The sequence below is a fragment of the Equus quagga genome, chromosome 3 (genome assembly GCF_021613505.1).
Source record: "Equus quagga isolate Etosha38 chromosome 3, UCLA_HA_Equagga_1.0, whole genome shotgun sequence".
Classification (NCBI taxonomy): Eukaryota; Metazoa; Chordata; class Mammalia; order Perissodactyla; family Equidae; genus Equus; species Equus quagga.
This window is the reverse complement of record NC_060269.1, coordinates 84200428-84344606: the sequence shown is the minus strand read 5'-3', so window position 1 is coordinate 84344606 and position 144179 is coordinate 84200428. Positions and strand designations below refer to the sequence as shown.

Genomic DNA, 144179 nt, shown 5'->3' with positions numbered 1-144179 from the left:
TTCCCATCCCCCCTCCCTCCCTATCTCCGCCTTTCCCTCTGGTTCCTCTCGGGGAAGCCAACCTAGGGGAGCGGGAGTCTGAGGGATGGACCACCAAAGATAGAGCCAATCTCTTGGGGAGCTGCCGAAGGAGACAGACAGCTCAGGAAGGGTGCTCACAGAGGCATCGCCAAGAGCACGTTTCCCTCGGATCGCTGAAATTTGATTAGTGGTCGTAGGACACAATCTTAAGGTTGCTTTTATTTAAATATCTTAAAGATTTTCGTTTGCTCTGAACCTCGCGTGATCCCGAAAGGGTCCCGCGGGTGGAGAGGAGACTAGTAAGGAAGAGTTACAGGTCGAGGAGGCGGGAGGAGGATGGTCAAATCCTCTTCCCACTCCACTATCACCATTTTCTTTTCCACCAATCGGCGGCTGCCAGACACCGATTTTTCTATCGGCGGAACAAGGAATAGACATTCCTCGGCCGTCGAAACCAAGCAGTTGTATACAGCTTTTCGTTCTCGAAATGGAATTTACTTTCTAGATTCTAGTGCCTGGGTGGAGGAGACAAATCCCGCGTGGCTCATTCTCCCGAACCATCATAGCCAATTTCTTCTTCCACCCCTTCTGAAAGGGAGATTCTACACACCGCTCACCTTTCTGACTTCTGGTTCACGTTGCCCTCGGAGCTGACACCCAGCCCCATCCCACACAGACACACAGGCAAACGCGCGCGCAGGCTTCAAGACAATTTTTGCATTGCTTAACGTATTTTCACCTCTTTCGGAGCTGGAGGAAAAACAGCTGTTCCAGGATCACACCAGAATGGAGTACCAAGCTCCTCCCTCTGACAGAATGCCTGTGCTTTCTTTGCCTGGATTGGGAGGACGATTTTAGCCCTGGAAGGGAAAAAGAAGTCTTTGCTGTATGCTTTCATTTTGTTTTGTGTTTATTTTTTGTAGGAAAAAAAATGCTGTCTCTGATCCTTGTTCTCACTTGGGTTCTGAAATTTGAGTAAAATGCAATTTAAATCTGTGAAACAATTGTTTGAAACCCAAAGGGACAGGAAGCAACTATATTTATTGCTTAACAACTCCTTGCGCTACTGTCTGTCCTTTTGAAAAGCAGCCTTTCCAAACCTCTCAGACTGTACTTTGTTTTCTTGTGATCAGAGAAGAAGGTTAACCTGGGGGCTGGTTTGCCGTCTGGTTTTGAGAACTAGAACAAGTTACGCCCTCCTCTTCAGTTTTCTCTTGTAAAAGGAGAGGAACCAAGATGACCCCTCTCTTCAACTTCTTTATCATGGAAAATGCTCAAACGTGTGCAAAAGGAAAGGATAAAGGGGTCTCGTGTGAACGTCACCCAACGTCCACAACTTTTCAGAGATGATCATGTTTCGTCTATGTGCCCAGCCACTGCCCATTGTTCATCACTGCCACCTCTCTATTCTTTTTCACTAAATCCCAAGAACTACATATATCTTTTCATCTGTAAATATTTAAGCATGCATCCATAGAACATAAGAACTATTTTAAAATAATGACAATAACTTTTAGATGGTCTTTTTAAAAATTGAAGTATAATTTACGCACAGTGGAATACTCAGATCTTCTGTTGCTTTAAATCAGTTTTGAAAAATCCATGCAATAGTGTAGCCCACACCATTATGAAGACCTAGAACATTTTCATCACCTCAGAAAGATCCCTTGTGCTGTCACAGTTATTTGTATTCTAGAATTTCATAAAAATGGAATCATACGATATGAACTTTTTTTATCTATCTGGCTTCTTTCACTCAGTATAACATTTGGGAAGTTCATTCATGTTGCTGCATGTGTCAGTAGTTTATTTCTTTTTATTGCTTTTGATTGTTTCTTTTTACAACTATTAATAATAAATATCTTCTACTGTGACCCATCACAAATAAGCACCTTGAGAGATTATTTAATTATTTATCGTTTAACAAGGACCCTCTTGAGACCTAGTGCTTTAAATCAAAGGGGTGAATAAAATGACAGATATTTTAGGGCCGTTGCAAACCAAAGAGAGAATTATTTTGGAGCAGTTGTTCATTCTTGTGCTTCTTACAGCATAGCATGATTCCACACTTTTATATGGCACTTTATGCTTGGCAAAAGACTAATGTACTGTATCATTTAATCATAACAAGTGGGTAAGTTAGGTTTTATTGTGTACTTTTTATAGACAGGGAATCTGAGGCTCAAAGAATGTTCGAGACAGCTCTTGAAGTGGCAGAGCTGAGATAATCTAGCAGAAACTGTTCCCAAAGGCACAACTGTCTTCTGAATTGGCAGTTATTCTCTGGAAACTTACAGATCGGGTGTAGCATGGGATGGGAGGAGAAAGGTGGGACCATGTTCTGTTAAAAATAGCCTTCGAGTTTGGATGAGACAATGAATATCAAGGAGAATTTATGTGATTACAAAACAAAGCATTCATATTTGAAATTTTGCCTTTTCTATGTCAATAATTCTCAGTAGGGGAAGATGATTTCTCACCACCCACAAAAAAAAGAAAGAAAGAATTGTAAAACAACTTTTGCCATTTTGAATTATAATTCTGTGTTTTACTCTTCTTTTCACCCCTCAAAGTGACTTGCACACAGCGAGCATTCACTAAATTTTTAATTACTGATAATATTAATAGTGACATTCTTCATGTTCTACCTGCAGTCTCTTAGCTCTGTATTCTTAAGGAAGCAGAACTACTCAAGAACAAAGAAGGGAGCTGGAAGTTAATAAATATGTTTTTCCTTTTCATCATTGATTGATAGCACGACCTTGAATACAGTTTTAACTCTCTAAATACAACTTTGAAGTTTAATCTCATTGAATTGCCTGTACCTCCTGAGGAGTATGGAAGAATAACTTATTGGGAAGCGTTGCTGATGTGCACATTTTGTTAATGACTACTATATGCATGTTTGGTTTTCTCTTTGATATATGAAATTTACATATTTTGTTACCTTTCAATAGGATTATTTTATCTGGGTTTAAAACAGTAATTTAACTATAGATTAATATTCTATGAAATGCATGATCAACTTAGACTCTCTTTGTCCTGTTCTCCATAAAAAAGTTGATTCTTTAGGTGTGTCATGTGATAAGCTTGCGCTGTAGAATGGAATGGCATGAAAAATAAAGAAGCTGTCCATGACCAAGTGATTAAAGAGAGGGGAAGAATCGATTTAATGTGTTTAAGTGAGGAAAATACAATCTTTATTATCTTTGCATAATATTCCATATTTGTTGTGAACACAAGGGGCAATTTAATATCAATTCTTGGGCCACCTGTTTCTTATTCGCTATCTGAATCTTCCTCTCATCTTCTGCAAATGTATGAGAAACACAAGGTAGAGAGGTCTTGGAGGCTTCTCTTGTAATTTCATAGTGGGCACAGAAGAGAACACTTAAGGCACGGTTGGGATGGCATCGTGTATGATTTTGGAAAGCAGTTAAGCTTGAGACAGGGCAATAGGTTTACTCCAACGAGATATGAAGAGCAATGAAGAAGAGTATCGTGTTCAAAGCAGATTCTGTAATTTGACCCTATGGGCACTTCATGTTGTTTCTACAATATCACAGGCAGCAAAAAATAACAGACATTTATTCCAGTACAAAGTAGTTTATCATGTTTACTAAAACTGTAATATAGCCTCAACAATGTAGAATGACTATAAATTGTGACCACAAGAAAGTGCCATGTGAACTATGTAAAATTCAATTTAAATATCCCTGTGGCTTTTGTGGTCTTAAGAATATGAAGACATGCAAGATTCCAGGATTAAAGACTTTAAAGCCAGATACAAAAGATATTTAGATGTTTTAGGATCTAAAATGTTCAAATGACTTTTGTATTAGAAGAAAAAAACATGTTTAGGAGTTCAAGAAATGCACTAAAGCCTGGTGAGCATAACACACTTCTGAGAGTTGAGGTCCTGGGTGCAAGTTAAATGCAAGGACTTAAGGAGGCGCTACGGCTTCGTAGCAGTGACTGAGAGCAGGGATCCAACCCCTCTAATCTCTAATCTTCTCACCTAGAAAGTGGGGGTGATGTTCTACTTGTTTCGTGTGGTGGTTGTAAGGAATAAATAATATGGTTCTTAGCAAAGAACCAAGCACAGTGGACTCTCTCAATACAAGTAGCCTTTATTAATATCCAGCCCCCATGTTTTAAGGTGCCCTAGGAAGCACTTTTTTTCATTACAGGAGTTTTCAACATTGTTCCCAGCCCTCAACAACCTCCCACCCCATCCCTAACACACCTCAGGTATCTGATGCCTCCCCATCAATAACCTTAGCTTACTATGGTAAGTAAAAAATTTCCAACCAGGGATGGAAGATATGGGATGATAGAACGGGGGAGTCAAGGGGTGTTGATAGGTATCATTAATTTAAACATCTCTTTTCTCTCCTTAATGTGTGGATTACAATAACAACATCACTCATAGTAATTTGCTTCAGCAACCTGAAGAAATATAGTAATAGTGATAGAATTAACAGTCACTATCTTTTACTGACAGTTTTACATTCTCAGGACATGGTTTCTTTAAAGGGGCGGTGGCAGAGCTCTGTATGAATTATGTTGATTTGCCAAGGGAGAAAAATAAAATGATACAACAAGTGATGTTCCGCTTTTGCCAGACTCGTTATGACAGCAGCTCTGAAAAGCTTCAGAATGAATATCCAATTTAGAGGTAAACTCAGCCTTCGATGTTCCAAGTGAGTGAAGAATGGACAGACTGATAAGACAGTGACAGATCTACTTCCACTTTTCAGCACCATTTGTGTTCAAAAAGGCAGAAAATGGATGAAAAAACATTTCAGGGGAATTTATGTTTTCTGTAGTGTTTTGAACTGACGTTATAATGCCTTCATAAACAGAGAAATTATAACAAATTAATAAAATGAGCATGTTCCTTTCAATACCTAAATTATCCAGGCATCTAATATTATTTCCTCTCTAGATGATTTGACAGTATGAAGTGGCATTTAAGAAATTTTCTTCAATGCTATATAAAAAGCACATCATTAATGTTTTCAAAGCTTGTTATCCCACCTAAAATTATATTAAGAGATTAACAAAAGGAAATTATTCAGAGAAGAAATTATTTCTTAATAATCACTTGATAAATACTTAACATCAAAACATATCCATGTCAATAAATAGATTTGTAACATCATTTTGACTAAAAACATTACATTGTATCGTTTTTCATCAATGGTCTGTTTTCAATTTATATTTATTTTTAACTTTGTAAGCTTCATGAGTGCAATTTCTCTTCCATTATCTTCACAAGAATGGGAAAAAGCTTGTCTATATATTCAGTCTAATAATTCTTCAAATATATTTAAATATTATGAGTAAGTTCTTAAATCAACTTCTCTGTGGTAAACAACGATCATTCTTTAAGGCTCATGGATTCTTTTCTGAGTCCATTTCTATTTAAATTCCCCTTAACTTTCTTCATTAAAATATTGGACTAAAACTTGTTTTTTGTTTTTAGATCAGGACAAGAAGAAACTCCAGGTAATCTGATTACCACAAAGAAGGATTTTTTGATAGTAGTGGCTTTTAAACATTTGAGAATGGTTAAAAGATGAATTTATGTATTTTTATGTTACATTATCAAAATTTAAAGTGCAAAAATAGATCTGCTTAAATATGTAAATCTCTAATTCCTACAGGAAATCTAACTAGATGTTTCACAGATATGTCTTTAAACACATGTATAACAAAGAGAAACTAGCATTCATACGTCTTCACATAATGTAATCATCAAAAGGAAAAACTAGTTCATATGAAAAATCTCCCTGATGTTACTCAAATGAGTGCAGCAGATTGTCAAGTAAGGAAGTAGCACATACCCACAAGCTCATTAAGATGTAGACAAAAGAATGTAACACACACGTACACGTAGTGCAGATGGCATGCACAGTAAAGAAAGAACACTAGTGAAATGATTGACCAGTCTTTTCAAATGTAAAAGGAACTTGTGGTTAATGGCTTAGTTTATCTCTGCGTGAGCGTCTACAGCAACAATCAATTAAATGAGAATTCAGTCTCCTTAATCATCATGGATTATGGTCTTCACTTGTAGGGAACATTTAAATAGTTAACACTCTCAAGATATGTTAAAAATCAAGGAGGATTTTTATGACAGGACAGACTAAAATGATATTCTATAAAAATAATTCTCCCTTATCTTTTGTCGTTACAAAAATAGTATATGCTCATTAAAGAAAAGTAAGTAAATGCTCATAAGGAAAAGGGAAAAACAAAATATCAGCATGTTCAGAAACATGAGATAACCTGTTGTGTCTCCTATTAAAAATTGCTTTTTCTAAAAGAACATTTGAAAATATATATAAAAAATGTCCATACCTTTTGACTGAGCAATTTCACTTCTACTAATATATTCTAAGAAAATAATGCATTCAAAGAAATGTATTTTGTGCTATTTTATACAATTGTAAGAATTCTCTTGCGTTTTCCATACAAAGTTTTTACCTTAGTAGTTTTCCAAGTTAAATTTCTGATTAGGTTCTTATCTAAGGCCACTTACGCTCATCAATTGGTAATGATGAGGCATGCTGTCTCCGTATTCTTTCTTCTTAAGCAGTACACAAGGAAGGCAGCACCAAATACTTGCAGTTGACCTTTTTCTCCACTTGCTCTCTGCTCTTTAAGAGGTAAAGGTTAGCTATATTTACCTCAGAAATTTGTGAAAATGGATTGAGCTAATGTATGTAAATAACTGTTAGAATGGTACGTGAAAGAGCTATTTCTACTTAACTTATAAAGTGTATTTTAGGGAAAAAACCAAGAAGGATAATCATTTTACTGGTCTTTTTCTGAGACAGATGCAGCATATGATGAAACAGTTTCCACAAATAAAGGATGGATTTAGTTCTGAATGTGGAAGAGCTACTAATTGGATGAGAAAGAAAGTGAAGTTATAAAAACTTTCTCATTTAGGCAGAAAAACACCAAAACAAAGGTCAAGCATCAAAAAGATTCTACTTAGAAGCAAAGGAGAATTGGCCCAAGTGTATCTTCTATTATTACTAATTTCTCAAAATAATTTGTTTAAAACCATTCAGTTTTACTGTCTGTAAAACTAAAGCTCCTTAAGAAGTGATTGGCATCAGGATGGGAAACTGAAGGAGGTAGAGTCAACCATTTGCAACATACAGCATATGCTATCAGGTTTTAAACTAGAAATCTAAGCAAATCTGAAAATCTGAAACAGATTAGAAGAGCCAAAAGTTAAATCAGAGATTATAATATTTGAAAACATTAAAAATTCTTCTGTCTAAAACAGTGCTCCTCCCTTCCCAGCATTGAAGGCAGCTCTAGCAGAGTAGTTGCAAAAGATCTATCAGATTGTATCAGTACACCAGGCGTACCTTGGGAGTCATCAACTGAAACAGCTGAAGAGCTTTCAACTTTGGTTTTATATACACAACATTTAGTTAATAACCATGTATATGTATGCAATTAAAAGAGTTGTTTAGCATAGGTGTATTTAAAATACGCTGCTTTTCTTCAGGCAGTTTAGAATCTTGACTGAGAATATTGCACATGGTGAGATCCCCTAATCTTTCTTACAAAGCTGCAGAGTGCATCCTGCAGTAGTAGAGAGAGACTTATCTGAAGATGAGCAGAGGCCCACAGGCGTCTTGTATCATCAAGGCCTAAAAATGACCTACAAGAGTGGCAGAGAAGGAGAGAGGTAGTGAAGGAGCGCACGTGCTCCTCTCCATTGTGGAAAGAGTCGGCATCTCAGGGACTACTCTCCGAGAAGGGACAAACAGAGTCACTTGTCCCTGTTAGAGAAAGTGAGCATGCTCTTTAATTCCTACCCAAACAAGAGAACATGGCAGAACTTGCGTTCTATTGATTCCTGCTTATAGTAATTAGCTAGCAACATCCATGGAATTCTTTTTTACCTGACAGTTTTCTCCACTGAAGCACTGGTTATTTGGCGTAGATGATTTGTACCCTCATGATCACTATAGTCCTAATTCTCAAGATTTCTTCCACATCTTTCTTTCCCCCAAGAAAAAAAATGAATTTAACACCTTTCTCAGTAGAACTTAATTGCATAGAAAGAAAGTTATACCTTTTAGAGTGCTAATTAGAGCCAGTAATAACATGACAAGTCTCACCTAAAATCCTTTCGAATTGTTCTGTCAGTATTGGAATGGTGTTGAGCTTTTGCACACTTGCCAAATGTGCAAATTAATTTTTTTTCTATGGATTTAGTGAAGACATTATGAGGAAGTTTCCCATATGTGAATTGTGTATTCTGATTGACATATTGAAACTTTTAATGAAGGTGGAGAGCAATATAGAAACTTCTCTGAATACGCAGAGGATAGAATTTAGAAGTGTCATATAATTACAGGGGACCTCTAATTTAGTCAGGACTTTTCCTTCCCTCTTTCACCTTGTTTCTCTCAGTCTTTCCCTTGATTCCTCATGACTTTCTCTTTCTGTAATATTGGTCTTGATTTAAGTAGTAGAAACTCATTCACCAAGGCACAAATAGCCAGTAAGTTAACATTCACGTGGTATGGGCTCAATTGTGTCCCTCTCAAATCCATTTGTTGATGTCCTAACCTCCAGCCCCTCAGAATGTGACTGTGTTTGGAGATAGAGTGTTTAAATAGATAATTAAATTTATATTAGGTCATTGGGGTAGGCCTAATCCAATATGACTGGTGGCCTTAAAAGAAGAGGAGATTGCGACTCAGACACACAGAGAAGGCAACGTGAAGACACCAGAGGAAGACAGCATCTACAAGCCAAGGAGAGAGACCTCAGGAGGCACCAGCCCTGCTGACAGAGTGATCTCAGACTTCTAGCCTCGGAATAAGGAGAAGTAAATTTTTGTTGTTTCAGCTATCGGTTCTGTGATACTTTGTAATGGTAGCCTTGGGAAACTAATACATCACGGTAACAGTTATATTTTCAAAAAAACCAGTGTAGCCACATGACGAGCCTTGTCATCATACTTCGTCCAGGGAATCTGAAGTTTGTAGAAGCTGTGTGACTAGCCGAAGATTAATCAACCAGTATCACACCAGTAGACGATGTGGAAGCCATATTTTTACTATAAATGCTAATTCCTTCGTCCACTCTCTCATAATCAATTATGCCAGGGAATAAAATACATAGAATTAGCACCATCCAATTTTCTCCTTAAAAGTGCTTGTTTTGGGGGGCCAACCCCGTGGCCAAGTGATCAAGTTCACCCGCTCCGCTTCAGCGGCCCAGGGTTTTGCCGGTTCGGATCCTGGGCACGGACATGGCACTGCTCGTCAGGCCACACTGAGGTGGCATCTCACATGCCACAACTAGAAGGACCCACAACTAAAAATACACAACTATGTACTGGTGGGCTTTGGGGAGAGAAAGGAAAAGTAAAGTCTTTGAAAAAAGAGTGCTTGTTTTGTACTCTACAGGCTTCACAGGGTGGAGAACAAAATATGGGCATAAAGGACAAAAGCTGGCATTATATTTTAAAATAAATACGCACAACTAAAAATAAGGTTCTGAAGCTTGAATTTAAGGCTCTAAAACCAGCCTCACCAATATCAGCTGACTGTATCATCTCAGCTCTCCTTCTGTAAAGAGGTGGAGGTGGGAAGGTTAACCTAAAAAATCATTGCTGTAATAAGCAAAGTTGAGGCCTGAGAATTTAAAGAACGGAATTATAATCAGGTTATGAAGAACGTGCTGTCACATTTTACCATCCTTATCAGAACCAGCTGGAGGATCAAAAGCATCCGTTACTAATTCTTGAACTTCCTACCCTGGAGGCCTTTCCATTCTAAAATGCCCAGACAACTCAGTAGAAAGAATACCTGTTGATTGATACATAGGGTAGAACCAATAGAGAGCATCTCTTATATTCTAAGGGATTGACCTTTTAAGCGTATTTTGGGGGGCATTGAAATTCTGATTGTGGATCAATGTGTTACTAAATATTCAGTTCAAGTCCATGGCTGTTTATTGAACAACCAAGGGCCACACATTTCTTTACATCTTTAGTGGTTGGCCTGTGCCCAGAGAAACACCCAGGAGGCCCCCAAGCTCTTCTCCCCGCCACTAATCTCCAGTCTATCTACAGGACTCAGCCTCTCCTTTGGTTCTATCATTTCTTGTTGTAGGAAACTGTCTACTTGCTCAAGGACCCCTTTGAGGACTGGGGTCCTGCTTTGACCTTGACAGAACCTGTCTTTAGAACCTGGCAATTTGCTCTAAAAGCTTCCTAAATTCAGATTACTGCATATGTGAAAAGATTCAAAAGTTATTTTGATTTCGATTCAAAATGTTACTGAAATATTATTGTGTTATTCTAGTCTAGCCATTTGGGATTTTCATTAGAATAAGATTGATTCAGGCATTTTAATTCTTTCCATTTTCTTATCCACAGTTTGCACTTTTACTGATTTTATTATTCATACTCTCCTATTAATGAAACTAATTTATCCAGACTGTAGAATTATCTATTTTTGTAGGGTGAAGAAACTTATCAGAATAAGAAAGAACAACTTTGAAAAATGCATTCATCGCTCTCTATTCTTTTCACCTGGATGTTGAATTGTTTATTTCCCGGACAGCTCTGAAATTCTCAATCCTGGCAGAAACACTTTTCAGAGACAGAGCTGTTGGAGATTCTGCAAAGAAAATGAAAACTTGAGAGCCGTCATTCACTAGGGTGTAGATTCATGGATCCTTTGGGAAACATTAGACTACTCTGGTATCATCCTAGTTTTATACTATATTCCTCAAATTTCCTGTCCTTCCAACTGCAGTAGAATGCGCTGTGTATCCTGTTGTGTATGCTCAGTGACGAGACTGTGATTCAAGTGGAACTTTAAAATAAAGGCAGGTTCACAGGTGCTTAAAAGGAGCTCCAGGAATAGAGATATTTACAGAAGCAGGAAAAATTTTGGCCACATGAAGGGTTAGTCTCCTTTGTACACTAAAAACCAATATTGATGAGCCTAATCAGATCACAATCACATTTTTCACCATTGGACACGGTAAGTAGAGGAGCTTGACTTCAGTGTTGGGCAGATTCAGGATGCAGGATGCTGTTTCATGAATAAATACTACAACATGGTATTTGTGCAGTAAATAATAGTAATAACATTCTCGGTGGCCCGAGGTTTGCCGGTTCGGCTCCTGGGTGCGGACATGGCGCCGCTTGGCAAAAGCCACACTGTGGTGGGTGTCCCACATATAAAGTAGAGGAAGATGGGCATGGATGTTAGCTCAGGGCCAGTCTTCCTCAGCAAAAAGAGGAGGATTGGCAGTAGTTAGCTCATGGCTAATCTTCCTCAAAAATGATAATAATAATAATAACAATAACAGTAATAAGCTATTGTTCATTTTTATAGAGTCCTAAGTATAAGATATATCTTATTAATGCCTATTTAAAGTTTTGATAAAAAGTAATAATTTACTAGTATTAATGCCGATTTTACAACTAGATCCTCATTTGGGTAATCAACTGAACAGAAGATGATAATTCAACTGTTCTCTGATGGTATTTAAATCAAGACATTTAACATTGAATTGAAAATTATACTAAGATATTACATTACTTTTCATGAACACCAGATACTCAATTCTTTATGGATTATCACAAAATAAGCGCACATTAATATCTGAACAAGTGAATTTGCTGAGCAAACCTGATGATGAGAACCATTTTGCTGAACTTACAAAACATCATCGTGCCAGATACAAAGTTGCTGCTCCAAAATCCAAGTCTATTTTTCCTTTCTTTTCTCTCTGGTACTGGTGCTGGGGTCCACAAATCCTGTTCCTTTGCCAGCTGTCCTCCTGGCCTTTGTTGCTTGAGTTTTAAAGGTGATGCTTGCTTCTGGTATTTATTCCATTATGTCTTTTTTCAGTCCTTCAATACAATATAACCAATTCTTATATTAAATTGTCTCTGTTGAAAACCTTACTATTGTTTCTGTTTTCCTGGCTAAAACTTTATTGAGGTATCAGTCATTTGGATAAAAGAAAGTTAAGACTGTTCTGAGCTAAGAAAAGTAAAGTTATAGAATAGTTTATAAAAGTTTATCTTAAGAACATAAAAAGCAGATTGAATAAACAAAGCTTTTAGATTATTAGTCTTATTTAATAACTAGAATAGTTAACAATAAACATTGTAATTAGTCAAATTTACAATAATATTTCTAGTGCTTTTTCGATGTTATTTTTGAAGTTCTTTTAATAATAAGGGAAGGGAAGTCAATCAGTTACTTCAGTAACTGAGTTAAAAATTTCAATTGGGAAGATATGAATAAAAATAATTTAATTCTTTTAGAATTCCACAGTGGAAATTCTCTGAATCACAGGTTAAAAAAACTCAAAATAATGTGTTGTCTTTCCCTACTTGTAGGTAAAACAAACAAGAAAATACGCGAAGATTAAGAACCCATCACCTTCCATAGGTGAAAAAGAAAAGGGATAATATTTCTTGAACACTAACTTGCAGCAGGCCATGTGCTCATTGCTTCATATAACATTTAGTTGTCACATTAACTTTTGAGGTATGACTCATTAGTCACTTTCTCTCTTGCCCATGGAACATGAGGAAACTGAGTGCTTAGAGAGCTTTTAAGAGTTGGTCCCAAACTCACCAACTGGGAGAAAATACTTGCAAATCATATATCTGACAAGCAGTTAATTTCCAAAATATATAAAGAGCTCATAAAACTCAACAACAAAAAAAAACAAATAACCCGATCGAAAAATGGGCAGAGGATGTAAACTGACATTTTTCCAGAGAAGATATACAAATGGTGCACAGAGTTCATTGACCTCCCCGCCTTCCATAGACACTGGGCCTGGGCCCTATATGAAGGCATGTGTCTGGGCTCTGGGCCAAAGATGACCACTTCGGCCCTGACTCTAAGGCACAAGTTACAAAGAATATGTCCTGCATCATGTTCCTTGTCTGGGCTGGCCACCCCGGCAGGCACCTGACTGGACTTTAGAAACATCCCATCTGTGGGAACAAAAAAGATAGAAGCACCCCATCCGTGGGAACAAGAAGAAATAACTCAAAGTATCCAAATGTCTGAAACCCTGAGTTAGAACCTAGAGAACTTAGGATGAAAGGGAGTCACAGGCATAGAACAATTAAAGTCTCACTGAGGAGAGGACGCTTTGCCTCAGACCTGGACAATCGGCACTCTCGCCCACCATACAAACTATTGAGACTTCCCCAGCTGATTGTGGTGTGGATGTTGTAAGCACCGATTTGTTGTTCCCCTTTATCCCTGCTCCTCTTTCTGTTTCTCTTTATCAATAAACTTTGATTGCTTAAACAACCAAGTAGCCTTGGCAGTACCTGTCATTCCTTGCCCTTTGGGGCTGCGGACAACAGATGGCCAACAGGCACATGAAAAGATGTTCAACATCACTAATTATTAGGGAAATGTAAATCAAAACTACAATGAGATATCACCTTACACCTGTCGGAATGGCTATAAGTACTAAGACAAAAAACAACAAATGTTGGAGAAGATGTGGAGAAAAGGGAGCCCTCATACACTGCTGGTGGGAATGCAAACTGGTGCAGCCACTATGGAAAACAGAATGGCGATTTCTCAAAAAATTATAAATAGAAATACCATATGACCTGGTTATCCCACTACTGAACACCAAAGAACATGAAATCAATGATTCAAAGAGATTTATGCACCCCTATGTTCATTGCAGCATTATTCACAATAGCCAAGACATGGATGCAACCCAAGTGCCCTTCAACTGATGAATAGATAAAGAAGATGTGGTACATATGCAGCGGAATACTACTCAGCTGTAAAAAAGACAAAATAGTCCCATTTGCAACAACATGGGTAGACCTTGAGGGTATGATGTTAAGCGAAATAAGCCAGACAGAGAAAGAGAAACACTGTATGATTTTACTCATATGTAGAAGATAAACACATGGATAAAGAGAACAGATTAGTACTTACCAGAAGGGAAGGGAGATGTGGGGGGATGGGCAAAAGGGATAAAGGGGCACATATGTATGATGATGGATAAAAGTTAGACTATTGGTGATGAGCATGATGCAGTCTATACAGAAACTGATATATAATAATGTACACCTGAAACTACACACTGTTGTAAACCAGTATGAGCTCAATAAAATAATTGGGGAAAAAAAAGAAAAGAGTTGGTCTCAGATTTGCAACAGATCCCCTGCCTCCAATCCCTGGGCTTTTTCTATAAATTCATCCTAACCTACTTGGTACTCAATACAGTCATTACAGGGAAGAACCAGTCCAATCCTTACTTGCCAATATGTGTCAATACATGTCACTACTCTATTACATAACATCTTCAGAATACGCCAACTATCGCCCTGTTTATCCAAGGGCTACTTCCATCTCCCTCCTCTGCTTCCTCCGCTTCTCCATCTCCAGCTCCTTCGCAAATTCTAGCTTCTCCTCCTCATTCACTTCTCAAATGTTCGCATTTAAAATTGTGAAAGGTTCAAGAGTTGCTTTCTTACTAATGCATAGTTACATTTTAAAAAAATTCATGTAGTGTATGGCATCTATTATATTTGTATATATCTGCATGTGTACGTATATATGTAAATATAATTATGGCAAACTCAGTGATCGGTAGGAATTCATAGCGGCCATAATTTTCATCACCTCTATTAGTTTCTAAAACGGCTCATCCCACGGTAGATCTATTTGATATTTTAGTTGGCATACAGTCTAAATTAAAATACGTGATTTTAGTTAATAATACCAAATTAAATTCTTATATGTGTTTAAACATTTTGTTCAGTATCAATTGTCAAAAAAGGTTTTTGAGAAACAGTCAAGTATAATAGTAGGTCGCGTGTTTCTCTGAACTCGTTTTCGTAATTTAATAGAGCCATTACCTGAATGCTTCAGTCGTCTCAGACATTCTCTCTTGTTCTTTAAAACAACAAATTACTTTATTATTTATTGACAAAACACTTGAACTTTTAAAATTCTTAAAGTATGTCTTCAATTCTTTGAGATTTAAATTTTAAAAGTATTACCGTGTTTTTCACCTGATTTAACATTTTAAGTTTCAGAGCTAGCAGGTGTGAAAAATCTCCAAATGGCAAGGAAGATTTGCCATGCATTAACACTCAGTGTTTACTTAAGATCTGAGGAATTCCCACAGGACAAAGTGCCAGACAGTTTCTATCCAGAGAGTGTACCGAGTTCAGAGGAACTAGCAGTAAAAGTATTGAATTCGTAATGCTAGATTTAAAGCTAGATTTTAAGTGATCAAAATGACAAATGGCTTCTCCCAGTAACTTTCTCAGTAAATATGGAATGTTCACAAGAAAGAAGAATAACATTTCAAGTGGTTAAAGTAGGATTTTTTTCCCTCAAAGTAATAACTTAGTGTAAGACTGCTGGCTTAAGACCTTCATGGTGATGTCATCACCCAGGATCAGGGAATATCTCCTCCCGCATCTCCAAACACCTTCTTCTGCAAGCCCCATATCCACTTGACATCCACCCTCCAGTATATTATGCTCTTAGGATTAGGACCATTCCAGACCAGTTTATCAACCAAGCTTAAAATTTATACACTATTGGAAAGCTTTATGATGCTTTAGGTAACAAAAACACGCACATGTTTGGAATAGCTGAACTGTTGCTACTACAGTTAAATTCAGTATTGTCGCCAACCGTAGCTGTCAGAAGTTTTTTACAGGACCCAAAATGATAATATGTACAAATTTATGTTTTATTGCAGGAAAGTGATATGATATAACAACAACAGTAAAGTATATGCATCAAAACCAAAGACTGACTCCCAAGAAGACAGATTCAGAGAGGTCAGGCATGGCCTCCTATTGTCTTCCCTTCTGTAAGGGCCGTTTACTTCCTCTCTTGGATTAAGAACTACTGACGTGCACAGAATTCCTCTGGACCTGGGAGTGTTAAATGGAGTCTAGGTCACTTTCTTTTCACTCTGCTGGTCACATAGGCATATTCTTGCTATGTTACCATCCCCAATGGCATAACTCTCCCGGGGTCTCACTGAGGCTAGGTGGAAATCATTGATCTTACAGTTAGCAACCAGCAATGCTGACAAGCTGATACAAACCTCCCCGAAATTTACCTCAGACTCATGGTTATAGAGCAAAGCTAGTAATCTGTACGTTTCATGCTTTGACCAGGTGTCAGAGATATGCAGGTAGATCTCTTACTCTACCACAACTAAGGCCAATTCCAGGGTCACTGGGATTAAACATTATTGGATAGTGTTTGTAAAATTTTCTGTGAGGTTTGGTGACCCTCATGCCTCCTGTTTGTCTATGTTCCCTGGTCCACAGGGAGGACAATAGAAGCCCACGCCTGAACTCTCTGGACCCCTTCTGGGCAGACAGTCTTTGGCTCTGATGCATATACCTAATTTAATGCTGTTGCTATATTGTACCACTTTTCTGCAATGACACATAAAGTTGTAAATATTATCATTTTGGGTCCTATAAGTTTTCTTTGGCAATTAAACCCTGTCCAACCCCTACCTCTCTTGTGCACACTCTCAAATTATGCTGTGTAGACAGTTACTTATTTTGCCTATTAATAGAATAAGTCCTCATTATGTCCTAAATACAATCAAGCATAATTTCAAAATGAGAAACAGAGTTTTAGAGCATAACTTCATGCCTTGTCTTATCTCATCTCTTGCTATGTTCACCTTCCTGGTAATTTATGCTCCAACAATTGAAAAAAAAAAAAAAACCTGGCGTTCTCTAAACAACATGCAATGAATCTCCTTAAACCTGCACCTAAGTTTACACTCTCCATTAATCTGAAGTTTCTTGTCTCCTTGTCTGAAAGAGGCCTGGCCTTTTCCTTTCCATTTACTCCCCATAGCAGGGACTTCTCTCTGTTGGCAGCCTCCTCCCATGAATGGCTTTTTGCCTCTTTCTGGTCACACTCTGGCCTTATGTAACTGGATTAGGAGTGGATTCATGACATTTGTTCAGCTACTCAGCATTTCTCTTTAGGGAATTGTAGATATGGAACAACTGGCTACTCACTTGTCTTTGGGGAGCTGAACTGGATGGTCAGTCTAATTTTTCTATTGAGGTAACCATGGTTAGTCATGGCCAAGCAGACTGAGTAAACAAAGAAGCTAATTTATAGAGAGAGGAGTGAAGAGCCAAAGGGAAAAAAGCCATTTTGCCCCAGAGAGAGAATGAGAGTGACAGAGCATAGCTGCCCAATGGCTTTCCCAAATTCATAGACCCACTTATACTTCCCAGAACAAGGTTACTCAATATTGTCCCGCGTATGTAAATTCCTCCTTACCTGAGATAACCTGAATGGATTATTAAAAGAATATCCTTAGAAGAAACATCATAATCTCCTTAACGAATTCCTATTCATTCTTGAAATCCCAACTCAGACTTGACTTCTGTTGGGAAACTCATGATGATTTGCATAATTTCTTTCCTCTTATTTTCTCTCTTTTTAATTACTGCCTCCTCAGTATCGTTCTCAATAAATTGTATATACTTATAGTTTTCATAATAATTATATAGAACATAGTATTCTACAATTATTTGTTTAACAGTTTGTTGAGTGTGACTTTCCCTCATACCCAGAATTTTGTCAAAGACTCAAAACTGAGGAATAAACCGTGCAAGCAATCACATTCTAAAGAGATTCACCAATAACTGGGGCTAGACACTTTTCCCCAGACTCACTTAAAGGTGAAACTATTTCTTTTACATTCCGTACCTTTCAGATAAGGAGAGGTCTGGATAGCTCAGTTGGAGATTGTTACAGGAAAATCACTCATGGTGTTAGGATGTTCAGAAGTGGAGACTGTGTCTGTTGCTCTGGTTGGGTGTTTTCTAAACTACAGAATCTACAAGCTTACCTGACCTGGTCAACAAAATTGAGATCTGACATGGATCCATTTGAGTTAAAAGAGGGATACAGTCATAGAGACTAGAGCCAGTTTCTGATCCAGAGATTTCTGAAAGTGGAAGCCACATGTTATCTGAAGTCCTTGCAGGGACTGTGATAGTGTGTGCCTGAGAAGACCTGGATGAGTGTCTCTCCATGACAGTTCTCTGCAGCCCCAAAGCATGTGTGACAATACTCCAGAACCTCTTGTGCCTCCATTGTAGGAGAACAGAGCTTGCCAGATGGAACTGTAGGGTTCCTCAGAGGGTCACGAGTGAGGTACCTGGAGTAGAGCTGTCATGTGCAAACCCCTGGTGAGGGATGACACTACTCCTCCATAAGGAACAAGAGACCAGGAGAGAGTAACACTGCCCACAAACACTACACAGGGAGTCACGTATCAGCAAAGGCTACTGGCAACTGATGGAATCATAACAAAGCAAACTGAGGCCAGAGATATTCTCACACTACACACAGGCAACCAATGTATAAGTTTATCTCTGCTGACTCCAATGGGAGGGAGAGGGGGAGGGTACCTCCAGAGACACCATACTCCCACTTCTCGTCGGGTCTTTCGAGCTACAGGTCTGGCCTAATGTAGGGGAAGAGAAAGTTTTGAATTGGTTATTCGAGTGAAAATTTAACATCTCTTGGACTAAATTTAGTAACCAAAATTTGTCAGAAAGTTATAATTTCTACCCAGATTCTGTTAAGGGATAGGAAAGAGAAAATGAGCACAGTGTGGTTAAAGGCAACAAAGTGATTTAAAATCTTCACATTTACATTCAGTCCAGGTGAGTTTGCTCAGTAAAGTGGCCACCTGGGCTTACATCTTTGCCTTGTCCTTCTGAAGTCCTGAGTCCTTGAGGTGGAGCTTGGTCCTCTTGGTGTCAGCGTTCACAGTTCCTAGCCCAGAACCTGAAACTTAAAAGGACTAACTCCAATAAACGTGGGATGTAACCGAATAAACTTTTACGCATTATGCCATGGTTTTGTGAAAGGCATTATCAAACTCAGATGCCTTTAACTGAATATATTTCTTACTCTTCCAGTTCCTACAATCCTATGCTGTCCTGTAGCATTTTTTACTCTTGATAATCCTCTACAGTTTGAAATCCTCAAGCCTAAATTTCTACAACATGGTTCTTTCATGATTATTTTCTTGCCTCTCTATTTCTTCCTAGTCTTCTTTATAGACTCCTCCTCCTCTATCTATTCATTACTCCTCTAAAAAGTGCTTCTCATCCTGATGTTCCAATTTTGGTGAATCGCAGTACGAAACACTAAATTCTCTAAAACAAAAACTTGAATTTATCCTATGGCCATCTTTTTCTTCACCTTTCATATCCAATCAGTCAACAAGTCCTTCAAATCTATGTCCTTAATGTGTTGTCCATCATGGATCACCCATTTTCCATAGTGGAGTCTAAATTTGCACCCTGTTCCACTTTTCTGGATAGCTGAAATAATCTTTGTTGCCCAAGGGCAAATATCTCCCTCATTCAATTTGTCCACTGCATGGCTACCAGGCTCATCTTCCTGAATTTCTACACTGCTCAAGCCCTTCCCTCATCTGGCACTGATCAGAGTCTCACCCTTGTTTACAGGGACCGATCAATAATCCTCTCTGGGCTCTGGTCCCTATGGATCTGTCTAGCCTCATGTCTGCCTCCTCTTGTGTCCTCCTCCAATTCTAGTGAATAGTCACATCTTCCTGAATATGCATAGTTATTTCATACTTTCACACCCAGGCCTGGAATAGCTTCCCCCAAATTGTACTGTCAGAGAAACAACTGCTCATCTTCTTGGACTCAGCTCAAGAATCATTTCTTTCGTAAAACTGTTTCCTTTCCATGCCCCTGAGACTTGATCGCTTCCTCTTTTGTGCCCTCACAGTATCTTGAATCTAATTCTGGTATCTACTTGTAACACTTGTGCCCTTACTTGGTTGCATGTCTGTTTTATCAGTTTCTCTGGCTCCAAGCATTACCAGGACGTTGCTCAACTAGTATGTAGTAGATGGTCAATGAAAGTTTGTTGAATGAGTAAATGAACATGTTAAAAAGAATGTCAAAAACCATATGGCTATATTCAATAATCTAAGGATGGTACACATAGAATATCATTAATAACAAAAACTTTAATTCTAAATGCAACTATTCAAAATTCAATAATCATCATTAAGTACCTACTCAATGCCTGGTATAGAGTTGAATATTCAAGGTATGAATACGTGAAACATGATGTGATTCATTTTACTTAAAGGGCACACTCTCGTGTTATCCTGTAGATGTTTGGAGGTGATGAAAGCTACACTTAGGATGTTGTTATAATGATCTAGAAAAGAATTATGAAAGCTAAAGAGAAGGCACTGCAGTGGGAATGTAAAGGGAGAAAGTAGATTTGAGAAACATAGGAGATCATCAATGATATGGTTTAAGATAGCTTGGACAAGAGAACTGAAGGAGAGGGAGAAGTCAAAATGGCTTTCTGATTTCTATCGTGGAAGTATGTGAGGATGTTAAGAGACCCCCACAAGAAGATGGCCCAAGACATCTTTGGTAATACTTTTAAACCACCATTTTGGACCCTCCTTCTCAACTTAATGAATGTTTTGTTTAAAAGAAAGAATAAATGAGACAAATCTATTTTGCTATTGAAAATGTGATCTGAACTAATTTGAATAAAGCCTACTATTTACAATATTTGTAGAACATATTAAGGTTTATTGCCTTTTGAAAACATATTTAGCAGTTTTAAAACAGATTCAGCTTTTTATAATGCCCTCTGAAAAACCTTTTCCGTCTGGGAAGTTGGCCTCAGCATTCACGTGCCTCTGTGTATACTCTTCTCTTACTATCCCTGTGACTATTTGGGTCACAGTTTTCCAAGGCAGGGAGCATATCCTATTATTTTTTTCTAAGAAGTGCTTTGTCAAATGCCTAGAAAGCTTTAGGCACTCAATAAATTTTTGTGATTGAAGTAAGCACCATGTACACACTATTTTTGTAGAAAAAGCCATTTCAAAGTTTTCAGTTGGAATGTCGGTGTTCACTGCGTGCCTATTAAGTGCCACGTGTTGTTTTGAAACAAAGATCTGTTTACAATCTGGTGTCAGAGGCAGTCAAAAAAAATATTATATAATATAAGGTAGAGGTGATGAATTTAAAAATAAGTAAAGCAGCGGCATTGATGGGAGAGTCCTGGAGGGAGGGAAGTGGCTGTTTTTGATGGTGTGTCAAAGAAGAACTCCTGAGAAGGTAATATCTAAACAGAGACTCTAATGAAGAGTTGGGGTGAAGATGTGAAAATAAGAAGAAATAGTGTTCTACACAGAAGGAATGGTCTGCACACAGAGCCACCACTGTGAAGACAGAATCTTCCGTTCCTTACAGAGACTGCATCTTTGGAATAGTAGGATTCTCGGCTTCTCTGGGTTTTCTGGTAGCAATGGAGGCTCCCGCTGTTTGGATTGGGGAAGAGAAGACCTGTGTATTGGTGAGCACATGTGGATGGAAATTTAAAGCAGAGCAGGCTAAAGGCTCCAGGGAAAAGAGCTCTGTGGAGGTGGGGAGGAGATGAGGAGAGGTGAGGAGAGAAATACATAGGTAGAAAACAGGCTGGTCCTGGGTGTACATTTGGGTTCAGGGACGAGCATATCCCTAAAACATAGAGCACAATGCAGGAAACGCATTGTGAAAAAATTTACAACTTTATTTTTTAACAATAGAATCAGATCTGGTTTCTATAAGAAGAAACGCTTAAAGGTAAAGAAAGTACCTATTGATATCAGATTTCTTTTTTTTTGCTACATGATGCTAAGAAAAGTCTTTTGGTTGGTTTCCCTCTAAACACACTAAATCAGAGGTTCTCAGTGGGCCTGGGGTGGGGCCTGAGAATGTGCATTTCTAATTTGTTCCACAGGTGAAGCTGGTGCTGCTGGCCCAGAAACCACACTTGGAGAGCCACTGATCTAATCTGATGGAAATGTCCAGGTGGCTGGTATCAACCAAACACAAGCTCAAGTAAATTACGATTTTACCACTTTACTTTCAGTTTCTCTTAGCACCTTAGACTATTTGATGAAAATTACTTTTTCCTTATAGTAATCCTGTGAATATGCAGGTTGTAAATCTACTCTCATTCCATCACCCCAATGACATAAAGATTGCTAACATCACAGTGAGTGTTTATTGATACGCTGTTATGGCTCGGGCAGTGATCTAAGTGTTTTAAGTGAATGAACTTCATTCAGTCCTCTGGATTGGGTTGGGTATTGGTAATGATATTCACTTGGCAGATACGGAAACAGAATCACAAAGGCCATAGGTTGGGGCAAAGGACCCAGATTGGGCTGATCCAGAGTCTTGTTCTTTTCCACAAGCTCTTCTATTCTGCTTTAGGCAATGAAGCAGACAATACATTCACAAAGGGATCCTGGACATGCCTAGGGCTACTGCTCTTTTTCTAGCACTAACGTTCCTGGCCTGAAAACATCAGGTCCTTTAGGCAGTGTCATGGTGTAACAGCACATTGTTAATCCCATGAAAAGCACATTGAGCTGCTGTGCATATTTATACATTTAAATGGCACTGGGTATTTCAATTTTACCATCCACAATTCATTCCCTAGACAGTAAGGCAGCCTTGTGTACATCTCTGTTTATGGGCTCTGCGGCACAGATCCCAAAGCAGGAGTGGGGAGCTATAGCTCAGGAATATATGACAACGCCCCAAACTTCAGTTTGAAGGCCAGCCTCCTCTCACAAGTCAGGGGAGTTTTGTGGCTGAAATCAGTCATAAAACAGAGGTCACTAAAAGGAGAAAAGTAGGATGTAGCCTTTTTCAGGTGGTTTTTAGTTAGATACCTTTTCATACACACCACACACTCTGTTGACATAAGAGATGAACATGCACAACTGAGGTGTCTGTACCTTCAAACGGGTCAAGAGGGAGCTAAAAGTTATAGGTTAAGTAAGCAGTTTCTTAGGCATTATTCATAAGATAATCAGAAAAAAATAAGGATTGAAAAGTGAGGAGGATGAAAGAAACACTTTCCACTGCATGCATATTGCCCTGGGGTTCCCTTCGGTTAATAAGGACCAAGGTGTTGGCAGGCGAGAGCAGAAGTGTATGAACTTTCTAAATTCCATTCTGGTGGATTGAAGAAAACGGTAGCTATCTCTACTCTTAGGGAAAAACAGTTTTCTTACATTCCTTGGGTTTCCGTAAGGAGGGATTTTCCCTAAATTCCCTGAATTCTTTCCTTAACCCTTACTCTACTCCAAGGGAGGGGGGTAATTTAAATAATGGGTAAAACTGGGAAGCATACATTACTAGGCTTGGCCCAACTTCTTCCTGTTACCTCTTGGGGAAAAGCTGTTTTCCCTCTATTTCCTCATGACAAAAGTTTGTACCTCTGACCCTGCCATGCTTTGGAGTGACTTCCTCAAAATTCTCTAAATCCTCCTGCCTCCATGGCTGGAAAGCACCAAGTCAGCGGAGCTTTCCAGAAGGGACACCCCCAGCCTGGAACAGGACTTCCATGGGCCAGTCTCTTTTCCTACTCTCTGTTGCTCTATTCCCATTCCATATGGAGCCAACCAGATGCCCCAAAGAGCCCCAGGGCTCAAGTCTATAGGTTTGTTCTGGGATCCCATGGTCAGGACTGCTCCAAGAGGGTGGCCTGGCCAGTGGATCACTCTCCCTTGGCTGGAGAAGTATTTCTTTAGTAAGATGGCATGATTGGTCAGTCAGAATCTTGCTGACACACATATTTAGGTGACCCACTCATGTTGGACCCAGGACCAGTTCAATGTTCTGGGCTAGCTACCAGCAATTGATGATGCTAGGGGCTTGAGCTATATGTCGGGGCTCTTGTATGCACTCTCTCTTGTCTGTGCCCCCTTCTGGGTGCCACCTCTGGTTTATAGCACTACAAGAGACAGAAGTGCTGGAAGGCATCCTTTGCCTTATGAGCCCCACAGCCATTATGCCACTCACTCTGCAGGCTCCGTGTCACCCAGCAGGCAAATCTCCAGGGAGAGCCACACCTGTCTCCTCTGAGGGCTTTCAAGACAGTTGCTCCACATCGCTTATGGGTCTTTCTGATTGATGTCCTCTCTTGCTTCTCCTTAGTGCGATGAAGTCATGTTCTCATGAGTTGTTCTTAAACTGTGCTGGAGATGAGAACGGACATTTTTTTACACAAATGTGACTGCTATTCTTGCTCTGTCCTCCACCCCCCCTGCCCCCATCTTCCCTGCTGGTGGTGATGTGAGGTCAACATTGAAGTCTTGAAATTTAGTGATTACATCCTAAAGAGTTCAAGAGAAGACATAACCGAAAGATGTGTGGCTCCAAGTTTACAATACAAACTTCCAAACAGTAAATTTGACGTGAGGGAGAAAAACAACTGTTGCTGCATTTTCCTGAATTTTTGAAGACCTGTATATGTGGTCCTCATCAACAAAGCACAGTAACAACACTTGAGAGCTTTTAGAAGTTAGTATTCACAGGCAGCATGGTGGATGATGCGGCGTCACAAGTGATTCTGCAAGTAGCACTAAATAAATGGTATCAGGGAACTGCAGAGGCAAGATGATCCACATCATTTCAGTACAAATGGGTTCTGAAGAGTCACGGGTTTCTGAATAATAAGCATCACTACCTTGTTCTCAAGGTGGGAGATGTGAAACTGGCCGGGCATCATGCTTTTGACAACAAACATGGAGACATAGTTCCTGGATCTGAACAGGAAGAATGATGTCTGATGCAGTGAAAAATCTTTGCATATACTAATTGGAAAATAAAAAAATCATGTGCCTCTTCTCTATTCTAAACTTCATCAATAAATTACCATGCCCCATAAAGACCTATGGATTTTGTAATACTTTTGTAAATTAATTTTTCTTTAGACAGGAACACAGAGCACCCAAGTGCTCTGCCCTAAATCTTACCTGGCAGGCCTGTGAGGAGGCCTGTGTCAGTTTAGTGCTATTGAGGATTGAGGGGGTAAATTTGCTCAATTCTGAGTCTCAGTTAGTAGGCCAGTTAGCTAAATTAAGCTACATTTTCTAACCTAGCTTTCAGTACTAATACCGGTAATATTTTTAATCCTTGTCTATCTTCTCTTTTGCCTTATTCTCAGTTGGTTCAGAATCTAGATAAAGAAAAGCAGTGCTGGGGCCTGCCCAGTGGTGCAGTGGTTAAGTTCGCACGTTCCGCTTCGGCAGCCTGGGGTTCACTGGTTTGGATTCTAGGTGCAAACCTACGCCCTGCTTGGCAAGCCATGCTGTAGCAGGTGTCCCACATTTACAGTAGAGGAAGATGGGCATGGATGTTAGCTCAGGGCTGGTCTTCCTCAGCAAAAAGGGGAGAATTGGTGGTGGATGTTAGCTCAAGGCTAATCTTCCTCAAAAGAAAAGAAAAGAAAAAGAAAAGCAGTGCTATATATTGGGCTCATTTAGGCACTAAGACCCACTTGATGTGCATTCTTTTTGTATGGGAAGATAAAAACAAAAACAAACCTGAAAACCAAAAAAATATAAAAACGTTCCAATCAAGAGAATTTTTTATATATTTCTCTGCTCATCAAGTCATTCCTTTTTTTTCTCAGAAGAAAGAGTTAACTTGTTATTTAAACGTGTAGCTTAGAGAAATGCGTCTTACCAAGAGACTGATTTCCCTGAGAATGTTGAGATGACACAATGCGTAGTACTTTTCAAACACTGTCATATAAGTTATATCATCAGCCTACCTCAAAAACCTATGAGACAGGTAGCTGTATTAGCTCCCCAGGGCTTCCATAACAAAGTGCCACAAACTGGATGGCTTACAACAACAGAAATTTATGCTGCCACAGTTCTGGAGGCCAGAAGTCTGAGATCAAGGTGTCCACAAGGCCATCCTCCCTTTGCAGGCTCTGGGAAGAGTCTTTCCTTGCCTACTCCTTGTTTCTGGTGGCTGCTGGCAATCCTTGGCACCCCTTGACATGTAGGCATATTACCCCAGTTCCTCCTTCTGTCTTCCCTTGGTTGTCTCCCCTCTGTGTGTCTGTGTCTCTGCATCCAAATCTCCCCATCCTTTCTCTTATAAATGCACCTTTTATTGGATTGAGCTCCCATTCTCACACAGGATGACCTATCTTAATTTGAATACGTCAACAAAAACACTATTTCCAAATAAGGTCATATTCTGAGGTTCTGGGTAGACATGAATTTGGGGAAACACTATTCAATCCAGTACAGTCTTATTTTTACCATCATCATCCTTTTACAATTAGGAGAACTGAGGCTCAAAAAGATAAAAAGGTGAAGTGGCTTGATCAAATTTCCCTAGTTAATGTAAGTCATTCCATACTGAGATTGTGTGTATTGCGGCATGTTAAACTTTTTATTTGAAGTATAGTATACATATAGAAAAAGTGCATATATCCTTGATATATTTTTACAAACCTAACACACCCACGTAACCAGCATGCAGAACAAGAGATGATTATCATGACCCCAAAAGCCCCACCATGTGTTCTCTTAGTTATCACCCCCAGGGGTAACCACCTTCCTGACTTCCAAGGGCATAGGTTCTTCTCACTGTTTTTATTTTTTATATAAATGTAATCATACACACATTTCTACATATGCATACATACATATACATTTCTTTTGGGTATCGCAGTATTTCTACTGCTGATATGACAAATTACCACAAATTTAGTGTCTTAAAATAACACCAATTTACTAGGTTACAGTTCTGTGGGTTCGAAGCCCAATGCAGGTCTCCCTGGGCCAAAACGAAGGGGTTGACTGGCTGCATTCCTTTCTGGAGGTTCTAGGGGAGAACCTGTTTCCATGCCTCTTCCTTCTTCTAAAGGCCGCCCACAGTCCTTGGCTTATGGCCCCCTTCCTCCATCTTCAAAGCCAGCACTGCTGCCTCCCTCAGATCATTATTTCATGTAGTTCTATCTCCCTCTCACTACAGCCACGATCTGACTAGTCCTGCCCAGTTAATCCAGGGTAATCTCTTTATCCCAAGGTGTTTAACCTTAATCTCGTCTGCAAAATCCCTTTTGCCGAGTAAGGTAACATATTCACAGGTCTCAGGGATTAGGAAGTGAATATCTTTAGGGGGACCTTATTCTGGGGTGGAATTGCTAGAAATAAGATATGCATATCTTCAGATTTAGTAGACGTTGCTAGTTTTTCAAAATGGTTTTATCAATTTGCACTCCTATCAGTAGTGTATGAGAGTTGTTAACACTTGGTATTTTTGTCCTTTTTGACTTTGGCTATTCTGGAGAACATTACTAAGCTGAATACCTCAGTTCTCATGATTCCAATTTTCTGTGCTTTTCAAAGTACTGAGTCAAGAATTGTAAAGGGTGTGAGGTTTCACCCTACTTGCAGTTAACATGTTAGCCTGCCACAGATTCATGAATGCTGGCAAAAGACAAGGATTCCTGTGTCAGAGCTGAAAGACAGTTTCGTACTTATTAACAGCTGGAGCCAGAGTATCAGCGTTTGCTCCAGTTTCTCATGCCCTGATTCCCACAGGACAACACAAAGAGGACCAGATGTTGCCTTTGCATCACAGGAGAGGAACACTTATATTAAGGAAAACGAATCTTTTCTAGTGGAGACTGTGCATGTCTGTCTTTTGCCCTAGAATAAGAGGCTACAGCCAGGTTCCAATGCTGTAATAACACCTGCCCTCTGCTCTGGAGGGAGACTCTATCACCATCCTCTAAGGCTGTTCCTCATACAAATACCCCTGAAAATATATTCTAGAACAAAGGCAGTGAGTGCATCTGCTTCCAAGACATGCAGAAAGGTGAGAGACATATGGAGAATTGTCTCTCAACATGTTCCCTACCTTTAATCTATTAGTGGGATTGGTGAATAGATTATGATGCATTCAACAAAAGAGATTCACCATATGGCTGTATGGGGTATGCATGGGAAGTATTACAAAAAAAGTTAAAGGAAAGCCTTGCTTCCTCAGGAAGATTACAAACTAGTAGAGGATAAAAAGCATATACGAGGATGGTATTAATAATAAGTAGAATGCGCTAAGCATGTATCAGGAAGGCTTTCTCCGTATACAAACAATTCCAAAACTTACTGTTACTAAACTTTGTTTCTGCAGTCTTTGATTTATAAAAGTTTAAATTGTTATATCATCAAATCTCTCCGTTTTTTTAAATGTCTCTTGTGTCCTGGAACTTAATGGGCCTGTATGAATTGTGTAAACAAGTCTTCTTTGAAAGGAAATGAGGAGACATTTGTTGCTGTTTGGTTTAGGGAAAAATCCACAGTAGGGATCCTGCCAATAGACCTTTATGGACAACTGGAAAGGAAATAATGGAGAAAGGGTGGACATTTTAAGTGAAAGGAAAAGAGGTGTTTAGAGCAGATTCAGAGAACTCACAGTCTATTTTTACTAAAATAGACTAAATTTGGACAACAAGAAAGAGTACAATGTTAGATGGCCAATTCCCCTGAGTTTTTGCAAGTGCAGGAATTTGTCTTAATTCTTCACAAATAAAAATGTTTCATCCATGGCCTGGAGTAAAACATGGTCTTTGATTTATTGAGCTGAGTAGAACTGAATACTGGAATTTAGTATTGAGCCTTAAAATCCTTGAATGCATGTGTGTGTGTGTATGTGTTGGGGTTGGGGATGCATCAGGGAAGGCCCAGAGATATTGACATGCACTAGCAAAGCTGATGGCAATTCATGGAGTGAATTGTGTCAGTAACAACAAAAGGGAGAGACTATACAGGAGCAGATCTCCGGATCGAAAGCAAGCTCAACTAGAAGGGACGAGGAAAGGAGTGGTTGAAGACAAACCACAAAACCTTTATCTCAGCAACAAAAATCATGCATTCCTGAGTTAATTTTTTCTCTTGGGCCTCTGGGAAAATGGTGTAGTTTTAATTGTGAGAAACAAGGTGGGAAAAAACTTGGGTTATAAGGAAAGCTGAATTCATTTTTCTTTTTTTTTCAACAGTTTAATGAATTGCTGGGATAAATACTCCCTCCCACACTTGGCTTTCAAGCCATAGATTGCCCTTCATGAAGGAAGGATGTGCTTTCTCTAAGACAGCCTGGCACAGGTGCTGAGAGGTTGGCGGGCTTTATCATTTCCCGACACATGGTGAACCCTTGATATCTCGATGCTCCTGCTAGTTACTTAAAATGCTGGGTGGGACCCTGTGTCTGAAGTGGGAGGTGATGTGGACCAACCTGACGTAAAGTTGACAAGGCTGAATGTGAATGCCTTAAAACAACAGTCATACTCAAATTATTTTCACTCTGTCTTTCTGTGCGTAATATTATTAGCACGTTAGCCCTAACATCAATAAAACTGAATAAGTGTTTCTAATATATTTCACGACTGGACATTTTTTAAAGTTTCATTTTGAAATAATATGAGATTTACAAAAGAGTTGCAAAGTGTTGAATGTTCCTGTATATTTTTCACTCAGTTTCTCCTAATGTTAACATCTACTATAATGATAGTACATTTCTCAAAAGCGTGAATATTTTAAATTTTGTTTTTGAAATATGAAAGTTTCAACTGTGGTCCAAAGTTTAAAACTTGCCTTATCTTTCACAACTTTATACCCATTTACCCATATGCATATGTCATACATGCATGTGTCTTGAACAAAATGATGTTTTTCAAAATATATAGACTGTAACATTGTATGAACTATAGGAACATAACCTTAGTCTGTAGGTTACTTTAAATCCCTAGTGACGTCGCAATTGGCCATGTTCTCTTTCAGATGGCCTATATCCAGTGAAATGATTTGTTTATTCTGTTAGTGAATTGCAAATGAAAATTATAAGCAGTTCAACCAATGAACTAAAATTCAAATTTCTCCTGTTTAGACCTTTAAATGTTATTTCATTGTGAAAACAAGATGAAAATTTAAGTAAATCAAATAAATTACAGAGCTGCTAAAAATTTGTCAAATTAGTCAAAACTGTTTTTTGCCAACTGAGAAACAAATATTCCTTTCTACTCTGGCTATTAAGCAAACCTTGCAGCAATGTTTTAAGATACACAGTTAGAAATGTATCATTTATGCTGTGAAAATAATGCTTAAATTTCAACCATCCCAGTTACCATAACAACAGAGTATCATGTATTTTCCTTTATTTTAGTTTCAATCAAATTCATTTGGATTTGATTGCCACAATCAAAAATGAGAGCAAGACAATTAATACAGCATTTGTACTTCCACTCAAAAGTAAAGAACCATGTTTGTGTCCACTCTGACTTTTTGACATTGGTTACACAGGTCTCCATGTTGATAAATGCTCCGGGATAATGCCCAGGTAGAGTGGAGAAAGGTACATTTTCTATCATCTGTTGCAGTTCGGTGTGGTATGAGATTTAGTTTTGGTCAATGAAATATTAGCATAAGTGTCATATGACGGCTTCTGGAACCTTTCTTAGAAGACAGCTGGTGCACACCTTTTTGCCTCCTTTTCTTCATATATTTCTTCATTCTACTTCCTGAAACACAGACATTATGGGGAGAACTCTTAATGCTGTTTTTGACCCTGAGGACATGGGACATATACTAGAGATGGCAGAGCAGTGGATTAGATGTAACTTTGGTCTTTGAGAATTTTCTGGAACAGAGTTGCCATCCCAGCACTTGACTATCTCTGGATTTCTCCACAAGAGAGAAATTATTTCTATTTCATTCAAGCCACTGTTATTTTGGACTTTACTGTTGTTTTCAGTTGAAACTAATCCTAATGTGCCACATCCCTATGAAAAGTGGAAATAGGAGAGAGAGCACTAGAGATCTGCATTTTTCCAGGAAAACTGATCTTCCATCATTCACGTTCATGCTTGTCTGTCACCTGTGAGCACTTGAGTCTCCTACTGCAGCTCTTAGTCTCTCGGTGGCCTCTGGACGGTCACCAGGACGATAGCAGCTTTCGGTGTTGTCACTCGTACCCTCACCTGAGCCCCCAACAGAGCTCTCGGTCCTCCTCAGACAGCACAGATTTTTGTCTTGGTTTGCTGGTTAGTTTGTTTTTGAAAACATCATTGCATCCCAAGATAATAACACCCTGGACTTCTGCACCAGGAATGGGGAGCGATTTACTTAAGGCTTTTTGTTTTTCAGTTCGGGGGAAAATAGGTAAAGACAGTTAAATCTTACTCTTGATGTTACTAAATCTGCAGAGCAAATGTACACTGTTTATAGTATAGTCGAAATAGTTGAACCAGCCATTTACATAAATTCAGTAGAGAAGTGAAAATAGTGAATGTATAAACTGCAGTGGGGGTCTCTTTGAAGCTACACATGCAGAGATATTCTGAAATAGAAAAAATGTATTAAATGGGATTAAAACAGTTTCATTATATTCAAAATCTATTTTGTCAAGCATAATGAGAATTTGAAAAGAATGAGGTAGGAAACATGGAAAAGGATAAATTATTAATACTTTGCTAAGTGATGAGAACAAAGATATATGATAATTCACTCGAGTGGTACAGAATACTAAGAGGAAAAGAATGTTTTAAAAGAAAAAGGATATAAACAAGAGAAATGGAATAAAGGTAGATCAAGAGAATATTTTAGGCTAAATTTCCAAAATGTTGTTCTAAGAGAAGCACTTGGCACGACAGAATGGGACATCACTGGGACCACCCACAGTGAGATGTAACAGAACACATGACCTTGAAGTGGCAACTCCACATCTGGCCCTAGCTGGCAGCTCCAGGAGGCACCAGAGTAGGGAAGTCATCAGGCTAAAGTTGCTGACTCTGAATTCTCCTATCAAAGAACTCGCGTTCACTGCAAAATTTTACAACAAATGAATCTGCCCTTCTGCCGGATTGGAGGGTGTCTCTTCTGTAAGAGCAAATCCCTTTTTTCTTTTTCATTTTTCTTCTCCTCAGCTCTTTCTCCTTGTGTTCTACCCTAAAGTTCTTGAGGGAAAGAAAAGGATAATTTTGCAAACTTTATTTTATTTTATTTAACCTTTTGAAATCGACGTGACTGTCAGGCCCTGGGCTTCCCAGTGGCCCCTCAGTTCCAGTACCCTTCAGTTCAGGCTTGGCCCTCTCAGGCCACCCTGATCCCGACAGATGCTCAGAGGAGATTCTCCTGGCTCTAAAGTGGAGCGTTCCACTGCTATTAGCGCAAGTTAATTTGATTATGAGCTTGATTTCATTTGTTTTGATGTTAATGCCTCTAAAATTTGATCAATCGTCTTTTCAACTACTGTCAGATATTAGTTCTGAAAAACAGTATTTTCTTCATGATATTGCAAACATTTTTCTTCAAGACTGAAAGTCAATAAAACTGTAATTCCTAAATTAATTGTGTTTCTGAAGTTAAGACAGACATTATGATGTTTTTAAAAAAGAGTCAAAAAGTGAAAGAAATAGAAAAAAATTGTAGTGAATCTAGAATTTGATACTGCCATCTGTTGTTTAGAAACAAAATTGCACGTGCATTAAAGCTGCGATTTCTTTCTCTGCTAATTTTCAAGAAAAAAATAGCATAAGATTATTTTTGCCCATGTTATCAATGCATTAAAAAGAGAGAAAGCAATGGTCCTTTATTCGTGCTGTATTTCTGAATTTGGACTCAAGTGACTATGTCATTTCTTTTATATCATGTAAAGTGTTATAGCTTTGAAATTGTTATAAATATAAATATTATGTATCTACTTAAAAGTTAGCAACTATTAAAAAAGACAATTAGTTCAGATTATGTTTAAAAATGAAAAGTAAAATAGCAGACATAGGACATAATAAGGATACTTTCAGTTTCAAAAGATAATGGACCTTAATTTGTGTACAAACGTTAAAGGTGAGAACGGCTTTCCATTCTGAGCAATCAAGATAATCAACAGTGAATGGACATGTAACTATGGCAACACATAAATATTTATAGTAGCAAAATAAACATTAAATAAATGTTGCTATTCAAAAGAAAAAAAGAAAATTCAACTCATACATGATTGCTGCCTGTGGTTATTTATTACTAAAAATCCTGAGTTTATTTCAATATGTTAAAAAATAAAACAATTCTAGAATATGCTCTAGATCTTGGTTAAATAAAAGCAGAATCTTGAAGAAATGTGTTAAGCCCTCTATTTCATTTTCTTGTTCATAATCAGCTAATATTCTGTATATATAAATTATTTATTTCTTCATCTCTGTCACCTTCACTCTCCAGTTTGTCAGAAAGATTTGTTGGTATGATGAATTTATTAACATACTAACAGATGAAAGGAAATTCAGGAAAGTTCTGAACAATTTAGGTTTGTGATGTTACAAAAGGATAATTAGTCTGGGCTACATTTCAAATCACTTTATGCTGTTTTTCACAGAGGCAGTTTAACATTCCGCAGTAGGTCATTTCAACTCAGCTTGAGTCAGAGTCTTTTCTAATGTTATCAAATTTGCAAGTGGAATTATAAAACTACTTTTTATTTATTTATTTATTTTTTGTTGAGGAAGTTTAGCCCTGAGCTAACATATGCTGCCAATCCTCCTCTTTTTGCTGAGGAAGACTGGCCCTGAGCTAACATCTGTGCCCAGCTTCCCCTATTTTATATGTGGGACACCTGCCACAGCGTGGCTTAACAAGTGGTGCCTAGGTTCGCATCTGGGATCTGAACCAGCAAAACCCTGGGCCACCGAAGTGGAGCACATGAACTTAACCACTCGGCCATGGGGCCGGCCCCCTACTCCCACTTTTATCCCTCTGTCACTCACAGGCCTATGTGTCTAAAGTGGTCCACCTTGTCTAGTATTTTCTTCAAAATGTCCTCATCATTGATCGTTTTTGCTGCTGAAGCAGAATGTGCGAACTTAACTGCTGTGCCACCGGGCCGGCCCCGCCCCAAAACTACTTTTTAGAGTTAGATTTTTCTGTATAGTTATTCTAAGAGTGCTCTTAAATGTTAAAAAATGGAAGATTCCTAGGTTTTTCCAGAACGAAGAAACATTTTCAATCCTTGACACTATTGATAGCTTATATAAGGAAAGATTTCATGAAGATTATTTTCTTCTCTTATGTTTAACCCTATGAGATTCATTAGTAATAACCTACTCACAGTAATGAATTCATTTTAGAGTATTTTAAGTATAACCTGACAAATCAGTATGTAAATTATATTTACATACTGTATTTTAACAAGTATGTTAAATTGTATTTAAACAAGTCTTTAGTCTTACATCTCTCCAGCAGATATGAACCCCAAAGGAAGTGGAATTAGACTTCTTCTTCTGTGCAAAATGGAGTAATAGGGATTGGCTTTATGGTCTTGTTTGATACAACTAAAAACCCAGAAAAATATATAAAATAATGGCTTCCTGGACATTGGATATTAGCAACAGTGATCACCGATACATGAGAAACAAATGAAGTGAGCCCTATGGTTGCCCCAGGTTACTGCCTGGAGGGAGAGTCCAGGCCATGGCACCAGGAGGGGATCCTAAGCAGAGCTGAGGGTTCTCTTTGAGTTAAGTGAATAGAATTGGGAATCTGGGGAAGCAAAGGTGGCTAGCATTTGCAGAGCAGAGTACTGGAGAGAAGAGAGCTGCACAGAGAGAAAACTCCAGAGTTCTGCAGAGGGCCAGCCTCAAGTATGTAACTGAGTATTGCTGAGCATATAGATATGAGGGAAAACCTGAGGCCAGTGAAAGAAGCATGCAGAAGATTTAGAGGGAACACACTCTTAAGATCACATAGGGCCAGGAATAGTGCTTGTTCCTAATACCCACAGTGGAAAACCACATATTTCACAAGACATCAGAGTACTAGGACTTGTCTTGCTTCAGTAGTCAAGAAAAATTAGCCCTTAACTAAATGCTTCTCTGGTTGCACCTAACAAAGACTAAAAGCAAGAACTGAAATGAACACACTGTTTCCAAGTAACTTAATCGTATCCCAAAACAACACTTAAGAACACTTAAAGGAATACAGGAACATCCAGCACGCCACAAGGGAAGACTCCCAACATCTGGCATCCTACTGAAACTTGCCAGGCATGCAAAGATAAGGGGAAAAACAACCCATAACAAGGAGGAAAACAAATCAATTAAAACAACCCTGCAATGACACAGAAGAAAAGATAGTAGACAAGGATATTGAACACTTTTAACTGTATTCCACATGGTCAATAAGCTAGACGTAAGATTAAACATGCTAAGAATAGACATAGAAGATATAAAAAAGACCCAAGTCAAATAATATCTAAGATGGGAAATAGACCGGATGGGATTAATGGCAGATAACACATCGCATAAGAAAAGATTAGTTAACTTGAGGACATAGTAATAGACATTATCCATAACGAGGCACAGAGTGAAAGACAATTTTTAAAAAATTAGCAAAGCATTAAAGAACTATGAATGGGATAACTTCAACTTACAACTTATATGTGTAATTGGAATCCTTAAAGGTGGAGGAAAAAATGCATAATACACAATTATATATATATATATATATATATATATATGAAGAAATAATGGTCATTTTCCCCCCAAATTTTATGCAAACTTTAAACCCACAGATCCAAAAGCCTCAAGCACAGTAAAAATAAAAAATACCCCAGTATACCCCAATATCAAATTGCTGAATAAAGAAAAACTCTTCCAAACAGCCAGAGAATAAAGATACAGGCTGTATGGGAGAAGCAAGATGGATGTCAATAGATGTTTTTTCTTTTCTTTTCTTTTTGTCTGAAACAATGCAAGCAAAAGAACTTTGGAATAAAATCTTTACAGTATTGAAAGAAAAAATCTATTAACCTAGAATTCTTCACCCAGCCTAAAATATCTCTCAAAAATAGTAGTGAAATAAGGCTGTGTCAGACATACAAACACTGAAAGGATTCAGCAGCAGCAGATCTGCACTATAGGCGATGTAAAAGGAAGTTCTTCAAGGAGAAGGAAAATGATATCAGATGAAAACGTAGATCTGTACAAAGGAAGAAAGACCACCAGAAATGCTAACCTCATGAGGAAATATAAAGGCTCTTTTTCTTGTTATTTAAATCTCCTTGAAAGATAATTGTTAATTCAAAAATTCATAATAATGTTTATAACGTGTGTAGAAGTAAAATGTATGAAAACAATAGCACAAATTCTGGAAGATTAGGAAAGGAAGTATACTTTTGTAATGTTCATATACTTTACAAGAGTACTAAAATGTCACTTGTAGGAAAGCAGTGATGTTAAAGATGGATACTATACATCCTACAGATACTAAAATGAGAGTGTAAAGAGTTATAGCTAACAAGCCAACAAAGGAAAATCCTAAAGAGTACCATAAAATATACTTGATGAATTCAAAAGAAAGCTGAGAAAGGGGGAAAAACAGGGTGAGAGGGGATGAGGAACAGACAAATTGAACAGAAGACAAACAGCAAGATGCTAGATTTAAATCCAATCGTCTAACAATCCCATGTAACGATGAATCACAATAATGTAAAGGTCTAAATATCCCAGTTAAAAGGGAGGCAACGTCAGATTAGAGAAAACAGCAAAACCCAACTACATGCTGCCTACAATCAATCAAACATAAAAACACAAATAGGTTACAAGCAAAATGGTCGCAAAAAGTCTATGCTAACATTTATCCAAAGAAGGGTGGAAGGGTTATATCAACATCAGAAAAAGCAGATTTCAGATAAAAGAATATTACTGGTGATGAAGTTTACTTCATAGTACAAAAGGGTTCAATTAATTATGAGGACGTAGTGAGCTTAAATGTTTAAGCACTGCGTCATTTTCCATTGCTGCATAATAAATAACCACAAACTTAGCGGCTTAAAAACACCTATTTATTAGCTTGCAGTTCTGTAGGTCAGTCTGGCCACAGTTGTCCTTTACTCAGTTTCACAAGGCTAAAATCAAGACGTCAACTGGGCTGTGTTCTAATCTGGAGGTCAGGGTCCTAGGCCAAGGTTACGTGATTGTGGCAGAATTTCCATCCTGCATCTATAGGATTGAAGTCTCCTTCTTTGCTGGATGTCAGCCAGAGGCCATCCTTAGTTCCTAGAGTCCATCTGTATTCATTGCCATAGGGCCCCTTCCATCTTTAAAGCCAGAAACAAGAATCTATCTCACACAGAATTCCTCTCATACTTCAAATCTTTTTCACTGGGAACCATGTCACTTTTAAAGGCTCACCTGATTAGTCCAGGCCCACCAAGAATAATCTCCAAGGATTATACAGGGCATGGACATTGTTGGGCAAGATCCTGGGCACTATCTTAGAATTCTGCCTATCACATGTACCTAGTAAAAGAGCTTCAAAATATGTGAAGCCAACATTAATAAAATAGTAAGGTGTAATAGACAAATCCATGATTGTAGTTACAGATTTCAATACTCCTCTCAATAAGTTATAAAATAAGTAGAAAGAAGTTCTGCAAGGATATAAAGGACTTACGTAACGCTATCAATCAACTTGACCTAACTGATACTTTTAGAACATGTACTCAATATCAGCAGAATACACACTATTTAAAGTGCGTATTGAACATCTAAGATAGACCATATCCTGTGCCATGAAAGTGTCAATAAATTTTTTAAAGATTCAATTCATAGAAAGCATGATCTCTGAGAAAATGAAATTAAATTAAAAAATCAATGATAGAAAGGTCCTCCAGAAAATTCCTCAATGTTTGGGAACTAAATAATACACATGGGTCTCAATAACACATGGGTCAAAGAAGAAATAAAAAATGACATTCAAAGTATTTTCAACTGAAGGAAAATGAAGACACAACATATAAACATTTGGGATAGATAAATGAAGTAGGGACATTTCCAGCACTAAAATTCTATATTAGAAAGGAAAAAAAAAAAATCGGTGAAAATAAGTGTAAATAAAACCCAGAGTAAGTAAGCAAAGGAAATAATAAAGATCAGAGTGGAAATCAATGAAGTAGGAAATAGAACAAATACCAGGAATAAAATAGATGAAATTACTACAGAGTCTACAGATACAAAATGCATAATAAGAAAATCTTTTTTAAAATTTGCTGTCAATAATTTCAACAACTTAGATTAAATGGGCTAACTCCTTAAAGACATTAACTACCAAAGCTCACTCAGGAAGAAATCAATAGACACCCTGAATTGCCTCGTTTTAATTAAAGAAATTGAATTGAAGTTACTGTTTTAAAAACTTTCCCATTAAGAACTCCAGGCACAGATGAATTCTACAAATCATTTAAGAAAGAAATAAAACCATGTCAGGTGTGGTCAAGAGGTGTAATAAGTGGAACTCTCATGAACTTCTGATGAAAGTGTGAAATGATGCAAGAAGTTTGGAAAACAGTTTGAAAGTTTCTTAAAAAATTAAATACTGCAAGAGCTAGCCATTCCATTCCTAGATATCTTCCCAAGAAAAATGAATGCGTATGTTTATACAAAGACTTGTACACGAATGTGCATAGCAGCTTTATTTGTAATAGCCAAAAAAGACTGGAAACAATACCCATGTGTATCAACGGATGAGTAGACCAACGAATTGGAGGATCTCCATACAATGAAATTCTACTCAGCAGTAAAAATGAAGTACTGATGCATGCAACAACACGGATGGTTATAAAAATAGTTATGCTGAGCTAAAGAAGCCAGACATAAGAGAGTGCTTGTAGTATACACGCACTCATGAAATTCTCGAAAAAGAAAACTCCTCTATAGTGACAGAAATATCATCAGTGTTCGCAGGAGGATGGGGTATCCAGCTGGGAGGGAGTAATTACAAAAGGCCTGCAGCAGGTTTTAGGGGTGATGGATACGTTCATCATCTTGATTGAAGCGATGTTTTCACGGATACATACATATGTCGAACTCACCAAATCATATAGCTCAACCATGTGCAGTTATTTTATCGTGATTATGCCTCAATTTATTAAAAAGCGAAGGCATGCAAATTGAATTTGCCATTTTTTCTATTTGATTGGCATTAAATTGACTTGGACTCCATGTCCTGGAGTTGTCAAAAATATTTCTAAATTCATAGATACATAAGCATACTCTAATTCCTACCTTAAAAAAAAACTTAGGGGCTGGCCCAGTAGCTCAGCAGTTAAGTTCTTACGTTCCACTTCGGCGGCCTGGGGTTCACCGGTTTGGATCCCCAGTGCCGACATGGTACCGCTTGGCAAGCTGTGCTGTGGTAGGCATCCCACATATAAAGTAGAGGAAGATGGGCATGGATGTTAGCTCAGGGCCAGTTTTCCTCAGCAAAAAGAGGAGGATTGGCAGCAGATGTTAGCTCAGGGCTAATCTTCCTAAAAATAAAAAATCACTCCCAGGCCGGCTAGGTGGCATAGTGGTCAAGTTCACACTCTGATTTCACTCCCCAGGGTTCACAGGTTCCATCCCGGGCGCGGACCTAGCACTGCTGGTCAAGCCAGTGCTGTGGCTGCATCCCACGTAAAATAGAGGAAGATTGGCACAGATGTTAGCTCAGCAACAATCTTCACACAGACACACATGCAAATTCACTCCCAATGCAGGTAAACCAAACTAAGATATAAAGTGCAGATTCATACATGCAGGAAAACTGTTGTTCAAACGAGTCTGAAGCACTTGAATTGTATTCAATATCTATCTAAAGAGTTCAAAGAGAAAGGTACCTTTAAGGGAATCAATTAGTCAGAAAGCAGAGGTCCTGCTGGAGTTTGGCCGTCTATCTATGTTCATCCAGAGGGAGTTACACAATTTGGATGTGGAGAGAACCCCAGTGGTGTGCCGGAGCCAGCTCACACCAGCTTATGAAAGCAAATTTGCACTCAAGTGCAAATGACTACCAAGTGCAAATGCACCAACGGAAACTGGCAAACGACACAAATCAAAATTCTCCCCCGCTTCTCCTAGAGAACTGGTTGTTAAACGTGTGGCCACCACTGACTTTAAGGATCGTTAGCTAAGCCCTGTTAGTTTACACCTAGGGAAACTGAGGCCCAGTTACTTACCGAAAGCACATTGCGAACTAGTGCAAAAGCACTAGTTTTGGTTTTCTAAACCAAAACAAGAGAGTTCTTTAAATGACTGTAATTGTTGTCGTTTAATCAATTTTTTTTATCTTGTTGCTTTCTCTTCTCCTCTATATTCTTTTTCTATTGAGATTCTCTTACTTAGAAACTGTTTCTGACTCTGATATTTGTTGAAATGGTATCTAACTAGTTGATGTAAAATTATTTATGATGAAAATCTTGTCTCTGCATTTAGGTGCAAGCCAATCCAAGGCCACACTCAGAGGAAACAATCTCAGAAAACAGGAAGAATCGCAAAGAAATAAGGATATTTCATTCAGAGAATATTTCTGTGAAGTACAAGATTATACATTTATTAAAGACTCAATAACACTTAAAAGTAGGATAAAGATTCTGATTTCAGATTTTAGACATCTTTACAACTATCAATTTCTTAACTGTAGCATTTTGTTATAAAAATTTATATTTATAGACCTCATATTTATATTTAATATATTTAACATATATTATGTATAACATTATTATATATAATATATAATCACATTTATTCATATATTTTTATATATACAATTTTTATATGTATAGATAAAATTGATTAAGATATCAGCATTATCCATACTTGGGAACCCACTCTCACTTTTTTTTCTTCTTCTTCTTCTCTCCAAAGGCCCCCAGTACATAGTTGAGTATTCTAGTTGTGGGTCCTCTTAGTTGTGCTATGGGGGATGCCATCACAGCATGGCTGGATAAACCGTGCTAGGTCTGCGCCCAGGATCCGAATTGGCAAAACCCTGGGCCGCCGTGGAGCACGTGAACTTACCCACTTGGCCACGGGGTCAGCCCCCCACTCCCACTTTTACCCCTCTGTCAGCCATAGGCTATGAGTCTAAAGTGCTCCCCCTTCTCTAGTATATTCTTCAAAATGTCCTCATCGTTGATCATTTTCACATGAAAACATTCATCAAGTCTTGATTGTCACCATGTTTAGAACTTATCTAAGAAATTCATCATAAAGTACAAAAAAATAAAAAGCTTAATTTTTTGAATGGGTTATTTTAAAACATACCTCTTGACCTGAATGGAATCTTATGGTGTGAAAAGTTGTCTGTGATATTTTTGAACAAGGAGAATGTTTCTGTGAGTCCTGACCTATTTGAAATAAGCCGTATTTGCAACACTGCCCTTTTTCCTTCAATACGCTCTCCCATTCTCCAAACTCTTGCCTAGTAATCACAGGTAGGAATATAACAATTACTGTATTTCTACTCTTCTATCTTTCAAAATCCGCCCTATTAATTTATTCAGCAAGTACTAGAATTATTACAGTGACTAAAGCAGGAACAAAATTCTACCTTCATAGAGGTTACATTCTTGTGGGGAGGGGGGACAACATAAAAAACTATAAGTACATTGTGTAGTATATGAGGTAATAATAAGTGCTACAAGAAAAATAAAGTAGAAAACGGATGCAGAATATTGGGGCAGGGCATGTGGATGCTGCTGTTTTAAATAAAATAATTAAATGGAATGTATAACATGATGACAATAATTGATAACACTGTATTATAGAGTTGAAATTTGTTAAGAGAGTAGAACTTAAATGTTCACACACATCAAAAGGTAAATATGTAAAGTGATGGATTTATTAATTAACTCAGAGGGGAGAATCCTTTCACAGTGTATACATATATCAAGTCAACACGTTTACACTTTAAATATCATACAATTTTGTCGATTGTACCTCAATTTAAAAATAATAATAAATAAATAAATTAATTAAATTAAATACTCTGGGAAAGCCTCAATGAAGTGAGAATTAAGGAAAGACCTAAAGGAACAAGAGTGCTCCTGGCAGAAGAAACAGCCTGTGCAAAGGCCAGAGCACCCGAGGAAGCCCGTGTGAAGCTCACAGTGAGCAAAGGGCAGAGTCTGATGTGGTTGGGCAGAGCTGTATGGCTTTATATGCCATTCTAGACAGGCAATCGAGTGGTCCAGAGACAATGACACACATCAAAATCCCTATGGAGGGATTCTTCCCTCTAAATCACCTTCTGCAAGAGCTGTAACGTAAATAAACAAAATGGATGGCATTTGAAAAACTACCAGAATATTTCTTTTTTTATGCATTTCTAAGCAATCAACTTTTCATTGCTTTTGAACTCAGTCTTCCTTTAAAATAAATTAATTAATTAAATTGAAATAAAATTTTAACATAAAAGAAAAAATAAAATAATAAAATGAACTCCCATATGCCCTATAACCAAATGAAAGTATCAAGATTTTGACAAAATTGTGTTCTTTATTCTTTCTTTCCTTTGCTGAAATATTTTAAAGCAATTGCAGGTCTTGTCATTGCACTCCTATACCTTAGTCTGCATCTCTAAAAACAGAGCCATATTCTTATGTAACCATAAGACCGTGATCACATGCAACTACATCAGATTATTCATGTTTACCTAACACCCTCTTCGTAAACAAATTTCCTTGATTTTTCAAATTGCCTTTTTGCAATTGGTTTCTTTGCACCAATATCCAAACTCAATGACACTTCTTAAAGGGTAACAACAATTTTACTATCGACATAGTCTTACATCGTATTTTTAAAATATTTTAATCTTGGGTACTAAATTAGAGAAGGAATTGAGCAGTTAATAAGTACCCTAAATTCTACATTATATGTGACTTTAAATGAATATGCTCAAAAGTAATGCATTGGTATTACTTTTGTCACTCTTATTACTAATACAACCAACCAGCCCTGGTGGTTCAGTGGTTAAGATTCAACACTCTCATTGTCATGGGTCTGTTTCCCCATCATGAAACCACACCACTCGTCTGTCGGTTGTCATACTGGGGTAGCTGCGTGTTGCTGTGGTGCTGAAAACTACGCCACCGGAATTTCAAATACCAGCAGGGTCACCCATGGTGGAGAGATTTAAGTGGAGCTTCCAGACTGAGACAGAAAAGGAAGAAGGACCTGGCCACCCACTTCTGAAAAAATTGGCCATGAAAACCCTGTGAATAGCAGCAGAGCATTGTCTGATACAGCACTGGGAGGTGAGAGGATGGTGCAAAAAGACCAGGTAGGGCTCTGCTCTGCTGTACAAAGGGCCACTAGGAGTCAAAATCAACTCAAAGGCATTAACAACAAACTAATGCAATTAACTCATTAGACCATCACCAACATAGATCTGCTGTTCTGCTATTTTTTTAAATCACAAGAGGGATTAGCTTACATACACATAGCTTAGATACAGTAAACTTTACACGAAATAGTTAAAGAAAAGAAAATAGAAAAAGCAGCCAGGTGCTAATACCGTAGAAAATGACAATGGTCCCAGCAGGGAGAAGTGGAGGCCCAGCGTCTTTCAAATAAGCATTTATTCTACATAATGCAACTACAAATGATAGGTCTTAATTCCAACATTATTGTAATTCATTTACAAAGCAGCATTTGATTTAGGCTGTACAAAGACTTGGCAATAAAATCCACCAGAACTTTTACAAAGCCTTCAGTTTTTCCTTCATGTATTTCCCTAAAGTTTACACATGTGTTTTTACAAAAATTAAAAGTTTCTCTCCCTTTATAGCCTAAAATCAATGATAGCATCTCTCTTTCTCTTCATGTATGTTTTAGTTTTGGCCTTCCTTTATTAAATACTCTTGAATAGCAAACCATTTGGTGTAGAGAATGCGGAAAATGATTTGGTGCTGATGACCCCATTTATTAAACAACAGAAAAATGTCATCTTGTGTCCTTTCCCAGTGCATGTCACTGAACCTGAACTGAACAAAAGAGACTCAATCTTAATTAATCATCTTCTCCTCCTTTTCCAACAACCATTTGCTGACTGATGGTAAATTTATTCATGGGCTTCAAGTTTGAGGGAGAGGGGAAAATCGAAAATTCTAAGACATTCAAGTCACCGTGTAAAGATTTCATAATATACATTGATCTCTGACTGACATTGGGTATTATGACATCAACGTCCCACAGCTAAAGATGCCTTTCCACCTTCACAGATATGCTTTAAATGTAAAATATTGTGTTTTTCTACTTTCACAGATAAGCTTTGATTATAAGCATGTTTTGTCACTTAATAAACTTTTGGTAGTTTTATATTTTTTTCTTCCCGGTGGTCCAGTGTGGTCCCTGGATTCTTTTCTGTAAAAGTATTCTATGGATATTTAATAGATAAAATATTTGTTTTCAACTAAGTTGTATCTTAAATGCAAAAATGAGTCATTGTGTTCACTCAAGGATGTCTCTCTCAAGTGGATGGTTCAATTGTCCCTCCTAGGCAGGAGACATTACTTAGTCGTATACAAAGACAGAGATAAAATAAATGTTATCATTGACAATAACTTTAATATGTATTGAACATTTTCTAGATGGAAATCATTTTGCTAAGCCCTGGATTACTTCATTTATACTTCACAACACAACAATCTTACGAAGCAGGTACTGTTGTGATCCCCAGTTTCCAGAGGAGACAACCGAGGACTGGAAAGTTAGATTAACTTGGATGTCAGATACCTTGCTCACACTGCTCCTGAAGACATAGACTCTTCCATCTTTCAGGAAACTTAGTGTCTTAAATGGAAAATAGTCTTCTTGATGTTCAGCTCCAAGCTGAAATGTATTAGTATGGCTGTCTACGTGCTAACAGAATCATAGAATGTCATAGAGTGTCATATTGGGAGTTAAACGTACAGGGGTACAAGCAAAGTTTTTGCTCTCAGGGAGCTTCTATTTTAATGGGAAGACAGCCAGGCAATAAACAGTACATCCTATAATACCAGAGAACGCTAGTGCAATAAAAAAATAAAAGCAGTGTACAATGAACATTTCATTTAAGGATGACCAATATTTTTGAGCACTCATATGACATTTCGATAATGTAGTCTACATTATGAGTTTTGACCTTTCCCAAAATGGAAAATAGAAAACTTACTTTTCCAGCCACCTTTCATCTAGGATGCAGGCAATATCTTGGGTTCTGTCAAACAGATACACTAGCATAAGATTTCAATATGGAACTGAATATCATGAAAACATTTGTTTCATTCAGGACATTGAGTTTCTTGATAGATGTGGTGGTGGAAGAGTCCAGGTCCTCAGGAACAGTACTGGCCGATTCTGGATTCTGGTATTTAGTCCCCCAAACACTGGTGTGAATGGAGTCCTAGCATCATTGGTATAAGTTGTGGCATTGGTGTGATGTGTGTTACTTAATATCTTTTAATACATTTCTCACTTCATAAACTGTACGTTGTGAGTTTTATGGTTTCCAACTAAGAACTATGGTGATACATGGGGATGGATGTAATAGATTGGTCATAAAAGGACACTTGGAAAAGGTGATACATCAGAAAAGACAGAAATGTAAAGCAGCAAAGCAGACAGAGATGAAAACAGAGAAAATAGTAAATAAAAAGTCTTGAAATGGGTGTCAGCTTGATGTATTTTTGGAGCAGGAAGAACATTGGTATGGCTAAGAGGAGTAAGCCAGGTGGATAGTCATAGGCAATGGGATCAGGCAGAGAGTCATGAGAAGCTTTGAAGATTATGACAAAGAATTTGGATTTCATGGTGAGTGTAATAAGAAGTCACTGGGTTGTTTTGAGAAGCACTTTTATAATATGACTTACATTTCAAAAATTTACTCTGACTGATGTACAGTACTGATTACAGGGAAACCAGAGTAGCAGTGAGAACCACATAGTCTAGGAGAGAGACAATAATAGATTAAGCTAAATTGGAAATAGTGGAGATCATAGGAATAAGTTAGACTTCAGATATAATTTGAAAGTAGAGGTGCCACTTTTGTTTGTGTAGTGGATATGCATTGTGAAAGAAAACAATTGGACAAATTGTGGTCATTTACTATGAGTGAGGCCGCTTGAGGAGTTTTTATTTGTTTGCTTGTTTTAATATGTGGATAGGGGAATAAAAAACTCAGTTTTGAACTTACTCATGAGATACCTAAACAGATATTTCAAGTAGGCAATTTTCTATGCCTATGGGGTGTTCAAGAGAGAATATTGGGTTAGAGCCATAAATTTTGGAGTCATCTGCACATAGATGGTATTTAAAATCTCCAGATACAAGATGACCCTTTTGGTACTAAGAGGAGATAGGCAATGCAAAAGGGCTGTGTACTAAGCTGTGGGACATTCTAACTTTAGGGCTGGGGAGAGCAGGAGGAGTAAGAAAAAGACACTGAGAAAGAGTGGCCAATGAGATGAGATGAAAATGTGGGACAGTCTTGAAGAAAGTGTTTCTAGAAAGATGAGGTCAACAGCCATGTTAAATGCTGCTGATAACTGGGATAAGATGAGCCCTGAGAATTGACCATTAGTATTTGGGAAGAAAGAGGTCACTATTGGAGTCAGATCAAGGAGATTTTGAGAATAACTAATGCAAGTGGAATGAGAAGCAATGAAAATCTCACTTGCAGGTATGGAGAGACTAGAGAATGAGGAAGTGGGCGCGAAGAGTGTATAGTCCACGGGTTTTCTGTAAAGAACAGAGAAATGGAGTTAAGTCTGAAAGCACAGAGGTTAGCAAGGATTTTTCTCTCTTTTTTTTACCATATTCACATCGACGCAGAAATCCACTAAAAATTGCAATATGTGATTTTGCCAACTTTTAAAAGTTTTATTTTATTTATTTTAGCTGCCATTACCAATGGCTCACTGAAACACAAATCAAATGGCTCCTGCTATCTTGATAGCAATGCACCAAATTTCATCAAAACTACTCAGGTTATTAAAAAATGGTTTTAGAGTAGACAGACAATTTTAAAGCGCTGAACAGTTTACTTGAAAGAAAGACTTCACTTCATCTTATCAAAAATGTTTTGTTTTTACATGCTAACAGGCTATAGAATGAAAACACGTGATCATAAATATTTTAGGTTAAGGGTATCTAAATTTTGATGCTAAAACAATGCTTAAAGTATTTATAAAATAAAGTAGAGAGAAGACAAAAGCCAAGAGAAGATCAGGGAAGTCTGATATTCCCAAATTAATAATGAAGCAAGGTCCAAAGGCTTTTACTTTGGCCCTACTATATATATACTGGGCAATACGCTAAGTGCTATAGGGGACACTCATAATTATGAGACATGGTTCTATACACCAAACGACATACAGATAGAATTGGGAAAATTAGTACGCATTAAGAACATAATAAAGCAAAATAGTAAGTAAATGGGCAGTATAGACAATATGCGCCATAAAGTTCAGTGCAGGAAAAAGAACTGTGATCTAGAATCATTAGTTATCCTCCATGAGAGCCCGAAATGAGGAGCATGCACAGAATCTGGAAAGGCAAGTAAGAGGGGAAAGAAAATTCTCAGGAGAGAGAAGGAAATTTTAGAGTAATTTAGTAACAATTCAATTAAAAATACTTTTCTTGACTCCCGTTGTGTTATATGTTTAAGAGCAGGAATACAAACACAGTGAAGTTCCTCACCCGCTAGAGTGACTATAGTCGTAAAGACATACTGTAACAGGTGTCGATGAAGAGGGAGAAAATGGAAGCCTCATATGTTGCTGGTGGGTATGTAAAATCCTGCAATCACTTTGAAAAAGTCCGACAGTTTTTCAAAAAGCTAAATTTAGAGTTACTCTATGACCTAGCAATTCTACTCCTAGGTGAATTGAAACATACATCTACACAAAAACTTATACACAAATGCTCTTAGCAGCACTGTTCATTATAGCTAAAAAGAAGAAACAAACTAAATGTCCACCAAGTGATGCATGGATAAACAAAATATGGTACAGTCAGCTCTCCACATTGGTGGGTCCCACATCTGTGGATTCAACCAACCATGCATCGAAAGCCTTGCAGAAATTTTGGTCCTGTCCAAAATATCCAGGAAACATTCCATCCATGCCAAAAGGTCTTCAATATTTGGTCCTGTCCAAAACCATTTGGCATGGACAAAAGCTCATGGACGTTTTCAACAGGACTAAATGTCAAGGACTTTTTGGCGTGAATCAAATGTCTTATGGATGCAATGTCTTATGGATGTTTTGGACAAGACCAAGTGTTTGCTCATCAATCAAAAGGCCCTATGGTGGTTACGTCTGTCCCAAACATATACAGACTTTTTTTTCTTGTCATCATTCCCTAAACAATACAGTATAACAGCTATTTACATAGCATTTACATTGCATTAGGTATAATAAGTAATCTAGAGATGATTTAAAGTATGCAGGAGGATGTGCATAGGTTATGTGCAAATACTGTGCCATTTTATATAAGGGACTTGAGCATCTAAGGGTTTTGGTATTCGTGGGGTTCTTGGGACCAATCTCCTTTGAATACTTAGGGGTGGCTGTATATACATACAATAGAACATTATTCAGCCATAAAAAAAGAATAAAGTGCTGGTACATACTGCAATAGGAATGAACCTAGGAAACATTATGCTAACTGAAAGAAGCCAAACACCAAAGGCCACATACTGTATGATTCCATTTATAGGAAATTTACAGAATAGGGAAATTCATAGTGACAGAAGGTCGATTAGTGGTTTCTACGGGCTCAGGGGAGGAGAAAATGGGGACTGACTGCTAACGGGTAGTGGTTTCTTTATGGGATGATGAAAATATTTTGGAATTAGATAGTGGTGATGGTTATACAACCTTGTGGATATACTAAAACCCACTGAAACTGTAGACTTCAAAAGGATGAATTTTATAGCATGTGAACTATCTCATTTTTTTAAATTGGGAGATATTCCAAATTCATAAACAACAACAACAAAAAGATGAAGACCTTCTTCATGTCTTTGTGTTTTGGAGTCACAGAGGAGTAGAAGCAGATGCAAAAGATGGGGAGATAGTGGGTAGACTAGGCTGACTGGAGAGGAGTGTTTAGGCTCCTGAGGGCATAAATAAAGGTGAAAACATGGGAAGTGACAATTTTATTATTTTTAAAATAAGTAATATGATGTCAAGGATTAGGGAAGACTGAGAGATCCAAGTCAATTCATTACAGGCTGCAATACGTAAAGAAAGCATTATTATGTACATCCCCATTTAAGAGATAAGAAAACCAAGATCTACGTACCTGAAGAAGCTCGCCTGAGATCATATAGCAAATAAATGACAGAGTCACAATTTGAACTCAGATTTGCCTGACTCCAGAGTCAACACCCAGGACTATTCTTTCTCCCCTTGAATGACATATTTTATCACAAAGAAATTTCCAAAATAAATAAAATCGCTTTTATACAGTAGTACCAAATTTTATTTTTCTTCCATTGTCAGATGAAAAGTTAAATTTGAGTTATATTTTACTGGTACACTAGTTTCTTAGGAACCAATTGATATTCACCAAGTGCAAAGGGAAATGTCAGCTTCTTTTAAGATGATTTATTCCCTTTGAAGTTGAATCATTTTAAAAGTATTTACTCTAGAGAATTGTATAGAACACCCCATTTTTCTTAGACCTTACCAAACATATCTAAGAAGGTATAAAATTATATTTATAGTAGACGTTCAAGCAAAGAGGGAAACTGAGGCACTGAGAAGAGGATACTTTTTTAGAGTCCTGTTCAAGGTTATTTAGAACAAAACATAACATTTTATATTGCTTTTCTCTTCTGCCTTCTAATATAAGTTGTTGAAGGGCCATTCAAGAAGTAGTCCCATTGTTAAGGTATCTTTGTCATCTTCTGTTCTTCCATTATCTCTTAATCATACTCATAGTGAAAATTTGCCTAAAAATGATAACTTTACTATAATTATTTATTCATTTTATGATTCAACTTTCAAAATTATTTTCAAAGACAATCTACAATGCTTGAAGCTCTGCGTCAGTTGCTACGTTAGTTAGCATTTGGGTTGGATGCCAATCACTGGAAATCCCCATTCACTGTGGCTTACACTGGATAGAAGTTTACTGCTCTCTCTTATCCAGGAAGTCGGACACAGTCAGCCCCGCATTGCAATGACACATTGCAATGTCCAGGACCCAGGCTTTTCCATCCTAGTGCTTTGCCCTGTGTGGATTTTGATTCCAAGTTATTTTCATGATTCCAGGTGATTGTCAGAGTTCCAGTTATTCGATCCAGTAAAAAGGAGGAAGGGGCAAAGAAACATGCAGATATGTTTTTTTCCTTTAAGGACACTTTCTGGCAGTTAGACACACAATTTCTGCTTACAACCCACTGAACATAGTCACAGGGCCACAACTGACTGCAGGGAAAAGTAGGAAATGTGATCTTCATTGTGGATAATACAGCTAAAAAGAAGGGGTTCTATTACTGTGGAAAAGGGGGAAATAAATCTTTGCAGGTGTTGCAGTTCAGGGTCCCTGGGGAGCAGATTCTGAAATGGAGATTATGTTCAAGGAAGGTTATTAGGGAGTATTCTTGGGATCAACACTTATGGAAGGTCGAGGAAGGCAGTAGTTGTGAGTACAGGGAGAAGGTGAGCTGCTCTGCCGTCCCAACAAAGACCTAAGCTAACCCATCAGAATTGTTCCCAGTTGGAGTGAGGAAGCTGAGTCTTCATCTCATCTTTGATCGCTTGTTGCAGACTGCTGGTGGAAGGAGGCGTGGCACTGGGTAAGACGGTAAAAAGCGCATCTTACCCCGGACATGTGAGGACCTTATATTCCAGTCACAGTCCAAACAGCTCTAACACAAGGTAGAAAGGATTAAGTGTTTAAGAAAAAAAAAAATGCAAATAAAGAGCTATAGGCATTCAGAAGTTACTTTTTGTCCACTCCTTTACAATTCTTATGAAGTATCTGCTGAGTGTTAAGCACTGTGCTAGGCTGTATGATAAAAACAAATGAATATAATGGACATGCTCCTTTGCCATCAAGGAATTTAGTGACTCATTTGGGAGAATGACTAAAAACAAGTAAACAAGTAAACTAACAGCTAATTGTGATATGTTGCAGGAAGGAAATAAACAGTAAATGAATGAGTAACTGTGAAATACATATTTGAAGGAGATATTCACAGGGAGTATGTAATCACATAAGCTAAGAATTGATGATGAGAAGGAAGCAGCCTTGGGAAGAAAGAGCAGATAGATTTCTAGGCAGGGGGTCCAAAATGTTCAATAACAAAGTGACAAGTTAGAGAAGTGAAAGAATGTCAGCATGACTGGAACATAGGGAGCAAAGAAGAGAGTGGTTTGAGACAAGGTTCAAGCGTTAAGAAGATCATTCAGTGCCTGAGAATCTGGGTTGTGTTTTAGGCACAATGGGAAAAACGGGAGTTTAACACACACAAGAGCGTACATAATCTGATTAACATTTTACATAAATTACCTCTGGCTGCAGTAGAGATAGGGATATTTGGGGATTGAAAAGGCTCCAGAAAACTTGACATAAGTTTTGGGAATTGCTTTGAACAGTTATGTAATGAACACATAAATGTGAATGTGCCACATTCTAGAGATACAGTGATGAGATAAGAAAACAAAGCTTTTCCTTCATGAACCTTATTTTCCACAAAGACATTCTCTCTCTCCCTCTATTCACGTACACACCCCCCCCCCACGAATTAATGAAAATGAATGGATGAAAAGTCACCTCTGAATAACTCCTATAGCTCTTTATTTCTTTGCTTTTGGTTCTTTAAAGTGCTTATTTCCTTACCATGTATTAGGGTTATTTGGGATATATATATATATATGTATATACACACACATATGCATACATATATATGTATACATATGTATACTAAATTATGTATACATTCTATATTATATACATGTATATATGTGTATATATTATGCATACATCGTGTATATATACTACACATAGTATATATGTAATACTACATAGATATATTGTACATAATACGCTGTATACTAAATTATGCATTAATATTAAGAGTTTTCATGTTTTTGAAAATATTTGAGTAGAGATGCTAATTTTACTAGAATAATTGGTACAGTATAATCTTAACTTTGTCATGTCTAATACTGTGCATCACGTCCACACAATATTCTCTGTTGAATTCACATATTTCTGTTTATATGTTTCTATGAAGATTTCATATTTTTATTGTAGTGAACAATTATTGTTTTAAATATCTTTGCCTCTTTTTCTATTTTATGTGAAATTATATCTATCCAAGCATAAGTTCTCATTTTAAAATGTAATGTTCAAGTCAAACATTAGTGTCAAAGCACAAATATTTTTATTTATCTATGACATTATTTAATTCATTCTATTTGTGAAGGAATAATATATTTATAAAGCAATTCATAAGTTTTCTACCTTGACTTTAAATAGGATAGGCTAGTGGAGCATAGAGGAGAGCTGAATGCAATGCTCTTCATGACGTTTAAAAATTGTATTTTCATAGAATTTTGAGTTATTTCACATGAGAGATTTATGATAGTATGTTATGGTTCTACCCATTTCACAAAAGTAGGGTAGCTAAGGGAATGCTCACTTCATTAAAAAAAAAAAAAACACCCTTCTCTATTTGTTGATTTTTCCCAAATAGACCTTTTTTTTGTCTCTCAAAAGCAGAACACTGGAAACTCACTGAAATTTAGGTACAACGACACTTCCACCCATAAGCTTCTAAACTTTCAAAAGTGTTTCAGACAGAGATCTGAACGTGCTAAAATCTGGAGACTGCTTTTCAACAATGAACAATGTGCTTCCTCGAGGAGTCTCAGCTGATCAGAGAGAGAAAAATCTCTAAGGGAGCAAAATAGATGTGGGGAAGCCCTCAAACTTAGGTCAAAGCTGCCACTCCTTTGAGCTACGGAAGCAAACCACATATTTATTGCGCATCGTTCATGTGCAAGGTTGGGCCTGAGGTGTTAAGAAGACGACAAAGCACTGGGCCCTTCCGCCAACTCGCAGAGGAAGATCTCTTTACTCAACAGAGGGAAAGTGACAAATGCTAAAACAGAGGCAGAAGCTACCTGTAAAGGGATTCAGCTGCCTGAAGTTTCTCTCCCCTGCAGAAAAATTCTCTCTGAGGTGCAGACTCCCAAGGACTCATTTTCCCTCCAAGTACAGGAGCTGTATGAGGAACTATAAAAGGCTTTAGCAAAGAATTGGGGTAGATTTTTTTCAGTGAGGTGTGACTGACTACAAAATACTCTTAGGAATGCAACCCGGGGCTGCCGTAATGGTATGAAGCAAAAAGCCAGAGCAGATTACCCGGCCTTCCATCATTTTTTTTTTCTTGTTTCTAAATCAAATAGAATTAAGTCTAAATCTCAATATGCAAGATTTATATATTATGCTTGATTTCAGTACTGGCTTAAATATTACTAATTAGCAAAATATAGTGCCATCAAGATTTTTGAGAAAACTCTCTTGGCCTCACATTATTCAGAACATTTTAATCACAGTGGAGACTAAACCCTCAGGTTTGATAAGACGTTTTAGTTGGAGCTCCAGGATCATGTGCAGCCCTGAAAGGGGCGACAGGCATCTCAGTTTCTCGGTCTCTGGGCTTCTGTTGCTAGGCATTCACAGAGAGAATAATGGCAGGGCCAATTTAAGGGTCCTTTTCTCCCCCTGCCCCTCTTAAACTCCTGTTTCCCTGGTTCTGAAAAATCAGTGAATATTAGGAGGCAGCCTAAAGGGAGGCCAACAGAGCTTTCCGCAGGTTAGCGTCTACTTTATATCCCTGGGCAAAGAATATTAAGGTAAGAGCTACTCAAGATTTTTTTAAAATTAACATTCTGCTCGACAGAAGTTTTTTTAAAAGAGTAGAAGTTTGCTATTGTTGCTTCTAATGAGATTACAGGTCTATTTTGAGTATTAACAGTGTTAGCACTTTGTGGAACGTACAAATAATTTTTTTTAAAGCATTAATTTTCCTTTAAAATGTGTGACGCATTATAATCCAGTAGCACTGTGTGTAGAGAAAATCTTCTGGCAGAATTGAACAATATATGCGAAAATAGCCTGAAGAAAAGCATTCATGTTGAAAACTTCCCGTGTTACCATTGCTTGTGGCACACTCAATTACTTAGCTATTCCTTTAGTCGATAGATAAATCAACCACTAAATCAACAGATTCTGTACTGTGAAACTGTTAATCCTGTGGATGTAGGATATCGCTGCTTTAATTTTACAGAAATTCTGATTGCTCTGGGTATAGAAACCACGGGGAGCACAGTTGGTGCACTTGCAAATACAACTGCTTTCTTTTCATTTGAAACCATCCTCTGTGTTTGCTGTTTCTGTCCGTTTTCTAACATAACAGAAATTGTCTTCCATGTGTTAACAAAAACTAAGAATCTAAATTAATACGTGAGATCAGGTTAATCTGGGGGAGGTCTAGTTTAAGACCCGGAGATGATAGACCTGGGCTCAAATGGTGGTTCTGTCGCTTTTCAGCTGCCGTACCTTAGGTAGTTACTTGACTTCTTGGTGAAATGGGGATTATGACTCACAGTGTCACAGGTTGTTAGAGAAATTCAATAAACGAATACAGTTTATATGTTGCTTAATATAAGACTTAGCCCAGAATCAGTGTGGAATGAACAACTAACAATTATAATTATCAGGAGAAGGTAAATCAGTTTTAATCTGTCCTCCTATTGTCAATAAGAAGGAAAAACTCAGGAAATTTATATGTCCAATGAGAATTTATAGTACAGTGGAGCCACACAGAAGGCTTAGAGTGAGAATAACGCTGCCTTAAGGATCAAAGAAATTGAAGGATAGGTGGCTTTAGGGTTTGGCTATGGCAAAAGGAGAGAAAATATAATGGAAATGAAGCATAGAATCGATCAGGTGTAACTCTGGTTTCTTGATGTAATAATATCCCAACTTTTACCAATATATTCCTTTACGTTGTATAAAACCGTCTCATAGGCGATGACCCACGTAATCATCTCAGGAAGAATAGAGAGGGAATAACTGAAGGTTGGCGAGGTCAGGGGACGCATCTAAGGTCATTCAGCAGTTATGTGACAGAGCAGAGATGAGAAAAAAGATCTCAGCTTCCAATCTGATACTATTTGCCACGCTGCCTTCTTTCTATACTGTGCTGAATATGGTTTTAAAGGAAATAATGAAAGGATTCAGAGGGAAAGGGTCCATGAAAATATGAGAAAAAGTATGTGCTTTGTTAGGATAGGGTAGATGTGCTGTAGTCAAGAGAGAGAGTACTGTCTAGCGGAATTTGGGAGCAGGAGCACTGATAAAGGTAAGGGGAAGACATCTGTTGGCTGCTTCAATGCAGATCTGGAGAATTCCTTTGCCTATATTCATAGACATGTTTTCAGTGGATGATTTCCTTTACTTTTTTTTTTTTTAAAAGATTTTTTTATTTTTTCCTTTTTCTCCCCAAAGCCCCCCGATACATAGTTGTATATTCTTCGTTGTGGGTTCTTCTAGTTGTGGTATGTGGGACGCTGCCTCAGCGTGGTCTGAAGAGCAGTGTCATGTCCGCGCCCAGGATTCGAACTAACGAAACACTGGACCGCCTGCAGCGGAGCGCGCGAACTTAACCACTCGGCCACGGGGCCAGCCCACCTTTACTTTTTTTTTTAAAAGAGCACCAAACTTTAACCACTAGGCCATCAGGGCTGGCTCAAAATTATTTCTTCTAACTGTAAAAGTAAGTGTTCCTCTTTTGCATGAAAGCTAACGTGTTTATGAATGAGTTATATGCCTTTTCTTTTTTTAACTGAAGGACTGAGACAGGAATGTTAATTAAAGGTGTTTTGTGTTTGTCAAAGTGCCCATGGTGAAGGTAAGATGTCTTATGCTAATGAGCACTGTTACTACAACTCTATTCTAGTAATGGCTTACCTAGCGCTGATTCATATTTTTACCCAGCTAAATACTGTACACCTTCTTTAAGCCATTGATATATTGTGGCAAGTTGTATACTGAATCCATTTCTGAATTTCACTGTATGATTTAGCTTTTGAGAACTGAACAGTAATGATACAACTAATGAAGGAGTTGAGTATAATAAGTTATGCATCACAATTAGTGGGAATACTTCAGATGAATGTAAAGCATTTTGTGAGCTATTTTTGTTCTGATTATAATACTTGTCTACAACATCTGGTCATTTTCTAAATTTATTACTAATAACAGTTTGTCAGCAGCCAGGATATCTCTAAATTTAAGCTGTTTATTTAAATTAGGGTATTATATTAACCATTTTCCTGCTGCTTGAAAAAAAGCAACCCTCTCAGAAAGATTACTTTTGTATTTCGGTGACATTTATGTGTAACAATCATGTTTCAATAGAATGACCATGCTTGAATTTAACTCATATAAAATGGGGGGGAGATCTTATTGGCTCTTCATTTTTCCATCTTAAGTGGATTTTGTAATTGGGAAAAAAAACAATTGTTGGAATGCTATTCAATGATTTATTATTAGGTTTTCGTTGTTGTCTTTTTGTAAATCCATATTCCTGATATTGAACCGTTTTTATCAATATTATTTTGGCTTCACGGTAAATATACAAATATATATGTTATTAGAAACAGTACTTAACACTTTTCTCTTTTGATAAAATTAGAGTAAATTTTCTAAGGTCTAAATTTAACTAAGTTTACCTGGTTTTAAGAGAATGTGTATGGAGACAGAGTTAGGTATAGAAAAACTACTAACTCGGTTTTAGAAAACCTGGACTTCAGCCCTGATTCTAACAGTGAAGTCTTCTTAGTGTCTTACTGTATTTTTTCCCTCCATTTCATGTTCTAGGTGTATTAAATTTTTGGTAAATATCAACTCAATTTAAGTTGATGCCCTGCCCTGTCGATCATCTCTGCTCTACAGATGAGTATATGTATTAGATTTGTAGTATTTGGTAAAGGAAAGATTATGCTCTTGATTTAAGAAAGATGAATACACATCTAGAAAGGGGCAAAAATTCTTGATTTCAACTTTATTAAATTCTGTTTCTTTCACTTTAAAAAATTAATACGTAAATTGCATACAGTAAAATGCACAGCTCTTAAGGATGTTGTTCAATGATACTGACAATTGTGTATACCCAGTACACATAACCCAAAGCAAAATGTAAACTATTTTCATCATCCCAGAAAGAGCTTTTGTGTCCTTTTCCAAAAAACCTTCCCACCCCCAGAGGAAACTACTTTCTGATTTCCACCACCATAAATTAGATTTTCCTGTTCTTGAACTTCATATAAATAGGGTGTGACATAGGTATTCTTTTTTCTCTCAGATATCTCACTGAACCTATTGATTTTGAGATTCATCCATGTTACTGCGTATATCAGTATTTCATTCTTTTTTATTGCAGAATAGCAACCCATTGTATGAACATTCCACTTTTCATTTATGTCTTCTTCTCTTGATGGCCATTTGAGTTGTTTCCTGTTTGGGGCTACAATTATGAATAAGGGTGTCATGAATATTCTTGTACAAGTCTTTTTGTGGACGTGTTTTTATTTCTCTTGGGTAAACACTTCAGTGTAAAATTCCTTTATCAAGGGTTGGATGTATGTCCCACTTTCTAATTGCCACACAGTTCTCCAAAGTGGTGGTACCATTAAGCTTCCACTGGAAATACCAGCTTTCTGATTGCTTTACTCCCTTCCAACATTTGATGTTGTGAGTCTTTTCAATTTTAGTTCTTCGAATGGCTGTGCAATGGTATCTAATTATTGTTTTAATCACTTTGCTGTGATAACTAAAAATGCTGAGCACCTTTTCATGTGTATGTTGGTCGTTTGTATATCTTCTTTTGTTATGCGACTGTTCAAGGCTTTTGCTAATTTAGTAATTGGATTATCTTTTTATTATTGATTTATAGGAATTCATTTTATATTCTGCATGGATAATTTATTCAAATATCTAAATTCTTCTCATTTTCTCCAATGTGGGGCTTGCTATTCATTTTCTTACTTGTGTCCTTTGATGAGGTGAGGTTTTTAATTTTGAAGAGGTTCATTGTATCTGTTTTTTTATGGTGCCTGCTTTCTGTGTCTCATCAAAGAAATCTGTCTACACCAAGATCGTGAAGATATTCTCTTACATTTGCTTCTTGAAGGCTATGGTTTAGTTTTTATATTTAGTCTATGATCCATCTTAAATTAATTTTGGGTTTGGAGTACATTAGAGGTGAAGAGTCTTTTTAAAATTTACATATTTATTTGCTCTAGTATCTTTTGTTAATAAGATTTTTTTATCATTAAACTGGCTTGGCGCTTTTGTCTAAAATCAGTGTGGATTGATATCTGGACTCACTATCGTCTTCCAGTGTTTTTTTTAGAGAAAACTCGCTCTTAGCCTTACAGTATTAGGAATACCAATGTCACACTGTACTGATTACTATAGATAAAGTATTGAAATCAGGTAGAGTGGGCCATTCCTTTTAGTTCCTTTTGAAAATTGCTTGACTATTTTAGATGGATTCAATCACGAACTTGCCTAAATTCACTAATTAGTAGGGTTTTATTGTTTTAATTTTTGAGGATTACATAGAGATTCTGTGTATGTGAGTATGTCATCTCTATGTAACAATATTTTACTTTTTTCCTTTCCAGTCACTCTGCTTCTCATTTCTTTTGTATGCCCTGTTGCGGTGACTGGGACTTCTAATACAACACTGAACGGAAGTTGTAAGAGCAAACATTTTTGCTTATTCTATTAGGGGAAAAGCATTCAATGTTTTATTATTAATAAAGATGTCATCTGTGTGTATTTTTTAATGACTTTCTATTCCTAGTATGCAGAGAGATTTTAATATGAACTAATGTTTAATTGTCAAATGCTTTTACTGTATCTATTTAGACATAGACACATACATTTTTTTCTTTGGCTAACATGGTAAATTACCTTGCTTGATTTCTGAATGTAAACCAACCTTGAATTCCTGGAACAATTCTCATGCGGTCATGATATATTAGCCTTTTACATAGTGCTATTGTTTAGTTATAGTGTCTTTGTTTTCATGTCTGTGAAGGACCTTAGTCTGTGGTTTTGTTTTTCTTGATTTATTTAATTTTGTAATATGTGGTATTAGTGTTTGTATGCCCTCATAAATTGAGTTGGGATGTATTATCTTCTCTTCTATTTTTAAAAAGTTCATGAAGACTTGTGATATTTTTTCCCTTAAATGTTTGATAGAATTTACTAATGAAGCCATCTGGGCCTGGAGGTTTCTTTGTTGGAAAGTTTTTATTATGAATGAGGTTTTTTGGACTTTTTTATATCTCTTTCTATCAAGGTTATTAAGTTTTTTTTAATAAAGAATATGTCCATTTCACTTAAATATATTGGCATGTGGGTCTTCTGGAGACAAATTCTTTCAGGTTTTGCCTATTGAAGATGTCTTTATTTCCCCTTTACTTTGAAGGATATCTTTACTAGGGACAGAATTCTAAATTAACAGAATATTTTTTCCTTTTAGTACTTCAAAGATATCATTCCATTATCTTCTCTCATTCATTGTGTTTAATGAAAAGTCAGCCATAATTGTGCCCCTTATGTAATATGGCTTTAAAAAAATTTTTTTTTAATTGAGTGCTTTCAGTATTTTCTTTTTATTCTTGGTGTTTCCAGATTTTACCTACAATATGCCCAGACACAATTTCCTTCTTGGGATTTTTTGAACTTAAGTGTCTAGGTTGTTGCGTTTCATCACTTTTGGTAAATTATTTTCTATTATCTTTTAAAATTTGTCTTTTGTCCTAATCTCTTTCTTTTATCCTTTATTTTTCTGCTTTATTTACTCCAACTATATGTATGTTAAACCATATGAAAGTGTCTCACAAATCTCAGGCAGTGTTCCTTCTGTCTACACATTCATCTTTTTTGTGTTTCAGTTTGGATAATTTCTTTTTGACCTGTCTTCAAATTAACTTATAGTTTTCTTTGATACTTCCAGTGTTCTATTAAGCTTATCAAATAAATTATTTCTGTTATATTTTTTGTTTCTAGCATTTCCATTTAATTCTTTTTAATAATTTTCATCTCTGCCGAAATTCCCTTTGTGTTCAGACATGCTACCCACATTCTCTACCATATTCTATCACAGTCATTTTAAATTGTCTGTCTGCTACTTCTAATAATGGGGCCTTTTCTGGATCTTTTTCTATTGATGTTTTCTTTCATGACCATGGGTCGCATTGTTTTATTTCCTCATTTGTCTCATAATTATGTGTGAAAGAATTGTAGTAAATAATATTTACCTCAGAGAAGGGCATACCCTTCTCCTGTCAGGCCTCTAGTATGCAGGCTGAGTCACACCAATTTGTAGTTGAATTAAGTCTAATCTAAACTACAGTTGTTGCAGCTTTAACTAGTTTTAACTCACCACAGTGAGTTTAAATACTTTGAGATCATCATCAGGATTTTCGTTTCAACTAAACTTGAGATCTGACCACCGGCAAAGCTCCAGAGTTCATTATCCTTTACAATGCGGAAAAACAGGGCTCTGATCTTTGCGGGTATGAGGCCTAAAATTAAGATGCAACGTTATGTGCTGCCTTGACATGTGAAACCCAGAGAGCCTGAGATGGCCTAACCACAAGTTCTCTTCCTCACTCTGCTCCAGTGGATAAGGTCTCCTAGCCAAACAATCTTCCTTATCAAGGGGACCAGGCACAGTTCCTGCTTATCCATGAGTAGTGGGTTTCAGTTCCCTGCCAGCCTGTACAACCATTCAAACAAGCCAATCACATTCTCCTGTGGGAGCTGGGGTCAACCCACACTCTTGATATTACAAAGCCTGCCTCCTCCAGTCCCTGGTTGTTCGTTCTGATCCTGACTACAGCCCCTGTGTGTCCCTGTGTGCTGTGTGGTGTTCTCGTCTTCAGGGCTGTGAGTATATATATATATATAACTGCTGCCAATCTCATCCATCCAGTGTCAGGTGTCATGTTCAGCCATCCCTATAAGCCTAGGGTAGGAATTCCTCCCTTACCAGTGGGGTGAAGAGGAGGTGATTTAAACATTGTGGGACATCTCCTACTTTCCAGTAAGAAATCATTTTTTTTAAAATCTCTGGTGAGTTCTCTTTTTTTTCCCAGAGCCACCCTTGGATTTGTACACTGTGGAAGATATCTCGCCAACCTTTTGCCTTATCTCCAACCTTTAGAGGACCGTTGAAGTGTACTCAGTGAAGGCTTGGCATGCCTCGAAGCTATTTTTTTTCAGGTCTCTTGCCCTTTACCCAGCCTTTGAAGGGCTGTGGCAGTGATTCAGTGAGCTTTCTTGAAGATGTAATTTCTAGCTCCTCTCTTGGCCTTCTCTGACACTTCCCCAGGGAGTGATGGGGGCTGAGACACCTTGTTACAACCTGTGAGGGGGCAAGTCTAAGCTCTCTATTCAGTCTTTGGTGGCGGGGTCGGGGTGGGACCACAGTTTGTTCTGTGGTGTTTGGTGGGGGTAGAGCAGTTATTGTCTAAAAAGTTTTCTGTCTTTCTACACTCACCATTTTCTGGTCCTTTGGCTTTTCTTGGGGCTTTTATCACTTGTGCCATTGATGTTTCTAGTTTGCCAAATTCTCCAGTACCCCGTGAGGGAGATATGAGGTCAAAAAAATCCAGAGAACTCAATGCTGTGTTGTTCCTTGGGTTCCTTAGCCTGTCTGCCTTTCAGAGTCTTCATATGTTTGTTTCACATATAGTGTCTAGGACTTTTAGATGTAATTAACAAGATGAATAGGGAAAAATATGTCTATTTCCTACATCCAGAAGCAGAAATCACTAATGATAATCACTTGATGGCCAGAGGTATATTTCCATTAAGGATATTAAAACTTCTAAAATGTTCAAAAGAAGTTAGTCTTAAAGACTTTTTGAATGAACTCTTTCATTTCAAGTGTACTCTTCTATCTAAATGGGAAATGCAGAATAAGCAATAGAGTAGTTTCATAAGCTGTCGATACAGACATTTCCTTATGAAAGATATTTGATCATCTTTTATCAATGTGTTCAGTATGTTCTTAATTATAAAGTTGAAAATTTAATGTTAGGGCAAAATATGGGTTTTCTTTTTCCTGAAAAACTAATATGCTTCTCTCACTTAGTATTAGGAATTATGTAACTCATCATAGTCTATATTCTCTTTCATACTGGCCCACTCAGACCTGAATTTCATTTTTAATTTCAATTAATTTGCATATCTTAAATTTTTCTGGAGTTTCTACTCCTTAATTATTCCTTATTATATAGCTCTTAGTCTTTGCTTTGTGATTCTCATATGCCTTTGGTGGTTTCAAAATAAACTATCTCAAATTTGTCTTAAAAACAGAGGAGGAAGAACAATAGGCTCTCGATTTTATTTAGAAAGGACCCACAAGGGGCAATGTGATGGAAAGCGTGTTCTCGGAGCCTGTTGAAGCTGTATTCATAGAGTGAGCGCATTGTATTTACTTAGATTGCTTCTTTTTCTTTTGTGTGGCAATGAGTTGGGGAAATAGATTCCCCCTCCTTAACCTGCTGACAGGTGTTATTATTGTATATAGAAATACATTCATAGTCTCATTCATTCACTCATTTATTCAACAAATATTTATGGAATGCCTACCAAACACTGGTCTAGATCCTGAGGATGGAACAGTCTTCCGTTCTCCTGGAGTTCTCATTTTAGAAAGTGAGAGGAGTATGTTATCTGTGCTGTCAACAATAAGGCGAAGTCATCCCTTACAATATTGCACAGGAATTGAAAAAGGCACCCCAAAAAAGACAAAAACAGTAAAAAGCAAACTTATAAAAGCAAGAAATTCATTGAGAAAATGAATTTAAGACAATTTGAAAATTATTTTCTCTGAATTTCTGTAAACTTAGATGTTTACTGTTTCTTTGGGGGGGGGTATTATTATATGGTAGACAGATTCAGAATTGGACATAAATATCTGTTCTGTTAATTGCCAGTGTGTTACTCTAGGAAGTCATTTAACTTCTTTAGTCTTACTTTTCTATCTGTAAGATAAGAGTAGAATACTTACCTACCATGACTGAGAGAATTAAATAATATGCCAAATTTAACTTATCTACCACACTGTTTGGCTCATCCGAATGACATATAAATTGTTTCTCTCCTTCCCCAAGTCATTTTCTGTATGTTCATAACTCCCTTTATCCATATATAAATTTAACAGGTTTTTAATACTTTTCAAGCAACATAAAATTGCAAAAGGCTTAGAACTTTGTTTTCTGCAATTATTTTTTTGACAGTGCCAATTTATAGAGGGCTATAATGAAATCTTACTTTAAATATTTAAACTATTTTAAGAAAACAAGAATTTTTCATGTGAAAAAGAAAGAAAGAAGCTGCTAAAAAATCCTTTTAATCTAGTGGAAGTTAGTGCATACCTCTAACATTATACAAAGAATAATAACTCTTGCAGTCATAAAATGGCTTTAAAAAATACATTAGCACAATCTTCAAACAACGAATTCTTCAATCTAAGGTTCTCTTTTAACACACGTTTATATTTTGTTTCAACTTAATAAACATTTTTGTTTTTTTCCTATGATTAGAAAGTTAATTCATATGTATTATAAAGGAAAAAGGAAAAATAAAATAAACCCATTATTTCATCAGCTAAAGAGAACCCATTTTGCAAGAGATATTCATCCCAAGTTTATGATACAATAAAAAATGACATAAAGACCTCCTGATAGCCCATAATATAATGGATTTCATAGTTTCTTTATTATAAAATTACTCAAGGTGAATGAATGGCAATAGGATAAAATGTAACTCAATACAAACAATGAGCATTGGGGATACAGCAGAATGATGTGGTGTAGGTATACAAAACTCTGATGGTACAGTTTAATCCAGGGAAAGTATTTATAGTAGCTAGAAGAATGGATTGAGTATTCTTCAGGCAGTAATTCCAGGAATATTATTTTTCTTAATTGTTATTTGATGAGTATTAATGAGTCTCAGAAAGCAATATTTGAGCTTAGGCCTCTGACAGTTTCTGGAGTACAGATATTTTATGTCTCCAATTAAGGGATGATCCATACACCTAAAACCATCAAATGAGCTGGGATTCTCTGGGGAGCTACAGCCCAAGATGGCTTAGTGGATTGATAATGAGATATAGAACCTTTAACCTTTTGATCACAAGGTCACTTGTAAGCTAGGATGGGGGTAACCAAAAGTCATTATTGGTCAATACCTTATAGGAAGCAAAATGAATTGCTTAGCTCCGGTCAGTTTTCATTACCATTTGAGAGCTATTTTTTATCAGTTGTAGACCCAATGAGTGACCCTTTATCACTAAAGTTCAGGATCAATAAGTTTTTTTCGAACCATAGAAGCAAAAAAATCTATGTGTGCCATTATTTTGATTGTTCCTTAAACTTTCAGGACATTCCGTTCGTTTACTTTTGCTAAATATAAGGAAATGGATTTAAAATTGTACACTAAATAGAAAAATTTTACTTGAGTTTTTCTGAATTACTGTTCTACTCTAAGCCAAAGCTGGTTGCTTATATCTTTTCCAGATCAAGAAGCTGTAATGTCTTTTTCTTAGTACTGAAAACCATGTTTGTGTTGTGAAAATTATGCAGTTTCATTGCTCTTTTTAGTAACTAATTGCTGTCTGAATTGTGTGTGCTGACCTTTTTGCTCCTTTACTAATGCAAGGTTTATGGGATTGTTCTGTGGTATATCCGAGAGACAGCTGCTTTGTTCTCCATATCAAAGTCAGTCGGGGTTGCTGCTGATTAATATGTGTCCTAGTTTAAATAACTTATATTATATGTTCTCTAATACGTCATCAATACAGAAATGAGTAGCAAACATTAAGGGGAGAAAACCTATTAAGACCAAGTAGTTAGTAGTTCAGAGAAAAATTAGGCCTTTTCTCAAACCCTGGTGTCCTGCATCCAGGGTGGGGCACAAGAGTGCATATCTACAATAATGTGTAACCAAACAGGCATGAAGTTTCCAATTTTCTGATTCTGAGAGAAAACATTCCATGACTGAATATTTAACAAGAACCTAATGCCTGGCACAGAGGTTGACAGAAAGATTAATTATACATGGATCTAGCCTTCAAATAGCATATAAGAGACCATAAGCAAATTGAGATCCAAGAATATTCTTGCTTTCCTTTATAATCTCAGGACCTAAAAGAGTACCTTGCTGAAGCCAACTGAGGCTTTGGGTAGTTAGTGAGTGAATGAATGAATGAATGAACTGTTATAACTTTTATTAATATGTCCAAAGTGTCTGCTATGGAATATTTTACAGATGAGAGAGCTTAATTGAAGTCTGAGAATCAGAGGTTTGCCAGAGTAGTGAAGTCATAAATCCCTTGAAGCATCTCTACTGGGAAAACAACCATAGAAAAGGAGTCAATTTAGTTCTCTGTTATCTACAGCTAGTATACTTTTGTACTACAATAAAAGTACAAAAGCATTATATATAATCCCATTTCAATTTATTTTCATGTGATTCTACTTTTTCTTCATACATTCCTTAGTGGTAAAATACTGATTACACCCAACCACTAGAAGATCAGGATTAGAAAACAGAGGAAGTAAAATTCCGATATTCATTCCATTAATTAGTTCTGGTAAAAGTTCTAAGGGCAAAATTTAAAGTGAGTTCCTTGTGTACCTGTATAACTCAATTATTTATGCTTTTCTTTTTTTATTACTTATGATCACTGAGATTAACTTCAATTAATGCTGCAGCTGAAGTGTATTTATAAAAATAGAGTTGTATATATATATATATATATATATATATACACATTTATAGAGACACTATAAATGTTTTTGTCTATGTGTGTGCATGTGTACAAGCACTTTAACAGAATGTGGCTCCTTGGATGGGGCACAGCGGAAAAGAAGGTCACAAAACTTTTTCTCAACTTCCTTGTGTGGTAGAACAAAATGTTAAGCTCCTTAGTTCAGCCCATCCAAACAAAATGTCATACTCCCCATCACCAACGTAACATTTCTTTTCAATTAGCAACACATGAAACATGAGTGTACTAGAAAAGGAAAGTTACTTCATGTTTTTCTCATGGCTTTTCCTGATAATAATTGCCTGTGTTTTCCCATTTACCCTTAGCTCCGTCAGAGACCCTTCACCGCTTCCACAGATCCATCCTACCAGAGGTCACAGATCACACAAAATCTACAGAAACAGGAAATCAAGCTTCCTGAGTCCACTACAAAGCACAGAAAACTGTTTCCTCTATCCATCTCAAATTGGCAAAGCTCTCTCTTGGCAGAATCAGTGTGGAAGCAGCTGTTGAAAAGGCTGGAAGGACTTTATGCCCCAATTTCACAAGAGCTTTCTCACTTCAAACTACTGAGATGAAGGGAGCAAGGCTATTCGTCCTGCTCTCTAGTTTATGGAGCGGGGGTTTGGGGCTTACCAACACTACGCATACTTGGACTATACTTGAAGATGGAAACCCCCAGAAGAATATGACTACTGCTTCAGTTCCTCTAAATGAAATACAAAGTCTCCAAATGCTGCCAACTGCTCAGACCGGGTCAGCTGAGAGAGCCACAACTCCTGAGGCAAGAAGCTCTGAAGAGAGTCTTCTGAAATCAACACTGCTTCTGATGGAGACAAGTGCATCTCCTGAGGGTGTGAGAAACCAAACTCTCACACCCACAGAGGAGACGGAAGAAGGGGCGCTGAAGTCGCAAACTCCTGCCCTCCTGCCCAAATCCAGCATCCAGTTCAGTCCTAGAGCAGCGTCAGCGGTCCTTCCCAACTCCACGCTGAAATTTCTTCAGAGCTTTGCCAAAAACTTGAATCAACAAGCGAGTCCTCTAAATTCAGCTGGAGGCGTGGGAAATCGATCCCCGCGGGAAACATACCTCAGCAGAGGGGACAACAGTGGAGGCCAAAGAACCAACTCTCAAAAGTCAAGTTTTGAAACAACTAGAGGAAAGTAAGAAACATTCTTCTCTTTTGTTCTCTCTCTGATTATAGGGTCTATAAGATTGCAAGCTAATGGTTAAACTGTCTCACTCCCAGAAAATGACATCATGTTCAGGATGAGATTGGATCCTATTCTAGTTAGATAAGGTATTTAAGTGTTACCTTATCTACTGGGGAAAAGATGGGCACACAAAATGCAGCAATTTTGTTTTAACTGAAGTGGGTAAAGTCACTTACAGAGGTGTTTTTGCTCAGGATGGTCACCAGCAATGTAACAACACAGCTATTGGGACTTTAGTTAATTCAACTCAAGGGGATGTGGGTTGTGCTCAGAACTACACACACAACATGAAAGAAAAAGATGTCAATACAGTTGAAATGTGAGCAGATTTAAAAATTGAAACAGGCTGGTGCTGTGGAAAGTATACAGTGATCAAGATTAAACCAAGCAGAGCTGCCTGGGAATCCTGGCTCCAGTGCTGTCTGCATCCGTGCCTTTGAGCAAGTCCATTGACCTTCCTAGATACAGTACAGGGAGTACAGATAAAAACACCACCTTTGCAAGGTTTTCATGCAAGATTCAAATTAATAATGCAAGCTTCTCGCACAATAGGTGCTTGACAAATCGTTTTTACCAGTACTGTTACATTGCGTTATATTCATCATCGTGAATATGATCAACAGAAAAGCCCATTTTTCAAATTGATTTTGATTTAAAGTTAGAGCAAATTCAATCTGAATTGTTGAAGTAAAATAATAAAACAAAGCTTAAATGAACATCATTAAAGAGGACTTTCAAAAGGACCAAAAAAACCCAAAATGCAAACCAAACCAACCAACAAACAAAACACCTGTGAAAAATGCAGGTCACTGTTTTATGCATTCAATGTTCAGAGTTATCTGTATGTTTGAAATACTGCAAGTTTAGTGTTAAGAAACTAAACTTTCAAATACCTTTTAACTATAATAAAATAATTTCAAGACACCAAATAATGCCTTGGGAGCCTAATTGAGTTAAACATCTTACTAACTATATAACATAATTCAGGTTAATGGCGGTAGCTTACACCTGCCGTGTGAAAGGCCTTGAGTTAAAGCTATTGTTGATATAAAGATGAGGAGACGCTGGGAAGAATACAAGCCAATAGATTTGTATTTATGTATTCTTTATTATTCAAATCCATTTTTTCACTGTATTTCAAGGGTTATAGAATTTTTTAAATATATAAGTAAATCTGATTTTAATTAAAAATTTATTAACATGGTGGAAGTCGGAACAATTGCAATTTCCTATAAAACAAATGCTACAGATTACAAAATATTCAACTTGAGATGGGTCGATTTTGTCTATAACAGCTATTTTAACAGATATAAATTAATCTTTCTCATGTTTAGGGACAACAGAATGTGGTCTATGAAATAATAATAACAAATGCCATTTATTGAGAGCCTTTTATAAGTCACTTACATGATCGTTTCTATTCTATTTTGTTAGACTCTATTATTTAATTTTCAAATCAATTATGTAGAACTCTTAGGCACTCAGAAATGACTGCGAATGTTTTTAGAGATGCTGTCATCAAGAGATTTTTCAAGAGAATAGGAAATATAATCAAAAGAAGAAGGGGTTAATTCAAATTAAAATATGACAAATTTTATATGGCATATAGAAAGTGGTATATAATTGTTTCAAAACTAGAACTAGTAATTGTTAATTTTATGAATACTAGTTTTTAAATAAATGCTGCTTGTTTTATCCAAGGACATCACTTTCAAAGTTTGTGAACCCTTACTTATTTGAGGATTGTTTCTAGATTGCTTATTAAGCACCTAAGACAGTGCTAGTCTCTAGGGACACATAGAATTTTAAAAATAAGAATAATTCCTGCCTCCAAGGACAGGCACATAAAAAGTAAGCACCAACATATCTATCAGATTTTCTAAAATTCAATATATTGTTAGGAGGAAACAAGATACTAAAGGTGTAGCCTGCTGAACAGAACTTCATCTCATAAATTTTCCAATGAAAATACTCTTAAATTATTTCTAGAGAAAAGTACCACCTGTACTTAGAAATTCTACAGCCTGAGGTCCTGGAGAGCCTGAGGTTTTCTTTGGGTAATCTCTTCCATTAAGTCCAAGACTCCTTACTCATTAGGCCATGCACTTGATAACGGTATTAGAGAGAGCTTAGGTCTGTCTTTTATGGACATGGTGCTGATGCAAAGAAGACTTGATAAGGTCAAAAGAGGTCTTTCATATTTTCATTTGATTAGCAAATAATAATATTAATAGCCAACACTTTGGCATTTGTTCCTAGCATTGTACTGTTCTGAGTGAAGATAATATTACATATATTTTTTCAATCATTTAATTATTACCATAACCCCACGAAGAAGATTTTATTATTTCTTTACAGAGAGGTTAAATAACTTAACCAAGTTCACTTAGCTAGTAAAGTTCAGGGCAAAGATTCGAACCCAGGCTGGCTGGCTGCAGAGACCTAGCTCCCAGCCCCTACATTCCACTCCTTTAGCAGGCGCAGTCCGTTGTCCCAGGAGGGAAAATAAGAGTGACCAGTTTAGGTGCCTGCCCCGTGGCTGAGTGGTTGAATCCACGCACTCCGCTGTAGCTGCCCAGGGTTTTGCTGATTCGGATCCTGGGTGCCGACATGGCACCGCTTGTCTGGGCATGTTGAGGTGGCATCCCACATGTCACAACTAGAAGGACGTGCAACTAAGATATACAACTATGTACCGGGGGTGGGATTTGGGGAGATAAAGCAGAAAAAAAAAAAAAAGGTTGGCAACAGTTGTTAGCTCAGGTGCCGATCTTTAAAAACAGAGTGACCAGTTTACCTCCCTGCTTATGAAGCTTCAGAGGCTGTTCTTTGCCTCCAAAGTAAAGTCCAGATTCCTTACCCAGTTGGTCATATGAGGCCGTCTTTGATCTGGCTCCTGCCTACCTCCCCAGCCTCATCTTCTGTGAATTCTTGGCCATTAAAATTTGTAGTTCTCTGGTCCAGAATATGCTATTTGTTGAAGCTGTGTGTTTCCTGTTTGTCGCTCTTGATGGCATGGTCTTCTTTTCCCATCATCTGCTTCCTTTATACCCAAGAACGACACCTCCAGGAGGGAAACTGTTCATTCAGCTCTCTTTGAATTCTTCTATCACTGCACTTATAATAGTGAATTATAATTATAGTGAACTTGTGATCACCTAGTGTATAGGGACATATTTTCGGTTCTAGCAAAGCCTCTGGCTTGTAGTAGGTACACAAAATATTTAACAAACTGAACGTAAAATTTATGGATCAATATGTCAATATAAAGAATAACCATTCTCAAAGAAATATTCTTTTTCTCTATGATAAAACCTGGTTGAGGTTTTCTCTCTCTCTCTCTCTTTTTTTTTTTTTTTTTGGTGAGGAAGATTGGCAACAGATGTTAGCTCAGGGCCAATCTTCCTCACCAAACATCTGTTGCCAATCTTCCTCTTTTTGCTTGAGGAAGGTTCATCCTGAGCTAACACCTGTGTCAATCTTCCTCTATTTTGTATGTGGGACGTCACCACAGCATGGTTTGATGAGCTGTGTGTAGGTCCTTGCCTGGGATACAAATCTGTGAACCCCGGGCCACCAAAGTGGAGCACAAACTTAGCTGCCTTGCCACTGGGCTGGCCCCAAGGTTTTATTTTAATTTAGGGTTGTTTATTTCCTACTGCTCTTGGAATCTTGTAGTGATTCTAAGTAAAAGGAATACTTACATCTATAGAATTTTTCTGGCATATTTTTGTGTCATCTTGTACTTTCTCTCATCTTAGTACCACAGGAACTCCTGGCTACCCCATAGCTATGGTTTCCTGTCTGGCAGAGTGGGTGTTGGTCGGTGACCAAGCACCTTGACATTGGCAGGATAAAAAGAAGAAATTAGGATTAACCTATTTATGGGTTGAACAAGTATCTGCTGAGGATCTAATTTGTCCCCAGCTCTGTGCTGGTGCTGAGGGTAAAACAGTGAAAAAAACTCTCACCTGTCCTGCTCTCATGGAGTCTACAGTCCAGTGGGAAGGACATGAGGAAAAACAGTGAAACACAAATGCAGATGTTAAATAAAAATGGTTCTAAGCATTCTGACTGAAGCTTATGAGAGTGTATAACAGTGTGAGCGGCCTACCCTGGAGGTTAGTCAGCCTTCCCCAAGAGGATAATAGGTGAAATGAGGTGTTGATGGACATCAACTGCCTACTTAACTTCTCCCCCAATCCCAACCCCTGCACACATGTCCTTGAATCTTCGCCGTCCCAGTGAGTGGCTAGTTCCATAACCAGTAATCTTGGATATATCTTTGACATTTTTCTTTCCCTCCTAGCCTTTGCCTAATCTATCAGGAAGTCCCCTTGGTGCCCTTCCAGTATCTCCCAAATCCCTCAGCCTCTCTCTACCTTCACTACACCATCTTGGTCCTAGTCATCATTATCTACCACTAGTCTCCTCACTTGTCCATATGTTTCCACTCTTGCCTCCTGTAACCCATACTCCACACAAATGAGAGATCTTTTAACTTTTTTTGATTGAATAAATTTGACATAGAACATTGTGTAAATGTGAGGTGTTTAAACTTTTAATTCAGATTCATGTGTTTCATTGGATGTAAGACTTCATCTATTGTTAAGTGAGACATTATTTTACATAGTAATAAGTATGACATCACTATTTCTTGGAACTTTTAAATCTCTTTATCTCTTAGACTTAGATGGAAATTTTTTAAATTATATATCACTCTTTTGAATACTCTTGAATACTGAAAATACAAATGAAACTAGTTAAGGTATTTCCAAGGCAATGGCAACAACTACTGTCTGACCAATAGTGACTGAAAGATACCATTGATTTCAAAATATATTCTTGATTTCAGAGACGTGTTTCTTAAAATCTGTGGAATTTGATATTTTGTTCACATGCTCAAAATTACTCAGTAGCTTTCCATTATGTTTAGAATAAAATCCTAAATCCTCACCGTGGCCCACGAGGTCTTCCTTGGTATGACTCCTGCCTATCTTTATGATCTCATCTTCCATCGCACTCCCAGCTCATTTCCTCCCACTTCATTTCCTCCAGCCATGCTGGCCTTCTTTCTGGTTACTGAGCACGTCAAGTTAATATGCATCTGAAGGAACTTCTGTTTGCTCTTGCTAGAATGCTCTTCCTTCAGTGTTTAGAATGAGGGACTCCTTCTCCTCATGCGACTTCAGTTTTAATGTCCCTCCTCAGAGACCTCCTCTGACGACCCAGTGTGAAGTTGCCATCCTTATCTTATCACCCTTATTTTTTTTCTTCATAGCACTGATTTGAAATCGTTAGATCTATTTTTGTAGATAGCTGTGTATTTTATGTCTTTCCACACTAGAACCTACATCCCATGAAAAGAGGAACCTTTCTTTTCTTATTTACTGTTCTATCCACTGCCTGCAACAGTGCCAGGCACATAGAACTCAATAAAACTCTTGTGGAATAATGACTGGTTATTGGATGGGTTTGGAGTTCAGAGTAGAGATCAAGACTAGAGACACAAATTTGGGAAATAGGGAAACTATTAGAAAATGGACACCTGACTGAGGAGAGTTTTTTTAATGAAAGGGAGGAGAGAGGGCAGAAACCAGAGCTAGTCCAGAGAGTTTTCCACAATTTCATTTGTTGTTTTATTTTATTTTGAATACAGAATGGTCATAAATATGGTAAAATATTAATGAAAAGGGCCAGAAGGGAAATAAAAGTTGAATATGAAACAAGACAAATATTTTGATTTCTTTTCGAATTTCATGTGTTTATTCTTCTTCTATAAGCCACATAACTTGCTTTATATATTTTTATATACAACTCGGCTTGAGTTAAATGAATTAAGACTTCTAATATAATGTCTAAAATGATAAGTTCTACAAGTATTTTATTAAACCACTTAGAAAATTTAAATACCACATTTTAAAAATTATTGTGTTAAAATTACAAAAATGAATGATTGATTAGTTCTTCTGTGTATCATAATATGGATTTGCTGCTTATTTCTGTGAATTTTATGAGTAGGTTTTAGATGTGAAAAATCCCATCAGTTAAATTCACGTGCTGTCTTAGACCCTTCAGGCTGCTCTAACAAAATACCACAGACTGGGTGGCTTATAAACAAAAGAAATTTATTTCTCATGGTTCTGGAATCTAGAAGTTCGAGATTCAGTGCCAGCATGGTCAGGTGAGGGCCCTTTTCCAGCTTACAGACTTCTCCTTGTATCCTGGCAGAAGGGGTGAGGGATCTCTGCAAGGCCCCTTTTAAAGGGCAGTAACCCCATCACGAGAGACTGCCCTCATGACCTAATCACCTCCCAAAGGCCCCGCCACTCAATACCATTCATATTGGGCATTTGGATTTCAGCGTGTGAATTTGGGGGGCAACACAAGCATTCAATCTGTATCATATGTAATTTGCAAAGTTATTATTAGACCTAATAGCATCCAAAGGGGATTATTCTCACATCCTGTAAAATTCTAAAGAGAAACACACCATTATATTAAAGATTATTTTTATTTTCTTGGGAAATAAATGTATCTGCTACATTACTGCCAGTGAAAACTAATACTAAATAAAGTATGTTCTGTATCTCAATTTTTTCTCACTAATTATTTCCTTTTATTTCATTCACTAAATTACTGCTGAATACACAAATACATATTTTATCACACATGCTAGAATTTAACAAGTGCTTATATAGTCCAAGTGATTAAATGAGAAATTTTTGTATCTCAACACCCTCTGTTTTTTTAATATGAAAATATTATATTAAAAATTTATTATTTGGGGGGGAATGCTAAAAGAGTCAGTTCACAGGAAAAACTGGATTAAGTGTAGAATTCAGCATCATAGCATCTGCCGCCTGCCTTTCCCGGCTCTGTGGTCCGCGCCCTGGGAAAGCCTGACACCTACTGGAACAAAAACAATTTACAACATTCCTGCATATGCTGAAGTCACAACGTGGGGGAAAAGAAAGAAAAGAATAAAATTAGGTTAAATAAAGCAAACTTATGAAAAAGTTTATATTAAAGTAAGTTTAAGAATCGTTACTGATAAATATATATATATATATATATCTAATTCACTGCATCTCAAAATTGCACTATTATTGTCTTTAAACATTAGAAAATAGGTTGGATCCAAAAAGCGAACTCCGTGCATACCCTGGGATGGGGACACATTCAGCTCATTCTCCTAAAATTCTACACTGAGAATATTGTTTACACACAAGAATTTGTGACTCTGAGGCACTGTACTGTCATCTATCATGAAAACTCAATTACAGTCACCGTACTGTGCCCACTATGGAAGGCAAATTAATGACGCCTGACAAAAGACATTTTAATTGTAAAAGTTGATATGTAAAAAAGTTTCTTTTTAAAAACTAACTTAACCAGACAATTAAAGTATTAGAAATTCCCCATGATCTGATCTTTGCATGATTGCCTTTCAAAATTTGTTCTAAAATTTATTTACATGATTCTTTTATAAAACTAATACTTATACCCCAGTTTGAATATTACATAGAATTTTGAAAAAGGAGGGACTATATAAAAGTACTTAACACTGAAGTGAAATGAACTACAAACATAAATTTTCTTTTTAAATAGTCGTTTTCTTAAAGAGATTAGCATCAAGACGAACTTCTCGTTTGGACTATTAACCAAATTAATAGTTATATTAGCCAAATTAATTTAATATTAATCATATAACTAATAATTATATTAATTATATTAGTTAGTTATATTAATAAACTAACTAGTTATATTAGCCAAAACTAAATATAAAAAGTCTAATGCTTTATTTATGTGTGATTTACATATCAAGAATCTTTTTACTAAATTTAAATTCTTCTGATTTCTATTATTTATTCTTTCATAGTTTGTATCTTTCCTTTGGACCACTTTCTCATTTAAGACTGGTGAACTACATATAAATTCTAGTCTCTCAAACCAATAATTTGGAAAAGGTCTTCACTTTTTAGTTTGAAAAAATAAAGATTTCATAAAATTTAGGAAGTATTTATAACTTTTTAAGACTATAGAGTCATTTTGAATATGTTTCTTCTGAGGGCTAAGTTTCATCATATGAATTGAGCATAAATCATGATAGTCTAATGGTTTTCTGGAAATTATTATTGACTGGATATAAGCAAGCAATTATGGTTAAGATGAATTTATCAGGTTATTAAAGATGTGAAAAAGGAGCCATGTCTCTCCTTGCATGTGAGGCAAAAAAATTGGGAGATATATAAATATATAGATATAGTAGATATTTAGATACCTATTCGCTGCATAAAAAATCCCACTGACCTCTCTGAATCGTTTAATCATTTTCAGCACAGCAGGTGTTTTACACATATTATATTAACTCATTTAATCTCACAACAATCCTGTGAGGTAGGTAATATTTTTATGCTTACTTTATAGAGGAGGAAGCCACATTTAATAGACAAGTTAATAGCTAATAAGCTGTAGTCAAGATCCAACAGCAGGCAGTCTGGCTCCAGCATCCACAAGTGAACACCTGTGTTACATGCTTCTCTCTTCAGGGAAAATTGTCTTTATTATTTTACTTCACTTATGCAGGTATCCCTGCGCCTGCTCCTCCCCTCCCACTTAATTCAACAATAGAAAAAAAAATCTCCCGACAGAAATGCACTCTCTTCTTCATTTGTCCCCATGTGTGGAGAAAGAAAGGGAATGGAAATCTTGTTCAGCAGGCAGTCCTTCAGCACCAGAAATGACCTTCTAAATCTGACCTAAAGCAGTGGAAAGGGCATGTGTTTATGACAGCTATGAAGATGAGAGAAACCCCTCATTTCCCTTCTCTTCCCTTTCCTTCTTTTTCTCTTTTCTGCTCCCTTTTGTCCCTTCCATCTTTTCATTCTTTCCTGTATTTATTTCTTCCTCTTTTTCTTCAACTCCCTCTCATTTTGGCAAGAGGCATGCAAAATTATTTACAGCTTTCCACGGCAATGTTTTTAGTATGTTTGTATTTATTTGTATTGTGGTAGAATTTTCATACCATAAAATTTACCATTTTAACCATTTTTAAGTGTGCAGTTCTGTGGCATTAAGTACATTTACACTGTTCTGCAGCCATCACAACCATTCATCTTCAGAAGTTTTTCATCTACCCAAACTGAAACTCTGTACCCATTAAATAGTAACTCCCATACCTCCGTCCTTTCCCCAGCCCCTGGCAGCCACCATTCTACTGGCTGTCTCTATGAATTTGACAGCTCTAGGTACCTCATATGTCTTCTAAGTTCCCCCATTCACACTGTAGCATGCAACAGAACTTCCCTCCTTTTTAAAGCTGAATAATATTTCACTCTAGATAGATAGATGATTGATGCTAGGTTAGATGTAGATAGATGGATGGATAGATAGATAGACAGATAGATTAGATAAATAGATAGATAATCACATTTTGTTTATCCATTCATCTGTCGATGGACAGTTGGGTTGCTTCTGCCTTTTGGCCACTGTTATCCATGATAGTTTAGTGATGCTCTCACATTAGGCTAGTGTGCCAGAGAGAACGTTTACCCTGACTGGTGGTGCTATCTGAAATCCATTCTCTTTTTACAACCTTAGAGCACATATTTATCCTCAGGGACTTAGTAATTGAACTATTGAACCAAATGAGGCTTTATTTGAATGTTTTTCCCCCTAATTATTGACATCAACAAAACTAGTTTTGTTAGGATATGATCTTGCCTTTAAGAATCTATTGTCCTCTTAAAACAAATTACTTTTTACTAATTTACACACACACAAAAGAGAAGGAATTGACCACGTATGTCAGACTTATGGAGCTGAGAAAGAAATGAGCAGGTTGATTTACAAATGTAGTAAACACTTGTCATTAAAAACACATGACTACTTTTCATATATTTAGGAAATATTTGTCTCACTTATCATCACTGAATTTGGAGGGGATTTAATTACTATACCCTTGAGGGGTTTAGCGTACAATGATGTACAACGCTGTAATTTCATAATTTTGCTGGTAGTAGTGGTCAAACTTAGCTCAGGTGAGTTTCTGTTGGGATGTGTTTTCGTGCAATAGTGCTCTTATAATTAAGACAATAGTGTTCCTTATGAGATAAATTAGTGACAAAATGAATGAAGTCTTTGCTTATGAAGGATTAATTAATGTTTCTCTCTCTAAATTAAATCCCATGGGAGACTTAGTTCTTTTCCTGCGGCATTTGTGAATTCATTAGCACATGCATATATTGTTATCGTTTGTAATTTGTAGTCATCTTGGGGTACAAGGTAAAGAAATGGTCATTTGAGATCTTACACTTTCCCAAAGCAGGGAGGCGTGGGTGGGAGTTAGGTGAGGTGTGGGAGGCTGGGAGGAGAGTCACCAGATAATCCTCTTTCTTCAGGAGTGAGTTAATTTTCAGAAGTAGTCATGTCTGCCTCTTTGGTTTCAGGTTTCCTTTTGTTCCTTTTTGAACCCCGAAATTCATCTCAGTGAGGGGACTACAGGAAACAAATTCATAACAAATCTCCCTCAAACATAAAATCTTCTCCAACTTCCAAGAGCAAATTACATACCACTGGCTAGTTTATGGTGGGGATTTTACTGGTCTACCTTGATTTCTAGTGGGTGTCCTCAGGACCCAGTATTTTCATGCTATTGTGTCAGTCCAAGCCACAGGTTATCAATATGAAAGTTTAAACATTCACTCTTTTATGAAGTGATGACAGGCAATTTATTAATCTGAGTTCTAAGGACGAGTATAACTGAAGAATGTTATTTCTTAGATTGTTGTCTTTTATTTCTCAAGGAAAATATTCATCGTGGTCTTTATTTACATTCATCCTTTTTTGCTTTAGTCCACTTTCAGTTCAGGACAAGAATGGATATGATTGGACCATGGTTTGGTCAGAATACATTTCAAATGGCAAATGAATGGAATTTTTTTTTACTTTAGTCTTTTCACTAGCTCTCTGGAACACTGGGTTTCTAAAGCCTTTCAGTCAAATCGCAGTAGGTAGTTTATCTGTAATGCTTTTCTTAGTTCATTAGCCACAAGACTTCAAGTCGTGTAACTCAAATCTTCTATTTTTATGTGTTCCGCAAGCTAGGCTCTTGTTCATAAGTAACCAAAGGTGTCTGCTTTTCCCTATAACAACCCTTTTACTATTAATGTGGAAAATCCAAAGAATCAATGCAAGCTTTTTTCAGTACATGTTGCTGCACAAAAGCAACAGAGTTATTACCCTTAAAGAGAATCCCAAATGCGGTCTGCTGTTTGGAGGGTTACTACCCATGGAAAGCTAAACGCTTCAAAGTAACTGCTCTCCATACACCATAATGAATCTGGAAAGATACAAAGGATTTCTAGATTTCAGCAAAATGCTTGTCTGGGATCATTACATTTGCCTTTATACTGCCTGTCACCATTTTACCATGCTTCATTTTCTATGTTTAAACATATATTTTCAGATAATTTGGTTTTAAGATTATATTTACATTTTTTAAATCCCTTAATGAGCTTATTTCATCAGTAGCATAAACTTAATTACGAGTCTCACCAGGGGTTCTTTGGCTGTGGATAGTTCTTCCAATTTGCACGAGATCAAAGATTGCTGGGCCAGGAGCAATCTGCTCCTCTGCTTTTTATCTACTCACCTCTTTTAGTCAGGAGACTGTTTTACTATTTAGGATTTTGAAAATCCTCTGCAGGTGACACTGTCATTTAGTCTCACAAACAATATCTGTCTAGTGATCAATAGATCAATAGATCGATCTGTTTTTTCAAAACGCAGAGTATGTAGGGATGGTGGCACTTTTCTTTTTCCTGCTTCATATTCCACCCTCCATAGTCACTTAGCCAAGGTTTCTGTGACACAATTTAACTGTGCTTCTGTTGAAGTTAGGCATTCTCTGTAATTAGGATAACCAGTGAATTTGCATGAGGAATCTAATTAATTTTTTTAAATATCACTTTAGTGTGGTCCTCTTAATTTTAAATCTTTATTTCCTGCTTTTGCTGGTTTTTTATTTCACTTTATTTTTGCCTCAAGTATCACCATTCTTTAACAAAATGTGCCAGAGTGTCTTTTTATGTCTTTACGTAACCGAATTTTTAAACATCTCATTCAAAAGAACTTTGTACAATAAGCTGCATGGGGTTCAATTTATCTGTCTTAGATGGATGAATGACTGAGTCAGCTTTATTTGTAAAAGGACATTTGGTCCTGAGAAGCCTAATATTCCAAAGCAGACGTTTACTGACTTCAGTGGCTCTACTCTGGGAAAAAATGTGTTCCCTCTTTGGTCCTTTAACATTTAAGTTGATTTTTGCGTTATTACTTTTTTTATTTTTAAGCCTAATAGATTTCTTACATTCTACTGATTTAGAGGCATACATCTCATACTGATTTGAACTTGTAGTGATTTGATTTTACAGTCATACAACATTTCCTTCAATACTATATTTTCCAAATCATTCCCACCCTCCACTACCCCCCAAAAAACCTCAATCACAAATAAGAGGGAAGATTATAAATTAAACTTAACGAGACACATATTCACAATCAGAAAAACATGATAGAAATAGAAAAGCAAGGAAAACAACAACAAAAAAATCATAATATAATCTAATCAGTCAATTAACCTATAGTTATTAAGGGCTTTCTATAGTTTGGTATAGGATCTTTTATGATAGAATAACTGGTATTGCAACCAGAAATGAGGCTGATCCTTCTTTTCCTTGACAGTGTTTATGTATTCTACTGTCTGCATTTAAAAATCAGAGAAGTAAGTCATGTCACATATTACAAACCCAATAAAAACATTTGTTAGACTTCTACCTATAGCAACTAGGTTTCACTCATCTGTGTTAGATAATTTACCTTCTCATGCGATTTGTGTTTAATTATTTATTTTTTATGCAATTTCAAATAGTTACCCTTTCCTGTGTTCACACTTATCTAATAGTTAATATTTAAATCTCTATTCCCAACAATTCCATTCGTAGCATTAATGTGTATTTTCGACTTAAAATTCCTTGAGGTAAAGAATATCTTTCAGTATCTTGATCATTTTGAATGGCTTCTACCAGAACGTCATCTAAAAATAGACACTTAAATAAAGGCTGTTTTTGTCTGATCACGATATTTCCGTGGCAAATGATTTTGATGCTGTTAAAGTTTCTCAGCTTCATGAAAGCATGGTAATTCATATTCCTATACTATCTTATGTCGAAGAAAATAAGCATACATGGATAGATCTAGTTTTTTAAAAACTGGGTTGAGAAAAGTTATGGATACAATATGGTCTAACTGATAAGACATGGCGATCAGAACAGCAAGTCAGCTGAATTCATAAGACAGGATTTATTTACTTTTTCTTAATCATAATATATTAAATTATACTATATTTAAAATATACTGTATTAAATTATACAAAAAAGATGCATTGTTAAGTATATTTTTACCATGTATACATGTGTCCCTAAACAATATATCATTGACTTTTAGTTTTTAGCTTTATATAGGAAAAATGCATCATATTAAATATCTTCTGTAACTTGCTTTCATCATATAAGTTTGTTACGAGTTAAATTTGGGTTATTGGATGATATTACAGTTCATTCTTTTTTATTGATGAATAATGTCCACTATGTAAATATTTCAGAATGTATTTCTCCATTCTATAATAAATGGACGTTTGAGTTACTTTCAGATTTTGGTAATTATGAATAACGCTTGCTGCTATAAATATTCAAGTACATGATTCCTGGTACACATGTACAATAATTTCTCTAAAGTATGTATCTACAAGTGTAACCACTGGGTCAGAGAGCATATGAATGTTCAATTGCACATGCTACTAACAAATTGTTTTACAAAGTGTTTGTACCAATTTAGAGTTTCCCTAACAGTATATAAGAGATTCCAATTCTCCCTATCCTCTAAACATTTGAGATTGTCAAATTCTCGATGCTTACTTATTTGGGGTATAAAATATTATTCCATTGTAATCTTTGTTTGGATTTTCTTGATACTAACAAAATTGACCTTCTTTTTATATGTTCAATGACCATTAGTAGTTCCTCTTGTACAAAATACTTGTTCAAGTTGTTTGTCCATTTTTCTGTTGTTTTCTTGTCTTTATCTCACTTATTGGTAAGAATTTGTTATAAATCCTGGATACTAAACCTTTTCATATGTGCCAAATATTTTCTCTTAATTTGTAGCTTCTCTTTTCAAGTTCCTTGTGGTGTCTTTACATGAACCAAAAATCCTTAAACTGTATATATTCAAGTATTTTAGTTAGTACGTAAAAGTACAATTTATCTTGCTAAGTTCACTTACTACCTCCTATAGGGGGGGTTTCTTTTTCGTAGATTCATTATTATCTTTCACATAAAACTCATGCTTTCTGACAATAAATATAATTTTACTTATTAATGTCCAGTCTCTGTGACTATTTTTCTTTCTTGCGTTATTACACTGGCATGATAATCCAAGGTCACGCAGATATATGCCTCTAGTTTCTTCTACGAACTTCATAGTTTTAGCTCTTATTTTTAAGTCTTTGATCCATTTTTCAGTTAATTTTGTATCTAGTATGAGATAGGAGTCCAACTTCATTCGTTTGCATGTCACTATCCAGTTCCATCATTTGTAGAGAAAAGTATTTTTTTCCCCATTGAATTGCTTGGTACCCTTGTCAAAAAGCAATTGATCATAAATATAAAGGCTTATTTCTGGACTGTAAATTCTATTTCAATGATCTATATCTCTATCATTATGCCAGTTAAGTAGCGTTTTAGTAAGCTTTAAAATTGGCAGTTTAAGTGCCGAGTCCTCCATTTTTTCCCCCCAATGTTTCTTTGGCTATTCTGAGTTCCATGCATTTCCATATGAATTTCAAGAATAGCTTTAAATTTCTGCAAAAAAGGCAACTGAGATTTTGATTGGGATATCAATTGAAGCTGTAGATGAATTTGGGGAGTATTGCCATTTTAATAATATTAAATCCTCCAATCTATGAACATTTTCCACTTATTTACACAGCTTTTAATTTCTTTCAATGACGTTTTGTAATTTTTGCCCTTTTTTTGTTAAATTTGTTTCTGAGCATATGATTATTTTTGATGCTATTGTACAACGAATTGTTTTCTTAATTTCATTTTTCAATAGTTCATTGCTAGTGTGTAGAAATAAAATTGCTTCTTGTATATTGCAACATTGCTGTACTTGCTTATTTGCTTTTGTGGTGTTTTGTGGATTTCTAAGAATTTTCTACATACAAGAAATCTGTATCTGTGAATACGTATATATGAATATAGTTTTACGTCTTCCTTTCCATTATGAATGCCTTTTATTTCTTTCTCTTCCTCAATGGCCCTGACTAGAATCTCCAGTAAAATGTTAAATAGCAGTTACAAGAGTAGGCATTCTTGTTTTGCTCTTGATCTCAAGGGAAAGTTTTCATTCTTTCACTATTTAGTACAATGTTAGCTGTGGGTTTTCATAGATGTCCTTTATCAAGTTGATGTAGTTCCCTTCACTTCCTAATTTGCTTAATGTCTGTCTGCTTTTCTTTTTTTCTGTTTTCTGGAATATGTCTATGATGTGCTTAAGTGAGGTTTTACTTTGTGTTTACCCTCTTGGAATTCGTTGAGCTTCTTTCATCAAATTTTTAAAAATTTCAGCCCTTATTTCTTTGAATATTTATTCTATCTTGAGCTCTCTCCTCTCCTCTAGAACTCTAACTAGATATATTTTAGACCGCTTGAGTTTCTATTCATTTATGTTTTAATAATTTTCCCTCTGTATTTCAGTTTGGATGGTTTCTTTTGCCCTACCTTTGAGTTCATTGATCTTCATTTCTACAGTGTCCAAACTTCTGTTAAGCCTATCCAATTTTTAAATCATATATCATATGTTTTTGTTCTTTTTAATGATTTTTTTTTAGATTTCCCATCAGTTTATTCACTATGCTCATTTTTTCCTTTATAATCTTGGACAGATTTACAATAACTATTTTAAAGTCACTGGTCGCTAATTCAAGATCTATGTCATTTCTGTTTTGTTTTGTTTTTCTATCTACTTGATTTACCTATGTATTTGTACTATTTTCCTACTACTTCACATGTCTAGTTTTTTTGTTTGTCTTTTATGCTGGGCATTGCGGATGCTTTATTAGAGAGCCTGGATTATGTTGTCTTTCATTAAAAGACATTGACTTCTGTTCTGGTGTGGAGTTAATTATGTGAAGGATCTTTTTTTAAGGTTTTGTTAGAATGTGTCTATGTTAGCCTTCCCCTATTGGATGAAACCTCATTCTCGGGTTTCAGATAAATGCCAAGTGTTTAATAAGAACTCTCCTCTCTTGCTGGTCAGAATCCTCCACTGTTGGGTGATTTCTGGGATCTCTATTCAGCTCATGCATCTTCCCAATACTTGTCCTCTGCCAGCCATGCAAAGACTCATTCTTTGTAAGCACAACATATTATTCAGCCCAAGATTCAAAGGGACTCCTATGTTGACTTTTAAAATGATATCTCTGTCCAGCCCCCTCACTTCATTAACCTTTCCCACATATTCTAACCACCTCAGCAGCCCCAAACTCCGGTCTCTGTTTCCTTCACCCAGTGTTCTCTCTCTTTGGGGTCCACTCCTCTGTGATGTAGTTTGAAAATTATTTCCAGGAAGAAAACTATATTGAATGTGTAGTTCACATGACGTGTTTCTTTTCTTTCAAGAATCACATTGGCTCTTCCTATAAATTAATGTGATTTATTGGATTTTCTCTCAAGCCTTTCAATAAAGCTCTAAAATTTTATATATTAAATCTTACTCTTCTTTTGTTGGATTTAACAAGACTATCATATTATTTTTGCTACTGTAAATAGTATTTTTTAAAAATTTGTTTTTGGTACATCAAACTGTAACTGATCTTATCCATGTTGCTAAACTTTTTTTATTAATTAAAAAAAATTATATTGATCTTAATGATATTGCTGAACTCTCTAATTAATTATAATCATTTACATGTTTTCTTTATTCACAATCATAACATCTGCTGCTAAAAACAGTTATTTCTCTCCTCTTTTCTGATCCTTACACCATTTCTTTCTTTCTTTATTTGCTTTGTCATACTGCACCTTGTTCCATAGAAGGAGTGGGCCTGCATCTGAGTCCTCCTGTCTCAGTGCTAATATTGATATTTGCCCTAAGGGCAATCTTGGATTTTGACTTAGCTTACAGCAAAACAATATAGGTTCTGTGTTTTAGCTCTGATCTGTTCTTAATTTACTTTGATCTTGTAGTGTTTCTTTATTTTCCATGAGTACAGAAATGCAGTAACAAGTGTACTTTTCCTCATCTCTAGACATTTTAAAGCTGAATATCAATTTTGCAAGATGTCTGATCTACAATACTGGCCAGAGTAGATACAGGTCTACGAAAATAACTTTCATGAAAAGAATTCTTCTTGATAATTTTTTTCTAACAAAAATTATCCTTTCCTTAGGAATTGGTGTGCTTATGTGCATACCAGATTATCTCCCACAGTGATACTGGACAACCAAGTCACTTATGTTCCAAGTGGGAGAGGGCCCTGTGGCTGGAACAGTGGATCTTGTCCTCAGAGGTATGTAATGTTTCTTAAAAATAGGCACTGCTTGCATCATAATCATGTCATGTATGGCCTGGAAGATATAGAGAAAGTTAATCATCCCAGGTACATGTGTATAACAGGGTCAGAAAGAGTCATCACATAAAACAAGATGTGTGCTCTTGAGTAAGTTAAAATGCAGAGACCAATAATGCTTGGCTCATCTGGTTGTTTTTAGAATATGTGAGATAATGTGGTAACATACTTAGCCTAGTGCCTGGTACTTTGTGAGTCTTCAGTAAATGTTAACTGTCATGGTTGTTTCTACTTTAACTATTATTATTACTTTTATTCTATGACCTGATCAATAATCCTGTCCTTTAATTCCTTGTGAAATTCATACACAGTTTTAAAGGTTTATTGATAATTTCCCTTTCATACTAGGTCAGAGAGAAGTCCATAATTTGGGAAGCCATTAATTTCAATTATGCATAGTAAAGCAGCTTCCCATGTCTATTTTAATGATTCATGTAGTTGGTTTTGTTTTTTTAAAAATCTATATAATTGTCCTAAAATGTGGGGCTGTGTAATTGACAAATTCTTTGAATTCATACAGTCACAGTAACTCAACTGGGAGTGTTTCCGAAGAGCCTGTAATAAAAACGAAAATTGTTATTTAGGCCATGATGGCTAATGTTATGCAAATTGTCATAGAAATAACTCAGTCAGTGAATCTGACACATTGGCAATCTGGAACAATGCACAGTAAGGGCACATAAAATCAAGGTGTTTCTTAGTCCCTTGAGGAATAGCTAAGGTTCATGGTCCAGAGAGCTAAGCACATCTTAGGGATTTGGGAGAGCTGAACTCCAGTTCTGCTTTCAGCATTTACTCCCTTTGTGACAATTTCCTTGTCGACATGTGATACAAAGAATGCATTGTTAATTCTTTAGTAATGAAAATATTACCACAGTAACCCCTATCATACTGCCCTTTTGAGTTCAAGGTGAGCATTTTTTTTCTCTTTACACAAACCAGAAGTGTGTACCTTTAGTCTCATCTCTTATCTTTCTCTACGTTTGAATGGGTCTCTCCATTCATTCAGTATTTCAGTTATGTATGCAATGTTTGTCACTTTTTCTTTTGTTATCTCTGAGCCACATACACCAGAGATCCAGTTTGCCAAAGCAAGAACTTTGACCCCAACAAAATACAACTAACTGCTTGAGTTTACCCTAATAAACTTTAAAGAGTCCTTTTCCAAACTGCCTCACTCCCTATTTAGCTTTAGCTACTGGACTGAAGATGATATTTCCTTGGTCAGAGTTACTTGCTGAATATAATTGACTGAAATAAAGACAGATAAATGATTAGCCTACTTTTAGAAATGGAAGTAATCTTATAGCTCATTTTAAAATTGAGGATTAACCTCACACATGTTGAATTATCTGTCAGTTATAGCAGAATCTAAAACCCTAGTCTCCTAAAGCCCAGTCTGTTATAATGCATTTCCTCCACATAATGAGGGTTCACCCATGAAAGTGACTACTCTTGTCACCATATAGTTGCGTATGACAAACTCTAGGTACTAACAGGGGAGGTTAACCCACACAGCATGGGTTAAAATCCCAGCTCCATGATTTTGAAATACGGGACTTCACGCAAGTTATTCCATCTCTCTGTTCCTCGGGCTCCTTATCAGCAAATCAGGATAAGAATGCTTTCTTTATAGAAATAACTTGAGGATTAAACAAGATAAAATAGACCCATTTCATAGGCCCATTTGATAAACATTAGCTAAATACTGAAGTCATAGGGATAGGAATAATACAATCATATTTTATTTATGATTATTTATTTATTTATGACATACATAGAGCATGCAATTTAGTATCATCCACTATTCATATTGATTGTTATGTTGAAATGTTGTAGCTTTTTCATTTCCCTTCCATGGTTTCTTCTCAGAAATAATATTTTCTCATGTTAGATCCCTTTCTCTCCTCTCTCTCTCTTTCTCTCTCTCAGAGAGAAATACTATATGAGAGAAATAATAGATAGTGTGATTTAAAAACTTGGGAGATGAGAAAGTCCAGGTTGAAAATGATAGTGGATACAATAATTTCACTTAGATCACTAATATCCAATTTGTTTTAAGTTGTTTGATATTGATCTGAAGGAAAGCAGGTCCTTTTGACTATAGCAATATATGAAATAATAAGAATTGAAATAAATTATCCCCATAAACTATTTTAAAAATGGAATTAAAATGTTTCAACACTGATTTAGTGAAGAGCAGTACCAAAGGAAAAGCTATAGTATCTTTAGAAAATGGAATGATGCATGCAAATTTAAAATACCAAGTAGCATAACCCCTAGTGCTTTTTTAATGTATTTAAAGAAATCTAAGTTTGACAATAATTTGATGATGAAGATTAAAATAATAATAATAATGACAGAATGCTCATTATATTTCAGGTTTTGTCCCAAACACTTTACATTTATTATTCCAGCTGATAATTTAATGTGAAATAAATAATCTATTTTCCCCCAATTTCTCTCCTCTCTAGATCACAGAAGATATCAAATCCAGTCTACAAGATGCAACATAAAATTGTTACATCATTGGAATGGAAGTGCTGTCCCGGATTCAGTGGAGAAAAATGTCAGCCAAAAGGTATATTCTAATGTTAATTTCATAATAACAATTAGAATCATAAAACTTCTGAAGAATAAGCAACTGATTCCAGTGAAGAGAAAAACTACAGTTTCCATTTTGAACCAAGATTAATTAACATGTATCCAAACTATTAGTACTGTTACCTTTTTAGAGCTTCCTAACTTGGTAGCTATTATAGCAGCCTAAAATCTCATAAACTGTTCTTTAATTTCTCCCCAAGCTTTTATGTTAGTTTTATATGATGAGTAAGCAGAGAGCTGCCTAAATATCTTACTGGTTCTTAACTATATGCTATAGAGACATGCCTTATTAAAATAACAGAAATCCTAATTTCATATTTTAAATAAATTATCCTGAGAAGTGACCCTATGTAAAAATAAGACTACTCTCTAGTTTTGTTCCAGTTCAATTATCTGAAATAATATTGTGCTTATGAATTAAATTCAGTTTTAAAGACTATAAAAATATGGCATGAATAATTCTGCTTTTTTAATGCTAATGGAGCCATTTTTTTCAAGTAAGATTTTAAGGATTTTCTGGTGGCAAGGCTGATCAAACACATGGTAACCTGCTGTGGCCTAACATTCATGTGACTATTATTTTGCTTTTGGCTTTAAACAGGTTTCCTTTGAAAAATAAGACATGGCATCAGCATACATATTTTAAATGAATGAATATTACAAGAAAGGCCATTAGCAGTGATGGGGAATTCAATCAGCAGTGTTAAGAGATTGTGATTAAAAATTAATGTAAGTGTGGAGAAACTATTATGTTCACATTAAAAAAAAAGAAAATTGTAATACAAAAGCTCTAGGAACCTTGCAGCTGGTTAGGGATATTATATATGGTCCTTCTAGACCAGTCAGTGAGAATCTGTAGGCAAATTTCACTGTAATGCTATTTGTTCTGGATCCGGCCTGAATTTCAGAGATGTTATAAAAATTCACTTCATTTTCAGAATATAGCAGGAAATATGTACTATGTTTATAATCAGATGAAATAAACTTTTAAATAAAACATCATCTATACCAAAAATATTTGGAAACAAGTTAACTTACTACATTTTTTAGAAATTCAAATATGATCCTGCTTTCAAAGGACTTCTGAGTTCCATAAGGGGCACAGATATACTCACAGTGGTAAAACATATTTGTTTCTAGTCTGTATATGGCAGATGGTTAAAACTTCTGGACAGTATTTAGAATTATATTCTAAAGTCTAAGATTAGGTTTTATACATCCCCTCTCATATGAAGAAGGATACCCTAGAAATATTACTTCTATGATTATTTCGTAAAGATTCAAGTGTTTGTTCACAGCATAACTTGCTAGAAATTTAGAATGTCATTACACCCCTATTGCAAATAAGGGGCTGAATGTAGACATGTGGTAGGAAGCAAAGTCTATATAGCAAAGAATGTCATGGGCTCCAGCTGAAGATGACTGCTGTTGCTTCATCTTTCCTCCTTTTACGCCTACTACTCAATTATTAATCACTATGGTGGCCTATATACACCTAGGAGGGAAGAAACAGAATTCCATCATTATAAATATACACACAAGAAACAAAAACTAGTTGACAGTTTTGAATATCTGCTATGTACTGTTATTACCTTTTTTCAAAGTATATGAAATATTTAAACTGAATTCAAATAGTTTAACTTTGACTGTTTAATGAAACCTTGTGTTCTAATTGGAAGAAATTTGTGGATATCTTTAATACCAGATTTACAAATCATTATTTTGGATCCCCATTAGCAAAAATGTCCCAGAACGGTTCTCACTATGACCTTCTGTCACAATACTATAATTAGAATTACTCATAATGCAAATATCTGCTGATTAAACTGCCGTCAAAAGGTCTTCTTTCTATTGAAATCTATGGTAGGAATAATTTTCTGATGGCAGCTATACCCATTGTGTCATGTTGTCATACAATAAATTCTCCTATAAGTGTGATTCCAAAAGAACCTTCTGTTGCTCCCTATGATATTCTGACTATCCTACTTATCACTTTTATTCCAGTACACAAAAGCTGTTGAATTTTTTATTAATGCAATTGATGCACTGTAGTATCAAGAACTACTATGTCTCTTGTCCCTTGAACCATTCTTCACTATCTTATCTATCCCCAGGGGGGAGAGGGTTGCATATTTTTCTCTTCTGATTCCTACCTAATTACATGCCAAGTTCCCCCTCCTTTTTATCACACTTTATATATGTGCCAACAGTCTTTTACTCTTAAATAGGAGAGAACATTGTCAGGTTTCCTTTGACATCACTCTCCACGCTGCCTCATATGACAAGCAGCCCCAAATATGGCAAGAAAATCAGTGTGGCTGATGCATTCTTTAAACCTCTTCAGAGCCCTCAAAGGTGTGGAATAACCTGGGTATGTAGCTACCATGATAATTACTTCAGTGCTAGTCCTTCACAATATCATGAGGTTATTTTATTCTTAGAAAATTCATAAAATACTACATAAATTTCACAAATCTCTGCTTCCCAATAAGCTTCCTCTGCACAAACAAAATAAATTCCATAATATAAAAGTAATGATTTTATTTTAATTTAGACTGTGGCAGGAAGAGCTTTTTAAATATACAAGAAAGATCAATAGATCAGGAATAAAATGGAGCTGCAGGCAACTATCCTCTCTTTTACTCAACTTTTATACCCTTCTCTTTTTCCTTCTCCTCCTCTCTCCATATAAATCCATCCCCAAACTGTTAGAAAGGGATGTTGTGGTTCAAAATCAATGGAGCAATTCTTCCTGTTCTCTTATTCTATGGTCTGGTGTTTATAATATTTCTGAACCTCCACACAGGCTCTTTTGCAGCAACTCACATAATTAAAATTCTGATGTGTTCTAGATTAGCTTATTAAAAATATTGGTCATCATGAGTGACATCACCATCATGGTGGAGTGAGCTCTTCCCCTAGACTCTCCCTCCTAAGACACAATGAAAGGGACATTAATAAACCAACAGAAGGCATTCACACAATACAAAAGATGTCTGAGAGACCCATGCAGCCATACATCTGAAGGTGGAGGTGCTGGACACTCCAGAAGGAAGTGGAAGGAGGTAAGTTGATCTCCTCTCCCTCCCCAGCAGTGATCTAGGGTGCAGGACCATGCACAGCTCTGAGAAAAGAGGGGGGAGGGGTGGCTCTCTGTGGGAATGCCTTCTCTCTCCAAGTTCCCTCATACCCATGGGAAAGCTCCACACAGAGGAGGCTAAGCTATTGCTGGGGTGTCTTCACCAAGCCAGTGACCTAGGAGGGCAGATAGCAAGAGCAGAGTTAGAATGCCCCAGGGATTGCACAGGCAAAAGAAAGCACCCTACCTCTGCCTGGCACCCCATCTCAGCTGATCAGCCAGAGTGCCCATGCATACATTAGAAAAGCAGTAGCTGTGAGTGGGAAATAACAGATGGGCCCTGTCAGCATAAATGCCAAAGGACGGGTACAGACACCAGGGTTCATGGCAGGCTCAGAATACACAGCTCCGAACCCCTCCTCCACCCCCCCCTCCACCAGTGGAAGCAAGTGGAATCTGTGACCAAATACTACCAATGTGAAAGCACAAATCTATCCCATCAAATAGTATGAAGAAATATATTAATACTCCAGACAAGAAGGAAAATGACAAGCACCCAGAATTCAGTCCTGAAGGCACAGAAATTTACAATCTAGATGACAAAGTATTCAAGACAGCTATCATAAAAAACTCAAAGAGTTTCAAGAAAATTCAGATAGACAGTTCAATGAAATCAGCAGCAAAATTAATGAACAGAGGAAATTCTTCACAAAAGCACTTAAAACTATAAAGTAACACGAATCATAAACGTTAGAGATAAAAAAACACAATGAATGAGATAAAGAAAAATCTATAGTCCTTGAATAACAGAGTTGATATGGAGGACAGAATTAGCCGTCTAGAAGACAGAAATATAGAAACACTTCAGATGGAGGAGGAGAGAGAACAAATTCTGAAAAGAAATGAGGAAATTCTCTGAGAACTATCTGACTCAATTAGGAAATGCAACATAAGGATTATAGGTATTCCAGAGGGAGAAGAAAGGGAGAATGGAGCAGAAAACTTGTTCAAAGAAATAATAGCTGAGAACTTCCCAAACCTGGGGAAGGAGCTGGAAATGCATGTAAAAGAAGCTAATAGGACTCCTAACTATATCAGTGAAAAAAAAAAAAAAAACCTTCTCTAAGACATATAGTAGTAAAACTGGCAAAAGTCAATGACAAAGAGAAAATATTAAGGGCAGAAAGACAGAAGAAAATAATTTACAAAGGAACCCCTATCAAGCTTTCAGCCTGATTTCTCAGCAGAAACCTTAGAGGCTAGGAGAGAGTGGAATGATATATTCAAAATTCTGAAAGACAAAATCTTTCAGCCAAGAATACTCTATCCAGTGAAAATATCCTTCAGATATGATGGAGAAATAAAAACTTTCCCAGATAAACAAAAGCTGAGAGAGTTCATTGCCACAAGACCTCCCTAAAAGAAATCCTCAAGAAGGCCCTCATACCTGAAAACAAAAGAGCCAGTTTACAAAGCCCTGAACAAAGACATACATAGGCAGATAAAATCAGAAAATTGCAGCTCTCTATCAGAACAGGTTAGCAAACACTTAATTATAACATTAAAGATAAAGAGAAGGAAAACATCAAAAATAACTATAATCTCATCATTTTAATACAAATTCACAAGACAAGATGGAATAACTTGTGACAACAATAACTTAGAAGGGGAAGTGAAAGGGGATGGAATTGGCTTAGACTGAGGAAATAAGAAGCTATCAGAAAATGGATTATTTCATATACAAGATTTTTTACATGATTTTTTACACGAACCTCATGGTAACCACTAAACAAATAATCAGAATAGAGGCACAAAAGATAAATCATGAGAAAACCACCACAGAGAACCATCACACTGAATTGGTAGTCTGAAACACACAGGATGAGAAACAAGGGAAAAACAGAACAACCGGAAAATGAGTGATAAAATGGTAGCATTAAGCCCTTATATATCAATAATCATTCTACATGTAAATGAATCCATTTATTCTCTAATCAAATCATAATTCTCTAATCAAAAACCACAGAGTGGTGGGATGGATTAAAAAACAAGGCCCAACAATACGCCTCCAGGAAACACATCTCCGCTCTAAAGACAAACACAGGCTCAGAGTGAAGCGGTGGAAGATGATACTCTAAGCTAATGGCAAACAAATGAAAGCAGGTATTAGAGCAGAAATAAATGAAATTGAAACCAAAAAAAAAGTAGAAAGGATGAATGAAAGTAAGAGCTGGTTCTTTGAGAAGATACACAAAATTGAAAAACCCTTAGCCAGACTCACTAAGAAAAAAAGAGAGGAGGTTCAAATAAATAAAATTAGAAATGAAGGAGGAGAAATTACCCTGGATACCACAGAAATACAAAGGACTATAAGAGAATACTACGAAAAACTGTATGCCAACAAATTGGACAATCTAGAAGAAATGGATAAATTCTTAGACTCATACAACCTCCCAAGACTGAATCAAGAAGAAATAGAGAATCTGAATGGACCCATTACAAGTAAAGAGATTGAAACTGTAATAAAAAATCTCCCAAAAAATAAAAATCCAGGACAGATGACTTCTCTGGAGAATCACCAAATATTCAAAGAAGATTTTTTTTTTAGCTGAGGAAGATTGGCCCTGATCTAACATCTGTGCCCATCTTCCTCTACTTTATATGTAGGATACCTACCACGGCATGGCTTAACAAGTGGTGCATAGCTCCACACCCAGGATATGAACAAGTGAACCCTGGGCCACCAAAGCAGAATGTGCAAACTTAACCACTGCGCCACCAGGCAGGTCCTCAAAGAAGATTTAATATCTATCTTTTTCAAACTATTGCAAAAAGTTGAAGAAGACGGAATACTTCCTAACACGTTTTTCAAGGCCAACAATACCCTGATCTCAAAGCCAGACAAGAACAACACAAAGAAGGAAAATTACACAGGCCAATATCACTGATGAATATAGATGCAAAAATCCTTCCACAAAATATTGGCAAGTTTAATACAGCAATATATTAAAAGGATCATACACCATGATCAAGCGGGATTTATACCAGGGATGCAGGGATGGTTCAACATCTGCAAATCAATCAATGTGATACACACATTAACAAAATGAGGAATAAAAACTTCATGATCTTCTTCGTAGATGCAGAGAAAGCAATTGACAAGATCCAACATCCATTTATGATAAAAATTCTCAATAAAAATGGGTACAGAAGGATAGTACCGTAACATAATACAGGCCATACATGACAAACCCACAGCCAATGTGATACTCAACAGGGGAAAACTGAAAGCCATCCTCTGAGAACAGGAACAAGAGAAGGTTGCCCACTCTCACTATTCTTATTCAACATAGTACTGGAGGTTTTGGCCAAAGAAATTAGGAAAGAAAAAGAAATAAAAGGAATCCAAATAGTCACTGAAGAAGTGAAATTCCCTCTGTTTTGCAGATGATATGATTTTACATATAGAAAACCGTAAGGAATCCATCAGAAAACTATTAGAAATAATCAACAACTATAGCAAAGTTGCATGGTACAAAATCAACTTAAAAATTTAGTTGCATTTCTATCCTCTAATAATGAACTAACAGAAAGAGAATTCAAGAATACAATCCCACTTACCATTGCAACAAAAAGAATTAAAGTATCTAGGAATAAATTTAACCAAGGAAGTGAAAGACCTATACAATGAAAACTATAAGACATTATTGAAAGAAATCAATAACAACAAAAAGAAATGGAAAGATATTCCATGCACATGGATTGGAAGAATTAACACAGTTAAAATGTCCATCCTACTTAAAACAATCTACAGATTCAATGCAATCCCAATCAGAATCTCAATGACATTCTTCACAGAAACAGAACAAAGAATCCTAAAATTCATATGGGGCAACAAAAGACCACAAATAGCTAAAGCAAAAGAACAAAGGTGGAGGCATCAGAATCCCTGACTTCAAAATGTACTACAAAGCCATAGTGATCAAAACAGCTTGGTACTGGTACAAAAACAGGCGCACAGATCAATGGAATCAAATTGAAAGCCCAGAAATAAAACCACACATCTACAGACAGCTAATCTTCGACAAAGGAACTAAGAACATACAATGGAGAAAGGAAAGTCTCTTCAATAAACGGTGCTGGGAAAAATGGACAGCCACATGCAAAAGAATGAAATTATCTTACACATGCACAAAAATTAACTCAAAATGGATCAAAGACTTGAAGGTGAGACGTGAAACCATAAAACTCCTAGAAGAAAATATAGGCAGTACACTCTTTTTGATATCAGTCTTAGAAGGATCTTTTTGAATAGCATGTCTTCCTGGGCAAGGAAAACAAAATCAAAAATAAACAAGAGGGATTTCATCAGACTAAAGAGCTTCTGCAAGGCAAAGGAAAACATGAACAAAAGGAAAAGACAACCTACCAACCGGGAGAAAATATTTGCAAATCATGTAACCGACAAGAGGTTAATCTCCAAAATATATAAAGAACTCACACAACTCAACAAACAAAAAAACAAACAATAAGGTCAAAAAATGGGCAGAAGACATGAACAGACATTCCCGAAGAAGATATACAGATGACCAACAGATGAAAAGATCTTCGACATCACTAATCATCAGGGAAATGCAAATCAAAAGTAAACTAAGATACCACCTTAAACCCCCTAGAATGGCTATAATCACCAAGACAAAAAATAGCAAATGTTGGAGAGGTTGTGGAGAAAAAGTAACCCTCATACACTGCTGGTGGGGATGCAAACTTGTGCAGTCACTATGGAAAACAGTATGGAAATTTCTCAAAAAAATAAAAATAGAAATATCATACGACCCAGCTATCCCACTCCTGGGTATTTATCCAAAGAGCTTGAAATCAACAATTCAAAGAGACTTATACACCCCTATGTTCACTGCAGCATTATTCACAACAGCCAAGACATGTACGCAACCTGAGTGCTCATCAACTGGTGAATGGATAAAGAAGATGCAGTGTATATATACACAATGGAATACTACTCAGCCATAAAAAAGACAAAATTGTCCCATTTGCAACAACATGGCTGGACCTTGAGGGTGTTATGTTGAGAAAAATAAGCCAGAGAGAAAGACAAACATCATATGATTTTATTCATGTGTGGAAGACAAACTAACACAAAGACAAAGAGAACAGATTAGCGGTTACATAGCGGGAGGGGGTTAGGGGGTGGGCATAAGGAGTAAAGGGGCACATTTGTATGGTTACTGGCAAATAATAATGTACAACTGAAATTTCACAATGTTATAAACTATTATGACCTCAATAAAGTTTAGAAAAACAAAGTGCAAATTCCAAAGATCTTTCAAAAAAATAAGCTGACTGCTTTAGATCAACCAACTGGAACAGAACTTTATGCCTTATATCCAGTCTGTCATTCCTTGCATCTCTGACATAGCGATGCTAAGAATTAAATGATATATGGCAAAGAAAAAAAATATTCATCATACTATCAAGAGGGAACCAAATTTTTAAAACTCTGAGTAGAACTTTGAATAGAAGCTTTTAAAAGAAAGGACCATTAAGTCCAACAGCAAAGTAATAGCTTTGATATTTTTTATATTTGTTATAGCTTCTTGAGGGCCGCAGTCTTTGTCTTCAGAAAGGAATCTAATTTTGTGATCTGGTATCTAAGACATATTTTTGAAATGTCAGTAACAACATACTTTTTAAACCAATTTTATAAAATTTGCAATAATATGCTTTTCCAGTAGATGTCTCTGAAATGTTCTGAAGGAGAACAAGGAAATTGCAGCTTGCTCTCATGACACAAAGGACAGAAATTTAAGTTCAAATAATGTTAGATAAGAGAGGAGGAAAGAAAACTTCTTTGCAAATCTGTTAAAAATAAATCCAGTCAGCTTTAGTCAGACCCTCTATACAGGAAAAAAGTCTTTTATAAAATTATGCTTTATAAAATCTATCACAGATATTATGAAGGCTGAAAAACTGCAATTATGCAGTTATTGGAATGAACTGACCCCTACCGTATGTTATGAATGTATGAAAATATTTTACTTCATAAACGCTGTGAAATAGTTCAATAAATTATTTAAGAGCTATTGTAACTAACATTTTAAATATGGGGCTTCTTCAGGAAGATTATTTTAAAATATTACTTCAATTAATATGAAATAAAAGTTACAATAGTTAAAACAGAAAAAACTATGTTTCTTATGTTTTTGCATATCTAATTCTTCCCAGTGGTGATTAATGCTTTCCTCTTTGAGAAAGAACATTACCTCCTGTAAGCATCCTGCTCAATGAAATTATGATACATTTAGTCAAAAGATACCATGTACCTTAAGTCTTTGTTGTACCCAATTGCCTTCTTCGATTTACCTACTAAATCGCAGTAAATCTTTATGCATGTACCTAATGTCACCATGCAAGTATTCGCACTCACATTCCAGGATCAGCTGGAAACCAGTCTTGTCAAATGACACAGGAAAGTTTCTGGTTCTAAGGGGGAAAGAGCAAGCTTCCTCATTACTGAGCTGCCATCAATGACTTCCTCCATATGCCTCCAAGACCTGGAAGAAAAAAAATACTCACAAATAACGCTTGTCTAATTAAAAAAAAAGAGAAGGAAAGAAAAAAGCCCTAAAAGGAAGCTGTTGCTCTTGACCCTTGCCGACCTTGCTTCTCTAATTCCCTGATCCACCAAGGTCAGAGTTTCTAGTGCAGGAAAAAAAAGTGTAATTGTATTGGGAGAAAAGAAAAAAGGAATCCAGTTTTTAAAATATATTACATTTTTTAAAAATCTCAAGTGCATAAAGATCTTTAAAAGATGATTGACTTAAATAAATGCCCTTCTGTCCTGGCACCTCTTAGAAAGAACCAAGAAAAAGAGACTCAGAAATCTGCACCCCATGGAATAAAGCAAAGATCTGTGCTTAAGTGCAAGATCAGATAGATTGCCTGGAAAACCTAGAATGCCTGGCAGCCCTCGCAGTAGGGAGTATATTTGGGAAGACAGAAAGGTCACTAAATGAAAAAATAAGAGCGTCGATTAACCAGGAACTTTCTCACAGGAGAGTAACTGACTCCACTGTTATCACAGATCCTATCAGCGCTTCTCTGTGGGCTAGATCCCGTGCAGTAAACTGGGATGAATGCAAGTTTTCAACTCTGGTCAACAAACAGAGCTGGAAAAGATAACGTGAACTATTGAATTCGTTAAACAGGCATGGCAAGTTTTTAACAGCCTTGGCAGGGACCCCATCCAATGAATTCCTGAGAAAAGAGGTTCGTATGACAATTGGATCTCTTGTGTGATGCTTAACAGTTGTTCCTTTTACTTAGGAGTCTAATTTCCCCACCTATTTTCTCCTGAAAACAATTAATTTTAAAATAACCATAGCTGAGAGAAAACAGGAAGTTTTATGCACACACACACACGTGCAATCACATTAGTTTTTGTCATTTAGTATTGAAAGTATTTTTCCAACTACATTTTCTTTCAAATTAGTCTTTTTAAAATTTAGCAAAAATATGGAGAAAATTTAATTTTTCTTATTTCATTTATATTATGTTTCCACATAATGAGTGATTCACCAAAGATTAGTATGCAAGAAAACTAAAGACTTTCACTCGGTACTTCTATGTATCATTCTTTATCCCTTTCAATTTCTTTCTTTTTTTCTTTTTGATGACTTTATGTACTTTCTCTTTCCCCTTTTGTCACTGATTTCAAAGTTTTCTTCTTTTTAGTTTTTATTTCTAACCTGCTGATTTTCTCTAGTATGTCACTTTCTATTTCCTTGTTTACAGTGCAGTAAGTAGCATTTTTCCAAATCACATGAATGATATTTATCTGAAATTCTTTTGACCCTAAGATCAATAGAAAGTTCGACTTGAATGCTCTTCATTTGCTGGTTGTTTTCACCTCTTGCACTTTCGGGATCTTTCCTAGACTGGTGAGACAGACAGAAGTACGACTTGATGAAGCACTCCATTCAGATATGATCCCAGAAGACCTAAAATAACCTCCACCTCCTCTGTCTTGATTAAAAAATTATAAAAAACAATTCCTAGATTGCAATTTTAATATGAAAATATCTGATATTTTCTGCCTTATAACAATTAATTTATTTATTAGAATTAGAAAATTTTACAATTTGTTCCAAATTAGTGCCTCTTGACCAGGGTCATACAATGAAATCACCTGTCGAGTTTTAAAAATATATATACACATGCTCAATTCCCCAGGACAGATTGGCTAAATCAGAGTCTTCAGATGGGGAATGGAAAGAACATGGACACTTGTAGTGTTTCAAAATTTATAGGTGTTTCTGATTTCCATCCATGATGAAAAACCACTATTCTAAAGAAATATTTGAAACCCATATGTGTAAAATGTTAATAATAGACGAGAAAATGTGAATAATAACCTTGTTTGTATGCCACAAAACAATGTAGTCTTTGTTTTTACTATAATTATGCATTGCTTCCTAACAAAGCGTCCTCTGCCTACTAAGGATAGTATGCCTTTAGATGCAGCAGCTCTTTTCGTTTTCCTATGATCTAGCTCAAAAAGGTAAGCAGTAAGAAAATGAAAAGACTATTTGTTATCCTGTTAAACCCACCTATTCCTTTTGCTGCAAATACTGACAGGTCTGTATTCCAAACACTCTTTCACTGCTAAGGAAAACAGGGAAGGTGGTGTGGTGGGAAGTTGCTAAGGAAGATTTATCTCGACACTTCACTCCAGGGGTTCTCAAACTTTAGTGTGCATTGGAATCACCTGGAGAGCTTGTTAAAACACAGATTCCTGCCCTGCTCCAGTATTTCTTAAATTAGCACATCTAGGGTGGAATTTAGAAGTTGCATTTTTAAAAAGTTCCCAGGCGATGCTGATTCTGCTGATCCAGGGACCCTGGTTTGGGAACCATGGCTTCAGTCTCTAGTTACCCTCTTGGGCAGACTCAGATTTTAGCGAGCTGCCAGAAAAATGCTTTATTATATCACCTAAGGAGGAACCTTGATCAAAAAAATTGATGCAATTATTTAATAGATATATTTATGTGAATTAATTTATTGCTATTACTTAGCAGAAAATTAACACTTTTCACCACCTACTGCAGCCTCCAAATAAGTACAATTTTCCCCAAGCTGCAGATTGTTTTCTTCCACCAAATAAATCAACAGTTACACAGGACTTTATATAACACAGTGGAGAAAAATAAGAAACAAAATCAAAACAAAAACCTTGGACATGAATGGAAATTCATTAATTTAGCTCAATGCCCAGAAGAGAAGCAGCGCAAAATCTAGTCTAACAATAGAGACTAACTCAAATTAGTGCCAAATATATTATACTTTCTGTGGAGGAGAGCTGTGTTAATATTATTGTCACAGCCACATATGCCTTTGGGAGCATAATTAACATGTGCCAGAGGTGCGGTTTCATCAGTACATAATTTCACATGGGAGGAAGCCCAGTCAGACACCAAACACTTGTTTTCTCATGTCTCATATGCAGATTTCCATGAATAAATGTGTTCATTAGAAGTGCGCAAATTACAGACATACATTACTTGATTCATTCAGTATTTTTAATAAATCTTTTGTTTAAATTGTTTTCCCCAATGAAAAATTATACTGCCATTTAAAATATTAACTTGATTCATGGGAAATGTGAAGTGGTTCTTTAAGAGTAGATTTACTGTATAAGAATTTCTATTTTTTCTGAAATTTCACTGATTTTACAGGTTGATTCCTTTGAGATGTGCCCCGTGATCCTTTTCTTCTTGTAATCCTTATGCTTTGAGCCTTAAAAATCTGGGAACAACCCATTTAAGTGGCACTATTACATACACAGATATTCTTTCAGTAAGGAACCTGTAGCTCTCCCTGATTTCCAAGCAGACGCCAGTGGGATATTGCATTGTTAAACAAACTGCCTTTGTGGCCATCTACTTACAAAGCTGCTGTAGCTTTAACACAGCTGATTTTAAAGTGCCCTCAATTATGCAGGCAGGTTGTGTCCGCCAGTTTACACAGCTTCCCCAAACTACCATCCATTTTCGCCTAAAAGGAGACCTGAATAATTTTATTTTTTCAGACAGAATTAGAGTCCTGCACTTCCAACACCAACGCGGTTGCACGTTGCCCCATGGATGGAGGCGGAGCAGCTTACTTTGCAATCATCGCAGACCATCACGCTTCAGCACACAGGAAAATGAATGTCATCCACATTATTACTCAGGACTGGAAAAAATGAGGCAGTCCCAGTGCTTAACCTCTCTCTCTTCTCTTTTCGCTTCCGCCCAGCCCAGGAACAGCAGGACTTGATACACAGCAACCAGGCTGAGAGTCACACAGCTGTTGGCAGAAGGACAGCCGAGCAGCAGCAGCAACAGCAGCAGCAAGACTGTGGTGACCCAGGTCACAGATTGTAATTGCTATCATCCCTAACCCAATTATTGTCAACACTATTGATGACAACTTCCAAAGAACAAATCACTTGGCTGTCAAAGCTTTGGTGGTGACACATGAACATACCTCTCAATCCTTTTCTATTGACGCTGCATGTTGGCGGAAACTGTGACCGAGCTGCAGGTTCCCAGCCTGCGTGATTATTGAAGCTCTGTGTGCAAACACAGAAGGAAAATGAAAATGCTGTCATATTAGGTTGTAAGGAAATCACAAATTTCTGAAATAAATTCAAACTCTTGTCCACCAAAGAGTGCAATCATGGAAGAATCTTGACATGGAAGGAACAACTTGAACATTTTAAGGAGCTAAGCAGGCTCCCTTTCCAGTGGTTGATAAGCGATCACTAGGGGTGTTGATCACTGACTAAGGAAAAAAATTATCACTAAGAACCAACGAGAACCTCGTGTTGATCCAAAGTTGTCGTGTCACATATTTTCTCATCTTTCTAATCATTAATACTTTACCATTTTCTTTAGGCTTAACTTTTTCTCTCAGAAACATAAAATTGGTTACTGCTAAAAACACCTCTCCACTCTGTTTGGCATAGATCTAGTCATATAAAATACGGCACTCAAATTGAGAAATGTGACTTAGGGGGATCTCTTTAAGAACACTGATGAATATATCTTAGAAATTGTACTCTAATTTTTTAAGGGATTGGAATTCAGTATCTTCATAAAATACCATAAAATCCTCCTTGCCTGACATCACATAATACACATGATTGAAGTGCATGTGTAAAGGCATGGAAAGGATCATTGCTGTATAAAGCGATTCAAACTAAATTCTGAATCTCTTTATCTCTCATTAAAGAATACCTCAATAAAGAATAAAATTCTCAGAATATAGATCAACTACTTACATGTAGATGGCTACACATATTCAATGCTGGAGCACTGGATTTGAAAGCAGAAGGTGAGGCGTTAGCTCTGGTATCTCAGGCAAGTTATTTTGGTTTTCTGCCCCTTAGTTTCTTCAACTGCTGAGAGTGTATCAAGAACTCTTTAAGGTTAAAAAAAAAAAAGACAAAATTCTGGGAGGAGTTAAAACAGTTTAGAAATCTAAGCTATTACAATACTTTTTACTAATTTCTACCCCCAAGTAGTCTAAAATTCAGGTTGCCATTTACTAAGTGCATATAGTCTATATTTTCAAATATATAGTGAAATATGGTTTATTTGAATTACCTTTAAACCTATCTTGAACTTTCAGTGGTTTTAAATATGTATATATATATACATATTTAAATGTTTCCAATTTTCTCTTCTTCTACATGCAGCAGTGACACAAAAAATGGCAGACCAGCTGAACCACCAGGCAATGAAATTGACCGTTCTGCAGACGATGATTGACAATGTTTCTTTGGCTGTGAGTGATGTAAGGAACGCGTGCTCTTCCCTAGAAGGGAAAATCAATGAAGATAAAGGCAGGGAATTTCAATCTTTCCTAAAAGGTAAAAGTAAAGTAAAATAAACTATTCCTTCAGTTAGGACAAAAGGCAAATGACTCATTTATCTTTTCTCACATCACTTTGGGATCTTTGCTTTAGGCTGGGTGATATGGAAGGCTAAGACAGGTTTTTTTAGTAAGATATTTGTAAATCACTCTATTTCTGAAATAATTTGAAACATCTAAATATTTTTTATTCTATAGTCAAATATTTGACTATTCATCTGATTTATTGAAATTACATACCTAGCTACAGCCTAACTTAGATTTCTGTATAGTTAAAATGAGCCATACTGAATTTACTTCCATTGTGGTTTTCGGTTCAAAGTAAAGATGAGGTTAAGGGATGATTGCTAAGGCAGCTATATGCTCGTCTCAATAATATTGATGGAGACAGTGAGGATAAATCTAAGTGCATTATTATCCCAGAAATTTTGTAGATCATGAAGTATAATCAATAAAATATGTCCTAAAACATCTCAGGTCAGAGAAATAGTTTCTTTATAAATGTGAATCAATTTCCCTGAATTTCATGCTCTCCGAACGGTGGGCTGTGTTCTTTCTGGAGGCTCTACAGGATGACCCATTTCCCACTAATTCAAGTTGCTCTCAGAGCTCATTTTCTTGCAGTTGTAGGACTGAGGTTCTATTTTCTCGATGGTTATAAACTGAAGCTTGTTCCCAGCTTCTAGAAGCCACTGAATTTCTTGGTTCTGGCCTTCATCCGCATCTTCAAAAGCCAGCAATCGCTGTGGAGTCCCCATGGCATCTCTCAGACTTGTCTGCCTTCCTCTTCCTCTTTCAAGGACTCTTGTGATTACATTGGCCGCACCTGGATAATCCAGGATAATCTCCTCATCTCAAGGTCCTTAACCTTAATGACATCTGTCAAGGCCCTTTTGCCACATAAGGTGACATATTCACATTCACAGGTTCAGGGAATTAGCGTGTGGACAGCCTGGGAGGGACAGCAATATTCTGCCTACCACAGAGATTTATGCATAGTGAGTAATTGCTATGTAGTGTTATGCACAGGGTGCAATGGGACTGTTTGATAGTTTCAACAAATCTAGTCTAAAGCCGAGGAAGGCTTCCTCACATCTCAACTGTTAAGTGACGGACCAGGAGGAGTTAACCAGGCAAAGGGATTTCAGGTAGGGACTGGAGATTCCAGGCAAATAGTTTGGTTAATAGGAGTGTCTCAATTCATTGGGTATACTGTATGTTTCTGAGTTTCAGGATTACTGGGCCCTCTCACTTTGTTTTATACATTAAAAAAAAAAAAAACTCACTCTACAACTCCATTTCTGTCATCACAAGTTATTTTTCCTCTATAGTGGTTCACAGGTAAAAGAGATAACAAGGTGGAAGTTTCCAAATCATCTACCAGTACCGTAGAAACCATGATTTTTTAAAACCATGGAAATAACTGGTGCTATTAAGCCAGTGAAAGAAAGACCTTGTCCGACCTATCTGGCATGCCCCCTATGGCCAAAACTTAGTGACGGCGATCATGAGAGAGAAATGTATTTTCCCTGGAGCAGTAGCATGAGAAAGGAGCCAAATAGAAACAGTGTGTAACTGACCATAACCACTATAATGAAATTTGTTTGGCAAAATTTGGTTATCATGACTTGAGAGAATTAGGCCTGTCAGCTGTTTTTCGTGAACCTCCTAGCAAAAATTCTGGCACTGACACAGGAAAAAACATACACTCATAACAACAACAACAAATTCCCTCCTCAAATGGAGGCATTAATTGGGTACTGAGCACAAGCAGTTATGGGAACCAGAGGGCTTGCAGTTAATGAATGTTCATGCATGCAGCAAAAACTAAACTCACCCATGAGGTGCTGCACTTACCTAGCAACACCACATCCTCTGCTCTGGCTTCCTCTGCATCCATGGGCGGAAACACTGCTTCATCTGCAAACAGCCATAGACACTGTTCAAAGTCAAATGCCCCAACTCCTTAAGAGTTACTTGAACGTTATAAATTGGCCCTACATTCACGGTCACAAGGGACATGCCTGTGTATCTGATATCATATACATGTGTTAAGTCACCAAATATGTCCAATATCCTCTTCTTTAGGAAGTGGAAGCACGTGAGTCACATGAAACAGAATCAAATAGAGTTAAAACGATGTGCCCACTCAGATATTGGCATAAAGCTCTCTTATGTATTTTTGCAAAATCAAATTCTTGTACAGATGTTTTAGTAACAAATAATACAAATGCTATTTGAAAAGCTCCTTATCCTGAAACGAGTATTTAACCTAATAATCTGACTTCTTTTCAGACACTGCTGTGATTTTACCCTTTCCCCAGTATGTTTTTCCATCCAAGTTCTAAAGCATAACAACTAACATATCTCCTGGTTTTCATTTTCCTTGTTTACTTTTTTCCTGACTCCTTTGGTCAAGATTCTATACTGCTCTTTACCTGTTTACATTGTTGTTACCTACTATCATTCTTGTTCTGACTTTCAGATCACGTAGTTTTTCACTGCCTGAAGTTAAACACCTATTGTTATTGTCCACAACTAATTAATTAATTCAATCACGCTTAGGTTTTATTCTACCTTTTCAATCTTGAAAATGTTTTAAATCCAAAATGATAAGGGTGTAAATTCCAAGGTCTGATTCTTAACCTTAAATATTTTATTGTATTTCATCCAGTTGTTGTTGTCATGAGAGTTAAAGACAATTTTAACCAACAGGAGCTGGCTAAGTGATCCTGTAGAAAGTACAATAAAAATAACGTTGCTATTGAGCAGCACCTTTACTCAGTAAAGCTAACATATTCTATTTTTAAGTTCAGAAATCTTAAGATTTCCAAATTTCATTTTCAGGGCAGCATATAAAATGTGCTCAATGAAGATTTGCTGTATAAATGGGTGACTAGTTAAATGCTAAGTAAAATTTAGAAAATAAAAATACTTTTAAAATTTTCTGGTGTGCTCAGTGTTTTGGCGCTGTGTCATTGATTACTAGCCCAGACTTCACATTTTTTTTTTCTATTACGAACAAATTGATTTTCACTTACTTATATTTTTTTGACTTTTAAATGTATTTGTTTCTGCCAGATTTAGAAATATAAAATAATTTTTTTTTCCTCTTTCTTCATTTAACAACATTGATCTTTAGGATCTAGGATTTCCAAAGAGATATTTATCTATGTAAACAACATTTACAGCTTTGTCTTTGTACCAGCTTAGTTAATATCAAGATGCTCAAGCAATGCCTCATTCTATCTGGTGTAATTGTTATTTCAAAATGCTTTTTGTGTAAGTCTCTCACGCATCTTAAATACTTCTAAAAGCTTGCTTATAAAATAAAGACCTGTAGAGAGTATATATTTCTATTGTAGATATTTCTATCCTACAGTCATCTTTCTTGAATAGGCTTCATGGTAGCCAAAACTCATTTCACAATAGCCCATTGTGCAAACCTTGCTGTTTGAATGCTTTGTATTATGTTGTCCGTATTTTACATGATAGTCACGGGCTACGCTTTGGATTTGAATAGACAGACCTTTCATTTGCATGTGCTTCATAGCTATGTACTCTAAATATGCCTCAAGCATATGTTTTATTTTTTTCCCATTTTCTGTTTTTATATGTAACAGGTTTTTTTGTTTGTTTTGCTTTTTTTTAATTCTAAAATATTTAGTTCCTTTTCTAAAGAGCTCTGAATAGTTCAGAACCTTTTTACTTTTCCTTTTCTTTTCTTTTTTTTTTAATGCTATTTTTAGAACTGACAATCATTCTAGCTTATGATCAGTCCGTGCTCCCAATCCTGGAGGTACTAGCATGTTCTTCAACAGTGGCACGTTTCTCTGTCTCTTTTTGTCAAGAACTAATGTCACATTATGATAATTAATGTATATCTTGAATTCCTGTTTTCATTTGACTTAGGTTTATGATCCCCAAATCTCTCATTATTATTATTATTGTTATTATAAAGTATTGTTGAATCTTGTTCAACAAGACTATTACTTCATATTGCTCTTCATTTGGGAATATCATTAAATTTCTTCTTTGTAGTAAATTTATTAGTTTTTGTAACCTCAAAACACAAGGTCTAAAACCTCATTACTAATAATAAATAGAAACCTAATAACACAACCAGAAGCTAACACCAAGTAGTATTTCCTGTGGCGGCAACCCCATAGCCGTGTATCATCATACCAGACAGAGACTTGACCCAGACTCAGTGCATTCAAGGGCCTGTTAACTGAAGTCAGTAGTATTTCCTTCATGTCTTTTGTCCAGAGAGACTTCGCTTTATGGTTCTAGTGTGTTCTATGCCACAATTGATTTCTCCCCTCAGACGTACCAATTAAGAAGGTAATCACCTGATATAAACTATAGTAATTTTAAAATTTTTATGAGTAAATGTAGTCAAAATGTTTTTTATTATTGCATGTTTTTAGTGTTTAGCCTCAAACTTTTTTTATCTTTTTAGAGATATCTAAATTTGACATAATTAAAATAATGTGTCATTTGTTGTTGTTTATTATTTCTTTCTTTAGGTCTAAAATCCAAAAGCATTAATGATCTGATAAAGGATATAGTAAGAGAACAATTTAAAGCTTTTAAAAAGGACATGCATGAGACCGTAGCGCAGGTCTTCAAGACTGTATCAAGTCTGTCAGAGGACCTTGAAAACACCAGACAAATAATTCGCCAAGTTAATGAATCTGTGGTTTCAATAGCGGTCCAGCAAAAGTCTGTTTTAATGCAAGAAAATAGGCCTACTTCGACTGATATACTCGATCTAAAAAATCGCATTACGAATATCAGGCAAGAAATGATTTTTACATGTGAGAAGCCTATTAAAGAACTAGAAGCAAAGCAGACTCATTTAGAAGGTGCTCTAGAACAGGAACACTCAAGGAGCATTCTGCATTATGAATCGTTCAACAAGACACTGTCTAAAATGAAGGAAGTCCAGGAGCAGCTTTTATCAACGGAGCAAATATCAGACCAGAAGAGTGTTTCAGCTGCTGACTCAGTTAGCGATAATGTCACCGAGTACATGTCTACCCTACATGAGAATATAAAGAAGCAGGGTGTGATGATGCTGCAAATGTTTGATGATTTGCACATCCAAGAAAGCAAGATTACCAATCTCACCATTGCTTTGGAGATGGAGAAAAGATCTGTCAGAGGTGAATGCGAAGACATGTTATCCAAGTGCAGAAAAGATTTTAAATTTCAAATTAAGGACACAGAAGAGAGTTTACAAGTTTTAAACCAAACATTGGCTGAAGTTCTCTTTCCAATGGACAATAAGATAAATAAAATGAATGAGCAACTAAGTGATTTGACTTACGATATGGAGATCCTTCAACCTTTGCTTGAGCGGGGAGGGTCATTTAGAGAGACAATGACCTATGAACAACAAAAGGAAGCAGCAGCTACAAGCAAAAAGGTAGAAAATATGATTAGTGTTGTCAATGGGCTAAATATTCTTATCAAAGAACTTTCAAAAAGACACAACTTACTTAGAAATGAAGTACAGAGTCGTGGTGATGCCTTAGACAGACGTATCAATGAATATGCCTTAGAAATGGAAGATGGCCTAAATAAGACCATGACAATCATAAATAATGCCATTGATTTCATTCAGGATAACTACATGTTAAAAGAGACTTTAAGTACAATAAAGTATAATCCTGAGGTCCATCATAAATGTACCCAAAATATGGAAACTATTTTGACGTTTATTCCTCAATTCCAACGTTTGAATGATTCTATTCAGATTTTGGTCAATGACGATCAGAGATATAACTTTGTTTTGCAAGTTGCCAAGGTCCTTGCAGATATTTCCAAAGATGAAAAATTGAATCAGTCCAACTTTCAAAAGATTTATCAAATGTTCAATGAAAGCACATCTCAAGTGATAAAATACCAGCAAAATATGAGTCATTTGGAGGAAAAAATACTCTCAGCCACAAAGATTTCCAAAAATTTTGAAATTCGGTTGCAAGACATTGAGACTAAAGTGACCAAGATGCTCACACCGTATTATATTTCACTTAAAAAAGGCAGTGTAGCTACAAATGAGAGAGACCAGGCTCTTCAACTGCAGGTATTAAATTCTAGATTTAAGGCACTGGAAGCAAAATCTATCCATCTTTCCATTAATTTCTCTTTACTTAACAAAACTCTCTACGAAGCTCTAACGATGTCTCATAATGCTTCTGCAAGTATATCAGAACTGAAGGCCACCATACCTAAGTGGATCAAAGGTTCCGTACCAGACATTGAGCTTCTTCAGAAAGACCTGACAGAATTCGTGGAATCAGTAATTGAAATAAAAACTCAAATTGCCCTCTCTAATTTAACTAGATATATAAACCGATCATTGTCTGGTAGTCTTGCAAATGTTGTTAAGTCTCAGAAGCAAGTAAAACCATTGCTGAAGAAAGCCAATACACTTAAGAAACCAACAGTGAATCTTACCACTGTCCTGACAGGCCGGGCCCAGAGAAACACAGACAACGTTGTTGTATTTCCTGGTAAGCTACTGCAAAAAAATAACTTTGAGTCTCTCCGTTAATTTAAATGATATTTAGTAGGTCTGTATGGTTTAGCAAGACCATAGATATAAAAGGTACATACTTGAACTTGGGTAGATAGTCAAGTAATTTGAAGATTACTGACGTATTATTTGAATCTGATTCTATCCTACGTAAATTAAGCATCAATATGAAGCAAGTATTTAAAGTATAAATATTTGTCTACAGGTTTTTAACCTTTTTTCTGACAAGACCCCTATAGAACCATCTAATTTGCCCCTGTAAAACATTCTTCCTTACATACATAATTAAAGGAAACTATAAGATAAAGAGCTCCTTGATGAATAAGACAAGACTGTATCTTACTGGTTTTGGCATTACCTGGCAAAATGTTCAGTCTATGCAATAAGAAACTCAATAAGCATCTGCTGAATGACTATCTGACTGAATGAATGCATAAGTGAGCAGGATTTAGATTTGGGTAGATCACAGAAGGCCATGAATGCCAACCTAAGTGTTTTAGTCTGTTCAGGCTGCTGTAACAAAATACCACAGACTGAGTGGCTTATCAACAACAAAATTTGCTTCTCACACTGCTGGAGACTAGAAGTCCAAGAGGAAGGCACCAGCATGGTCGGGTTCTGGTGAGAGCCCTCTTCCTGACTCAGAGCCAGAGCCTCCTTGCTGTGTTCTCGTAGGGTGGAAGGGGAGCGGGCTCCCACTAGGGTCTCTTTTATAAGGACACTAATCCCGTTCAGGAGGGCTGTACCCTCATGATCTAAGCACTTCCAAAGCCCCACCTCCCAATATCATCAACTTTGGGGGTTAGGATTTCAACATGTGAATTTTGGCAGGACACGTTCAGACCATAGCACTAAGGCAGTTAGACACAGTTTTGTTATGAGTGGCTTTTAAAAATTTGGAGCAGAGGGTTGGATGTAGTACGAACTGTGTCTCAGGAGCGTGAAGCTAGCAGTAGTGTGTCGCATGTGCTGAGAATGAATTTAGGAATACCAGTTAGGACATTATTGAATGAATATTGGGAAGAGCAGTAAGAGCAAATCTGAGGAAGAACAGATCTGAAACAGAGGAGACAGATGTGAGAAATGTTGCAAAGGTCAAGTCAACAGGAGAGTGGAACAAGTAATGATCTGAGGAACAACGAATCTTGACTGCGGTCCTAGTCGTTTCAGTAAGTGTGTAGCCTGAGGTAAGTTCACCTCCCTGGACGTCAGTGTCTTCCTTCTAAGTGATGGCATTGCAATAGGTGCTGTGCTGAGCTCGTTAGTAGAAATATGTTGCAGACTGCATTGTTGTAAAAAACATGAGCTGTTCACAACCTGAATGCATGGCCCTTGAGGAATGGAGAGACCTAGAATATTCTAGGTCTTGAGGTTTTGAATCTGGGAAATGAGAGGGTCGCAGTACCGTTAACAGACGTGGTAAACACCAGAGGAGGAAAGAGAAATTCAATGTGGTGCATATAAACTACTTAATAGTCTTTCTGTATGAAAGAACTGTTCTATGAATGTGTTTGGCATATGAGTGATATTAACTAATCTTTTCACAATGAAAAGAACAGCTACTGATTCTTACTAAAAGAAACGGCAGTGTTCCTCTCATGAGTCTGCTGTGAAATTATATGGCCATTTGGATAAATTTTGTATTTTATTACCTTTTAATTACAAAAGGGTGATCATTATTCTAACATAATATGACTCCTTATATTTAATTTATGAAGATTTTGATACTATTAAAAATAACAGAATAATACAAAATTGAATTGTCTCTTGACTATTTAAATTATTGTATTTATTTATGACTCCCTCCAAATTGATCTGACTCAGGAGGAGTAATCTTGCCCTGTGAGATCATAGAACAAACTATTTAGACTTAATGTTTCCAAGAGAAAGGTAATATTTCAGTACAAGATGTTCTTATAATAATAATTTTAGGAAAAATAGTGAGTTCTTTATCCATATGATTTCAATCCTTGGTCTTCCTGTGGACACTGAAAATGAGTTTCATTTAAGCTCTACAGGATGTGTGATCATACACCAGGCAAAACATGTCATTTTTTTTCTTCAACCAAAAAATAACTAGGTCATCTATACAGTAAGTATAAAATTTCAAAAGCTTAAAAATTAATTGAAATTGTACTTCAGAATTATTCAGCAGAATAATAAGTGAAGTTTGTAGAAAGGTTTAATAGAATATAGAACTCATAAACTTTTAAACTATAAAGAAAGCATGTTAGGAACTTATAAAAATTGTATTTAGACATTTATATAGCAGTTGACTCAAAATTGGGCCTAATGGGCTAATAATTAATTCAGTTCTGATTTTCTTTTTTTCTTTTTTCTTTTTCTTAACAAACCTCCTATTTTTTTTAATTTAATTTTTTTTTAAAGATTGGCACCTGAGCTAACAACTATTGCCAATCTTCCTTTTTCCTTTTTTTTTCTTTCTGCTTTTTCTCCCCAAAGCCCCCCAGTACATAGTTGTATATTTTAGTTGTGGGTCCTTCCAGTTGTGGTATGTGGGACGTCGCCTCAACATGGCCTGATGAGTGGTGCCATGTCCGCACCCAGGATCTGAACCAGTGAAACCCTGGGCTGCTGCAGTGGAGTGCGCGAACTTAACCACTGGGCAACTGGGCCGGCCCCCTGATTTTCTTTTTTCAATGATGCCTTGATAAAATTGCTTCCTATTCCTTTATTTACTATAAGTAGAATTTTTTATAGGTTACCCACCAAAATTAATAATTAAAATTTCTTTATCTCAGTAAAGATAAACAATAATGATGATGTCAGGGCAATAAAGATATGTTGGCCTAATTTCACGGGCGGGGTAGACAGTCACTTTATGCAGGACCAGCAACATAATGCACGGGGTCCTTTTAAGTGGGTGCATAGATACACATGCTCTTTAAACCAGCCCTGCTTCTATGGCCCCTAAAACTCATGGCATTCACTGGACAGCTGAGCAAGTAAAGTCTATGTGAGGTGATGAAACCAGAGAACTCAGGCTAAGTTCTCCATAAGAACCAACCAATTGCAAAATGAACTCCTTCCTTTGATACCCTGTTTTATACCGGGGGTAGGACGCACTGACACACTGGCTAAATTTGGCTGTTTCCTTTCACCTTTGCTACTATATGATAAATATCATCTAGCTACATTTCTCCCCTATATAACTAACACCAGAAGAGAACTTCTTGTCATCTTATGAATCTCACAATAATATTATTCAGATTATAGCTACTATCATTTGCATAATAATTATTTGCAGAATAATAAGTGCATCTTGTAGAAAGAAAAAATATATCAACATAGTTTTTAAAATTTAATCAATTTTAATAAGTGATCACTTCCTTTAAAGCTTAATACTAGTAATGCTATAATAATATAATATTGGATACTATTAACAGTTACTTTATCCCAGGCACTGCGCAAATTATACTGTATGAGTTACTTCACTTGACAATACCTATGAGGTGGCTATCATTGTTCTCAGTTTGAAGATGATAAACTAACTCTCAGAGAGATGAACTAAAGTATCCTGTCTCAGGTCATGCAGTGAGTAAGGATAGAGCCTGACTCCGGGTCTGTTGGACTCAGGGCTCAGTCCTCAACCACTGAACACAGAGAGATTGTGGAGTATGTTCACCCGCCTTTCTCTTCCTTCTGTTTCTGTCTGAAGCATCATGTCTTTTCCAGAATCTGGCCATATCTGTATATTCCGTACAGCCAGAGTTCCTAGTCCCAGGGAGTCTCTTTCCTCGAGAATCCAAATACTGCCGCTTGTTTCTGCATAGGCCAGAAGGAAGCAAGGGTGCTTCTCCTCAGTTTGGCTTTTCTGGGAGATGGTCACTGGGCAGTTGTCATTGAAAGTCATTGAAAGTCACCATCAATTATTCACTAGATCTTTTGACTGATGCAGTAGAAGGGCAAAATTCAGAATACTCACTCTGTTACTTCCTTTGGAGCCATTCAGTTATCCTGATTATGATTCCGCCTAGGCCGATGCTGATAAGCTGTTCCAGTTGAATCACTAAATATTTGACTTGTGTCTAAACAATATTCTGATAGACAGCGAGAGGGTTTTATTTCATCTTTGAGGGTTTGTTTGTACAGCAATTGGCAGACTTGTACCGGCAGAGAGAGCTTAGCTGCTTGCCTTCCAAGAGGCATGGAATCCTGCCCATAACGCAACGTCGGCAGCAGCATTGCTGAGGAGGTCCGCTTCCTGCCTGTGAGAGGGACTTCTTATTTTCACTATTATTTCCCCAATATTTACCAAATGTATTTGGCTCTCCCTAATAAACCTCTTTTATTCATAATTACCCCTTTAACTACTCCTCTTAAGAAAGATTACATTCTATAAAAGATTTGGTAGTGTACAAAATACACCTTTTTAAATTTATCATTGCTGTGAATATAAGCAATTTGAAAGAGAAAAATAATAGCCTAGTGAATATTTTACTGCTTTATATCACTTTAAAACCATTTCTAAGTTTTGTGACTCTGCATGGAGGCAGTTTTTGAATTGAGCATAAAATTTGAAATCAGGAAACCAAGGTTCAAGTCTTACCTACATCGTATTTATTTCTAATAAGTCATTTAACTTCTTTTTCTAAACCTTACTTTCCTCATTTATAAAATAAGAATAATGTACCCATCTTACAAGTTTATTGTGAGGATCAAGGAAATAACCTGTATTCAGTATGTTATTAAGTTCATTACGAATATATGATGCAATTTTCTTAGCTGTATTCAATATTTGTATTTTACTTTCTCTAATATTTTTACTTAATATTTGATATGTAATTATTTCCATGCGTCAACATAAAGACTCATGACATTCCACTCTTCCATCTTTACTTTTATAAGTCAAACTGTTTTAAACTCAATATTTGTTTATATCTGAGCTTATGCTTATCACATAATGATGATCAGAAAGAATAGGATACAAAATACAAAGGCTTGACTGTATAAAAATGCATGTGTATTGACAAGCACTAAAAAATATCTGCAAAAAGTTTTAATAATTTTTTTTCCAAAGTGTTTTCTACTCTTCGTATGTTTTTCCATAGTGTAAAAAATTACCATTTTCAAATATATCTCAAGTTAACTAATAAGTTGACTTCTGGCCAAAATGGTTAAATATAAGCTAATTAAATTTTGAAGGCTATCTACTTGAATTTAGAGTTTATGATGTGTTTTATAAGGTCTCCAAAACATTACACAAGTTTGGTGACATGGTAGAAGCCCCCCCTGAGACTCAGCATATAGTTGTACACACAGCTCAGGTTGTTATAGTAAATGATACCAGATGGCATCAGCAAGAGGAAAAGACACAGGCGGAGTCTGGAGAAACCACATACAGGTTCTTTATGCTCTCTCTCCCATGAAGGAGGACACTTGTGTGTGCTCTTTTTTCCAACCACAAAAAAAAAAAAAAAAATGCAGTAATGTGTGCAATATTTCTGCCCAGAGAATTCCATCAGATATTCAGCACCCAAGGGTTTAATTGGGGCTTGTCTCAGTCAGTTCTGGCTGCTATAACAAAGTACCATAGATTGGGTAGCTTATAAGCAGCAGAGATTTATTTCTCATAGTTCTGGAGGCTGGAAGTCTGAGATCAGGCCAGCATAGTTGGGTTCTGGTGAGAACCCTCTTCTGGGTTGCAGACTGTCAACTTGTCTTCTCCCCTGGCAGAAAGGGAAGAATAAGAGAGCTCTCTGGGGTCCCTTTAATAAGGGCACTGATCCCATTCATGAAGCCTCTACCCTCACGACCTAGTCACCTCCCAAAGGCGCCACATCCTAATACCATCACTCTGGGGGTTAGGATTTCAACATAAGAATTTGAGGGAGAGAAAAACATTTAGTCCATAACAGGGCTGGTCATGTAGGCACCCTCTGCCTAGCCCAGAAGGGAAGCAGATGTTCAACATAAACCATCTTGTTTGTACAGAGACTGGGCACAGTGAATGACACTTATCAGTTAGGGATTGGCCAGAAGCCAAGTTCCCAGAGGTGGGCCAAAGGCAACTCCCTGCAAACAGACCTCTCTAAAGACAGCTGTCTCAGGCTGGTTCTGTTATCTCTTTTCTGCTCATGATCTTAAAGATATTCTTTGTATCAGAATTGCTTAGGAAGCCTGTCTGCCGGGGATAGCCTCCCCAGTTTGTGTCAATAAAACATAGTGTTGAAGAGAATATTAAATGAAGTGCTTTTTGTTCATGGTTCTCTGGGAGAAGAAAGGACTATAGGATTCCCCTTCATATGGAGGGATGACAGTTGAAGAGAGAACGCTGGCAAAAATGACAACCCTTCTCTGCACCTTTTCTTGCAATAAAGTGGCCATGAAATCTAAGGTGAACGGTCAGAACGCATGCGTTCAATGCTCACATCAGAACCAAAGTTTAGAGCACATGATCTGACAATAGAAAGGAAATGGGACAGAATACATAGTCACTGCATGCGCTTGGGTTCTTTCCCTAACCAGAACCACAGGAGATAGCCTAGACAATAGACTGTTTCTTTGACAAAATATGATTACTAATCACCTGCAATTAAACACAATGAATAGATGTCTTTCTACAGGTCATTGACAACCCTATAAATTCAAAATTGCACATGATGGTATTATTTCCTGTCATATTGATTATCAAACATGAAAAGGAAAGTGCAGGGATTATTACAGCACAGGTTGTGAAGTTGTTGCACAGTGGTCTGAACGGACATGATCGTGCATCTTGGCAAAAAATTGCAGCATAAAAATAACAGCTGTGCCATATATTGACTGCACATGAAATTTTAAAAACGTATTTTAAAAGTTTCCAATAGTCAATTTTACCATACACAGCTTAAAAGTGGCTCTGAAAAGAAATAATATTTTATTATAAATTTAATTTGATCTATTCAAATCTGTTTATGTTGAATATCATTATTAGAGGAAAATATCACATGGCATTTTATTGATATCATTATTGATTGATGTAAATTCAAATCTCTTCACCTCTAAAAAGAGATTACCAGTAAAATTATTGCACAGTCTTTGGAGAACTAAAGAAATCAGTAAAAGCAGTTATTGCATTTCATTGTGTCAGAGTGATATAGGAGCCAAAATACACACCTACCTTTTACCAAAAAGGAAACCATTTTTCATGGTTAATCATCATTCCTTTAAGAACTCTTTTCTAGGCTTTATTATCTTAAGAAAGTGTCAAATTTTAAAATTTGCCTGGATATTTAGATTTGAGAGGCATCAGTGTAAAGAGGGTATCTTGAAACTCTGGGTCTGAGTGAGACAAGCCAGGGGAATACATGCATGCGATGGAGAGGCCAGAAGAAGAGCAGAGTCGGGGAACAGCATCCTCTCTAGGGCGGTGGGAGAGAGAGGTCGGGGAGGATCTTGAGAAGAAATGCAGCAGCGGGCTGAGCACCCCTCTGTGGACTTCACAGCTGACTGGGATTTTCCAGGATTGCCAGATTAAATTAGATGCTATGAAAATACTCAAATTAGCTGAGTAATAATGAGGAGACATCAACACTGCCTTTCAAATATAACCTAAATGCAGTGACTATTGTAGACTAAGAAACTGGCTTGAAAATGTCAAACTGGAGTTCCACCTCAAGAAGGTCTTTGAAAAATACCTCCCCAGATTAAAGGTACAATAAAAGTACAAGATCATTTTTATTATTCAGTGTTATATTAGCTCAAAGTGTTGTGTTCAAACTCATTTAAGCAGCTTTTCTCTAGGGAACAAATAACTATCTCTAGAGTTATTACTATCATGTGAAAACAGTAATAATTCATGACTGTTCAATTCAGTTCAATAAATATTAATTAAGTGCCAAGTGGAATCAGGTACTGTTCTAGCTGCTTTGGAAACATCACAATGTTTAAAAGAGAATCCCTGTCTTCCTGGAGTTTATACTCTAGCAGGGATAGAGAGAGGAAAAAAGAAACATAATAAATAAAAATATAAATTACATAATATATTAAAAGATGATAAATGCTGTACATAAAAGAAAAAGCAGAGAAAGGTAAGGGAATCAGAACACTGCGGGACGGGCTGGGGGATGTTGGAGCAGACTGCACCATTATTAAATGAGATGATAGGATAGGCTTCAGTTGTCAGGAAAACAGCGAACTCCGTGAGAAACAGGGAATGTAGAGGAATAGAAAGCAAGGCCCTGGCTCAGAAACTTTGCTATATTGTTTTAACAAAAGTTGATGGCGGAAGATGGACCCATAGAGCAATGTGATATTTGGTTGTTAGATTTTATGTTTTTTTAAATTTTTTCCATGAAGACTACATTGTTATAAAACTATTTTGAATGTGAGAGAAAAGAAACATTCTATGGCGTATACTAAGCACTAGATGAGTGTGAAAGGAGTTCATTGTTGTAAGAGTTTAGTGTCTTATTAGGAGCTGGGGGTTTGGGCAAGTCTCATGGGAGAGGTAGGTTAGGGCTGGGCATTCATTCAGTCAATCATGTACACCCTATGTTGAGTGTAATATGCTTGAATTCATTCTGTTGGTAACAAAGATTTTTGAGCAGGAATGTGACATAATCATGCATGTGTGTTATTAAAATTTATCCCTAGTTTTTCAGACAGATCTGTTAGAAAATTGTTACAATACCCCTGGCATGAATAGATGAAGACCTCAATTAGGTGATAGAGACTGGAATAAAATGGAAGCTGGAAATTGTAGTTAAATGAGAACATATATTTGGTAGAAAAGAGCTGACTGAAAATATAAACTCTTAGCGGGAAGAAAACACCAAAGTTTAAATAAAGTATTGGTGACAGTAAGTTGATCATTCCACTAATGGAAATAGGAACATTAAGGAGGAAGTACAGATGTACACAGGAAGCGAAGTTTAGTCTGTGATACGTTAGTTTAGAGCCCTGTTATCTCTACGGAAATGTGCAAAAGTCAATTCGTGTTGTAGGTCTGGAACCAGAAGAGGGTTTTTAGATAAAAGCTGGAAATTATTTGCACAAAGGTGATATTTGAGGACACAGAAGTTAATTAGATAGAGAAAAAGAAGAGAATGGAAGATAGAAACGTGAAGATTTCCTATATTTGAAGAGAGCAGGAGAGAGAGAAAGAGAGAGAGAGATCATTGATGGAAAAAAGAGGAGTGATCAGACCCAGAAAAGTGCTTGCGTCATGGAACTCAAAGTCTTTAAGAATGAAGAAAAAAAGAAAAAAAATAGGGATGTAGACAGAGGACTTGTGCAAAGAAAATATCAGAAGTAGAAATGTTGAGGAGATGCCTGAGAAATAATAACTAAATCGGAATGAAACATAAGGTCCATCTCAGGGACTGCGGACAAATATGATTAGAAAATCGGGATGACTATTTGAATGCCCATCTACAACGTGGACTTAGACTTTAGCTGTGAGAAGGCTATTGAAGCTCGTTTCTAATTTTTAAACTTTTTTCTTCTGACTCTATGAGCAATGTATATTCATTATGGAAAATATGGGATGTCTATAAATTATAAAGATGAAAATAGGCTGGCATATGGTAGGTCCTCAAATAATGTTAGTTCCATATGTTATTATACATAGACAATAATAATAATAATTACAGTTTATCATAAGCATTTACTATGTAATTAGTATTCTTATCCAGAGTGTGTTTTTTCATATATTCATTTTTTCATACTATAGCCCAGGCATAATATTATGTGTAGTGCTTTACGTATGTTTATATATGTTAATATATTTGGGTTTCAAAACGATCTCTGTAGGCAGTGCTATTATGATTTGCATTTTACAGATAAGGATGCTGTCCAGACAGGGTAAGTGACGTGTACAAAGTTGCAGAGCTAATCAGCTTCAGAGCTGAGACTCAAACCCAAGCCATCCATCTCCTCTCGTGCTCTAAATGACCCTGTGTCTCTCTCTACCTTGAAGAAGGTACTGACATTTCTTCAACCTGCATTCTACTTCTGACTTTTAGAGCATTTCAAATTTTTCTCTATTTTGAGTAATGCTGCACCAATATGAAAATTTTTGTGCAGATCTCTAATTTTACGTCCTTAAGATCCGAGAAGTAAAATTGCTGGTTCAAAGCTCAAGTATATTTTTAAAGAGTTTGATAAATATTGCCAAATTCCTCTTCAGAGACTATCAATTTTCACTCCCTAGGACAGTTTATGAAAGTGTCTGAGTGTTAAATGTGTGTATACACATACACACATGCACACTTTAGCTTTTCCTGAAAAATCTAAAAGTTTAGTAAGATTTTAACAGTCAATGATGTTTATGTGGTGGAATGTCAGGGAAAAGTTTTTCACAGCTATACTGACAGAGGTTGTTTGAGGCTGCCAGAGTGATTTTCAAACTACTATAATCATCTAGACACCACATCATAAGAATATCGACTAGGAAAGTTAATGAGGATACAATGGAAACCAAGGAGTAAGACAATTACTTTAGGGACATGACATTCAGTAAAACAGTAAATACTACAACCAAAATATAAGAAATAAAAAAAGTGAAAGAGGCCTGGAATATCTTCAGTGATTTTGAAACTCTGCATAGGAAGTTGAGGGGCTTGAAGCAGACAAGTTTGTTTGTTTTCGGTATAATTTAGGTACAGGTAAATTTACTGCTTTGGAGGTGCAGTCTATGAGTTCTGACAAATGCATAGTCATGTAATCACCACAACAGTCAAGATAGAGAACAGTTCCCTCACCCTCAAAATTTCCTTCTGTACCGTTGTAGTCAAACCCTACCTTCACCCCCAGGCACTGGCAACCAGTGAGCTGTTTTCTTCCCTTACAGTTTTAGCTTTCCCAGAGTATCTTATAAATGAAAGCATACAGTGTGTGTAGGCTTTGAGTCTGGCTCCTTTCACTTAGTACAATATGTTTGAGAGTCATCCATGTTGTTGCACGCACTCCTTTTTGTTACTGAGTCTACCATATGGATGGACTACATTTACCAGTTGAAGGATAGTTTGGTTGTTTCCAATTTGGGGTAATTATGAATAAAGCTGCTATAAACATTCACATACAGGTTTTGTGTGCATATAAGCTTTCATGTCTCTTGAATAAATATATAGCAGCAGCATAGCTTGGTTGTAAGATAAGTATAGTTTTAACTTTATAAGGATGGGCCAACCACTTGCCATTTCCTCTAGTAATGTATGAGAATTCTAATTGTTCCACAACCTTGTCAGCACATGGCATTGTCAATATTGTTTATTTTACCATATTAATAGGTGTATAATTATATCTAATTGTGTTTTATTTTGCTTTTTCCCAATGACTAATGATGTTGAAGGTATTTTAATGTATTTGCTCTTTTTCTTATACTTCTTTTAATTGAAGCTTATGACTGAAGAAAAAGACGAGAACAGTTGATAATATCAAATAAAAGCATTTAATTTCCCAGGTCATGGCTTAAAATAAAAGAATAATAGTTCAATGACAAGGGTTACAGTAAATCTCTGGGACAGCCTTAATACATTTGGCAAAGATTGCTCATATGATTGAGCTTTAAAATTATGTTTTGAAGTGTCAAGCAAAAAGATCCCGGAAACAATATCAAGAGCAACAGATATGGTTTTAAAAAATAAAAAGTGATAATTTGAAGTAAATGTAGTTAAGATGATTGGAAACATTCTTTCCATCCATCAATATACCAATGGGCAAAATATGAGTAATTAGAACAATAAATTTGAAAATTTAATAGAAGCAAGTAAATATTTGCCTTTCTTGAAGTTGTTGGAAAGGGGCATATGAAGTATTTTCAGAGCAATGGAAGGATAAGGCTCATTTGATAGAAACAATTTCAATAAACAGGGAGAGAGAATAGCACTGAAAGCTAATGTATGCATAAGTATGAGGGGAGAAGCATTGTAGAGAGCACTGCAATCAGGATGAAAGATAAAGAAAAGTTCTAATGTTGTGTGGGCGTAGTACCCGGAGTGGAGTTATGTAGTGGATTTAAATAATGTTTTCTCCTGTGTATGCCACAACTGGCCCAGAGGCAAGATACGTTCACTCACTAACCTGTTGGAAACTGTATTCTGGCCCAAGCAGGGATTGGAGTATCTGCCTTCTGCAACGTTATTGTTTAAATGAAGAAATAAAAAATAATATACTAAAGTAGAACTAAGCAATAAAAATTGGAATTAAAAATAAATTTAAATAAAAGTAAAAATATTATATGACATTATATATATTATGTATGCTATAAATAAAAATAAGGATGAAGTAGAAGACATCAATACAATATACCCCTTCGTTTTATTCATCAAATACTTACTGAGTAAGTGCTGACCAAGCACTGAGAAAGATTGAGGGGACATAGCCATAAATTGAACACAGTGCCCTCTTCTCATGGAGCTCATTTATTAGGCAGGTAATTTTAATGAGGAATGGCAAATGTTAGCAAAGGCAAAGTAGTTTGAAAATGTAAGGAGCTCTCCAGTCAGTTCAAATTGAACATAAGCATTTGTAAAATATAGAAGTAGGTTTAATAGGAAAGTGCAACTTGAGCACTTATTAGGGTCCAGAAAGCAAGGACCAGGACAAATTGAGACTTATGAAACATTCCAGGACAGTGGCAAAGGACCTTTAGTCATGTTCAGAGCATGCAAATGGATACTGAAAGATTAGTTATGCTATTTGCACAAGTTAGTAGAATGTTGAGTTGGCAGAATTAGTTCAACTAATTGTCCTGATCTCCATCACAGAAAATAAATGGACTGGAAAGAGTGTAAGAGGTTATTGAAGGCCAAGGTAGGAGAGAAGTTGTGGAAAGTTTGCTTGAAATGATTCCATGCCTCTAGAAAAACATGCCAATGACATCATAGTGTCAAACTCTGCCTAATCTGTGGGAAACTGTGAAGAAGGGAAAGAGTATTAGATTAAGAATGTTCTCATCTACTCAATTTTTCCTTGATTTGTTTATTCATCTTTAAGGAGAAATTTTAGCACATCTATATATCAGATACTGTGCTAGTCAGTGTGACACAAAGTTGAAGAAACAGAGGACCTGAGCCTGACCTCACAAAAGCTCCCTCTCTGGTTGGAAGTAAGAAGGACATGTGAGCAATTACAGTAGAGTGGAAGTTCAACAAGAGAACTTCAGACAATAATTTAGAGAATTAATGTGATGGGTTCTATTGACAAGAAGGAGGGAAGACATAAAAAAGAAAATGGTGCTTTATTGGAGTCTGATTTTTGTTGTTAATTCAAGAACAAATTGCCTACTGAGCGCAAACATGTACAGGAACTTGCAGAGGCAGCTAACCAGTTTTTAAGTATTTTAGGAATAAAGTGGAAAAACATAAGTCAGATGAAGTACAATAGTAGATTTGTAGCTGATTGTATAACAAAATACAAATAGTTTCAATTGACAAATCAGTGCCAACCAATCATTAGTTGTCTGTTATAAGACTCTGGACTTGACACTAATCCATTAAGTATTTTTCTCAATGTAATTTTTCTCAAAGTAATTTTCTCAGTGACTTGGATGAACACATAAAACATAAATTTAGAAATGACAACAAAGCTGGGAGGGGTGGTTAAAACATTGCATACAGAATTAAAACAAAGAAATGATTTCTATGGACGGAGATAATGTCAAGTCTAATAAGATAAATTTAGTTATCAGTAATAATTGTGAATTCATGTTAAAGTGAATTAAATATGGAATTTTAGAGACCTTCAGTGACATCAGAGTACAGACCTGTTATGATGTAATGTGATAATACATACCCTAAAATCGACAATGGACACAATGCTTATGTAGCGTAAACCCAAGTGCAAGGTCCTTTCAGGAGGGGTAACTGGCTATTGTTACCACAGCTGTTACTACAGCTCGGATTAGACTCAGTTCACAGCATATCCAATTCTGGGAGCCATGGGTGTAATTCTACATACCATAATGTGGATTATTTTGGCAGGGACTTGAAGATCAGAGATAATCTAAATTATCAGGGAAGGCAAAGAAAGGAACTTAAAACCCAAGCAGCAGAAGCAGACACAGACCAGTGGGCCTGGCTCCTGGACAATCAATAGGCACCATGAGAGATGTCCTAGAAGGTGAGCCAGGAGAAGTCTCTGCAAGTTGGAGCTACTACAGCATTAGGAGAACGTGCAGGCCTCCAGTTAGACTCAAGTGGACCCCTCCTCCAGATGAATGATCCTACAAAGGAATTAGAATAACGGGCAAAATGGCACCCTCTGAAATGACTCAAATAAAGAGAGCAAGGCAAGACCCTGTTCCCAGAAGTAATGGAACAGAAGGAGGAGAAAAATAGAATGCACATCCTGACATAAAGAGAAGGCAAAGGCCATGGGCCTGTGGAATCAGAGTAGAGCCAATAGCAAGGCAGAGAAACACATTTCTAGAGTTTCCGAAATTCTCTTGCCTAGAACAGGTTTGATCCCTAATTCATGCCCAGGGCCGAGTCTACAGATAACAGTGGCATTTTCCCATCTGGGAAAATAAGAATTACAGAGCTGATCAGATTACATAAATAATTCAATGTTTTGCCAACTCCCCTGCACAACTGATTCATTTCTAGTGAAACACATTGATTGAACAGTACCCTGCGAGCTGATCACTGAGCTAGATTCCGAGAATGTGAAAACAGATGAAGCCAGTGCTTTGACATAAAGAATTCACATTTGTACAGGTAGTGGAGAATCATTGCAGTTTTTAAAGCTAGCAGGTAGTGGGTTAGGTTTTAGAATGTTAGCTAACAGCAAATGGAAGGGTTTAATAACCTACTCACGTGGTTGAGAAATGATGTTACAAGAAGTGTGGGCCAGTTTGAAACATTTGTTAAAAGATATTACATATATATAATATTCCCATATGTGTCTTAGTGAGGAAAATCGCTTATGGAGTATTGCAGAGACTATATCAAGACAATTAAATCAATTTCTAATTGCATAATATATATTTTATTTGCAAAAAATTCCAATAATACAGTCATGTAGTTGAGTTAGGTTTTATGTGAATTTGAGTTATTTAAATATAAAATAGAATGCATATAAAATATTTATAGATCTCACGTTTTCAGTTTTTTTTGGAGGTTACATTCTTTTTCTTTTGGATTAGAATTTTTCATGCGTTATAGATAGTTGTGTCTGTTAAAAAATCTTTTCTCTTCATCTGTCACTTCTCTTTGATAATGGTGGCTTTCACTGCAAATGAGTTTTAATTCTTAGGTGGTCAAACATCAAGGTGTTTCTCTTTCTCTTCTGGTTTTTGTTTTGTTTGCTTTGCTTTGAAAGAGTTTTCCAAAATTTTAAAGCTCTACATAGATATTCCTTTTATTTTATTGTAATGCAATCATAGTGGGGGCATTTTTAGGTTTAATATTTTTGTACACATGGAATTTATATTTTTGTGGATATCTAATTATCTTAGCACCATGTATTAAATAGATGTTTTTCTTCTCCGATGATTTGAAATATTACCTTTATCACGTACCAGTTCCAAATATACATGATTCTGTGTCCAGATAGTCTATTCTGTTCTACAACTGACAAAATCTTAACATTTCTACATAAATAAACGCAGTGGATCACAGAATTATCTCCACTTCAAAGAAGCAGGAAAGGGAGCTCAGAGAGGTAAGAGATCTGCATGAAGTCCTGTGACGACACTGGTGGCCCACCTGGTTGGGGGACCCATTTCTTTTACTTCTAATTCAACATTTTTCCCATTCTGCTGCCAACTATGAGTTGAGAGCAACAGGAGAATAGGTCACTTTTACCCTCTTTTACCTTGATTCTTTTTCAGTAACAGAGGAGTATTCAGACTGTAGTAGGTTCCCATGCCAGAACGGGGGCACGTGTATAAATGGAAGAACCAGCTTTGTCTGTGCTTGCCGACATCCTTTTACTGGTGACAACTGTACTGTCAAGACAGTGGAAGAAAATGCTTTAGCTCCAGGTAAGAAAGTGCATGCATCCTTGGATTTGCTCAATGTCATAAACCAGAACAGTTTTTGAAAATTTTTATGAGTGAATCTTTAAGCCTGCTTAATCTGGACTCACTGGAGGGTTAGTTCCCTGTACTTCTGAAACTTACTGAGTAATATACATGTTCCATGTACAAATGGAAATATCTTTTTTCATGTAAATTCATATTGATGTACACTTGTTGAAATGTTCACTATTGGTATAATAGAAGCAGTTATTTTCGTGTGTGTGCATCTTAAAAGAAAATACAGATGAATATATCCAACTGGTATAAACTCTTTCCACTCAAAGAAGTTAAGGAAATACGCCTTTGAGTCACATCAGATACGGCCATTTAAATGAAGCTTTACTAAGCGCTCAGCAGCGTGTCTTCCATAAGCTTTAAACTCATAGTGCCATTTTGACTGTGTGAGGACCATTAGAACATGCGCAGATGTACTGAGTAGAACAAGATGCCTTTTTGTCCATGCACCTTCATAAGTATTGGTTGCTACAAATTTACTTCAAGAGTGTAGCATTTCTGATTTCTATACAAGAAAATATGTGCAGCATTTAAAATCTCTTCTCTTTAACGACAGCAAAAAATATATCAGGATTTTCGTAATAATATGCTCCATAGTGAACAATACATTTTTTAGTCTTTTTTTAAATGTCAGCCTTTGTAAGTTATATTTGGCATTAATTACGTAGAAAATTGCTTTTGTCTCCTTCTCTAGAGTGCATTTGACTTCATTTGGTTTCTGTTTTAGCCTCTAGAAACTGTTTGACAAGGTGCTGGAAAAATTGTTTCTACACCACATCAGTTTCGATTCCTGCAAGGGGCTTTAAAACATTCTAACATACCATAATAATCATAGAGTGCTTTGAATTCCTTTATATCTGGAGAGATCAAAGCAACACGCAAATTAATCTGTGAGGCATTTCTATGAGGGAGGTATCAAGAGTTATCATTCTATCCTGATCTAAAATGGAGAAACTGAGGCTCAGAGAGGCTAAGTGACTTCGGGTGATTCAGCCAAGAGAAGAGGCAGGCATCCAGACACAGTGCCCTTGTTAAATCTGAGGAATGATTTTTTTCCTTCTGCTAACCATTTTTGTAACTGAGATAAAATGATAAAAATATGAAGAAAAACAAAACAAGATAAAAACATGAAGATTAACTCTTTCCATTTTTTTCTTCAAACAGATTTTTCCAAAGGATCTTACAGATATGCACCGATGGTGGCATTTTTTGCGTCTCATACATATGGAATGACTACACCTGGTCCTATCCTATTTAATAATTTGGATCTCAATTATGGAGCTTCATATACTCCAAGAACTGGAAAGTTCAGGGTTCCCTATCTCGGGGTGTATGTTTTTAAGTACACCATTGAGTCATTTAGTGCCCATACTTCTGGGTTTTTAGTGGTTGATGGAAAAGACAAGCTTGCATTTGAATCTGAAAATATTAACAGTGAAATACACTGTGATAGGGTTTTGACTTGGGATGCCTTATTAGAGTTAAATTATGGGCAGGAAGTGTGGTTGCGCCTTGTGAAAGGAACAATTCCAGCCAAATATCCGCCTGCTACCACATTTAGTGGTTACTTGTTATACCGAACATAAATTAGCACGAAGGGCAGACTGTCACCTTCACTGAGAAGCGGCCAGTGTTTCTATTTATCTTTGCATGCATATCTGCCCTGTCTTTGGCTTTTCTACACAAAGTGAAAATCAACTTCTTTTTGAATCTCAGTAAGGCTGTAAGTTTGCTTATTTCATAAAATTCTTTGAATATCTCTTGTGTAACCTATATATGAAGGAGTTCTTGCTCCTAAAGAGATTTAGCGGCACAGAAAACAAAGTGCATTTGTTAGCATGACTATTTTTGTTTTCTCATGTTAAGTCATTTCAATGTAGAGTAACATTGTAACATGGCAATCTCTCAGTATTGTCAGTCACAGTAGGCTTCCCAATAAAACACAACTTTTGTTATTTCCTGCATATATAAATATATAACATCTATTTCCTAAATTCACAAATTCAAATAAATTACTCAAAAACCGAGAAGTGTTTTTTTTAAACTTTGATTTTCACTCTTTACTGTCGAGTTGATCAATTTTATATATTTAAATTTTCATTTGTAATCAAAATTAAGAAAGTTGAATTTGAAACGTGAAATATGCTTGACTGTTGTTCTCTTCCTGTAATTAGAGGATAAAGTAATAATCGGCACATATTTGACTGTTTACGCCCAATTAGAAGGATATATAAGCGGATCTTCTGCATGTCTCCATCAGACAATATCTCCAGGGGAAAATACAAAACCTTTCTCTAGTGACTCTTCTACAGCAGCACATGCAGACCTGCCGCATTCTTATAGAGGCTACACGATATTCTGGAGTAATACTATGACTTACGGGATGCTCACAATGCCCTGGTTCTCTCCTAAGAAACTTACATGTAATGTCTCATTGATTCCTCACAAAAACTCTTATAAGGTGGGTCGTCTTATCATCATTTTTGTAATTGAAGAAACTGAGACACAGAAAGATGAAGGGATGGACCAATCTCCACAACTAGTAAGCACTGAGGCAGGGTTTAGAATCAGACTGTGTCTTCTCCAGTACCCACATCCATCGTTTCCCTATACTGCCTCCCACAGAGGTACCACAATTATTTAATAACTGCTTATCGAAGCTCATCTAGATTGTCTCCAGTGTTTTATTATAACAATACTGTTGTAGTGAACACCCCTAAACATACTTTCCTTACGTATTTGACAAGGTATTTCTAAGAATATATTCCTATAAGTAATAGTAAAAATAATCATGAAAATTTTTATGGTATGGCAAGCACTTTCATGAATTAATTTATTTAATGCTCACTAAAACCTATGAATTATGTATTAAAACCATGAGATACATATTACATATTATCATCCTCTTTTCCCTGATGAGAAACAGCAGCACAAAGAGGGTAACTAATTTTCCCAATATTACAGCAAATTATGGAGAATTTCTGGAACCAAAAAAAAGCACATTTTTCTATTTCAATAAGTACTATCAAATTGCCCTGGAAAAGATTTGTACCAATCCATAGTCCCATTTTGCTCATGTCAAAGAGCGCTCTTTATCTCCCACACACCCTCATCAAAACTCACAATTTTTTAAATATTGCCAATCTTGAAGATGAAAATAGTATTTCCTTATAGCAGAAACTTGAAAATTTTTCAGATTTGCCAAAACTTGAAAGCATATGTCTGCACAAAGACTGGTGACGAATGTTCATAGGAGATTTATTTGTAATAGCCAAAGCCTAGGTACCACCCACAGGTCCAGCAACAGATGAATGGTTATGCAAACTCCGGTATTTCTGTATAGTAGAGACTGCCAAGCCATAAAAAGGAATAAACACACTGCAACACATATGGAGCTCGTAATAACTGCATACGAGAAGATGTCAATGGCAGCCTGATGAAGCTTGGCCAACCCTGCAGGGAAGTGTGAAGTGAGTATTTTTTTTATTGAGATGTAATTGACATGTAACATCTTAGTTTTAGGTGTACTACATGATGATTTGATATACATACGTATTGTGAAATGATTACACAAGTTTATTTAACACCCATCACCTCACATAGTTACAATTTTTTTCCTTGCGATGAGAACTTTTCAGATCTACTCTCTTGATCAACTTTCAAATACACGATACAGTGTTGTTAACCTTAGTATTGCCCAACAGAATGTCTCATATTGAGCTAAAATAGCTGAGCGTTCATAGCCCAGCCTCAGTAATAGCTTCAGGCTTTCCAGGAAGAGTGTCCACCAGATGCTGACACGTGGAGACTGGATGACAGACAATTGCTAGTCTGTGTTATGTGTAAATGTGTCATTTTCAGAAACATTTGGAAAGTTTTGATAGTTTCTTTAGTCCTTGCCTAAAATTGCATCACAATCTAAAATGTTTTTCATTTTATTTCTTCAAGCACTCATAGATTAAGTGGAATTTTTCTCTTACAGATTTACTATTCAATATAGATTCCACGATTTCAACACACTGCTTTTTCTCTAACGTTAGCAGAACAGAAGGAAGTAAATCCTTTGACAGTATTTGTCATTGCTATGCACAATTTAGTTAAATGATTTTGTAATTAGATAATTGAGAACATTTAGCATTAAATGACGCTTTGGTGTTTGGAATTTTAATTATTAATGTTATTCTTTTTTTTTATACATATTTGTAGAAATACACATGTGACAAATTACCACCAATAGCCAAAAGACATTAGAGGAACTTTTAAGTTGCTGTGATCCTGTTTGGCTATTTTTTAAAAATCCACCCAACATAATGTAAGACAATTAATTTAGCAATGTATTTCTAATTGTCATGATCAAACTTACTCATGGGTGAAAAATACAGCACTGAGATTGTCTTGATCTCTCCTACGGAGACAGCAAACTTTTATGGATATTATCTTGTAGATCGAATTCTAGAGGCCCTCTCTCTCACCAGACCTTCCTGCCGCAAGCTCCTGAAGTACACCAAGGCCCTAATGACTGAGGAGAATCTCATGTCCATTCATTCATCAATTATTTAATAAATACCTACTTTGTGATGGGCAGGATAAATCATATATAAAAATAATATAAAGATAACTATCAAGTAAGTCAGTACAGAAAGATGCTGCATTTGAAACACATTATCTATAGTTGTGCTGGCATTGAATACGACCAAAATCACGAGTAGCTGTCAGAATGGGAAATGCATCTTTATTAACCACCCCGTCTTTTTTCTGCACCTCTAACCAAGCTTCCATTACCTCCTTTTAAAAGACTCCAGGAATCGAGGAAGTTCACATTTCAGAGCCAAGTGTGTCTAAATTGATCTTCTTTTTTTCTTTTTTCTGCTTTTATCTCCCCAAACCCCCCGGTACACAGTTGTATATCTTAGTTGCCGGTCCTTCTAGTTGTGGGATGTGGGACGCCGCCTCAACGTGGCCTGAAGAGCGGTGCCATGTCCGCGCCCAGGATCCGAACCCAGGGCCGCCGCAGCGGAGTGCGCAAACTTAACCACTCGGCCACAGAGCCGGCCCCTAAATTGCTCTTTCTTACTCTCTTTCACCAGTCAAATTCCTCATTTTGGAAGAATGAGCTAATATCATTTGGGCATTAAGAAATGATTAAAATAAGCCATACTGCTTTTCAGTTGACTAGCCTATTTAATCCTCTTAGAGTGGATTTTGTTGTTGTTCATCTGTTTCAAAATATAAATTTACTGAATCAAATGAATTTCTAATTTGTAGAAGTTCAGTTAAATTACATAGAAATATATTATTTATATATTATATATTTACATTATATCATATTTATATTAAAATATAATTACATACTGCATAAATGATATAGTTATATATACATTCAGTTATATACATATATAACAAAGTTTTATTTTTCTAATATATCTAATATAAATACATATTTATCTAATATATATTAATTACGTATTTTTTATATACATAAAACAAGGTTTTGATCACACATTTTTCAAGCAAGTCTGAAGAAAATCGTTCACAACTTGGTACTTTTATTTAAAAATTGCTAGGGTTTATTAGTGTCAACATTTTCATGTTAGGAACTAGTTGAGTAATATTCAACAGCAATTTTTAATGTAGCAAAATTTTCCTTTTATTCAAAACTGTCAGCCTGTGCTCTGTCCTTATGAGGCAGGTGTGGGACAAGTTCAAGCAGAAATGATAGGCCTGCCTGATACCGAACCTGAAGTGAGTTCGCTCACCCATTGCACAGCAAGTCAATCTCTGACACTGAGTGTGGTGGAAGAAAGTAGGAACTTTATTTTTGCACAGCGCTGAGCAAGGAGAGAGGGCAGCTAACGCTGAAATCCCAAACTCCCCAAAAAGCTGAAAGGAAGGGTTTTTATTTGGGGTTTTAGGTAGGGGAGGGGGAGCATATGGCCTTGCTGGTCAGAGCTTTCCCACCAGCCTGTCTTTGGCCTTGAGACACTTGCGGAGAGGAGGAAGACTGTGACCTTGCTGGTCAGCAGCTTTCCCACCAGCCTGTATCTCTTTGCGGGGAGGAGATGATCCAGGTGCTTGTCCTTGGCAGTGTCTGTCTCCATGGAGGATAGTGGATTCTGGAGTCAGGAAGCCAGAGAGTAAGCAGGGAATGAGTGTTTTGGTTTTAACCCCATATATGCTGGATTTAATGTGGGGAAACTGATACCAGGGTCGGTATCATGCCCTACCTGGATTGTGCATTTAGTCGGGTCAATCTATCCTGCCGAAGGCAGAGATGGTTGCTTCCCCCGTGGTTTCAAACCTGGGTGTCATCAACAAGCGGAGGAGGGTTATAAAGCACTTTCCCTTGAGAGCTTTCTCCACAGTGCAGTGAGACCCTTCAATGAGCTGTACTGTGTTTGTGTTTAGAGAAAACAAGAAAGTACTGTTCCTTTCTCTGGCCTGACATCCTTATTAAACAATCCCAAACTCTGGAACAAGTCCAAATTTTGAAGTTTTTACTACTTTTATTCATGGATTGCTTCAAGAATTGTCAAAGCCTAGGCTTTAGTCAAAACATTTTCCAGATACCGTGTTGAATGTAGTGATATTCAGAACATTTTAAAATGTTATTTCCATAGTTTTAAAAAATATCAGTCTATAGCAGACCTTGGTTGTAATGTGATTTACTATTATTAAGATTCAAATAAAAACTTACATCAAGCCCACCGAAGATTACAGTGAAAATGCTACGTCACACAACCTAGAAGTCAGTGTTTTTCTCAGTGTATTTGAATCCAAATCCAAAAATTTGGATTCAAATACTTATTTGAATTTCTTATTTTTTAGATCCAAATAAATACTATATCAAGTCCACTCAAGTTAAGAGTGAAAATACTACATGACACAACCCAAAGGGTGGGTGTTCTTGTAAATACCTCTCTACTTTGCTTACTTCAGCCACTAATGAAGAAATTGACTCAGCAGATTCTTCTTACCAGGAAACACACAATTACAGATAGTTTCTAAATTTTTTTTTTTTTTGTAATTTACTTCCCCTCATTTATCTTTGCTGTCCCCATCATCACCCACCAAAGAATTTAATTGTGCGTAATCTGGATAAAGAGAACCACATGACTGTTTCTTCATCTACATGAAATCTGTGGATTAAAGATGACAGTAATTTGCCAGAAAACATTATGTAGGAACAATTCATTTATTTGTGCAACATGTCCATTTCCAAAAATGATTTGAGGTGGCTAGATGGATAATATATGATATGAAAAATATTAAACTTTGACACAGACAGTTGCTACTTATACAGCAAATGTATGTCAAGAACATGTGCTTTTCTGTCTTAATTTCTTAGATACATTCACAGGCACTAATTTTCATGATGTGTCATAGAGTAAATATTCTGTTAATAGAGAATATCCTACAGAGATGCCTCCCACAATCTTAAACCCTCTTTAAATTCCCCACTGTACCTTGTTCCATATCACACCATTGTAGAATTGCTATTTAATGAACATGTTTAGATCTCTTTAATCCTGCTGAGAAGGCCGCTAAATCATGTGGAAATTATTCTGTAGATAAAATTTAAAAGACCCTCCAGAGATTGCAGGTCTTTTTAATGTGACTTTCATTGCCCTTTCTAAATCTTGTCATTAAATCTTTTGAGTCATGATTCTATTTCATAAGCTCTAATTCTATTTTCTTTAAATGGTTGGCACACTGACAGGTCATCAATGGGTTTTAGTCTATCACAGAGCTCTATCTTAACAGCAAACTATGAACTCCCTCTGCAATGGATGGAAGCAATAAACAAAGACCATCGCTGTATTTCTGTATCACTTTGGCTTCCCTCTTCCCATGTAGTATACTCAAAGTAAAATATGTCTGAGAAAACAACAACGACATCATTATCAGCGACACACACCTATATACCCTAAAGGCATTCTCAGGTATCACAAAAGAACCTATCCTTTTAAATTTAAGAAATACATTGTAGATATTACCAGAACAACATTGGTATCTGAAAACTGATTCTGTAGTCTATTCTAAAAATGGGCAGACCAAGATGCCTACAGAGCATCTCAGAATTCCATGAGGCCAGGTGTCAACTGCCCACCAACAAAGTTCTTGGCACTGCAGCTATCGGAAGATCATTGAGATCAGTAAATGCACAGAACATGCTGGGAATGTGGAAAGAATTAAATGCCTTAAATTCATTAATTAAATTTTAGAAATTTAGAAATCTTCCTGTGGCAGAAAATGTACAGCAGAGAAAGAGGAAGAAGAACAAGAAGAAAGTGCAAAGCACAAAAAAGGAAGAGGAAGCAGAGTGGGAAGAGGAGGACGCCAAAGAGAGGAGGAGGGCAGTAAGAAGGAGCAGGAGAAAACAAAACTAGAGCCAAACTGGTCAGTTTGAGAGACAGAGTATGGCCTGACACAGGACGGAAGAGTGAAAACTATCTGAGATTGAAGATACCGGTATCCTTTCATCAATTTCCCTCCAGCCTAGATGACATAAACAACTCGAAGAGAAAACCTCAGATAGGACAATCATTACTGTCTCTACTCACTCCACCGGCATTTTGAAAATCTGTCAATTTGTCTTGAAAAAATTTGAAGACACCCGTTGTCCTTTGGACTTTGTGGAATGCTCTTCTCTGAGTTATGTAACACTAGCTTCACACACTAGGAAGGAGAGAGACAAGGATTACTTGTCCCACAAACAATTTTGTGTCCCCCCAAAATTTTTTGTGGTTATGAGTTCTCATTTTTTCCCCTCATGTTTCTTGAAATTTGGTAATTTGTCTAACAAGAAAAACTTACCATCCCACAAATTTTCTTTTAGTGGAATCCCAAGATTATTTCCTGGTGTAACGTGATTGTCAGGTCCTTTGAGGTCCTTTGAGGCACCTCTGGACATTAAAACAAAAGGCATGAATGGGTAAAGTAGCCACATTTTTAGTAAGTGGAGCTTAAGCTCCAGTAGTCGAATTGCTAAGTTTCCACACTGGCATTGCTGCTGAATAAATGTAGGAAGTATTTAAATGTATTTAAACTTTTTATATGTTTTATGAGCTCTAAAAGTAAGGAAAATACAATAAAACTTTTTAAAATTTCTTAGAGCAGTGGCTTTAAACTGAATCTGCATTGCATTCGGATTGCCCTTAATGTAAAGCATGTTCTGTATAAATATTCACCAGAAAATAATTTATAGTAATATGTATTTTTCTCTCCTGCAAACAGCTTTTAAAAGATAAGAGAAAATAAATTTCCACCTAAAGTCAAATTTCATTGATTTCAGCCTCATCTCTTTGGGAAAAGGAGAGAATACTGATTAACAAACATATAATAGAATTAAGTGACTGTGGAGGTGGAGTTTGGGAGAGGAGGCTCTATACAAAATCTCAGAGCAGACATCAGAGGCGCATTCTTCTGATTTTCCATCATCCAAGATTAAAATGACAATTTTTCAGAATCAATGCAAAGAAATTCTGGAAGGTACACTATTTTGTTTTCCAATTCTTTCGTTAGAAAAGACAAAGAAATAAGGGCAATTCTATCTTTTTTGTTGTTGCCCACTTTAAATCTTACTTTGACCTCTAGATTCACCCTGCCTGTGTTTGTCTGCAACTCCCCGCGTTTCCTCCGCAGCCTCTCAAACTGCTGTCATTTACCCAGCAACCAAGACGTGCCAGGTGCAGACAAATGGCGTTCGCAGAACCTGAGGACTGGCCAAGACCTAATTGCCTCTCCCCAGGTCCCATTGGCCGGAACTCTTATTCAGCCTTCCCTCCAGCCACTCCCTTTCTCTGAAAGCCAGCCTCAGGGCAGGACACCACTTTCTCATTACCAACAGCTTGATTCTCTGCAGGAGCCTCTGAGTGTCAGCGCGAGAAGGTCTGGCGTCGCAAGCGGGAGGAAAGCTTCGGTCTTTTAACTTTCAGGGTCCTGCTTCTCCTTTTGTGTCTCCCCGCCCCCTCCTCCCCTTCTTCCTTCTCCTCCTCCTCCTCTGTTTCCCTCTTCTTTTTGTTTTCTAACTGCCAGTGTTTTCTCTGTCTCTGAATTCCTCTTTTTCCACTTTTACTTTGTCTCTCTTTTGCTCCCTCCTTTATCCTTTTCTCCTTCCCACTCTCCATTTCTCACGCGCATTTCCATAAACCACTTTAAAAATGTACAGATTATAAAATCCTGACGTTCCTTTTTCCTCTTTTGTGTTTTCTCCATATTTTCTGAAGTCCAATAATAATTCAAAACACTCCCTAGGAAGTACTATATTTTCAATGAAATTTATTTTCATTGTATATAGTCCTGCAGGAGGCCTAAGTTGTGTTTTCGTTATGAAAGTATTACTGCTAATGTGCTGTTCAATAGGATTCTAGAGCTATCTAAATAAATTAAACTGCCCTCAGAATAGTATATTTCAAAGAAATAATTTAACACCATTATTTACAAATTGCATCCAGTTTAAGCATAGATGACATTTTACTTATTTAGGTGAAATATTTGTGCAAAGAAACATGGCGTGACCAAAAAAAAAATACTGTATCTATGAAAAACAGTAGCCACCTTTATAATCAAGTAATATGAAAATAATACACAACTAAATAAAATTATTTATAATATAGGATGCAGAAATCCTTGCAGTAAATTAGCCACTATAAAAATGTTCCAGTTGAAAAAATTTCTTTGTAAGTACAGAGCCCATATTACTGAAAATCAGTACATTTCAACTGATGAAGATTAAGCATGATGAATGCCCGATTGTCTCAGATGAAATCACATGTGCTGACAGAACATCTGGCACAGCCTCTGTTCTTGTTATTTTATTGCGAATTTACAACCTATTGCAATTAAAATAACATGATTAAAATTATAGACAGTTTGAATAAAGGGTAATTTATAGACCTCTGAGTAATCAAACCTATTTTGCAAATGACTGAAATGTTAAAAAAGAAAAGATTTCTGAAATCCTGTATATATTGCTTTTCATTACAAAGAAACACTGGTATTTTGTGTCTAGTATCTACATTCAGGCATAGCCACTACAAACCAAAAAACAAGAATTCTAGAATCAGAAGCCCTCAATACCCACTCATTTGTCGTATTTGTTAGAGCTATTTCGTAGAGACTTCAAATTGGTTTTTCTTGTTATTTGCAGTATCCACAAGGTCTAGCCCCACAGCCAACATGTAGTAAACATTTATTTAGTGTTTGTTTACTGAATGCTTGACTAGAAAAATAAACGTATGAGTGAAGTGTTCATAAGCACATATGTTTTAGGTGTGCACAGATATATCATGTTGCCTAAGAAAGTAACTAAAATTACTTCAAATAGAAAGATGCCATAAATAACTGCATCATTTATACATGCAGGCATGTGAAATTGTAAGAGTAACATTTAATGTTTATAAAAACAATCTCTGTCATGTAACTGGAGTTCCCTGTAATCTTCTGTCTGTTCCGTGTAACAATTAAATCTATGGCACTTGATTAGCTCCAAACATAAGGCTGTAAGAAATCATTTGTAAAATACGGTTTGCCTATTTACATGTTGCTAGAAGTTCTGATTCCATTATTTATTTATCTTAAGTCAAATTTCCAGACCAGAATTAATCACAGATCAAGGTGCCACCATCATCAGGTGTTTGTTTGTTAACAAGGCCTGAAATCAGTCACCAGTTGGTCTCACACAAAGGTCACACCTATTTTACGTGACAGGCAGGCAGTCTGTTAGGGTGGGGGATCTTACGGGCATGGATTACAGAGTTCAAACTCCAGCCATGAGCAATTTGACTTTTCTATACCTCGTTTTCTGTAAATGGACATGAAAATAGTTCCTACTTAGTAGTAGGCTTCCTATATAGATTAAATGCAACAATGCATGTAAAGCATTAAACCCAGTGATCAGCCCTTAGCAATACTCAATGCATGATCAGCTAGCACGTTGTGCTGGCAAGACTGTGAATGGTAAAGGAGGGGCGTAGAAAAGGGGAGGAGATGATGAGCAGGCTCTCACGAACTGCTCATTGTCGGATTCAGGTTTAACAAAGAAAAAGAGAAGCGACAAAATGAACAGAATTAGCAGAGTAAGAAAGTTTATGAAAACAAGTAGGACAAAAGATATCATGTCTCCAGAATAAACTTGCACAGTCATCTGACAGACTGAAAAACTGAAAGAAAAATAGTGGATAAAAAGATAGCCTTGCATACTTCTGAACTGAAATGTTTCCTTAGCCTGAGGTAATATATCAGTGTTTGGGGGAAAGACATAGCGAATGAGGGTGTATGAAGAGGAAAAGGCAACAGGGAGTTATTTGTCGAACTTCAAATGCTATATTAATTCTTCACCTTTCTTTATATCGTAGTGACACAAACTTGGTAGGGGTATAAAAAAGGGCTAACTACAAAATGACATAAAAACAATCATTGCCAAGATGAAACAAGAGATCTCACATAATTAAATGTTTTTAATTGAAATATAATTGACATATAACATTATATTAGTTTCAGGTGTATAAATAAATTTTTTAATTTACTGGCTTTTTGAAATCAGTTTTACCATAATATTCATAAATTCTTTAGGTATTATATTAACTATAAATGTCAACATAAAAGATCACATAGGACATATAGAAGCTACAGCTTTTGAACTTCTCAAGCTGTTCTACTGCATCAAAATTGCATGAAAATTAAGGAAATCATTTTATATTGCTAAAAATTGTTTGGTTCAGTAGCAGTAAGATGCTTCACTAAAATTTCTTGATCAATATTTGAAGTAAGAATTTTCAAATGCTGGGTTAAAAACATTCTTCCCTCACTCTAGCACACCAGAAAAGACACTACAGAAAAAGCAGAGCAGGAACAATTAACTAAAAAGTTTTATTTAAGAGGTGCAATGCTTAGTTGTTTCAAGCAAGATTGCTTAGCTCAAAACGTGGCTCTGCCACTTACTTGCTGTGTGACTTTAGGTTAGTTATTAATCTCTCTGAGTTTCAATTCCATCTTCTGTAAAACGAGTAGTAATAATTATATCCATCTCATAGTGTTACTTCCCAAGGCAGGGTTGTCTGTCCACCACAAGACATGCCAATAGTCACAAGGCAAAGTGGTAGGAGAAAAAGGGCTTTTTATTACAGCTTGCTAGCAAGGGGGAAGATAGGCGACCAATGTCTGAAAGAACCATTTGACAGAACAAAAACTACAGGCCAGTTATATAGCCGGCTGGTCTCCAGGTGGAGGAAGCATCTGGTCTCCGGGTTGGGGCATCCATCTGATCTCCCAGTGGGGGCAGACATCTGGTCCCACTTCCGGATAGTCCTTTGTTTTACTGGATATGCATCAGAGATGAGAGCAACGTCCTATACCCTGATCTTTCAGTTGTCATTGATGATGGCCATCAGTGTGGACTGTCTACCTGGGGGTCATCACATTCCTAAAGAACTCAAAAGAACAAAGTTATCAACTTATAGCCACTGGGAGGTGCCGTAAAATCTACAGAGTTCTTCTGGGTTAGTTAGTCAGAGGTCATTCAAGGTTGCAATAAGGTTTCTTTTCTACAATATGGCTTCCCTTATGTCAACCTTGTGTGGAGCCAGTATCAATAGAGTTGGTGAAAGGATTAAATTAATTGGACATACAGCATTTAGAATACTAGTTGGCACGTAATCAGTACACTTGAAGTATTTGCCATTGGTGTTTCTGGAATTCTTCACTTAAAGATGATGGCAGAAAAACATTTGAAACAATCTTAAAGTTAAAAATATGATACAAGGGTTGGCCTGATGGCACAGTGGTTAAGTTTGCATGTTCTGCTTCAGCAACCCGGGGCTCACCAGTTCAGAGCTCGGGTGCAGACCTACACACCGCTTCTCAAGCCATGCTGTGGCAGCATCCCACATATAAAAAGTAGAGGAAGATGGGCATGAATGTTAGCTCAGTTTCAGTCTTCCTTAGCAAAAAGAGGAGGATTGGTGGCAGATGTTAGTTCATGGCTAATCTTCCTCAAAAAAAAAAAAATGATACAAATGTTTTGGGTATCAGGACAGTGTTGCTCATAGCTGTACACTGCCATTTATTATCTAACAATATGCTTGTTCCTAATCTCAAAGAGATTTCACTTGAAACAAAGATTTTGAGATTCTCAAAAAGTCTCACTGGAAACAAATATAAGGACAAAGTTACAGGAAATATTTTATTAAGAATCTCTTGAGTAAACTAATGCAGAACAGAAACATTCAGATACTAAAATGAATTTCCCAGTTCGGATTTCCATCTCTCTGCCACTCTCCTGGGGCTTTTTCATACATGATCAAGTACCTAGTCTATGGTACAGGTAAATCACAGATTTCAAACTTAATCCACATGGATTCCTGCCTGCTTGATTTAGTTATGTGTCACTCAAATACAAGGTCAAAAATGGTCTGATTAGCTATTTTACAGAGTGCTTAAACCATTTGTGATGTTGTGATTTAAGAAATATATATTTCTCCTCAGTTCCTGGCATAGAGCTTCTAAAACCCTTGTAATTTCTTTAGTGATAGGGATGAGAAGAATCCTTTGTTATTCATAAGTCCCTTTCAACTATACCCGAGTATGAGTTAATTAGATGACTGGTGGCCAGAACCCCTACTTAGCTTTGGGATGGGGCTGGTTGCCAGAGAAACCAACCACGTGATTACAGGGCTGAAACTTGTATCCATGGACCTCCAGGGAAGGGAACAGGGCTGGGAATTGAGTTAATCACCAAAGGCCCATGATTTAATCAATCAGGCCTAGATGATGAAACCTCCGTAAAACCTTAAAGGAAGGGCTTGGCAGAGCTTCTGGGTTGATGAATGCATCTGCATGCCAGGAGGGTGGTCCACCCCAAACTTCATGGAAACAGAAGCTCCTGTGCTTGGGAATCTTCCAGATCTCACCCTATGCGCCTCTTCATCTGGCTGTTCTTGTGTGTCCTTTACCATATCCTTTATAATAAACTGGGAATAGTAAGTAGAATTTTTTCCTGAATTCTGTGAGCCATTATCACAAGTTGTCAAAACTGAGGAGGGGGTTGTGGAAACCCTCAGTTTGTAGCCAAGTCGGACTACCGAAGTCTGGGTAATCGGGGGACCTGCTACTTGTGATTGGTGTCTAAAGTGTGTGGTGGGGGGAGTTTTATGGGACTAAGCCCATAACCTGTGGGTCTGCACTAACTCTGGGTTGTTAGTGTCAGAATTGAATTAAATTGTAGGAAACCCAATTGGTGTCCACAGAGAACTGTAGGATTGTTTAGTGTGGAAAACACACACATTTGTTGTCAGAAGTGTTCTGTATAGGTAAAAACAGATAATAGTGGTAGACCACCATACAGAGATATTCGGAATAAAGTATTGGTGAAAGAATAAGCATATTAAAACAATAGAACACCCATTGACAATGAATGCAATTAGGTAGAGTAAGACGGGAGGTTAAGACTGACTCAGTTGTGTTGTCTGATTATGGATTTGGCAAAGAGAGAGAAAGCAACAAGGTGAGAACTGACAACATACTAACAAAAGATACCATGTCTCTGGTCATATACATATAGAAATACATATACACGTATGCACCTGAAAAATTGAAGTGCAGAAAAACAAAACATTGGGAGAAAATGGTTTTGCACTCTGGATTTCCCATCTACTTCTGAAATGCAGATGTGTCATTAACCTCTAGTAAAACAGTCTGTGCTTGAGGAAAATGCTAGATATTTAAAAAGAGAACATAGGCAAAGGAAGATGTAATAGGAAATTGTTTTCTGAAATTAAGAATTTTACTTATCTTTGTGCTATTGTATAAAGCACGTAAATATTCTGTTCCACTTAGAGTTGAAAATAATAACACTGACATAACTATAACATGAATGTTTATGGATTAAAACTATTTTTATTATATAAAATCTCTGAGAGAAATCACAATGGTGATTTTTTTTATTGTTTTCTTATATGATATTTGTTCATTTGACTGTAACAAAATATTGGGGAAAAAATTCAACAACATCCGATATGAAAAAAGGACTAAGTGCCTTGTTAGATGTCACAGTATGAATCGCAGCCCACAAGGGCAAGTGTCAAATCCGTTTCCCTTCCTCCTAGTACTGGTCCCCCAGCTATGAAACCTAACTCCTGAATTCACGACTCTACACAGGCTGCACAGCACCCTGGGAAATGTGACGCAGTCCCTTCTCTCAACCCTCACCCCAATCTTCTTCCCTTCTATGCCTGCTGCTCTCTCGGAGAGCTCCTCCCTCAAGCAGAGGCCTTTCTAAACCTTTGGGAATAAAAATGATGTCTTCACTTAATTTGGTCGTTTGATTTGTCATAAATTAGGAGACAATACAAAGAGGAGATATACAATCAGAGGAGGTCAACATTTTAAAAATTATTCCAAAAGTCCATTTGCATATTATGGTACACTATCTTAGCTCTTAGGCCACACAATGGACTGCGTAGATAATTGGGGGGAACGAGAAGGACATATCAGTGCATAGTCGCTTGTATATTGAGGAAAACATAACTGCTTCATACAAAGAAAAAAAAATCACTTAAAAGACGTTCTTATGTTGATTTTTTAATTATTAAATTAATTTTATAATTAAAAATCCTTAAAATATTGAAAAGCTGAAGGACAATAGATGGTAATTATCCCATTGTATTTCATAGTCTTTAACCTTCCAGAAACCCTGGATGCCATCAGATATTAAAAGGGCACTCAGCTTTTCATTTATCCACATATATACCTCCCTATTCTCTGGGAGGAAACAAATCAGTTATTACATGCTGAACTTAGATAATGTGCAAATGATCCAGTGACATTAACAGCAGAAACGGAAAGAGCAGCGTACTTCATGGAGGGTGGTCTGGTGATTATCCTGCCTCCGCATACTTTACTGGATGGCAGGGGGCAGTAATTACATGATGAGAAGCCCACGCTATTTTAAGGCATATATTTTGTTGTTTCCAATACTTAGTTAAAATACTTTTCCCTGTTATTTTCACAAGTGACTTTAGTTCTGTCGTGCAGAGCCATACGAAAATAATTTCTGTGGTCTTGCTGCTGCTTGTCAATGTCTCTTTTAGAGTGTCGCGCCCAGAAGGGAACGCTGTGCTCCAAAGACCAATTCAAACATCACATGGGAGGATGCTCAGAAGCTGTGCCGAACCGGAACTGTCAGGGGTGTCAGGCTCCTGACAAGGAGATTGTCAACGTCCAGCCCTCAACGCTTCCAGTTTCCCTGAAAGTGTCACTCAAGGATCGTTTGAGACAGGACCATAGACATCTGTCTCCACCACTGTAGCAGCTGAGAACTAAAGTGACTCTAGAGCTGTTTCGTATTATTTAAGACATTCTGTAAATGAAAATGCAAAGCTGAACTTAATCAATGGTAAAACTTCGCAACTTTAATCAAACTCTATTAATTATGTACTTATATACATAATTAATATAAAATGCATTGTTATGGACTGAATTGTGTCCCCTCCCCCCACCACACACAACTTCATATGTTGAAATCCTGACCACTAGTACCACTAGTACCTCAGAATGTAGCTGTATTTGGAGATAAGGTATTTAAGAAGCGATTAAATTAAAATGAGATCTTCAGGGTGGGCCTTAATCCACTGACTGGTGTCCTTATAATAAGAGGGGCATGCTCACAGAGGAAAGAGCCTATGAGGACACCACAAAAAGGTGGCCACCTATGAGCCAAAGGGCGAGGCCTCCGCAGAAAGCACACCTGCCATCTGGAGCTTAGACTTCTTGCCTCCAGAGAAAATAAATTTCTGTTGGTTAAGCCACTCAGTCTATGGGATCTTATGACAGCCCTAGCAAACTAATGTAAGTATATTATGTTATTATTATATATAATCATATTTATTATTAATTGTATACAATATGTACAATGAGATATAAATAAATATATATTTTATATTATATATTAATTTATATATAATTTTATGTATTAACATAAAGTGATAGATTATATCTGTCTACATCATCTATATCTTATCTTTATCTATAAATGCTCCAACAGGATGAATTCCTTGGGAAGAGACAATATTAAGGTCAATATAACTTATGTCATCAAGCAAATTTTTATAAGTATTTGTCTATACTGGAAAACACTCTGAATTTAAAAAAGCAATAGAATGCAGAGATCATTCCACATAGATAGCTTGTGGGGGGTGTATAATTCTACTTTCCCAGCCAAGAGTGGTTTAAAAAGTGCTGACAACACTCTTACACAACTGCTTTCAACCTAACAACCTTAATGAGAAATTTCTCTCGTGTTTTGATTTTCCCACAGCATGACAGGCTGTCTTTTTCCGAGTAGTGTACCAGTCATTTGCTCATGTGTGCTGATAACAGCATGCTGCCAACTTTCACATTGTTGGACCTGTCTATTGTATTTGACATCTTTGATCACGGGTCCTCACATTCTTAAATAGTGTATGTTATTGCCTTAAACAAGGCTTATTCTTTGCTCGTGCAGTATATATAGTACCTATTGTTAAGATTGCCAAGCATTTTCCCATTCATTTTAAATATATCATTAAGACGCATGGGATTTAATTCTTGACTAAAAGTGGCTCCAGAATTGTTAAATCTAAGTTCTATTTTCCTTCTAAGACCATCAGTCTGAAGCACAATTTCAGCTGACATTGTTATGTTGATGATATATGAGTTTATTTTTCATCTCTCAAAAAGCAATTTAAAAATTGATTAAGTACCTGAGTGTCATTTGTAAAGTAAAACTGTGAGCATCCATCCATCACCTGAACTGCGCTTTATAATTCTCACTTTCACATGGATTGTATTTCTTCCACAGCTATAAGGGCATTTTCATTTATATATTTAGTGACAGCAGGAAACTTTGCTGGCTCCTACTGTAGTTCAGGTTGACAATATTTTGATACTGTACATCTTTTAAATGCTTACAAAAGTGAGCATTATTATCTTAGAATAACATCATATTAAGGCGTCTTATATACAATAACAATTTAAAATTCAAAATTAGTCTACCAGGTAGACATTTTTATCCTGTTTTATATAAGAAGTTACTGAGAGACTCAGAAAGGTTAGATTATCCACTGATCTGAGCTAGATGTCAGGGGGAGGATATGAACCTAGTCTGATGCCAAAGTCTGCTCTCTCACCTACAATGCTACACTAACACATAACTCCCATGGAAATAATTAGGAAGGAGTTCTAATTGGGTTCTGCACCTGGAGAGTCATTATTTTAAGGTTGATATTATTCAATAAACCAGGTGTTTCAAAACAGATATTTGAATTCATACAGCTGGTTGATCATGTGATTCAAATCAAGCATTAAAAATGGTTATGTAAGCCCTATCATAACAGAAAAAATAGATATTTTGTTTGTTAATAAAATTAATGTACAAAAATAACATTAAGAAAGTGAAAAGCATGGTGCTGACCCAGTGGCCGAGTGGTTAAGTTTGCAC

At 36.6% G+C, this 144179-nt stretch overlaps 2 protein-coding genes across 2 annotated transcripts in view; one reads left to right on the top strand and one right to left on the bottom strand.

Moving 5' to 3' along the window:
• The window catches only part of SNCA (synuclein alpha), a 118499-nt gene extending 117700 nt beyond the window's left edge, over positions 1-799 (bottom strand). Inside the window, exon 1 of the mRNA XM_046656921.1 lies at positions 761-799. The gene's annotated coding sequence lies outside the window, so the exon portion shown is untranslated. The remainder of the gene's footprint in view (positions 1-760) is intronic.
• A 65362-nt stretch (positions 800-66161) lies between these two features.
• On the top strand, positions 66162-126752 carry MMRN1 (multimerin 1). Its single transcript, XM_046657447.1, has 8 exons — positions 66162-66816; positions 84383-84502; positions 87037-87143; positions 100560-100673; positions 102004-102177; positions 106709-108700; positions 124502-124654; positions 125870-126752. The coding sequence occupies exons 1-8, from the start codon at positions 66227-66229 to the stop codon at positions 126289-126291; spliced, it is 3672 nt and encodes a 1223-aa protein (XP_046513403.1). The 5' UTR covers positions 66162-66226; the 3' UTR covers positions 126292-126752.
• The last annotated feature ends 17427 nt before the right edge of the window (positions 126753-144179 follow it).

Excerpts from the sequence above, each read along its gene's own strand:
- MMRN1 (XM_046657447.1), top strand. The coding sequence starts at position 66,227 with ATGAAGGGAGCAAGGCTATTCGTCCTGCTCTCTAGTTTATGGAGCGGG. Across the intron at positions 84,503-87,036 it reads AGTGGATCTTGTCCTCAGAG|ATCACAGAAGATATCAAATC; the intron begins GTATGTAATGTT and ends TCTCCTCTCTAG. Across the intron at positions 124,655-125,869 it reads AGAAAATGCTTTAGCTCCAG|ATTTTTCCAAAGGATCTTAC; the intron begins GTAAGAAAGTGC and ends TTCTTCAAACAG.